At 43.7% G+C, this 136192-nt stretch overlaps 3 protein-coding genes and 1 pseudogene across 6 annotated transcripts; 1 reads left to right on the forward strand and 3 right to left on the reverse strand.

The window, feature by feature from the left end:
• Positions 1-605: 605 nt before the first annotated feature.
• On the reverse strand, positions 606-14794 carry PDCD7 (programmed cell death 7). The gene is made up of 5 exons (XM_079767897.1): positions 13892-14794; positions 9836-9974; positions 3438-3674; positions 3107-3194; positions 606-1710 (listed from the first exon to the last, which is right to left on the reverse strand). Exons 1-5 carry the CDS (start codon positions 14744-14746, stop codon positions 1587-1589), a joined length of 1443 nt encoding a protein of 480 aa, XP_079624023.1. The 5' UTR covers positions 14747-14794; the 3' UTR covers positions 606-1586.
• Positions 14795-19478: 4684 nt separating this feature from the next.
• CLPX (caseinolytic mitochondrial matrix peptidase chaperone subunit X) lies at positions 19479-76269 on the reverse strand. 2 transcript variants are annotated; one of them, XM_079769641.1, is made up of 14 exons: positions 75978-76269; positions 68712-68872; positions 66803-66920; positions 58431-58585; positions 55049-55208; positions 53392-53433; positions 49250-49426; positions 47773-47937; positions 46787-46875; positions 45636-45800; positions 36134-36433; positions 33436-33528; positions 24692-24798; positions 19481-22568 (listed from the first exon to the last, which is right to left on the reverse strand). In XM_079769641.1, the coding sequence occupies exons 1-14, from the start codon at positions 76054-76056 to the stop codon at positions 22478-22480; spliced, it is 1902 nt and encodes a 633-aa protein (XP_079625767.1). In that variant the 5' UTR covers positions 76057-76269; the 3' UTR covers positions 19481-22477. The 2 variants fall into 2 exon arrangements, with proteins under 2 accessions (XP_079625768.1, XP_079625767.1); XM_079769642.1 differs by lacking the exon at positions 53392-53433 and having other exon boundaries at positions 19479-22568.
• LOC307098657 (proteasome maturation protein-like) lies at positions 55226-57368 on the forward strand (annotated as a pseudogene). Its single transcript has one exon. The product of its transcript is annotated as a proteasome maturation protein-like (transcript).
• A 13831-nt stretch (positions 76270-90100) lies between the features above and the next one.
• CILP (cartilage intermediate layer protein) lies at positions 90101-105445 on the reverse strand. Of its 2 annotated transcripts, XM_079770002.1 has the most exons (9): positions 105340-105445; positions 103687-103860; positions 101714-101806; positions 100564-100833; positions 99207-99386; positions 98500-98814; positions 97597-97705; positions 95853-96010; positions 90101-92936 (listed from the first exon to the last, which is right to left on the reverse strand). In XM_079770002.1, the coding sequence occupies exons 2-9, from the start codon at positions 103775-103777 to the stop codon at positions 90568-90570; spliced, it is 3585 nt and encodes a 1194-aa protein (XP_079626128.1). In that variant the 5' UTR covers positions 103778-103860; positions 105340-105445; the 3' UTR covers positions 90101-90567. The 2 variants fall into 2 exon arrangements, with proteins under 2 accessions (XP_079626128.1, XP_079626129.1); XM_079770003.1 differs by lacking the exon at positions 99207-99386.
• Positions 105446-136192: the final 30747 nt, after the last annotated feature.

Here is a 136192-nt window from a genome sequence, read left to right on the forward strand (position 1 = left end):
GCCAAAGGCAAGAGGGAATGGTTTTTTCCACCTGGCATTCAATACCTTTTCCTTGGGTTGTGCTGCCTGAGTCCCTCCCTGCTTTACACTCCCTGACCCATCAATGCAGCTGTCTTACTGGCAAGGCTATCTGGACCCCAAACATACAACTACTGTACCAGTCCTCTTTTATTTCTATGTTCCTGCACCTCCTCAGAGAGCAAATGGTGGAGATTTATAACAAAAGGGCACACAAGCCTATGGGGTCAAGTGAAGCTAATCACATCAGATTTCAGATTATGAGCTTAGACACACTTTGGAGTGCTGGTTCATATACTGTTAACTGTGTAATGCACACTACATAAATTTCACAGTGCCAATTAAACAACAGAAAAGAACAAAGCATCTTGCACCCAACAGCTTCTGAAATCATTTTAAGGTTGATGGCATCCTTTCCAGCCTACCCATAACTGGATTCCACAGACAGAGTTCGGGGGTGTAGATCCACTCTCCTCTAGCAAGTGCCTATTTAATAAACTTGAATTTTAGAGTGAAAATGTGTCTTATCAGTGTGAAAGTGTGTGCAGTGATTTGGGAGGCAACAAATTGGGAGCAAAGGCTCAAACTAAAAAATAAAAATATTTATTCAAGTTTTTGGAAATATAAATAACAGTAAATGACAAAAGGCAAAATAAAACAGAAAAATTGACATGTTATATCACTGATCATCTCCAGGCACAAGAGCTTTTATTTATTAATGAATATAAAAAAATAAACTTCATTATTTTTATCTGCTTTCCCCCAGCTTTCACTACGTGAATATTCCTAAGAAATTCCACAGTTATATCGGCCCCTTCTGAGTACTTGAGGTTAAGGTCCTATTCCCATAGGGAAATAAATTTCTATCCTTAGGGATTCTGAACAACTAGACCTCTGGGAACTTACAAAGCAGTTCCTTTCATTAGGATCCTTCTAACATAGGGAACATGTTGCCATCACCCATTAAAACACGATCCAGTGTATGTGCGGGTACTCTTCAGGTGTCCTGAGTTCTCCAAATGAGTACCCGACTAAGCCACCAGCTTTACTGCCAGCCCAGCCTGCAGCCCACAGCCTCTCAAGCTGCACCAAAAGTGGGCTTCACAGATAAAGCATTTCCCCCTTTCTTCCTGGAATTAGAGGGCCACACGGGTAGGAAGGATATGGAGGTTTTGCATCAAGCTTGCGTTCACACTCTGTAGTGGGGGGAGGGCTACTAAACTACCCAGAGCACACCTGTATTGAGTGTATGGCATGTACTTACCACTGCCACACAAGGAAGTTGAGTAAATTAGCCAGTCACTCTGGACCAAGCCCCTCAAAACAGAGGCAAATTCAGTGGCAATAGCCTCAGTTCACCTAGGGCCTTTCCAAAGAACCGTATTAATCCGATTCCAAAGCACATTTGGCCAGGACAGAGCATGGAAGGAAAATGGAACTTCTGGGAAGGGCTATGCCATGTGGAGTTTCCAGGTTGTTGTTTAGTCTATAGCACAAGAAGATGGCAGCATCACTAATATTCAGAGCGCAGAGAGCGTTGCCTGGTCCACAGTCCTGGAGCGTCTTTACTAATGCAGCTTAATGGCAGTTGCCCAGATGTCGTTGCTGGGGAGCGGTGGAAGGACCCATCCTTGGGGAACAGAATTGCCTTCAGGATGATCAGATGGCACCAGGTATTGATCCCAATCATGCCTTAATAGGAACATTATAGAAGAACTGTTTATTTTTGTTTTAGTCCTAGCAAGATGTTCAGCAACTAAATATTCTATTTCAGGACTTACCTTTTCAATGACTGATGTACTAAAGAACTAGATTATCAGGAATAATGCAAAAGACTGCATTTCTTAAATATACATATAAAGGGGGAAAAACGCCAAAGAACTTATAGTCATTTTAAAAAAATATGATTTTATTGATTTCAGAGAGAGAGGAAGGGAGAGGAAGAGAGATAGAAACATCAATGAGGAGAGAGAATCATTGATCAACTGCCTCCTGCATGCCCCACACTGGAAATTGAGCCCACAACCTGGGCATATGCCCTGACTGAGAATTGGCTCACAGGTTGACTGAGCCACGCTAGCCGGGTCTCTCTCATCATTGATGTTTCTATCTCTCTCCCTCTCCCTTCCTCTCTGAAATCAATAAAAAAAATATATTTTAAGAAAGATATATTAAATGAGATGTCTTTAAAAAGAAATACACATAAAACAATGTTACATATTGATCAGTTGATGAAAATGTGGCCAGAGGCCCACAGAAACCTAATCATTTATTTCCTTTAGGAGCAGCAGCCGTTCAGTGTTTGTGGCTTTATAGAACACAGCTACTGTAAATAACAAGAATGGACTGTAGTTATGTTTAGAAGCTAAAACTTGTATATTAGCCAGAAATGCACTTTCCCCAGACATAAACTTGGTATGCAAAAGAGCATTGTTGGAGCTTTGGAAAGAACCTTAGAAATCACTTAGGTCCGTGATTTTCAAACCAGGCTTTGAAGACCCCTAGACCCCAAGTAGATGCTTTTGGAGTCTAGAAACAACAAAATGCTTCCAATCAATAACAGATTTAAGTTACCTGTGGAACCCACTCATTCATTGTTTTACAAACTGATTTGTCCAAAGACTGCATTTGGGAAGAGTACTACTGCCAAAGTTTGAAGGCCACATTCTAGTCCAGCATCTTCATTTTATAGGTGAGGAACGTGTGAGGCCCAGAGAGCTGCAAAGTATAGCTCAGTATTAACTGCATGTAACTGTTCCTAGCTCTCTTGACTCTGACCTGTAAGAACTCACAAAGTCAGCAGCATGGGTCTTAAACAGTCTCCATAGGCAAGTATACAGGGAGGGTCTATTTAGCAGCAGAAGAGAACTTTAAGTCAATGTAACAGCACAGCCTGGGAGAACACAAAAGGGCAAGTCACACCTGAGTTTGTTTCTTCACCTGTTAAAATAGGGACATCTATTTCTCAAGGATGAGTGAGGACTAAACAGATGTTTGTGGCATCCCTAACACTTGGAAACTTTCTATAAACCCATTAGAAATTTTAAAAAAATAAAGATACAGGCGACATGGAGAGTGCCCCTCTGACCTTATTTGGATGAGTGCTGGCAGGGAGTGCTCAGCTTGGAGGTAATACTGTCTGAAAGGCTGCAAGAGGTGAGCGAGTGGGAACTCATCTGAAAAAGAAAAGGCACAATACCACACCATCACACTTCATATCCAGAGTGTATTTCTCAAGGCAAGATGACTGAGCCTATGATGACAATATGATCAAACGTGTTTCATCTTTATCCATGATTTCCAGGATTTAGTTTAGGTGTCATGGTTGCCTACCGATCTCTTAGCTTAGGTTGAGGTCACCCATGAGAATAAGTGAATCTAGTATTGTCCTTTTCTCCACTGGTTACAGAGGCACTTACCTGGATCCCCAAATAACTTGGACTCAATTTCCCGCTTCTGCAATAAAATTTTCTCTTTTTCTTTCCTCTGTTTCTTTTCTAGTTCTCTTTTCCTCTCTTCCTCTTGTTCTCCTTCCAACATAACTCTGAGGGCTCTCTCTTCAGCTTCATATAGTTCAGAGCGTTTTTTAATGAGTTTTCTCAGTCGCTGAAGATGATGCTCAAAAGTCTCATCTGCTGAGGCTGGAGGACAGACCCCTGGGCAAAGAGATGCAAATGGCATTTTAGTTACAACTTTTTCTTATCTCCAAATCTGTGTTCTAATGAGCCAACTCAAAGTCCTACTTATAGTATGAATTTGCTTAGAATTTATAAATTCTAATCCCTCTTCACAGATCAATTTGAATCTCCAATTAATCTGACCCCACCCTGACTTTCTTTTTTCTCTAATTCCTCTTTCTGGAGACTACCACTTAACTTTTGATTTTATTTCTAATGGTTTTGATCCTGCAGTTAGAGAGTGGGCTCCCAAAAGGAAGAAACTGTCTTATATTTTTCATCATGAAATTCCCACAGCTAAAGAACAATTCTCCCTTTAAGTGTGAAGTTCTGGGAAAGCACATATGGATACTGAGAAGAAATACATTTAACGGGCCTCACAGTCTGCTGCTGAGAGTGGGGTGACCAATGTGTCAGTTTGCCCGTTTTAGCACTTGAAAACCCAGTGTCCTGGGGAATCTGGGATGGTGGTCACCCTGATTTAATTGTGAGGTCAGCTAATTTTATAGACAACATAGCTACAGCCACAACTGGGAACATTTTAGACTAGTTATTAGGTGATGTGCAAGAATTATTACTAATTTTATGTGATAATGGCATAATTGATGATGAATAATTTACTTAGGCATTCTATTTTTGTACACATGTGAAAGTTTTCATAAAATTTCATGAGGAAAACTTTTTGAAATTTATTGAATATTCAAGTAAGTTGCAATAGTGACTCACTACCATAATGGCCCTGCAATAAAAAAGTTGCTAAAGCTGCTAATTCATCCTAGAGCAGTGATGGGCAACCTTTTGAGCTTGGTGTGTCAAACTTCGCCAAAAAACTGAGCATAACTCGGGTAGTGTGTCACTTTGAGGAAAAAACTAACTCCAAGACTCTAGTCGCAAATGTTTCATCCTCAGGAGCAGCAAATGTTTCATCCTCGGCATGCGGCCGCGTGTCATCAGAAATGGCTACGCGTGTCAGTGCTGACACGCGTGTCATAGGTTCGCCATCACTGTTATGATGTGTGGTCAATCCTATCAGACCTTAAAGGTTTTAAATGAAAATGTATGTATTACCGCAGTATTTTAACAATACCAGATACATGGAAGAAAAAAATCCTAATTCTGCTAACATAATCAATCCTTTTTATTTCCCCATGTTGATCCCCCAGACGTTTTTGTCCATATATTAGCAACTTCACATAGTTCAATGTAAAATGTGTATAACTTACGTATCTCCATGTCAATTCCCTACATTTTTTCCCTCTCCTTATAATTATTTAATGGCTCCATCCTGTTACACCAAATCAATGTACCTACCATAATTTACTTAATAAGCGCTCTAGTCCTGGACAGTTAGGCTGTTCCAAATGACTTGTTATCATATAATGCTACAATGAATAATCTTAGGCATGTTACTTTTTTCCTTTGTATGGATTATTCCTATAATGGAAATGTTAATACTTTCAAGACTAACCTAAGTATAGTACTAAACTGTTTCTTTAAAAAGTTATACATTTACTCAGTACCTAACACCTGACACAAAGAAAATAATTAGTATTTATTTCTTTAACAAATGATTTTCAACAGGGTTTTGGCAATTTATGCTGCCGCCAGTGCCAGCTTTGAGCACTAATTTTTCAATTTTGGCTGATAATGGTATAAAATAATGGTTCCTTAAGTAGCTAAGCAGTTGTGGAATTCTCTCTCCTTCAAGGCTAAGATTTCTCCAGATCATTTTCATGACTGCTTTGCTTGAATAGGTTTCTATTCACTTTTCCCAACTGGAAATGGAAACTGTACAACTCAAATCCATCTTCTACTAAGTTGCTGGGCTATTACTTTCTAAATATACATACACATAAAATTCTTATGCACAGAAAATTTAAGCTGTCACTATGTTGTTTTGTAGTAATTTGATGTTTTTAGTTTCTTTACCTAGCCCAGGGAATAGCAACTTTTTCTGTAAAGGGATAGATAGTAAATATTTTAGGCTTGTGAGCTATACAAATCTCTGTTGCAATACTAAAAGCTTCCCATATAGAGAAAATATATAGACATTCCATCAGCCCATAAGTGCCTCCAGACTGCAGAAGGAACCGTGGCCTGCTCCCATCTCAGGTTGCTGGGCCTGCGCCACCCACCCATATCTCCCTCAACCTTTCATGGATCACTCCTGGTCACCCTGACACATTCCCTTGGAAAGGGCATTCTCACTCAGTCGTCCTCTTGACCCCAAGCGCTGACACGGCATAGGTTTCCTCCACCTCTACCACTTACTTCTGCAATTCCTACAGCTCCTAGATACCAGCCGCCTTTATTCCTTCAGCTACCTGCACCATGGGGCCTCATCCGGTCTTTGGACCTTGGCATAATAAGAAAATACTTTCCACCCTGAAATCTTAAACCCAAATATTCTCTTCTCTGACAACTTTCTACCGTTTCAGTATTCTCATTTTCTTCTCCCTCAAGATTCTGTGAACTTCATTAAAATCTCTCATCTAATGTATCCGATTCCGCCCATCTTCTATTTATTCTCACCAAAACTTGTAGTCACCCACAAAGCAAAACCCCAACAGCACAGTGCTCTGTGCTCATGTGCTCGCTGCGGAGTGCTCCTGGGAGAAGCCATTTGATTATGTGGCCTGGTGCCAGTATAGTTACATCAGCTGGGCCCATAGCACCTCCCTGTAACCATACTGCCATGGGTCTCTGCTTGGCTCTCACTCACTGCTTATTTCACCACTCTCTGAAAGCCCTACTTCTCTACTGCCTCTCAGCGCAAACCCTCTAATCTATTTCCCAGAGGAAACAGGCCACCAAGAAGGAAAATTCCTTAACTTTCTGCCCCCAATTTCACTCAACTACATTACTACCCATCATTGTCCCCTTCATTTCATTCCAGTAGAAGATGGTTCTTCTCCACTTAAGTTAATCCCCCCACCTGGGATCTGGATCTGACTACCTCTTCCAAGACCTTGAGCCATCAACTATTCCTCTGCTTTTCACTGATCTTTCCCCTCTATTCACTCCTTGGCTCAGGATTTAAACATTTTCAAGTTTTTCCCATGAACCTAAGGTAGCTCCCCTTTCCCCATCCCCCGCACACACATACACACATTGGCAGATGCTGATCTTGTACTCTCCTTTTCTTCACAGGCAAATGTTTAATGAGTTCATCTCACTGTCTGCTTTTCTTATGTCCTACTCCATCTTTACCTTAGTCAGGCTTCTACTTCTACCACCCCCTGAAATGCCCCTAGCACAGTCACTAATTCCCACGGATGTTTCTCTAGCTTTTTATTACTTAATAATAAAAATAAGATGAAACACTTGTATGGCATTTACTATGTGCCAGGACTGCTTTAAGCACTTAACTCAAGTCTACTAATTTCATCACCACAACACTCCATGGGTAGGTACTATCATTATTCCCTCCTTACAGATGAGGAAACCAAGGCATAAAGAAGTTTAAGTAAACGTGCCAAGATTGCACAATCTCTGTGAACATTTGCCACTCTGCAGAAGAAGGTAGTGGGTCTACCTTTTCCTCCTATCTCTCTGACCTCTCTTGATCTCTTTTGTGGAATCCTCTTTATTCATCTTGATATTGTCTTTCTGGCTCTCATTTCACACTACACAACCTCTTTAAGGTCTGTTTACATGCTAATGAATCCTTATCCAGGGTGTCCCACAGGCATCTCAAACTCAACAGGTCCCAAACTGAACTCATCAACCCAAAGCCTACTTCTGCTGTTTTCCTGGTCATTTAGAATGGTATCATCATTCATTCAGTGGATCAAGCTACAACCTGGAAGCCATTTTTTTCTTCAGCTCCCACATACTGAGTTTCCCAAGTTATTAATTTATATGTACACACACACACACACACACACACACACACACACACACACACACTATTCATACCTCTTAAATCCATTTACTCTTCTCCAACTGTGGTCCTTAGTTCACACTCCCATACTATCCTGGCCCAGACTATGACAGCCTTTATTAGTCTCTCTTCCTAGATGCTCGAAACCTTTCTCTGCTCTGCCGCCAGCAATGATCTGGCATCATTTCACTCTGTTTGAAATCTTTAAGTGGTTCCCCTCAGCTTTATTTTTTGTTGTTGTTGTTTTTTTTTATGTTTTGCTTTTTTAAAAAATTTCTTTATTGATTAAGGTGTTCATATGTGTCCTTATTCCCCCATTACCTCCCCATCCCCTCACTCATGCCCTCACCCCCCTGCTGTCTGTCCATTGGTTAGGCTTATATGCATGCATACAAGTCCTTTGGTTGATCTTCCCCTCAGCTTTAAGCATAGGTGAGAAGTCTAGCCTGGCCCATAAGACACTTTGTGATGTGACCCTACTTACATATCCAACCTCATTCTCTCAGCACTTACTTGGAGGTACATATGCTTTGAAGAGAGAAGTTAGGAAGCTGCTTGTTTTCTTTTAAAGTACACAAGGCAACCAGCTGCTAGTTAGCAAATCATTTTACATTCAAGTCAATTACCTCCACACAGCCTGCTTATTATATAGACCATAATTCCTCCTAAAATTTCCTTTCTTTTGGACCAAATAGAGGGGAGACTAACAGTGAGAAATTATGCTGATAAATTCACTTGGCAGAATATTACTGACACTCACCTCACAGAGGACATGGAGCAGAGGAACATTAAATAGTAGCCCTCAAGTTTTACATTCTCATAAGGATGAGGCATGGGTAGACACAGTAGAAGCAAATCTAGATGACCCAAAGTAGATGATTCACAAATGCCCTACAGAATCATCTGATTCTGAGGCCTGAATCTGAATCAGCCACTCTAAGGGCTGGCATGCAGAAGCTCATCACTTAGCTAGTGAGTAAGACTGGCTGAACGCACAATGGTCACATCCCAACAAAACTTTTTTTAAAAAAATATATTTTTATTTATTTCAGAGAGGAAGAGAGAGGAACAGAAACATCAATGATGAGAGAGAATCACTGATTGGCTGCCTTCTGCATGCCCCCAACTGGGGATCAAGCCCGCAACCCAAGCATGTGCCCTTGACTGGAATTGAACCCGGGACCTTTCAGTCCGCAGGCCCACGCTCTATCCACTGAACCAAACCAGCTAGAGCCCAACAAAACTTTTTAGTAAGGGTCTGAATTACAGTTTTCATTCATTATATATATATATATATATATATATATATATATATATATATATGTATGTATGTATATAATATTTTATTGATTTTTTACAGAGAGGAAAGGAGAGGGATAGAGAGCTAGAAACATCGATGAGAGAGAAACATCAATTCAGCTGCCTCTTGCACACTCCCTACTGGGGATGTGCCCGCAACCAAGGCACATGCCCTTGACCGGAATCGAACCTGGGACCCTCCGGTCCACAGTTCGACGCTCTATCCACTGAGCCAAACCGGTCAGGGCTCATTCATTATATTTTAAACCACACAGAGGAATTCATTTGCTGTCATGGTATTTGCTAATTTGTGTACTCTCAAATATCACTGGTGAATGTCAATGGCCTACAACCTACTAAGCCGGCCCAAACCAGTTGCAAGTGAGAAGGAGCATGAGGTCACCTGAGCCCAGAGCAGAGAAGGATGGGAGATATGACATCTAAATTTGGTTTTGAAGGATAGTGAGATCTTAAAATAGCAAAAATGGGACTGAGGGCCCTCCAGCCAAATCCCATTCACACCTCTTCAAATATCCATGTTTCAGATTTGAAATGGATCTGAAGGAACATGCCAAGTTTTCAACACCTTCTGAAGCCTCAAGTAAGGACAGGATAGGATAGCTTTCACCTTGGCACATGGGTAAAGCGACCAGCCCTGTCAACCTTACTCAGAAAAATGTGGCCAGGAATGCCTGGTGTGGAAATGATGAGTCCAGGGGAAGATGGTGCAGTGGGTTCCCACACCTGCCTCTCTTTCAACCTTGGCTACCAAGAGCTAAACATCAGAGGGTTTCTACTTCAAAGGTTCTGAGATACTGCTGACAAGCTCAGTTATCCTACTGGGTGAAAAATTTGAAGTATCAAGCATTTTCCTTCAAAATTTTTGGGGAAGGGCAAGCGCTATGGTAAAGAAAGGGAAGGAACGGGAACAAAGGAAGAAATGCAAAGCCACGGTTACCTTTCCTTGCTGCAGCCTCTTTCCTGAGTTTCCTCAATTTCTCCAAGGCCCGAAGAATGTCCACCATTCTTTTGGTGTCTGCTTGTTTTTTCCTCACTTCAGACAAGACACCATCGGCAGCAGCTTTAAGTTCCTGCTCCTGGGGAAGAAAGAGAGCCCATGAGAACAGCTGCCCAGCAGTGAGATTTTAGAGAATCAGACAGTCCCAGGGTTAAGAAAGATTCTACTGGATTTACACCCCAATTTCCTGGGCCATGCCCAAAACACCTCTCTACACTGGTCCAGCCAAAGGATTATCCTCTCTGCAACTTCCACGTGGACACTGGCCTTTGTTTCTTCCTCAGAGATTCTAAAGTGTGGTCCAAGGAACATCTGCATTCAACTTACCTTGTTAAGTTGGGGCTCTCATTAAAAATGCAAACACCTGGCTCTGGCCGGGGGTCCCAGTTGGCTGGAGCATTGTCCTGTGCGCCAAAAGGTTGTAGGTTCAATTCCTGAACAGGGCACATACCTAGGTTGCAGGTTCAATCCCCAGTCGGGGCATGTACAGGAGGCAACCAATCAATGCTTCTCTCTCAGATCAATGTTTCTCTCTCTCTCTCCCCACTTCCTCTCTCTAAAACAAATAAACATATCCTTGGGTGAAGACTTAAAAAAAAAGCAGACACCTGGATCCAAAGATTGAGGCTAGCAGGGAAGATAAGGAATCTTATCCTATACTAGAAGCCCGGTGCACGAAATTCATGCACGGCAGGGGGTTGTCCCTCAGCCCAGCCTGTACCCTCTCCAATCTGGAACACCTGGAGGGATGTCCGACGGGCAGTCGGACATCCCTCTCACAATCCAGGACTGCTGGCTCCCAACTGCTTGCCTGCCTGCCTTCCTGATTGCCCCTAACCGCTTCTGCCTGCCAGCCTGATCACCCCCTAACCACTCCGCTGCCAGCCTGGTTGATGCTTAACTGCTCCCCTGCCAGCCTGTTTGCCCCCAACTTCCCTCCTCTGCCAGCCTGGTCACCCCTAACTGCCCTCTCCTGCAGGGTTGATCACCTCCATCTGCCCTCCCTTGCAAGCCTGGTCCCTCTCAACTGCCCTCCCTTGCAGGCCTGGTCCCTCACAACTGCCCTCCCTTGCAGGCCGGGTGCCTCCCAACTGCCCTCTCCTGCTGGCCATCTTGTAGTGGCCATCTTGTGTCCACATGGGGGCAGTATCTTTGACCACATGGGGGCAGCTATATTGTGTGTTGGAGTGATGGTCAATCTGCATAGTACTCTTTTATTAGATAGGATAGAGGCCTGGTGCATGGGTGGGGGCCAGCTGGTTTGCCCTGAAGGGTGTCCCGGAACAGGGTGGGGTTCCCTTGGGGTGTGGGGCGGCCTGAGCGAGGGGCCTGTGGTGGTTTGCAGGCCGGCCACGCCCCCCTGGCAACCCAAGGGGAGGCCTTGGTATCTGGAATTTATTTTCCTTCTACAATTGAAACTTTGTAGCCTGGAGCAGAGCCAAGCCTGCTGCTCCCTCAGTGCGGCAGCCATTTCTGTGGCAGTTAATTCACCTTCTATAATTGAAACTTTGTAGCCTTAAAGCGGGTGAGCCCGGCCAGGGTGTGCGGAAAGCTTTGCTGCCCCTGTTGCCGCCGGCAACCCTGGCCTGCTCTCTCAAGCTCCAGTCTGCCGCCATTTGTTTGAATTTGTTTACCTCTATAATTGAAACTTTGTAGCTTGAGTGGAGGCTTAGGCCTGCAACGGCTATGGAAAGCTTGACTTCCTCTGTTACCTGGGAAACCTTGCTCTCTGTGGCTGTAGCCATCTTGGATTGGGGTTAATTTGCATACTCGCCCTGATTGGCTGGTGGGCGTGGTTTATGTAGCATAGTGATGGTTAATTTGCATATTACCATTTTATTAGAGAGGATAATAAAAGGCTAATATGCAAATCGACCGAACTGCGGAACAACCTGTCGCTATGACACGCACTGACCACCAGGGAGCAGATGCTCAACACAGGAGCTGCCCCCTGGTGGTCAGTGCACTCCCACAGGGGGAGTGCTGCTCAGCCAGAAGCCGGGCTCAAGGCTGGCAAGCGCAGCAGCGGTGGCGGGAGCCTTTCCCTCCTCCGCAGCAGTGCTAAGGATGTCTGACTTTGTGGGGAGCGGGCCTACGCCATCAGCTGGACATCCGCTGAGGGCTCCTGGACTGCGAGAAGGCGCAGGCCGGGCTGAGGGACCACCCCTCCCCCCGCCCAGTGCACAAATTTCATGCACCGGGCCTCTAGTGGAGTTATAAAAGCCCAGGACTCTACAATGCTCAGTGACAACCTAAAATACTCTACTGCCAAGAATCCCTTCAACATGACAGCCTTTCAAACATCTAAAGACCCTATTGTACTCTCCTTAAGTTGGTTCACATGTAGATAAATAATTCTGGTTACTCTAAGCCACTACTCAAAGGACTCTGTCTCTAACATCCTCACCATAGGTGGTAGGGAAGATGCTTTTGCCTAAATCTCTCTTTCCCATCTCTCAAATTAGCACTGTACCTGCACCATTTCAGCTACCATGCTGTTTCACTCTTCTTGCCTGAAATGCACCTGTTGCTCTCACTTGGCTTTGACATTTCCTTTAAGACTCAGTTCAGTTGTTACTTTATCATCCAAACCTTCCCTGACACCTTCCCCAAAGGATTAGATATTTCTTTTCTGGGCTCCGACAACACCTACATGTGAAATCCTAACACACAATGCTATACAGACATGATACCCCAGGGGGCTCTAAACCCCTCAACGAAAAGCACTATGTCCTATTTATCTCTATCCCCAGCACCCTGCACTGGGTCTGGAACTTAATGGGCCCTCACTAAATGTCTGAACTGACTCAAACTCTCTTAGATTAAGGCCTTGCCTCCAAGAATTCTTAAAAGCACTGGTGTTTTGGAGGGCTTGAAGAAAAAGCTTGACATCAATACACTTCAGAGGGGGAGTTACATCAGACTCTAGGGCAGTAGCAGACACCAGGAGAAGGGAGAGGAGGAGGAGGAGGAAACACTAGCTGGTAGTGGAGTGCAGTAAGGGGGTAAGTCGAAGCATTCAAAAGTAATGACAATGTCTTAAACAACTACCTGACCTATTTCCAGTTTCACTCTGGTACCCACTTAAGAGCCTGAGATTAACAGGTTTTCGAATCACACAACATGGGCTCAAATCAGAAGTGAAACTGCCACAAACCAATTTGTGTGATTGTTGGCAGGTTAACTTCCTTATGCCTTAATTTCCTAATCTGTAAAACTGGGATAACACCACCTACCTCTCAGGGTTATTACCAGGATTCAAGATCTGGTGTATGTAACGACCTTAGCACAGTGCCTAGTATATAGTAAGTGCTCAAAAAAACACACCATTGTTGAGTCTCAAGATTTGTGGTTTAAAATTCGTAAACAAAGGATTTCTGGGGAAATCATCACTATTGACCCATTAGCTAATTAGGATATATGTTCCTTAAGGAAAGGTCACGCGTTCTCTATGTATTGTATTTTTCAAGTCACCTAGGGTCCAGCCGGTGGTTGAGCGGGGACTTATGAACCAGGAGGTCACCAATTCCTGGTCAGGGCACAAGCCAGGGGTGCCGGGCTCGATCCCCAGTAGGGGGCGTGCAGGAAGAAGCAGATCAATGATCCTCTCTCATCATTGATGTTTCTATCTCTCTCTCCCTCTCTGAAATCAATAAAAATGTACTTTAAAAAATAAAAGCACCAGATGCTCGTTAGTGTTGAATGCTGGTGTCAGAATGTCGGTGCAGATCCGTCATCCCTGCAACGGCACTGTGTAATCCTCCTACATAATGTATACAGGGCTTTGCAGTGCACATAGAGCACTGGTGTTGCTACTATTCATTATTAACACGCAATCAATACGGAGATACGAGGTCGGAAAGGCAAACTAAACTGTCTTTTTACTTTACAAATGAAGATAAGGAGGCTTAGCGCTGGGAAATAGCGCAAAGCCTCGTGCCCCTTCACGTTCCAAACGCCACTACCCTTACTCGCGTGCGCAACCGCGGCTCTTACCCGCTTCTTCTCCTCCACCTCCTGAACGCACTTGACCCTCCAGCGGTCAATCTCCTGCTCGCGCTCCGCAGCTCGCGCGGCCTCCGCCTCCCGCTCGGCCTCGCGTTCCCGGGCCCTCTCGCGGAGCCGCAGCCGGCGGCGCCGGACCCTCTCCAGCCTCCGCCGAGCCTCGCCCACATAGGCGGCCTGGGTCAGCAGCTGGAGTCGCTCAGCCAGCTCCGCGCGCAGCGGCGCCGCCTGGGCGTGCAGCAGGGCCCAGGCCGCGCCGTCCTCCTCAGCCTCGCGCAGGGCCTGGCCCAGGTCCCGCAGCCGCCGCACTAGGCGCAGAGCCCCGCGCAGCCGCGCGCGCACTTCACCCAGGGTGGGCCCGGCCGGCGCGCGCGGGGGCACCGGGCAGCCCGCTCGCCGCGGGGCTCCGAACACCGCCTCCAGCCACTGCCGGTCGCGCAGGCGCTGCAGGGCCGAGTCCCCAAGCACGTCGGGCGGCGGCGCCTCAGGCCAGCGCGGGCTCCAGGGCGGCCCCGGGCCTGGAGGCGGCGGCCGCGGGCGCTCGCCGGCGTCGATCCCCGGGAAAGGTCGGCACTGAGGCGGCGGCGGAGGCAGCGGCGGGGGCGGCACCGGGTAGAAGGCGCCGCCGCCGCGGGAGGCTTCCCCAGGCGCTCGGGGCTGCACAGCCAGCGGGGGCTGGAGGAAGGGGGCGGCGGCCCCCGGAAAGGGGCCGGGCCGCTGGGGAAGCGGCGGCGGAAAAGCCGGGGAGGGCAGCGGCGGTGGCGGACAGCCAAAGGGAGCGGGAGGCAGCGGCTGCGGGGGCGGCGGGCCCGGCCGACCCGGGGCGAAGAAGGGCGGCAGAGCCATGGCCACCACCGGAGGTCTGAGAAGTGACAGAATCTGGTCTCCCGAGGAAGTGTCTTCCGGGAGGAAGTGACGTCTGTCACGCGCGACTCCAGTGTGACCCGCCCGGCGCGTGGGTGGGCGTTCATGCAATCCTTCAATTAATACAGTTCCTCTTTTTTAAAAAAAAAAAAAAAAATACTGTTCTTTGTTGTTGTTGTTGTTCTTTTTTTAATCCTCACCCGTTTTTCCTTTGATTTTTAAGGAGAGGGAAAAGGAGAGGGAAACGTCGATGTGGGAGAAACACATCCATTGGTTGCCTGCAGCACGAGCCCCGCCCGGGCAAACCGGCTAGTAGGGCGTGTTCTTAATGATCATTGTAGGTGTGAAGCCAGCTGCTTTGCAGACAGCGAGACTAACAGATACAGATCCTCTCCGGTGGAACTGCCTGTCTAATAAAGCAAACACATTAATCAAGTCATTACGCAAGCAAATGTGAAAGTGCCGCAGTGAATATACGTACTACCAAAGAGGAAAGCACAGGGCAAGAAGAGCTTACAGAAGAATCTGACTTAGAAAGGTTGGGGAAAGGTTGTCCCAAGGATGTTAGGCTTCGTTTAAGGTCTAAGGATAAGTAGGAGTTAAATAGAAGAGAGGGAAACACGGTTCAGATAAGGACAGCATTTGCAAAAGCCCCCTAGGAGGTAGGAGGAGGCTTAGCGGGGGAACTGAAAGAATGCCAGAGCGGATGGAGCACAGAAAGCCTGAAGGGAGCCTGGTGATCCTGGCAGGTGAACAGAGATACAGCGTGCAGGGTCTCATATTTTAAGAACAATGGGAAACTACTGGGGGATTTTAAGCAGAAGGGGGAGGGAAAGCCATGCTACATGATTGTCGTTTTGTTTTTTTAATTAAACTCTATTTTGAGATCATTGTAAATTCATATGCAGTTGTAAGAAATAATACAGGGAGATCCTGTGTACTCTTAACCCAGTTTCTCCACATAGTAATATCTTGCAAAGCTGTAGTACAATATCACAACCAGGATGTTGGCATTGATAGTCAAGATACAGAACATTTATTTCCATCATTTCTAGGATCCCTCATTTGCCCTCCTATAGTCACACCCACTTCCCTTTAACGGCAACTACTAACCCGGTCTCCATTTCTATAACTTCTGTCCTTTCAAGAATGTAATATAAATGGAGTCATATAGTACATAACCTTTTGGGACTCCCTGTTTCCACTCAGTATAATCCTTTGGAGATTCATCCAGGTTGTTGTATTAATAGTGTTCCCTTTTATTGCAATAAAAGTGTGCAAAAAAAGTGAGGGTAAAGTTAAACCACACTTGGTTTAATCACTTGTTGAAGGATATTTCCACTTTGGGGCTATCACGAATAAAGCTGCTATAAAACTTGCATGCGGGGTTTTCTGTGACCATAAACCTTCATTGCATTGGAGTAAATGCCCAGAGTGTAACTGCTGAGTCATATGGCAGTTATATGTTAAGTATTTTAAAATATATTTTTATTGATTTCAGAGAGGAAGGGAGAGGGATAGAAACATGGATGAGAAAATTGATTGGCTGCCTCCTGCACGCCCCCTAGAGGGGATTGAGCCAGCCAACCGGGCATATGCCCTGACTGGGAATCGAACCAGTGACTTGTTGGTGCATGGGTCAACACTCAACCATTGACCCACACCAGCTGGGCAAAAGTAATGGATGCCCTCTTGGGTAAGAGCCCAGCTCTATCCCATGAAAAGAACCAATCAAAGCCTGACCCCACTTCCCAAGAGACCTCTCATATTTCTCAGAAACACTCTGTAATACTCTACATAATATTTATTTGTATCTTATGTATTGAGTAACTTGTAATACTCTGCATAACATTTAAAGGCTTATCTTAAAACGTATTAGGTAAGGCATGGCTCTAACTTTATATAGGGTATCCCCCAAAGTGTACACATTTTAACAGCTAATAGCTCAATTTTTAAAATGAAATGTATTTTAATGAACACTGCCTTTATAATTATTCTAAGTGTGTATATACATTTTTGACATCCTATATTTTCTAGATGGATACTCAGCTGTCATTACCATTTATTGAATATTCTTTTCCTAATTTGAAATACCATTTCCAATATTGAATTCCCATATATATTTGGGGTCTATTTCTGAACTTTACATTATTTTCCTTTGATGTCTGTTCATTCATACACTGGTATTCACTTAAATTTGTGAAGCTATAATTTTTTAATAGAATAGGCAGCACCTCTTGGTTAAGTGGAGAGGCCCTGGAACCAATATGCCTGGGATTAAATCTTGTTACTTAATAGTTGTATGGTCTTGGGAAAGCTACTTAATCACTGGGCTTGTTTCATCTATAAAAAGGGTTAATAGAATCTCTTAGAATTGTTGCATTACATGAACAGTGACACAGAGTAACATACCGTATGAGTGCACATTATCATTTTACTTACCATTCTAACCTACTTTTCCATATGAATTTTAGATCTATTTGTCAATTTTAATTTAAAACCTTACCAGTGTTTTACTGGAACATTAAATATATAAATTAATGTAGGGGTAACAGACATCTTTAAAATACTGAGTTTCCCCATTGAAGAACATGGGATACCCCTTCTCATCAGATTTTCAAAAATAGGTACCCATCTACTCTTCCACTTCCATTGTTACCACCTTAGTCCAATCCATTATCACCTGGCAGGCTTATTATAATAGTCCCACATGTCCCTGATTCAATCCTTGCTCCTCTATCATCTATTCACTTACACTGCAACCAGAATGGTTTTTCAAAACTTAAGTGACATTATGTCATTTCTCTGTGCAAAATCTTCCAATAACTTCTCATCTCACTTCAAATCAAAGCCTGGAAAGGAATTGGTAAAAAACGAAAGGCCAAGGTTTAGTTTATTGTGAAGGGGATGTGAGTTCAAGGGAGTTTTGTTTGTATGAGGATGAGATGATCTGAGAAACAGGAGGACAGTGATGAGGTAGAAGATAAAGGGGCAGTGCTGGGGAAATGTCCATAAGCCTCTAGTTATGTTTCCCTCCATTTTTCTCAGCGCTTCCCTTCCCAATAATCTAAAAACACATCTATTAATATTTAACAAAGGAAGCAAGACCATACAATGGAGTCAAGACAGTCTCTTCAATAAATGGTGTTGGGAAAATTGGACAGATACATGCAAAAAAATGAAACTAGACCACTAACTTATACCATACACAAAAATAAACTCAAAATGGATAGAAGATTTAATTATAAGATGGGAAACCATAAAAATCTTAGAAGAATCCATAGGCAGCAAAATATCAGACATATCTTTTAGCAATGTTTACCCATACATCTCCTAGGACCGTGGTCGGCAAACTGCGACTCACGAGCCACATGCGGCTCTTTGGCCCCTTGAGTGTGGCTCTTCCACAAAATACCATGGCCTGGGCGAGTCTATTTTGAAGAAGTGGCGTTAGAAGAAGTTTAAGTTTAAAAAATTTGGCTCTCAAAAGAAATTTCAATCGTTGTACTGTTGATATTTGGCTCTGTTGACTAATGAGTTTGCCGACCACTATCCTAGGACAATGGAATCTAAGGAGAAAATAAACAAATGGGACTACATCAAAATAAAGAGCTCTGCACAGCAAAAATAAAAACAACAACAACAAAAAAAACACACATCAACAAAACAACAAGAGAGCCCACTGCATGGGAGAACATATTTGCCAATGTTACATCCGATGAGGGTTTAATCTCCAAAATTTACAGGGAACTCATACAATTTAACAAAAGGAAGATAAACAATCCAATCAAAAAATGGGCAAAGGACCTAAATAAACACTTTTCTTTTCTTTTTTTAAAAATATTTTTTATTTATTTTTTACAGAGCGGGAGAGGGTTAGAAATATTGATGAGAGAGAAACATCAATCAGTTGCCTCTTGCACACCCCCTACTGGGGATGTGCCCGAAACCAAGGTACATGCCCTTGATGGGAATCGAACCTGGGACCCTTGAGTCCGCAGGGCGACGCTCTATCCACTGAGCCAAACAGGTTTCGGCCTAAATAGATACTTCGAAAGTGGACATACACAGGCCAAGAGGCATATGAAAAAAATGCTTAGTCACTAATCATCTGAGAGAAGCAAATCAAAATGACAATGAGGTACCATTTCACACTTGTCAGAATGGCTATAATTAACAAACAACAAGTGCTAGAGAGGATGTGGAGAAAAAGGAACCCTCGTGCACTGCTGGTAGAAATGCAGACTCGTGCAGACGTTGTGGAAAACAGTGTGGAGTTTTCTCATAAAATTAAAAATGGAACTCCCATTTTACCCAGTAATCCCACTCCTAGGAATATATCCCTAGAAATCAGAAACACCAATCAGAAAGAATATATGCACCCCTATGTTCATAGCAGCACAATTTGCAATAGTTAAGATTTGGAAACAGCCTAAGTGCCCATCAGCAGATGAGTGGATTAAAAAACTGTGGTACATCTACACAATGGAATACTACGCTGCTGTAAAAAAAAGAACTTACCATTTGCAACAGCATGGATGGACCTAGAGAGCATTATGCTAAGTGAAATAAGCCAGTTGAAGAAAGATAAATATCACATGATCTCACTCGTTTGTGGAATGTAATGAACATAAACTGGTGAACAAAAATAGGTCCAGAGACATAGAAGGATCGAACAGACCGTCAATCCTCAGAGGGAAGGCAGGGGAGGTTGGGGGGAGAGTAAGAGATCAATCAAAAGACCTATATGCATGCATATAGGCATAATCAAATGGACACAGACAATAGGGGGTGAGGACCTGTGCTGGGAGGCGGGAGCAGGCTGGGAGAGGTCAATGGGGGGCAAAGGAGACATATGTAATACTTTCAAAAATAAAGAATTTTTTTTAAAAATGCGGGGGGAAAAATAAAAACACATCTAATGTCTAACTTTTCTACTAAACTCTGCACCCCCTTTTGAGAGGAGAAATATCTACTGGCTGCCTCCCACACACACTCCAAATGGGGATCAACCCCGAAACCTAGGCATGTGCCCTGACAGGAATCGTACTGGTGACCTTCAGTGTACAAGTACTATGCTTAACCAATTGAGCCACACCAGCCAGGGCTACTTAAAACCCTTTTAATGCCCTTCTCCTTTCTGCATAAAATTACAAGTAGTTAATCTGGCATAGGAGACAAATAATGTAGAAGACATACTGACAAAAGAAATAAAGGTGTTGAGAAATGAGAGGGGATGATGGGATCCCCTAATGATGTGGAGTGACTGAGTTTGGGCAAGAGAGATTCTTCAGTTGTAATTGGAGAAAAGATTGGGTGCTGAAGCTAGTAGATTTATAGATTTGATGATCGGAAGATGACTTTCATCTTCTGATGGTATCTCAATGAAATATGAGGCAAAGTCTTCAGTTGAATGGAGAAGGGAGAGCATATATTACGTGGTCATCTCAGCAGTAATGTGAAGTCATACTTGTTGCCTATTTCTCAACTCCTAAAGCTCCCTAGTTATTGTTTAAAATTATCGGTATTTCCATTACTCTTTTCTGGAAAAGTCATACTTGCTCTTCCAGATCATCTGGGCCACTACCCTTTATGCACCACACTTGGCACCTACCTCACTTCCATTATTATAATGCACTGATGTTTGTGTTTACTTCCCCTAGACTAGTAATCTTCTTGAAAAGCTTGGTCTGTGTACCTAGTGTGGGGCCAATGCAGGATATGTAAGGACTTTCAATAGATGTTTAACATAAACCTTAAAATCAGTCTTTTTTTCTGTGGAATTTGAAGTTAGGAGAATTAGCAGGATATGAAAGTGCCAAGGATTAATTAAACATTGGAATAAAGCAGCACATGATATCTGTGTCCTTTTAAAAAAGGCACTGCATTATGGACACACCACCACATTGGCATTCATTTAGTCCTTTTGTTTTATTCAAATGCCAAAACATAAGTTTCAAGATACAAATCGTAGTTATACTCAGTTGAGTTTGATTTAAAAACATTGATTATGTTTCGTTAACTTCCACACCAATGTGAGCTGTTGTGACTAAAACGTCTTCGAGTCCATTTCTGGAGGATTACTCTTAATGTATTTAGTAGCTACTTCAATTTTCACTCTACAAAAAGGAAAATAATGATGTCATAAGAGAAAGGTAATGAACAGTTATAATATGAAAGACTTCCTGAGAAAAGCTTTAACCATTCCTATGGAGACTAACAAGGATACTTGTTTCTGTTCCACACTATAGCAGTCAGACTTAAATACTCTGCAAAAGTGCACTTCTGGTTCTACCTCAGCCATAGATATCTCACCTCCCTTACTACATCATAGAAAGCCCAACTCTTCAACAGGATTTAGAATTTGCTAAAAGCTTAAGGTTCTCTTCCTGAGAAAAGGGTGGTAAAAGGAAAACTTAAAGAGTCTATAAAACAAAAAATAAAAACATTTATAAACCAAAAAAATAAAAACAAACATTTCAATGTACTTTGATTTAAACAGTTTCAAATAAGTTTGAACTGAATAGTATAAAAAATTACATCAATATTATAGAAGGGAAGAAAAAGCTTAAAAGGTACCCAAATATTTTAATATTTATGCAAACAAGTAATTTTCATTTTTAAGTCCCTCAAATTTCCCCCACTGTTTAATTATATGCAGGTTGGGGCAAAAATAGTTTTGCAAGGTTTACAGTTGTATGTGAAAGTTTACTCTTGTATTATTATTTATTAATTATTGTATTGTTTTCCATATGAACTGTAAATCTTTTGCTCCACCCTGTAACAAGGATTAATAACTTATATTGTAGTGTGACCATATTAACTTATGCTGATAGCAAAGCAGTTTTCTTTAATGTTCAATGAAGCCAAAAAATTAGACAAATATCCAGCACACAGAAAAAAAAAACAAAAACTAGCTGAGTATTTTAGGTAAATGCACAGTATTAGGATATTTTATTTAGTTCAGCACATGGCTGTTATAATGACTGATGCTGCATACTCCTTTTAGAATTAGATGTAGTCTTTTTCTGAAGATTTAAGGCAGACTTCAATTCCATCTGCTCACTCCTGGTACTAAAATGCATTAAAGATGGCAAATAAGTCAGACAAATCAGAAGAGATTGGCCTTTCTTATAGTACCAATTGGGAAGTTAGTGTCATGCATTAGCAGGTAAGACTAAGAATACAGCCAAACAAATCGTTAAAATATGGTTCTTCAGGGTACTTTCTCCATGAAAATTTCAACTACTTGGAAACTACCTCTTCCAATGTTTAAGATAAATAACATTCTAATATTTTTCAGGAAACAAATATGGGTAAAAAAGATTAAAGAATGGTATCTCAATCTTCAATTTTAAAGAATTTATTTTCCCATTTGTAGAGTAACATTATTGTAAAATCCACAGTTATTGCAACATCTGCATTGCTTAAAAGAACTCCTTAGAATTTTGTTTTAGCATATTTTTTTAAAAACTGAACCAAGATAATGTACATTTTATCACTGAACACTGTGTCATTAAAGTCCACATAATGTCTTTTGTACCAATCAATGTGATGTTACTTAATATACATGATCTGATTTTTATTCTAAAGGCTTCTGACCATGTATGATATCCAAGACAGATCCAATGCTTTTAATGTCAGACTGTAGAGACAGCTATGACCCTAACCACAGAAGGAAAAGCTTTATATACAGGACAAAAGTCTGACAATTTAGCTGTTTGCAGCATCTGCTTGGCGAGGCCATCCTTCTTCTTCAACTCCAGAATCATACTCCTCTTCAGAGGATTCTTTTGTTGGAGCCCTATAATAAAAAACCATAAATTTTTTTTTAATAAAAATGAGGAGTAAACATGATTTTTAGGCTCAACATTCTCCTTAACAAATGTATTACTGAAATAAATTGACAATAAGCCTTAAAAAAAATCCATTTTGCCCTAGCCAGTGTGGCTCAGTTGGTTAGAGTGTTGTCCGGTGCACCAAAAGGTTGTGGGTCCCATTCCTGGTCAGAGCACATATGTAGGTTACAGGTTTGATCCCTGGTTGGGGTGCATGCAGGAGGCAACCAATCGATATTTCTTTCTCACATCAATGTTTCTCTTTCTTTCTCTCTCTCCCTCTCCCACCCTACCTCCCTCTCTAAAAACCAATGAACATGTCCTCAGGTGAGGATTTTTTTTCCCCAGCAAGTAGCTAGAGCCTATTATTTCAACTCAAATGCTTGACTTTTAGCATATATCTACAGTAAAGATTAAGCTCTGACCAAATCTGGTTTAACTCAAATTAATCAAAATTATGATCAGACCACTACAATTCCTTTATATAGTAATGTCATTTAAAACCAAAAATAAAAGGTGTTCTTTGAATACCTAAAGTTGTTCAAAATCAATCAACTGCCTCCTAAGTTATCTTAGAAGATAAGCAAACATAAAATATTAACATACCTTGTGACAGTTAAAACAGAAATCTAGTTTTTGTGTAGTAACATTAATGTCAAGCACTAAATAATAATTATTTATTGAATAGATCAGGTCAGTAAACTACAGCCTACAGGCCCATCATCTGTTTTTGTAAATAAAGACTTAGTGTAATACAAACATCTTCATTCATTTATGGACTGTCTATGGCTGTTATACTATGAGTAGTTGCCAATATAGACTGTATGGCCCTAAAATATTTTGCCCTTTACAAAACATTTTTGCTGACTCCTGGAATAGATAAAGCAATGAAAGATGTATCACATTTGTCAACTGATATGATACAAATGAGAGAAAAATTATGTCCACAAAGTTTTGGTCTTGTGAAAGACATAAAAGAAGTCATTCACAAGTTACAGAATTAGCAGTCAAGTTCACTTAAATTTTTTCATTTGGATTACTTTTATGTCTCTTTAAATCTTCTTTCTTAATGGAAAAAGTAGAGGCCAATTTTGAAGATCAATTTTCAAAAGACTCACAAACTATCCTATATAATAAAGAGGTGATATGCAAATTAACCCTCACACCCTCACAAGATGGCTGCCTATGATCAGGCCAGCACGGGGGTGAGGGACAACCAAACGACTGAATAAGCAGGCTGTGTGGGGCAACCAGGCCAGCAGGGGGGTTAGTGAGGGACAACCAAATGACTGAGCAGTAGGCTGTGTGGGGCAACCAGGCCAGCAGGGGGGTTAGTGAGGGACAACCAAACGACTGAGCAGTAGGCTGTGTGGGGCAACCAGGCTGGCAGGGGGGGACAGTTGGAGGCAACCAGGCCAGTGTGTGTGTGTGGGGGAAGGCCAGTTGGGGGCAACCAGGCCAGCGGGGGGCAGTAAGAGGTGACCAGGCTGGGGGGGGGGGTGCAGTTGGGGGTAACCAGGCCAGCAGAGGGGGCAGTTGAGAGCGATTAGGCTGGCGGGGGGGGGGCAGTTGGGGGCGACCAGGCTGGCAGGGGGGACAGTAAGGAGTGACCAGGCAAGCATGTAGAGGCAGTGTGGGGCGATCAGGCCAGCGGGGGGGGGGGGGGGGGGCAGTTAGGGGCGACCAGGCCAGCAGGGAGGGAGTAGTTGGGGGCGACCTGGCCGGCAGGCAGGTGAGTGATTAGGAGCCAGCGGTCCAGGATTGTGAGAGGGATGTCTGACTGCTGGTTTAGGCTCGATCCCCGGGATCAGGCCTAAGCTGGCAGTCAGACATCCCCCAAGGGGTCCCGGATTGGAGAGGGTGCAGGCTGGGATGAGGGGACCCCCCCACCTCCATGCGTGAATTTCATGCACCGGGCCTCTAGTTATTTTATAAACCAAAATGAGAACATTTTTCTACAGAAACCACCCCCTATGAGATTATTGCTTCCCTTATGAATATAAGGATTTTTATGACAAACCAATAAATTATCGCACTGAAGAGCTGTTCTTAAATTTTAGATATGTTCTAGCTTGACAGAACACCTTACCGGATGTATCCTGGTTCCTTTTTTCCTTCTACTACTTCTTTGTCAACCTCCACACATACAATATCAGAATTAGGGACTTCGAACATTGGTTCTAATAATAGCTTTTCCTAAAGAGACAAAAAATAATAAATGGCATGGAAAACTGAGGTTACATATAACATACTTGTATTCCACAGGCCACAAATCAAAGTCATTACCTCAGTAAACATTACTGAGTCCTATCATGTACCAGGAACTGAGAGTTGCAAAAGTCAATGTAAAAGTTTTTATATTCATATTAAAACAGCTTCTAAATAAATTCAGAAAGAAGTCATTCTATAAGGAAAGCTATTTGTCTGTACTTCTGCCTACTTAAGTCACCATGCACATACAAAAGGACTACATACTTTTGGATTCGGATGTTTCTCAAAAGCATTCCTGGCATATTCTATGACTAGTCTTACTTCAAAAATGATTAATCCTAAATCATCTCTACCAGACTCTTCAATTTTTACCATGACTTCAAATAAGCATTAGTCTCAAGTGCTTCAGTAGATTTAAAGTTGTTTACTAATGCCTAGCTGATGTGGCTCAGTGGCTGAGCATTGGCCTATGAACCGGGAGGTCAGGGTTCGATTCCTGGTTAGGGCACATGCCTGGGTTGCAGGCTTGATCCCCAATAGGGAGCATGCAGGAGGCAGCTAACTGATGTTTCTCTCTCATCACTTATGTTTCTATCTCTCTCTTTCTCTCCCTACCGATCCCTCAAAAAAAAAAAAAGAAAAAAATCAATAAAAACATATTAAAGAAAACTTTACTAAAGGAAACTAGTTTCGCCTACAAGTTGGGGCTGGATTATATTACATTTTAAGGAAAATCTGACTTGACTCAAACTAATCAAAATTATGATCAGACCACAATTACTTTATATAGTAATGTCATTTAAAAACAAAAATAAAAGATTGTTCTTTGAATAAAGTTGTTCAAAACCAATCAACTGCCTCTTAAGTTATCTCAGAAGATAAGCAAACATAAAATATAACATACCTTGTGACAGTTAAAACAGAAACCTAATTTTTGTATAGGTAACATTAATGTCAAGCACTGTGTAATAAATATTGGTTGAGTACAACAAATTTCTTATAAAATGTCAACGCTATCACCTACTTTTCTAGTGTGTATTTTTTATATAAATTTGTCCTTAATCAGTAGCACCTAAAGTCTAGGCCTTCATTAGACAGTGCAGTAGAACCTCAGTTCTCGAACTTCATTCATTCCAGAAGGCTGTTCAAGAAGTGATTTGTTCAAAAAATGGAATCATTTTTTCCCATTAGAAATAATGCAAATTGAATTAATCCATTCCAGACCCCCAAATAATTCCATTTTAGCCTTTCTTATATACAGTACATGTCTAATGTACTGTTTAATCTATAAATAAACACTTCTTCAATTTATCAAACCACCCCCTACTAACCTTAAAGGAACCACTTTCAGCACTTGTTCCAGGGGTGTCTTTCAGGTCTGTATGCAGCATTTTTGCTTGTTCATATATCATTGCCTCCTAAATGCTGTCACTGGCTAACTGCTTTTCATTTATCCAAATCAACAAGTTTTTCTACCTGTTCAACTGTCTGTGTTCAATGTTTCTTTCACACCCTTAGCAACATGAGCACTCTTGATGGTCTCTTTATGCTTTAAAATTGTGCTAATTGTTTTTCTGCCAGCAACGAAAGTATTCTCTCTCTCTTTTGTTTGTTGCCTTCGAGACACTTTTTGTCATGCTGCGGTATCAGCATATCAGGTTTGATAACTAAGACTTTTTTTTTTCTGTGAGTTTGGTCCAGAACTGAACTGTTCAAGATGGGAGATATCCGAGAAACGAGGTTTGACTACATAATCTCAAAATGTCCTACTGAGATGACAGAAGTAATATTTAGCAGTGAAATCCTTAAAAGAAAATAGGAACATGATTTTTCTTTGGAAGCATGTAGGGAAATAGTAACACACTGTAAAGCCAGACTGTGCAGGTAGGAGAGAGAGCTCTAAAGAAGAAAGTGGGTTGTGGCTGAAAATAGGCTGGGTCTCTAGGATTTGTTACAAAGTAATTTAGGGGTATAGGATCAAGGTATTTGCAAATAAATTTCAAGCAAACAAACACAAAAATGAGGATTTCAATGGGTCTGAAAAGGTACTCTGGGACTTAGTCCAAAGGCCTGTGTAGAATTTTCTGAAATTCTCCCTCCCTTGATCCTGATTTTTCTCTATTTCATTAATCATATTATGTGTATCCTTTATTGCAAATATCTTAAAGTTTCTTTTTAGAAAGAAGAAAAATATAATTTACTATGACAATTTTAAAAAACCATAAAAGCACTTGGGCAACTCTCTGGATATATTTCCAAAGGAAAAACATGGAGTGTTAATATTCTCAAAACTAAGATCATCAGAAAAGATGGCGACCGGCAGGAAGGTAGGGAGAGAGAGAGTGTGAGTGAGGAACCCATAGAGGAGAGTGTAGATGTGTGTGGTGTGTGTGTGTGTGTATGAGATAGGGTCAGTTAGATTCTGCAGGTCTTCCAAGGGGCTCCCGAACAGGGCAGCCCTAGACGGCGGAGCCCCGCGCACAAAGCGGACACTTCTCGGCGGTTGGTGCGGACGCAGAGACCACGCCATCTTGGGAAACAGAGCTGCCTGAGACTCGGATCCTGGCTTCTAACACAAACCAGGACCCTGCAGCCACTGGGGACAGAGAACTGCTATCACAGCTTCAGACAAACAACAAGAATCCAGACTTCCCGGCAGATTTCCGTGAGTCAAAGAGCCTATCCCCCTCCTCGCAGGCGCTGATAGCACCAGAGTAACTGATAGACCCGCCCCTCCCCCAAGCTGCTCACGGGCGCGCGCACAGACAGCGCCATAGTAACTGATAGACCCGCCCCCAGCCCAAGCTGCCGAGCTTTGCGCAGGGACACGCTCCCTCTTAGGGAATTTGGCGCGCGCTCGCGCACGGGACAGAAGCAGCTCCCCGTCTGGGAAATCTGTCAGTGCGCACAGAGGGCTCCCCTTCGGGGAATTTGGCTCGCGGGTCACAGCTCCCCCTTCGGAGATTCTTAAGAGGGGCTTCCCTTTGGGGAATTTGGCGCGCAGGACGGACTCCGCCCCCCTGCTGGGACTTTGGGAGAGTGCACTGAGCCGGCTCACCTTCAGGTTCTTAAGAATTTGCGCTCTAGCCGGTTTGGCTCAGTAGAGAGAGCACACACAGGATGCAGCCCCACTTCAGGGAATTTGGCACGCCGGACACAGCTGCCTGGGATCCCTGACTCACAGCGCATTCACACTAAGAGCCAGCGACCCCAATTGTTGGTGCGTGCACACACAGGGACCCTGATTCTCAACGAGAAACCGCACAAGGCAACAGAGACTTTGACACTCGAGTCTTGGTGCAGACACAGGGAAACTCTGACTCCTGGCACATGCTAAGGATCTCATTCTCGGCACATACCAACAGTGTGGTGCAGACAGGGCCCCTGATTCTAAATGTGCACACGAGACCACACGGAACACTGGGGACACTGATCCTGGGCAAGTTTGGTTCCCACCAACCAAAGACAGTCACACGTCCTAGTGTCAGAGCACTTCAGTGAAACTAGGGTGGAGCGAAGTCCCCACAGCACACGGCCCAGGTCCACGCAAACAGAAGCTTGAGCTTTCTGGTAATAGCCAGAATGGGGAAACGAAATAACTCACAGAGGAAAGAAAATGTGGAGTCGCCAAGAAAGGAAATTAGTGAAAATGAAGCTTGCAACATGACCGAAAAGGAGTTCAGAGTAATGGTCATGGAATTTATACATCGGATGGATGAGAAAATCAACAACTTATGCAAGAATCAGGAAGAAATGAAAAGTGATATAGCTACAATCAAAAACACCATGGAAAGTTTCAACAGTAGATTACAAGAAGCGGAGGACCGAATTAGTGAGTTAGAAGATCAGGTACAGAAACAAGCTCAAGCTGAACAGCAATTGGAGAAAAAAATTAAAAAGCAGGAGGAAAGCCTAAGGGAGCTTCGGGACAACATGAAACGAAGTAACATGCGTATAATAGGGCTGCCAGAAGGACAAGAAGAGCAGCAGGGATTAGAAAATCTATTTGAAGAAATAATGACAGAAAACTTCCCGGATATGGGAAAGATAAAAGTTACGCAAGTACAGAGAGTCCCAAGCAGGATCAACCCCAAAAGACCCACACCAAGACATGTCATAATTTCAATGGCAAATATAAATGATAAAGAGAGAATCCTAAAGGCGGCAAGAGAGAGACAGAGAGTTACCTACAAAGGAACACCCATCAGATTGTCAAATGATTACTCATCAGAAACACAACAAGCTAGAAGTGAATGGAAGGAGGTATACAAAGTGTTGCAAAGCAAAGGACTGAATCCAAGAATACTCTATCCAGCAAGACTATCAATCAAAATTGAAGGGGAAATCAGGAGCTTTGCAGACAAAAAAAGCCTCAGGGAGTTTATCACCACCAAACCAGCAATGCAAGAATTGCTAAAGGGAATACTGTAAAAAGAAGAAATAAACAGGTAAGAAGGAATACAGACACAAAAATAGATATGACTGCAAACAAATACCTTTCAGTAATAACGTTAAATGTAAACGGACTAAATGCTCCAATCAAAAGACATCGAGTAGCTGAATGGATAAAAAAACACGACCCATATATATGCTGTCTACAAGAGACCCACCTCAGAACAAGAGACTCACACAGATTGAAAGTGAAGGGATGGAAAAATATCTTTCAGGCAAATGGAAATGAAAAAAAAGCTGGGGTAGCAATACTTATATCTGACAAAATAGACCTCAAAGTAAATGCCATAACAAGAGATAAGGAAGGCCACTTCATAATACTAAAGGGAGAAATCCAACAAGAAGAAATAATTCTGGTAAACATATACGCTCCCAATATAGGAGCACCCAAATACATAAAAAAACTCCTGGAGGATATCAAGGGAGAGATTAATAGCAACACAATCATAGTAGGAGACTTTAATACCCCACTATCACCACTGGACAAATCCTCTAAACAAAAAATCAGCAAAGAAACAGCAATCCTAAATGACTCACTAGACCAGATGGAATTAATTGACATCTTCAGAACATTTCACCCCAAAGCCACAGAATATACATTCTTCTCAAGTGCACATGGGTCATTTTCAAAGATAGACCATATGCTGGGTCACAGGCAAAGTCTCTTCAAATTCAAGAAGATAGAAATTATATCAAGCATCTTCTCAGATCACAGTGGCATAAAACTGGAAATCAACTACAATAAATACAATCCAAAGAAATCAAACACATGGAGACTAAACAGCATGCTATTAAACAAGGACTGGGTCACCAGAGAGATCAAGGAAGAAATAAAAAACATCATGGCAACAAATGACAATGAAAACACAACAATCCAAAATCTATGGGACACAGTGAAAGCAGTCTTGAGAGGGAAGTTCATAGCTCTACAGGCCTATTGCAAAAAACAAGAAACAATGGTAATAAATTACTTAACCCTACAACTCAAAGAGCTAGAAAAAGAGCAGCAAGAAAAGCCCAGTGTAACCAGAAGGAAGGAAATAACAAAGATCAGAGCGGAGATAAATGACATAGAGACCAAAGAAACAATACATAAGATCAACAAAACCAAGAGCTGGTTCTTTGAAAGGATAAACAAGATTGATGGACCTCTAGCCAGGCTCACCAAGAAGCAAAGAGAGAGGACCCAAATAAACAAAATCAGAAATGAAAGAGGTGAAATAACAACAGACCCTGCTGAGATACAAAGGATTGTTACAAAATACTACGAACAACTCTATTCCAACAAACTGGACAATCTGGAGGAAATGGACATATTCCTAGAAAAATATAACCTTCCAAAAATCAATCAAGAAGAATCTAAACAGCTCAATAGGCCAATAACTATGGACGAAATTGAAGCAGTCATCAAAAAGCTTCCCGCAAACAAAAGCCCGGGGCCTGATGGCTTCACAGGAGAGTTTTACCAAACATTCAAGGAAGAACTAAAACCTGTCCTCCTCAGACTATTCCAAAAAATTCAAGTGGAAGGAACACTTCCAAGCTCCTTCTATGAAGCCAGCATCACCCTAATACCAAAACCAGATAAAGACAACACAATGAAAGAGAATTACAGACCAATATCCCTCATGAACATAGATGCCAAAATCCTCAACAAAATTCTAGCAAATCGGCTCCAGCAGTACATCAGAAAGATCATACACCATGACCAAGTAGGATTTATCCCAGGAATGCAAGGATGGTACAATATCCGCAAATCAATAAACGTGATACATCACATAAACAAATTGAAAGATAAAAATCACATAGTCATATCAATTGATGCAGAAAAAGCATTTGACAAAATCCAACACCCTTTCTTGATAAAAGCTCTCAACAAGGTGGGAATAGATGGCTCATACCTCAACATAATAAAAGCTATATATGATAAACCCACAGCAAACATCATACTCAATGGACAAAAACTAAAGACATTTCCCCTAAGAACAGGAACAAGACAGGGATGCCCACTCTCACCACTCCTGTTTGACATAGTACTGGAAGTATTAGCCATTGCAATTAGACAAGAAGAAGAAATAAAAGGCATCCAGATTGGAAAAGAACAAGTAAAGCTGTCTTTATTTGCAGACGACATGATATTGTACATAAAAAATCCGAAAGACTCCGTCAAAAAACTCATAGACTTAATAAATGAATTCGGCAATGTAGCAGGATACAAAATTAACGCCAAGAAATCTATGGCCTTTCTATACACCAATAGTGAACTTACAGACAGAGAGACTAAAAAGGCAATCCCATTTACCATCGCACCAAAAAAATTAAGATACCTAGGAATAAACTTAACTAAGGAGGTAAAAGACCTATACACGGAAAACTACAGGACACTGAAAAAAGAGATAGAGGAAGACGTAAACAGATGGAAGAACATACCATGTTCATGGATTGGTAGAATCAACATCATTAAAATGTCCATACTACCCAAAGCAATCTATAGATTCAATGCACTCCCCATTAAAATACCAACGGCATATTTCACAGACCTTGAAAGAACTCTCCAAAAATTCATCTGGAATAAAAAAAGACCCCGAATAGCCACAGCAATCCTGAGAAAGAAGAATAAAGTAGGAGGGATCTCAATACCAGATTTCAAGCTGTATTACAAAGCCACTGTTCTCAAAACAGCCTGGTACTGGCACAAGAACAGACATATAGATCAATGGAACAGAATAGAGAATCCAGATATTGACCCAAACCACTATGCTCAATTAATATTTGACAAAGGAGGCATGAACATACAATGGAATAAAGACAGTCTCTTCAATAAATGGTGTTGGGAAAATTGGACAGATACATGCAAAAAAATGAAGCTTGATCACCAACTTACGCCATACACAAAAATAAACTCAAAATGGATACAGGACTTAAACATAAGACGGGAAACCATAAAAATACTAGAGCAATCCACAGGCAGCAAAATGTCAGACATATGCCAAAAGAAATTCTTCACTGACACTGCCCCTAGGGCAATGGAAGCTAAAGAGAAAATTAACAAATGGGACTACATCAAAATAAAAAGCTTTTTCACAGCAAAAGAAACCATCAACAAAACAACAAGAAGGCCCACTGCATGGGAGAACATATTTGCAAATGGCATCACTGATAAAGGTTTAATCTCCAACATCTACAGGCAGCTTATACAACTTAATAAAAGGAAGATAAATGATCCAATAAAAAAATGGGCAACAGACCTAAATAGAATCTTTTCAAAAGAAGACAGAAGGAAGGCCAAGAGACACATGAAAACTTGCTCAACGTCACTAATTATCCGAGAGATGCAAATCAAAACAACAATGCGGTACCATCTCACACCTGTCAGAATGGCTATCATCAACAAATCAACAAACGACAAGTGTTGGCGAGGATGCGGAGAAAAAGGAACCCTCGTGCACTGCTGGTGGGATTGCAGACTGGTGCAGCCACTGTGGAGAACAGTATGGAGTTTCCTCAAAAAACTGAAAATGGAACTCCCATTTGACCCAGTAATCCCACTCCTGGGAATATATCCGAAGAAACTAGAAACACCAATTAGAAAGGATATATGCACCCCTATGTTCATAGCAGCGCAATTCACCATAGCTAAGATTTGGAAACAGCCTAGGTGCCCGTCAGCAGATGACTGGATCAGAAAACTGTGGTACATCTACACAATGGAATACTATGCTGCCATAAAAAAGAAGGAATTCTCATCATTTGCAGCAACCTGGGAGGAATTGGAGAACATTATGTTAAGTGAAATAAGTCAGTCAATGAAAGAAAAATACCACATGATCTCACTCATTTATGGATAATAAAGAACATTATAAACTTGAACAAAAAGATAGATACAGAGACAGTAAAGCATCAAACAGACTGTCAAATTACAAGGGGAAGGTTAGGGAGAGGTGGGGGAGATAAGAGATCAATCAAAGGACTTGTATGCATGCATATAAGCATAACCAATGGATGCAAAACTCTGGGGGGTGGGGGCATATATGGGAGTGGGGTGTGGGGAGGGCAATGGTAAGATATGTACACATATAATACCTTAATAAAAAAATTGAAAAAAAAAAAAAAAAAAAAAAACTAAGATCAATAAATAATCTAGTTTTTGTAATAACAACACCAACTTACCATTATGGACCGAAGACCTCGTGCACCTGTTTTTCGTTCTAGTGCCAATCTGGCTATAGCTTTCAAAGCATCCTCAGTAACATTCAGTTCACACTAAAAATAGATTTAAAAGAAATAAGGACTTAGATAATACTTGCTATTTTCCTAATATAACCATACAGCATTTGATCTATTAACTATTATTACCTACCACCATTACTAGTCTATTTAGAACAAAAAGGAACCAATGCCCAGACTTTACAGATAAGAAAGAGCCAGAGGGGTAAGCGATTCACTTAGAAATACGGGGCCAGAATCTTAGGTCTTGACTGACCCTATCTATCCCCTTTCAGAATAAAGGATTTTTAGACTCTCAATTTCTTACTAGAAAACACACATTTTAAAGTGTTACTAAACTTTAGATAAGCCTCTCTAAATTACCACAATTTCAAAATAGAGTTCTAATTATTGAGAATATACCCCCAAGACATTTTCAAAGTACTTTGGAACATTAAATTTTACAAAATCTTAGTATTAAACAACTTTGGTTATTAATTTCTACCTCCAGAAAATATAAAAGTTAAGTGAGATATTTGTCTCTCATGGTTTTTTAGAACCTTGCCTTGAAGAAGCACCACTTGCCCTGGCTGGTATGGCTCAGTTGGTTGGAGTGTCGTCCCATCCACCAGAGGGTGGCGGGTTTGATTTCTGGTCAGGGCATAGGCCAAGGTCACAGGTTCAATCCCTGGTTGGAGTGCCTGTGGGAGGCAATCTAGCAATGTTTCTCTTTTATAGTGTTACTAGAGGCCTGGTGCACGACATTCGTGCACAGGGGTGGGGGGTGGGGCAGGGAAGTGTCCCTCAGCCCGGCCTGTGCCCTCTCACAGTCCGGGACCCCCTGGCTTAGGCCTGCTCCCTGCAATCCTGGCTTCTGCCTGAGCGGTGCTCCCCCTGTGGGAGCACACTGACCACCAGGGGGCAGCCCCTGCATTGAGCGTCTGCCCACTGGTGGTCAGTGCATGTCATAGTGACTGGTCATTCCACTGTTCAGACTATTTGCATATTAGCCTTTTATTATATAGGATTTCTCTCTCTCTCTCTCTCTCTCTCTCTCTCTCTCTCTCTCTCTCTGTCCCTCCCTCTCTCCCTTCCTCTCTCTAAATAAACAACAACAAAAAAACCCCACCACTTGCTTCTATCAATTAACCTATTTTGTCCTTAATCCTTGAAAAGGTTTTTTTTCTAGATTAACATGGACTTTCATTCAACAATTATTGAACCCCTTATGTGATTATATTTTAGAGACTGAATGATGAATGAGACACTCTCTTTGACCTTAAAGAACTTACTCTACTGGGTGGTGAAAAATTAGCAAATCACCATTTACAACACAGTGTATGCACATTGTGCTAAGGGAGCACCAAAGTGGGGGTATCTAAGTAAGACCAGGGGACCAAGAAGAATTTTAAGGAGGGGTATAATTAGCTTTGTGTTTATTCATTCAATAAATATTTATTAAGAACTTAATAGCTGTTTGGTGGGCACTGTGCTTAATAATTTAAAAACGGTACGATCTGGAAGTAAAGTGGACGATAATGATGGTGGTGATGGTCATAAACAGATTTGAGACAGGGAAACTGACCAATTAGGAACCAAATGCATGGATCAAGGTGAAGAATGATAAAGGAGCTTGAGTTGAGGTAGTGGCAATGGCAATGGAGAGGAGACTAATATTTAGAAATACTAAGTTAATAAAAATATCAGATTGACTATGTGGGTTTGAGTGACCTCCAGGTGCCTGGCACAGAGGAGATGTGGGAGCTAATAAAACTTTATAGAAATAACTATATAAAAGTATGTATACACAGTATAACACAATAAAAGCATTTAGAATGTCAAGGCTGAAAGGACAATCCTATGTCTGGCTTGAGGGATTTAGAGTAGGATGCTGGAATAATCTACAATAATCTATAATAATAAAAGTGTAATATGCTAATTAGACAGGATGGCCTTCTGGATGAAGCTGGGGCTGTGTGGGAAGCCTGGGGCCTGGGTGACTGCTGGCAGCCAGAGGGAAGCTGGTGCTGGCAGCTGGGGTAAGGAAGGCCTACTCTTACACAAATTTCATGCATCAGGCCTCTAGTATATATATATTTATTTATCTTTAAACTTTAAACTACAATGAAGATTTTAATTGTGACAAATAAAGCCAACTCCTAAATGTCTGATATAACAAAATATACCTTCCCTGATTCCTAGATCTATATTTAATGAGGAATAGGCTGGTATTCCAGATGAACATGACTACTTTCTTAGTTTTTACTAGAGGCCTGGTGCACAGCTTCATGCACTGGTGGGATCCCTCGGCCTGGCCTGCAGGGATCAGGCCAACACCGGCTCTCTGACATCCCCCGAGGAGTCCCGGATTGCAAGAGGATGCAGGCCAGGCTGAGGGGGGCTGGGGAGGGACTTTGGGAAGGCTCCAGGGCATGTCTGGCCCATCTCGCCCAGTCCCAATCGGTGGAACCCCAGCAGCAAGCTAATATACAGGTCGGAGCGTCTGCCCCCTAGTGGTCAGTGCATGTCATAGCGACTGGTCGAACAAACAGTTGGACACTTAGCATATCAGGCTTTTATATACATATAGAAGATGCAAATATATGCAATTTCAATAGCAAAAAAACATAAATTAACTAATTATGAAAAATAAAAATCTAACCTTATCCATGCTGAATAAGGCCTGGTACTGAGGAATAACAGCATTACGTGGCTCAGTTAGTATTTGTACAAGTGTTTTCTCATCTAGGCTATGTAAAGGAACTACTACAGGCAACCGTCCCACAAACTCTGGAATCATGCCAAATTCAATGAGATCTCTGGCTTCTACATGACGTAATAATCGATCTTTTTCTTCAATGTCTTGGTGAGTATTTGATTCGCCACTTCGATTGGCAAGGTCTGCAGCAGCTGCAGCCCTTCTGCCTTTTCCAAGATTTGATGGTGTTCCAAATCCAAGATACTGCCAAAGAACAGACGGATGTTATAAATAACAGAATGAAGTTGCATTGTACTAAGTACTTTGCATGCATGTCTCATGTGATCTTTGCAACAGAAGAAATTTCTATTATCATTCACATTTTACAAATAAAGCAAATTGGTCTAGAAAGATTAAGTACCTTGTCAAAGCTCTTGTTGCTGAAATGGTAAAGGCAGGATTCGAACTCAGGTCTATCTACCTTCAGAATTGAGAACCTGTAATAACCAACTCTCAAGAATGATTTCTAGTAAAGTAGATAAGTAAGAAGTCCCTTAGAACTCAGATAATGATGTTTCAGGGTTTTTCTGAGACCTGTGAACTAGTGTGATTTCCAAAATAGGTAAGAACTGTGAAAATGGAGACAGTAATTATTGTGTAACCAAAGTTAATTTTGTAATACTATAAACAAGAGTAGTGCCTACAGAACAAGCAGCCTGATAAAGAAATTATCCAGCCCTAGCTGGTTTGGCTCAGTGGATAGAGTGTCAGCTTGAGGACTAAAGGGTCCCAGGTTTGATTCCCGGTCAAGGGCATGTGCCTCCGTTGCAGGCTTGATCCCCAGTGTGGGGCGTGCAGGAGGCAACCAATCAATGATTCTCTCTCATCAATGATGTTGCTCTCTCTCTCCATCTCCCTTCCTCTCTGAAATAAATAAAAATATATTAGAATAATTTAAGATTGGATTTTAAAAAGAACACATAAGGATGACATCAAACAAGAATGCTAAGTTTGCTGCAAAAGGTTGGATCTCTAAGGTGTATGGCTCTTGCTTCAGTCAATATAAAAGAACTATACTCTAGATAATTATTAGAAAGCTTAATTTTTATATGTCATATAGCTTTTGTCAAAAGTATAAGCACATGATGTATGAGAAAACAGAGTAAGTTAAAAATCAATTCCTCTGGCCTGGCCTGTGTGGCTCAGCAGTTTAGCATTGACCCAGTAACCAAGAGGTCACCAGTTCAATTCCCAGCCAAGGCATATGCCTGGGTTGTGGGCTCAATCCCCAGTGGGGGATGTGGAGGAGGGATCTGATTGATGGTGTTCCTCTCTCATTGATGTTTCTATATCTCTATCCCTCTCCCTTCCTCTCTCTCTAAAAAACAATAAAAACATATTTTTAAAAAATCAATTCCTCTGATTCTCTAAGCTGTGTACATGAACAGTTAGTGTATAGGAAAGCAAAATACCTTTCATTCAATAATTTAAACACTTATTAAGCATATTTTATATATAAGCTTATCCTATCTAATAAAATAATATGCAGATTGACCATCACTCCAACACACAAGATGGCTGCCCCCATGTGGTCAAAGATCCTGCCCCCATGTGGACACAAGATGGCCACCACAAGATGGCCAGCAGGGGAGGGCAGTAGGGAGGGACCAGGCCTGCAAGGGAGGGCAGTTGTGGGTGATCAGGCCAGCAGGGGAGGGCAGTTGGGAGGGACCAGGCCTGAAAGGGAGGGCAGTTAGGGGCGATCAAGCCTGCAGGGGAGGGCAGTTAGGGGTGACCAGGCTGGCAGAGGAGGGAAGTTGGGGCAAACAGGCTGGCAGGGGAGCAGTTAGACATCAATCAGGCTGGCAGGGGAGTGGTTAGGGGGTGATCAGGCTGGCAGGCAAAAGCGGTTAGGGGCAATCAGGAAGGTAGGCAGGCGAGTGGTTGGGAGCCAGCAGTCCTGGATTGTGAGAGGGCAGTCGGACATCCCTTGAGGGGTCCCAGATTGGAGAGGGTGCAGGCTGGGCTGAGGGACAACCCCCCCCCTCCCCGTGCACGAATTTCATGCACCAGGCCTCTAGTCTAGTAATAAATGTATACATATTTTATGTAAATATAAACATTAAGCAATTACTATAAAACACTGGGTATACAAACCTGAACACAGTCCTTACCCTAAAAGGGCTTATTGAGAGTGAGAACACATGAAGGTATTAAAGTATCATAGATGTAATAAAGGACAACTGTACAGGAAACAATGGTAGTGGAAAGGAGGAAAAGGCATATACAGGGGAATGAAGGTAGGAGGTGATTAAGGAAGCCTTCACAGAGGAAATGCCTAATCATTTAACAGACTGAGTCTTAAAGGATGAACATATTTGCCAACTAGATTGAGGCAGTGGAGGCATGAGCTAAAGAGATAAAACTTAGGACTACAAGCACTTTGATATGGTTGGAATACAAGTATATTATTTAACACTAGAGGCCTGATGCATGAAATCGTGCAAGAGTAGGCCCTCGCAGCCCTGGCTTTGTCCGGAAGGTCGTCTGGATGGTTGTTCCGCTGTTCGGCCATTTGGTCGATTTGCATATTACGCTTTTATTATTATAGATTATTATAGATAGATTGTAACCCTAGCTTTCAGTGAGGGTTGATAAAACAAAAGCCACATTAATGTGTTTAATCCTCTGTAAAATCCCTGTTGAAGACCCTTATGAAAAGGAATTTTCATAAAGATCTATATGAAAAACTTTTTAAATCTTTGTCTCTCCTCAAGACCTCATATGATCTAAACCAGGCGTCCTCAAACTACGGCCCGCGGGCCACATGCGGGTGGTTTTGCCGTTTTGTTTTTTTACTTTAAAATAAGATATGTGCAGTGTGCATAGGAATTTGTTCATAGTTTTTTTTAAACTATAGTCCGGCCCTCCAATGGTCTGAGGAACAGTGAACTGGCCTCCTGTTTAACCCTTTGCACTTGCTTTTTTCTCAAGCTGCTACCGACGCTAACCGTGTCAAGTCACACTCGACATCCAAGTACAAAAGGTTAAAAAGTTTGAGGACCCCTGATCTAAACCTTCCTTCTACATTCTTCTAATCTCTTTTCTCATATTACTTTTTTTTTTTTTTTAAATTTCTTTATTGATTAAGGTGTCACATATTTGTCCTCATCCCCCCATTCCCATCCCACACCCCTCCCCTTGGATGCCCCAACCCTCTGTTGAACTTAAGCATTGGTTAGGCTCATATGCATGCACACAAGACCTTTGGTTGATCTCTCCCCCCTCCCCCCACCCTCCCCTATCCTCCCTCTGAGGCCCGATAGTCCGATCGATGCCTCCTTGTTTCTGGTTCTGTTCTTGTTCATCAGTCTATGTTGTTCATCATTTCCCCTAGATGAGCGAAATCATGTGTCACTATAGATATACTTATAAGAATTGAATGTGCGACGAGCAATAATAGTTATGCTGACAGGCAAATGAATCAGTCTGTAGTGAGTTTCTTTCTGGACCAACAGTTCTTTTGAGACCCAATATCAATGTCAACCGGTTCCCTATGAGTACATGTCGGCACTGACCCCTCAGCTCTGGATGGTGGACAAATGGTGGTAATGCAGGTCCGACTCCCTCTGGTTTGGTCTCGGCTGGACCCAGGGGCACTGCTTCACCCGGATCCAGGGGCCCACGGCCTCACCTGGACCCGGGGCCAGGCTCACCCGGATCCAGGGGCCCGCGGCCTCGCCCGGACCCGGGGCCCAGGGCTCACCCGGCTCCAGGGGCCCGCGGCCTCGCCCGGACCCGGGGCCCAGGGCTCACCCGGCTCCAGGGGCCCGCGGCCTCGCCCGGACCCGGGGCCCAGGGCTCACCCGGCTCCAGGGGCCCGCGGCCTCGCCCGGACCCGGGGCCCAGGGCTCACCCGGCTCCAGGGGCCCGCGGCCTCGCCCGGACCCGGGGCCCAGGGCTCACCCGGCTCCAGGGGCCCGCGGCCTCGCCCGGACCCGGGGCCCAGGGCTCACCCGGCTCCAGGGGCCCGCGGCCTCGCCCGGACCCGGGGCCCAGGGCTCACCCGGCTCCAGGGGCCCGCGGCCTCGCCCGGACCCGGGGCCCAGGGCTCACCCGGCTCCAGGGGCCCGCGGCCTCGCCCGGACCCGGGGCCCAGGGCTCACCCGGCTCCAGGGGCCCGCGGCCTCGCCCGGACCCGGGGCCCAGGGCTCACCCGGCTCCAGGGGCCCGCGGCCTCGCCCGGACCCGGGGCCCAGGGCTCACCCGGACCCAGGGGCGCACGGCCTCGCCCAGACCCAGGATTCAGCCTCACCCGGACCCAGGGGCGCATGGCCTCGCCCGGACCCAGGGGCACGTGGCCTCACCCGTACCCGGGGCCCAGCCTCACCCTGACACAGTTCCCAGCCTCGCCCAGACCCAGGGGCACGCGGCTTCACCCGGATCCAGGACCCAGCGGGGTTTCGTCTTCTTGATCCCATTTCCTGTTGGTCAATTCCATCTCAGTAATTCCTTCGGCCATTTTCTCAGAGCTCCAGGGCAGCCGCCGCAGAACTCGTTGGGCGGCGGGCTCGGCGAAGCTCCGGTGTGCCCGGTGCGCGGCAGCGGGCTGGTCCGGGGTGGCTGCGTCGGCCCTTGGGTCTGCAGCGGTGGCCAGTCACCGAGCGTGCGCACCTGGCCGCTTCCGGGGCGTTGAGATTCTTGAAGGACTCGGAGGTCAGCAAGCGCGGAGTCTCCCACCCCATGCCTCCTAGGGGCTCGTCTGTCCATGCTCGGCAGCGAGTGGGGCCTTCCCCTCAGCCGGAGACCGCTGGGGGAACTGCGCCGAGCACGTTCCAGGCCGCCACTGTGTCGTCTGAGCCGTAGTTCTTAAAGTGTGATCTTTGGGTCGCCGGCATCAGCATCATCCCGAGTACCCCTCTCTTTTATTCTAGTTGTAGAGCGTCTGCTCAGTCAGCCCTCCGGTGGTTCTGGATGGTGTCTGCTCCGCTCTCCTGTCGTAGACTCAAAATTGTTGTGGTGGGCAGCAATCAGGCTTCCGCCCTATGCCTCCGTCTTGGTCTTCCTTTGTATAGTTAAGTCTTGATTGTTGTTGGTGTCGCTGGGAGGAATTGTCCTCCAGGCCAATTGGCCGTGCAGATCCTCTGTGTCTATAAAGGAAGAGTTGCTGTGTAGGAGACAGATTTATGGGCCGGGTCTTGGTGCAGCAAGGCTTTGGCGCTCATTGATTCTGCCTCTGGAATGTGTCCTTTATGCGAGTGGTTGAAGTCTGGTGTCATCTCACACCGACCACTAGATGCCCTCGTTTCTGGGTCTCCAATGGTGTGTAGGTCAGCTACTACCTGAGACCACTCAGCAGGACTTACGGCAGAAACTGCAGTTTCCTCCTCCTGTCTGAGCGTCCCTAGAACAGTCCGACTAGAACCGCAGTTTATCTGGTCAAGCTGCCATAGGGCAGGCCACCCACATGCAAAAGCCGTTGCTTGGAGCCCAGGTGTGCCTGCAAGACGTGCGAGGCGGGTCTGCAAAACGAGCGGGACGGGTCCCAGGGCGGGGCGGGTCTCAGGGCGGGGCGGGGCCTCAGGGCGCCACCAGGCCATGGCGAGGCGAACCGCTCTGGCTGTAAGTCTGCTTTTTCTGTTTTCCACGTTTCCAAGCCCCCTCATTCCGCACTCCAGCGCAGCAAACACTGATTGCTGGGCGCACCTCCACAAGGAAGTCACTCCCACTCTCTGACAGGAAGGCCGAGAGTCCAGCCTCTTCCCGCAGGCGTCTGGGGAGCTAATCTCCCCTAGGGTTGGAACAAAAGCCACAAGTCCCTTCCCCCGACCCACGCGCCTCCGCACCTCAGCTTCTCCAGAGTTCGCTCTTTCCTCTTCTCTCTTAGCTGTAAATCCATCATTCAGCCAGCTCTCCTGTGGTTCTGGGTGGCAGACGCTCTGTGCGCGGCGAAGTTCCTTTGTTTAACTTTGAAATTGCTGTGTGCGAAGTTCCTTTGTTTGATTCTGCCTTCTTGGTCCTCCTCTCTCAAAATGGCTAGAGGACTTGAGTGTAAGACAGGAAGTCTTAAGAATCCTCTAAGTCGGTGTTGGCGGTCTCCGGGGCCCCGAGGATCTCAGTGGGGAGCTGGGCCAGGTCGGTGACGCGGGTGAGCCCGTCTCGCAGAAAGATGGTCTCTTCCTTCACCGAGAGCCGCTGCGCCAAGTCCGCGGTCGCCGCCACAGCAGCTGCCGCGGCACCCACGAGCTCATGGCCCCGGCTGCGGTGCTGGCTGAGAGGAGCCGCCGCCCGGTCTGGGGAGACGCGAGCAGGAGTCGCCGCGCTCACCAGTCCATCTTTTAGTTGTTTTTCCATAACTGCCATGCGAGGCAGCAGATCAGCCGTTCACCTCCGCCGCCATCTTCGATTTCATATTACTTTTAACTGTTCTTTTCTACATGTTTTTAGCTTCAAATTCTTTTTTGAAATTATGAATTACAATTAAGTATCAGAACATGGTCCCTGCCTTAGGTCACAGAATTTCAAATATAAAGTTATCTTTCTCTCTCATACACACACACAGAAATAACATCATTCTAATTTATTTGGCTAATTTATGCAAAATTTCAAAAGCAAAAAATAAAAACCAACCAAATTAAGAATATGAAAACTCTATCCATGCTGAGTAAGGCCTGATACTGAGGAATAACAGCATTACATGGCTTTGTTAATATTTGTACAAAAGTTTTCTTATCTAGACTATGCAAAGGGATTACCACAGGCAACCCTTCCATTAGCAGCATTGTATTTTTATACTACTAAACTGCTACTGAAACTAGTGCATGCAAAGCCAAGGAGAGAGACTTAAAGCAAGTGATACAGCAAAGAGCTGATTTATGATATATTCATTTAGGTAGAATATTATGTTATGTAAAAGGGATGATTTGTGGCTAGCCATTATATAAAACACATGGAAAATACAGGTCTTGCCAAAACCGGTTTGGCTCAGTGGATAGAGCGTTGGCCTGCGGACTCAAGGGTCCCAGGTTCAATTCCGGTCAAGGGCATGTACCTTGGTTGCGGGCACATCCCCAGTAGGGGGTGTGCAGGAGGCAGCTGATCGATGTTTCTCTCTCATCGATGTTTCTAACTCTCTATCCCTCTCCTCCCTCTCCCTTCCTCTCTGTAAAAAATCAATAAAATATATTTAAAAAAAGAAAAGAAAAGAAAATACAGGTCTTTTGGGCTTCTATGTTGATATTATATTTTAGTATAATCAATCAATAAATAAATACTGGGCATGTACCTTGAAGATATGAAGAAATAAGTTCCAGTTAAAAATCAAGGTTTATAAGAATATTCAGGAAACATCTAAAAAACTATGTGGGATTCACAACCCTTGCTCCAATCCCCAAATTGCTCCCTTCCATTTGTCAGCAGGGGCAATGGAGACAGCTCTTTATTGGGCTTCAGTGAATTGAGTAAGAGGAATGAACAGAAATTTTACTGATACAGCACCTACCTCAAATAATAAAATAACTCCTTAAATAGAAAATTGATATAATCAAGTTATACTTTTGAAATGTCCAAATATATATATATATACTAGAGGCCCGGTGCACGAAATTCGTGCACGAAGGGGGGTTGTCCCTCAGCCCAGCCTGTACCCTCTCCAATATGGGACCCCTCGAGGGATGTCCGACTGCCCGTTTAGGCCCGATCCCACCGGTGGGATCGGGCCTAAACGGGCAGTTGGACATCTCTCTCACAATCCAGGACTGCTGGCTCCCAACTGCTTGCCTGCCTGCCTTTCTGATTGCCCCTAACCACTTCTGCCTGCCAGCCTGATCACCCCCTAACCACTCTGCTGCCAGCCTGTTTGCCCCCAACTTCCCTCCTCTGCCGGCCTGGTCACCCCTAACTGCCCTCTCCTGCAGGGTTGATCACCTCCAACTTCCCTCCCTTGCAGGCCTGGTCCTTCTCAACTGCCCTCCCTTGCAGGCCGGGTGCCTCCCAACTGCCCTCTACTGCTGGCCATCTTGTGGTGGCCATCTTGTGTCCACATGGGGGCAGGATCTTTACCACATGGGGGCAGCTATATTGTGTGTTGCAGTGATGATCAATCTGCATATTACTCTTTTATTAGATAGGATAGAGGCCTGGTACAGGGCTGGGGGCCAGCTGGTTTGCCCTGAAGGGTGTCCCGGATCAGGTGGGGGTTCCCTTGGGGTGTGGGGCGGCCTGAGTGAGGGGCCTGTGGTGGTTTGCAGGCCGGCCATGCCCACTGGCAACCCAAGCAGAGGCCCTGATATCTGGAATTTATTTTCCTTCTACAATTGAAACTGTGTAGCCTGGAGCAGAGCCAAGCCTGGGGCTCCCTCTGTGGCAGCTGGCAGCCATTTGTGTTGGGGTTATAATTGAAACTTTGTTGCCTTAAGCGGGTGGGCCCGGCCAGGGTGTTCGGAAAGCTTTTCTTCCCCTGTTGCCAGCGGCAACCCTGGCCTGCTCTCTCAAGCTCCATCCTGCCGCCATTTGTTTGAATTTGTTTACCTCTATAATTGAAACTTTGTAGCTTGAGTGGAGGCTTAGGCCTGGCAAGGGCAGGCAGAAAGCTTGGCTTCCTCTGTTACCTAGGAAACCTTGCTCTCTGTGGCTGTAGCCATCTTGGTTTGGGTTGATTTGCATACTTGCTCTGATTGGATGGTGGGTGTGGCTCGTGGGTGTGTCGGAGGTATGGTCAATTTGCATATTTGTCTATTATTATGTAGGATATATATATATATATATATACACACATACACATATATACATACATACATACATGTGTTTGTGTGTGTGTGTATATATATATATCCCCAAAAATATATACACAGTTTAACAGCTGATAACTCAATTTTCACTCCTTTTCAGGTTTAACTGATTTGAAATAATGGGTGAAATCAGATTAAGCTTTGAACAAAGAAAATTTTTCCTGAAGTGACACTAGACTTTTTTTATGAGGATACATAAGATAAAGTTTATGGTATAAAACCAGCAACAATCAATGAATTGAGGGTGCACAAATACCAAACGAAATGATTCTTGATGTTTGAGATTCTACTACTTCATGTTATCAACTGTGCCTGGACCAGAACAGTCATCAGTTTGAAAACAGGCATTGACGAAAAAAAAAAAAAAAATCATTTCTGTAGATTCTTTTATATTTTGAAAATGAACTGTATGTTAATAAGTACTGACTAATCATACCAAGTGTGTATACATTTTTTGGGGACATCCTGTATATAGATGATATTTAGAAATATTCTAACTTGCTACTCTAAAATTAAAAAATTAAAAAACTAGAAATATGTTTCTGGTATGCTCTAAGAAAACCTTAACTCTTTAAAATTCACAACTGGCAGCCAGCACGTATGAGAATAGAAAATGAATAGCCATCCTCTGTAACTTCAAATGCTCTGTATCCCAGTAACTTCTCAGAAAAACTTACCTTTTCATTTTTCCTCCTGCTGATGATTCTGTCTAAACCATTGAAAGCACCAGATGCAACAAACAGGATGTTTGTTGTATCAACTTGTACTGTTTCTCCACGTAACTTGCGGGAATTCTTTTCTGGAACATTGACTATTGTGCCTTCCAGTAGTTTCAATAAGCCCTAAAGAATGAATGATTTTTAGCATCATCATATAAGTGTATTATTTATTATACTTTAGATAATGGGATTCAATGGGGAAAATAATATGTGGTTATGGTCAATGAGTTTTATAACTAAAGAAAACTCCATTTCTAGAACATGAAAATCGAATGCACTATCACATTAATAATTAATAAATTTATTTGGAATAGTTTTGGGACTGCTGATGCATTTAGGAATCAATCAACTGAGAGGTTGTTTTCGATGGTAAAGACATAATCCTGACATCAAGACAGAATTATGACTCAAAGATGGTACCCAACCATTGTAGGAACATTCAAAATTTTGAAAATAGTTAAAGATTTGTCTTTCATATAAATAAAAATTTTATTATACTCCTAGTATTAAACTTTGAGAATATCTATATTTTGAGATGCCTTTATAAAAAATTATCCAGCACATTTTTTAACTGTGATTGTACCTCTCTATGTCTTGGTCAGAAAAAGAAAGCAATTTCCTTATCTTGTAGTTATGTCATAATTAGTCACCAGTAAAAGGTCATTTGACCAATAAATATATCATTAGGACTTCAATTATGACCCTACAAGGAATGAAACACTATTTTATCCTACCTTATAACTAAATGAAAAGAATAAGATACAGGTACATAGTTCATCTGTGTCTAGTTAGAACCAGAACTTTCTTTAAGAGTCCTCTAAATATGTTTAACTGGGCCTTTGAGGAATAAAACCAACAGAAATTAAATTTCACTTTTTTTCTGTTCTTTAAAATATTTTCAATTTCCTAAGAAAGGTTATTTGGTATTTAAAATTGCCAATAGTTTTCTCTTAGGATCTGAAGTACTTTAAAGTGGTTATATGGAGTTTGGGGGTGGGAAAAATAAACAAAACAGAATCTAATTGAATATGAAACCAAACGTACAATATTGGGAGGTTGATGTATTCCCTTCCTTTTAGTGGGCTTGAACAAAATATTCAACTGCTTACTTGCTGAACGCCTTCTCCACCTACATCCCGTAACTGATGAATGCCTGGCACACTGCCAATCTTATCTACTTCATCCAGAAAGACAATTCCTATAATTTAAGGAGGAGTCTATTTATAATATGAAAAAGATATACACAAGATAACCTCAGCTTTTAAATACTAGGTAGCCAGAGAGCAAGGTTATTCGATCTTTCACATTTAACATACAGAAATATATAAACATGCACTGCTATCTCTCCCTTTCATCATTTCGTGCAAATGTTTTATAATTTATTTTATAGAATATCACTGGGGTATGATAACCAATTCTCTCTGACAATAGCAGTCTGTCCCACTGATGTTTTCAGGTTCTTTATTCTAGGAGCTGAGAGAGAGGCATAGTGTAGAAGCATGAGGTACACGTAGTGCTGATACTAGTAAAACTTTCCCAACTATATTATTATCTTAAAGGAATTTGTCAAGTTCTTCATTTAAACAAGGACAGATGCTAAATGGGGAAAGGAGAAATGCAGCATCTATGATATCCCATAGGGCAATAGGCTAATCTGTTTCTAGATTCATCTTGCACTCTCCTGCCCTTGCGTCCTTCCCCTCCCCATCCCAGCAATCAGAGTCTGGAGGAGAGTCAGAATAGCAAACACAATGATAGTATTAACCCTTTGCACTCGCTTGCTTTTTCTTGATTCCTGCTACCGATGCTAACCGTGTCGAGTCACACTCGACATCCGAGTGCAAAAGGTTAAGGATCTAACAGAGTAATAATTTAGCTAATTTTCACCCTAGTAATCAACTAATGACAATAAGGCAAAGCAAACTTTGTGGCTCTTAGTCAGTATACTAGAGAACATTTAAATAGGTACTTTTATATAATTACAGAATTTTACTTGATTCAAAATAAGAATTACATTAGCTCTTACTGAATATCAGACTGCTTCATCGGTCGACTACATCTGGGGATAGACAAGCAATCTATTTTGAAAACATACCTTGTTGTGCTTTTTCTACATTGTAATTGGCATCTTGGAGCAGTTTGGCAATCACAGATTCAATATCTTCACCTACATATCCAGCCTGAGTCAAAGTTGTACAGTCACAGATAGCAAAAGGAACATCAAGGCATTTAGCTAGAGTTTGTGCCAGCAGAGTTTTACCTACAAATAGAAACAATAACTAAGTTTACTGAAAATATGTTAATGTACAAATTTTCTACTAAAATACAAAATAAATTGGAATGGTATATAATAAGAAAATCACTGAGCCCTAGCTGGTTTGGCTCAGTGGATAAAGCATCAGCCTGCAGACTGAAGGGTTCCAGGTTTGATTCCGGTCAAGGACACATGCCCGGGTTGTGGGCTCAATCCCCAGTAGGGGGTGTGCAGGAGGCAGCCAATCAATGATTCTCTCTCATCATTGATGTTTCTATCTCTCTCGCCCTCTCTCTTCCTCTCTGAAATCAATTAAAAAAAAAATCACTGCTACATCTTTTCTACACTATTATTCAGATCTAATGTCATTTTATTTTTATTATCCTATCTAATAAAAGAGTAATATGCAAATTGACCATCACTCCAACACACAAGATCGCTGCCCCCATGTGGTCAAAGATGGCTGCCCCCATGTGGACACAAGATGGCCGCCACAAGATGGCCAGCAAGGGAGGGCAGTTGGGGGTGACCAGGCCGGCAGAGGAAGGCAGTTGGGGGGGATCAGGCCTGCAGAGGAGGGCAGTTAGGGGTGACCAGGCCGGCAGAGCAGGGCATTTGGAGGTGACCAGGGCAGCAGGGGAGGGCAGTTAGGGGTGACCGGGCAGGCAGAGGAGGGCAGTTGGGGAGGAACAGGCCAGCAGGAGAGGGCAGTTGGAGGAAACCAGGCCTGCACGGGAGGGCAGTTAGGGGTGACCGGGCCGGCAGAGGAAAGCAGTTGGGGGTGACTGGGCCGGCAGGAGGGCAGTGTGGGGCGACCAGGCCAGCAGGGGAGGCCAGTGGGGCGATTGGGCCAGCAAGGGGGGGGCAGTTGGGGCAATCAGGCCAGCAGGGGAGCAGTTAGGTGTCGATCCAGGCCGGCAGGCAGGCGAGCAGTTGGGAACCAGCAGTCCCAGATTATGAGAGGGATTTCCGACTGCCGGTTTAGGCCTGATCCCACTAAACCGGCAGTCGGACATCCCTTGAGAGTTCCCAGATTGGAGAGGGTGCAGGCTGGGCTAAGGGACACCCCCCTCCCAGTGCACAAGTTTCGTGCACCGGGCCTCTAGTCCCTAATAATATGTTAGAAATTGGCCTAAAGGGCAATACCAAGGTCTCAAATTCAGCTTGAAGCCTATGCAGAAATACTGATAATATATGAATGATTGGCCTTAGATTTTTTTTTTCAAGAGCCAAGGTCTCTCAATCATAAAACAGTTACAAAATCATTTATATTCTGTTTTTTAAAATGAGTAGTAAATTTTTTCAAGAAGTTATTTACCTGACCCAGTTGGTCCAAGCAGCAAAATATTACTCTTTTCAAGTTTTATGTCATCATGGGCAGAATCCAATACTTCACCTCCTCGTTTTTCCTGAGGCATTTGTTGATTTACCTGTTGCTGCATTGATGCTCCTAAAGCATTACCATGGGGACTAATTCCAGCAATCTGAAGCAATTCTGAAAAAAAGTCAAAGGAATTACTAGAGCTTCATTTTATTTTATTTGAAAAAATGCCTAATAAAACCTTATGTCTAAAACCAATCACTTATTTAGAAAAATTTAAATATTTTGACAATTTGTCTTACCTAAAAAGAAAGAAAATTTCCAATTATCTAGTGACAAAATTACAAGGCACAGTGATTATTTAGGGAACCTCAAGCAAAAAAAAATTGTTTCTTTTTATCCTCTCCTCCTTATTTACGTAAACCTGAATGAAGAAAGCCCTTTGCTCAAGGGAAGGCAATATAATGGAAAGAGAACAGTGCTTAGGAGCCAGAAAGCATTCGTTTTGACCCTTTGTCTGTAAATGGCTATATGATTTGGGGCAAGTCTATAAACTTAGTGCTATTTCCTAATCTATAAAATGGCAACAATTCTTGCCTTATCAATTTCAAAGTGTAAGAATAAAATGTAATTGATTTGGAGGCACTTGAAAGATAAAGAAAGATACCGTATTTTCCGGCGTATTATTTTTTTCAGTACATATGAAAAGAAGCATAGCTGCAGAGGAAAATACTGAACTGAGAAATAGAGAACTTGGTTCTGGTCTCATAGGTCCATGGCAAGTCACTTAACTTTACTCGGCCTGCTACCTTACTATAAAGTGAAAATACTGAGCCATATGATCTCCAGTCTCTTCCACATCTAAGAATAATTCTGTGAGTCTCCCAGAGAAACCAAATATGGTAAGACTCACTATCCCTGGCACTATCTGAATCTAATTTTATAGGATCTCCACTGGATCTTTCTAGTCCCTTTATTAAAGATACAAAGCTTAACCAGATGGGACTGATATTGTTGGTGAACTATCAGTTTATCAGCAGATCCCTAAAACTAATCATACTTGCTTATAAATTCTGAATTTATTTTTAGGTTGTTTCTAATAAATGGTTTAAGAATATCAGTACTTTCCAATGCATTATTTTAATCTAACCAACAGATGTCAGCAGACACAAATATTTATGGTCCTTTCCACCTGGCGGTCACTTTCAAACTATCTTAGTGGTCACACTTAAGGTAAAGGATTATTCTATTCATCAAAAATAACAGAATTTAATAAACATTTGAATTTAATTAAATTGCGCTACAGTTGAGAATTAATGATTAATGACTAACTCACAATGCTATGCCTCATTACAATCCACATCACGCAAAAAAAATGCAGTCCCCTATTTTAGTGAAATTAGTTAGCTAGTTGTCCCTAGCAAAATTGTTTGTTTTTTAAATTTCAGCAAAATCTAGATAGAAATTGTGACAATATAAGAAGGGGCTGGCTCAAGTATAGGTCTGACCAGTGAGGAAAATACAATTTAGGTGAATAATTCGAATAAAGTCGCAAGAAGCACATTAACTACAATGGAGTCACATGATGCATGTATTTAACTTACTCAATGATTTAAGTTTTAAAAAGAGAAATATTTTAAATAATGCAGAACAGTTACGTTAATTGTTACATTTTATGAAAATATGCCACAGTAAACTTGAGATAACTCTCCTGTTCTTTTAATTAGTCTCTGTTGCTGCATATCTCTACCTGCATAAGCACCTCTCTATAATGAGCAGAACTATGAACAGGCAGGCTAGCACAGTGATTAGATGCATGAACATCATCAGCTGTGTGTGGCCCTGGACAAATTACTTGAAACTTCTGTGCTTCAATTTTCTCATCTGTAAAAATGAGAGTGAAAATATATTTTTGTCTTACAGGTAATGGAAAGATTAAGTGAAGTAATATATGTAATATATGTGCCTGGAAGATCCTATAATAAAAGGCTAATATGCAAATTGACTGAACAGCAGAACTACCAGTTGCTATGATGTGCACTGACCACCAGGGGCAGATGCTCAATGCAGGAGCTGCCCCCTGGTGGTCAGGTGCTCCCACAGGGGGAGCGCCGCTCAGCCAGAGGCCCTGAGCCAGGCTCAGGCTGGCAAGTGCAGGTGGTGGCGGGAGCCTTTCCCGCCTCTGCAGCAGCACTAAAGATGTCCAACTGCAGGCTTAGGCCCGCTCCCTGCTGAGGGCTCCCGAACTGCAGGAGGGTACAGGCTGGGCTGACGGACACCCCCCCCCCCCAGTGCATGAATTTCATGCACCGGGCCTCTAGTAGTTTTATAAGTGTCACAGAATTTGCTATCAGCATTGCTATTTTGCTAGTGTTTAATTATTTCTATAATATGGCCTTTAAATGCAAGCCAACTATTTCATCTGATGCTCAACTTAAAAACATCTGTTCCAACGATGGAGAAAAAAACTATCATCTTTTTTTTAAGTTGGTTTTCTCTTCTTTTTGTACAAGGAAATGAACACACTCATGGACAAGACCTGGAATAATGTCCCAGTCCCAGTTTCCAGTCACTTTGTTCCAAATACAGACTGTAAATTTTTATGGCATGGGGTACATCTACCATCAGTCATCAGTTTTATTTTGTAGTATGGTGGTATCTAACATGTGATTTCCAAAGGAACATTCAAGAATATTTTGATTATATATGTCTTTGGCCTAATGCCCCAACTTTAGAACTTAAAACCCCACATAGGACAAGACTAAACTATACTGAAAATAAATTCAATTTAGCTTTCAATATATTAATTTCCAAGTCAATCAATATATATAATTATAAATTGCTTTTACCTAAGTTCGTAAGTACTATTACTTGTTAACATTTAAATTACATTAAATCACTACATATAACATATATATTTATATTCATTATAAATTTTTCTTTACTAGTTTCACAAACCATCTGCCCAAATTTATGAATATTGACAGCATATTTGATTATATTTTTAGGTTATAAAATATGTATTATACATGCAGTATATAATAAACTGTATTATTTAGATCTTACATTCTTATATGTAATCTAATTCTACTGCATTTACTGTGTTTCTTAATTTTATCATGCATGGTATAATCATTATTTCCATACAATTTAAAAATAACTAGAGATAATATCATTCTATTTACATATAATAAATCTCATGCCAGAGTTGATAAACTGGTTATGTTCTCATGGCACATCCTATATATATAGTACACTTCAATTAGTAGGTATATAATACTGCTTAGTCAAAGGCAAAGTACAAGTATCAAACTTAAGTGAATAAGTGAAAAATGTTCATACTGGTTTATTATCTGTTTTCTTGTGTTTGTTATTTTAATTACTGAAACAAAGGCCACATAAATCTTTTTATGATACCTCTGGAATCTTCACCCTCTCTGTGTCGCAATTATATCCACTTCCAAAGGAATGGGTGCAAGACATCAGAATGGCCACTATCTTTGATGTATCAGGTCCTTCCACACCCTCTATCAGACCTTCTGATGCTTATAGGGGCAATCCAGGGTTGGAAACAGTGAGTTGGGGCTTATTCATAATTTACAAGCTACACTATGCTTCATATATGCTAAAAAATAAAGTGTGGTTTTTGGCAAAGAGTAGCCGTAAAATAATCGGCCTTCCCCAAAACTTCTGTCACTTATAATTATGCAGACCAACTCTAATTGTAAGGCAAATACACACACACATACACACACACACACACACACACACACACACACACACACACACACAAAATGGCAAACTATAGATTTTTACAAATACAACTCCTGTTATTATGTAGGTCTACATGTATAGAGAAAAACTATATATAATACTTTTTATCTCTCTACATTATGCTTTACAAAATACAACAAAATAGATCAAATCAACTATCTGAAATAAGCCAACATATACAAACTACACAAATTAGTTATGAAAAACTACTCAAAGTTATATGATAAACATGTTTAGATAATATACATCTTTCTTGGTAATACACAAACAAATACATGTCCCCCATTACTATTGCTGACATACTTCACTGAGGTAAATCTCAAAGGGAAGAATGATTACAGAGGACCTGAGGAAAGGTCACTTACTTGTAAATCTGTACTCATCCTCCCGTCTTCTTATTTCTAACTCTAAGAAAGAGGATGAAAATGGCAACATGAAAATATTATATATTTGTTTAGGGGAACAAACAAGGAGTATTCCACTTCTTGTCTCTTGCAAATAAAGAATATGTTCATTAACTTTTTTTAGCTTTTCAACCATTATGAAGAATCTATATGCTGCATCCTTTCCACATTAAAAAAAAACCCAAACATACTTAATGATGGCTGTCCAGTTGCTAATATTCACATTTGTCAAATACAAAGTTGGTATCTATTTTAAGAAAATAGTAATAATTTGTCTTTAATAAGAATTTAAACCTCTCATACTATAAATACTATATAACCATTTATTTTTCTAGAACTAGAACAGCTAATTATTGATTTGTTGACTGAAGAAACCAGAAAAAATCCTTTTGCTTCATGACTAGGCAATGCTATTTGGACCTTATAAAATGAAGGTTCTAAATCTTCATTAGTTATTATGACTTATACTTTCTAAAAATAGAGTAACTGATGCTACTACATAACTATTTTGCAGTAAGTTCAACAAGTGAACAAGTGTTTTCATTGAGCTAGTTCTATATTTAGTAGCTACTGAAAGCAATCAGAAGATACTGTACTTTTATAAATGTAAGTAGTTAGCAGAACTCCCTCAAATTGTAAAATGATGACTAAAACAATGTAAAATGATAGCTGTATGCCTAAGTAAGATATCAGGACTCCATGGCCCATAACAACAACAAAATTTTAAATATTAACATTTTACTCTACTCAGTTTTTTAAAAATAAAATCATTCTATTAATATAACACACATTGTCCTGGCCAGTATGGCTCAGTTGGTTGAGCATCATCCTGTGCACCATGGAGGTTGCCAGTTACATTCCTGGTCAAGGGCACATGTCCAGGATGCAGCTCAATCTTGGGTAGGGTTCGTGCAGGAGGCAGTCAATTGATGTTGTGCTCTCACATTGATGTTTCTCCCTCTCCCTTCTTTCCCATAAATCAATAAACTATTCTATAAAAAATATATATGACACATTGTTGTGCACAGTACGTTGATATTACACAGTTTATTGGCATAGTAGAATCAATCATTAATAGGAATTATACTTTGAATCACTTAAAATTTGCCCCTAACCTTGTGCACTGTAGTTGGGGCCCAAAAAGGAAAGAGTGCTATATGTTCTCCAATAATTATATATGTATGTATATGACTTAGGCAGATGAATTCTGTACCCTGAACTCAAAAGAGAAGAGAACTCAGTCATACAGAGCACTGCAAAGATAGGTTCATGGAGAACTAGTTGTGGTGAGGTCTATAATTCAAAGGTGTATCTCAATCTCTACCTTAGTAACTTTCAAACATTTTTCACTGAGAACCTTGGTAAGAAAAACATTTTACTCTGTGACTCAGAACCTATGCACATATCACTAAAAGAAAAAGTTTTAAGAAACAATACAGTTAAATGCACTCTGGTATTTTCTATTAATATCTTAACTTTTTTAATACAAAAATCATTTCAGTACTTTGAAAAATGCTGTACTATACTAAAAGCATTTTAAGTCAAAAGCAAGGAGTTGCAATAAAGATTACTTCTAGGCATAGTAATCTCTATTTTGGTCAATTATCAAAACACTAACCTCTAGGTGTTAATGATGTCTGCTTCTCAACCTCTGCTTGCTGCCTCAGATTAGTTGGAATATTATTATATATTCTCTTGTAATGATTGTACACGGCAACTGAAAGCACCTTCTTAGCAAATGACTGGCCAACAACATACTTGTCGAGGTAGTTATAAATCTGAAAAATAATTAGGTATAAATAATTTAATGTGCGCTATCTTAAAAATACATACATTTAAAAGAAAGTTATACAGCAAGCATATATGCTTCCAGTTTTAAACTTGAATACTCATCAAAAACAAAATGCAAGGACATAACACATTATGTAGCAATGATTCAAGGTCCCAAACCCTATATGTACAAAAACACAATTTGTTCTCTAGCCTAACAAAGTATCTCTGGCCTCTTCTAGTGCTACGCTAGTTTCTATTCTATAAACAATCCCATTGATCCTAATTTTTAAAAGTTAATATTAAAGTAACTTAGAATATCTGCATATGCCACCAAGAGTCTAAAGATATTATCATTAATGTAAATCATTAAAATTAATCCCTTCTACACCTTTCTCAATTATAGGAATAATATTCTTCACAAAGACAATGTATTATAGGTTTGCAGAGTCAGCTAAAGATGAATACCAGTGGACTTGGATCTCAGCTAAAGGACAGTATTCCAGTTACTGAGCTATCAGCAAGTGGACCTTTTGAAAGTCATGATCTTCTTCGAAAAGGTTTTTCTTGTGTGAAAAATGAACTTTTGCCCAGTCATCCTCTTGAATTATCAGAAAAAAATTTCCAGCCCAACCAAGATAAAATGAATTTTTCCAAACTGAGAAACATCCAGGGTCTATTTGCTCCACTAAAATTGCAAATGGAATTCAAGGCAGTGCAACAGGTTCAGCGTCTTCCATTTCTTCCAAGCTCAAACCTTTCACTGGATATTTTGAGGGGTAATGATGAGACTATTTGATTTGAAGATATTCTTTTTTCTTTTCTTTTTCTTTTTGGATTTGAAGATATTCTTAATGACCCATCACAAAGTAAACTAATGGGAGAACCACACTTGATGGTGGAATATAAACTTGGTTTACTGTAACGCACTGAGCTGACCATGGAAATGGAGGGGCTACATCTTGTTTATAGTCGTCTTTTTGCTATAATTTTATGTATACAACATTAAAAGTACTGACACCTGAGAATTGTTGCCTACGTAGTATCATCATTGGAAATTATTTGTGTCTTTGGTTTACGTCCATGTGACAGTTGAAGGCACTAGAGATGATTTTAAAACTCCTGAATTATATTGAAACAATAACGTTCTGTATCTTTAAAAAACTGTTGCTAATGAATATTATAAAACTGACAACAGGTTTTAGTTTAACCTATTTCCTAGGCATTCCATAAATTGAATTTTGAATAACCATTATCAGTATTTGAGTCCTTAGTCTTCATAGCCCTTTCAGAGTAAACATCTGTAATTGCTTTCAGTGATAACATTTCAAATTAAGTACAAAATCAGATATGTATATTTTACCTTGTTTCCATAGCCCATTAGTACCCATAAAAGTAATATTTGCGCCCTAGCTGGTTTGGCTTTAGTCAGCCTGCAGTTCCATTCCGGTCAAGGGTACATGCCCCGGTTCTGGGCTTGATCCCCAGTAGGGGGTATGCATGAGGCAGCCAATTGATGATTCTCTCTCATTATTGATATTTCTATCTCTCCCTCTCACTTCCTCTCTGAAATCAATAAAAATATATTTTTTTAAAAAGAAGAATATCTGTGCCTGACCAGCATGGCTCAGTGGTTGAGTGTCGACCTATGAGCCCGAATGTCATGGATCAATTCCCTGTCAGGGCACATGTCCTGTTGTAGGTTCCGTCCCCAGTGTGGAGCATGTGGGAGGCTCAGCGGATCAGTGATTCTCATCATTGATGTTTCTATCGCCCTTCTCTAAAATCAATAAAAACATTTAAAAAAGAAAAAAAAGGCAATGTATTATAAAAGTATCCTTGCCCACTGCGATGGTTCAGTGGTTGAGCCGTTGACCTATGAACCAGGTCAGGGCACGTGCCTGGGTTGTGGGCTCGATCCCCAATAGGGGACATGCAGGAGGCAGCTGATCAATGATTCTCTCTCATCATTGATGTTTCTATCCCTCTTTCTCCCTTCCTCTTTGAAATCAATAAAAAAATATTTTTAAAATACATAAAAGTGTCCTTTTCAAAAACAGGCACTATATAATCAAAATCCATTAAAACACCAGTATCTATGTGTTTTAATACAAACATTTAGCTTTTTCTGATATTAACTTCAAAGCTACTTATTTATCTACATGGCAATATAAAAGCTTTATTCTTCGAAGAAACTAAAGCTCTATTCGATACTTGGATACTGCCAACAGCTTGAGACGTGGGGTAAATTCCTTCAGCTTTCAGTAAATAGAAATTAACTGTTAATATTAACTAACTCTGGAAAAAAAGTTAAATTGCCCAATTATTTTCTAGAACTTTGACTCGGATGTCTAAAGTCTATATAAATCAGTAGAGAATATAAAGCTTAATAGCTACATTTTCTATTACATCATTTATTTTTACATGACAAATTCTTTAGTTGTTGACCATATGCATTTTATTATGTTTTTAAAAAAATCCTCATTCTTCACAAATTACACTCATGAATTATTAAATCTGCCACAGCACGTTGAGATGAAGAAACAAATGCATTGGTATCAGAATAGAGTAGAAGAAAGCTACACCAAGACAGAGGATGAGAAATAATCGAAGAGTACAAACATCTGAAACATGGCCAGAACACAGGGCACACAGCCCAGGAGCAGGCTGCCTGTTCTCAGAAGGTGCACACCAAGTACCCACCCAATGGGGCTGGTGGTACACTCTGTTGTGTTTCATACAGCCAAATCACAATCCGTCTGAGACTCCTGGGAAGAGCCCATACACAAAAGCCACAGCTATAGAGGAGAGTGCCATAAAAAAAATTACTTGCTTCCACTGTTAGCCTGAGGCTATTTTACCATAAAGTAGACTAATTTAATGGGGGGAGGGGAATTGCAGGCTGGTATTATTTAGGTGGTCAAACAAACAAAAATAATTCCATAGTTGCTCTATTTGAAGGTTATCATTTTAGATTAATTTAGTATTAACACTATTTTAATAATCATCCAACTACATTTCATTGTTACTGAATAGAGTAATCATGACATGAGGGAAAAAGCAACGGACTCCATACCTAAATTCCAGGTATCAAATATCAAAAGTAATTTGGCCAAATATAGTCCATATTAATAACTTAGAATATGTGTTTAGTATTAGGATACAATATAAACTGAGGAGAGGGGAGCAATGAAATGCTTTCAAGATCAAATGCTTGTAAGACTTTATACCTTCTTGGGGGGAGGAGGTGGTTTCTGTTGGAATGCCAATTTTACAGCTTCTGCTGCTGATTCTGGTTCTTTAATTATGCTTTTCTTTGAGTCTGCTTCAGATAGCACAACAAAAAAATGATGACATTTTTCACACTTCACAAAACGGGTGGATGCTGTAAAAGAAGAGTCAGCAGAGAAAAAGAAATAATTCAAATAGTATTTCACCTCAAAGATTCAATGAAAAATAAAACTATGCACTTGACAAAAAGTAGACTTGTAGTTCACTCCACTAGCCACAAATAGCCTAGTTTACATCTAAGATAGATGATATAGATGAGTTTAGTCAACTACATTTTCTTCATTTCCACTAGGTTCTGTCATTTTATAATATAACACATTAAGAGAAAAGACTGAGTCTTTCAACTTCCCAAACACTAAAGTTAATCTTTAAAACCACCATAATAAGAATATTAAAATATTGTTTATTTCATTGAAATATGTGAACTGTAAAAAAATAAAATACAAAATTAATCTATTCCCCTAATATTTTATTATTAAAAATTTCATACACAGCCGAAACCGGTTTAGCTCAGTGGATAGAGCGTCGGCCTGCGGACTCAAGGGTCCCAGGTTCGATTCCGGTCAAGGGCATGTACCTTGGTTGCGGGCACATCCCCAGTAGGGGGTGTGCAAGAGGCAGCTGATCGATGTTTCTCTCTCATCGATGTTTCTAACTCTCTATCCCTCTCTCTTCCTCTCTGTAAAAAGTCAATAAAGTATATTTAAAAAAAAATTTTTTCATACACAGAAGTTGAAAGAGAGAAATCTATTTTAATCCACCCAAAATATAAAAAAGTGTATTTTTAGGTTCTTTAAGCCTAAAACTGTAACTCTGTAAAAGGATAAAATTATTTCATAGCTTCCTTATTTTTATCTTTAATACTTCCACTAATTCCTATGTCTTTGACCTAAAAACCACTGAGAAACTAACAAAGTAACAATATTCTCAGTCATATTTATTTCATTTAAAGATAATCATACAGCGCTTGAAAACAAGGGCAGGTAAAAGTGAGGGTAAAAATGTTTTCTTAATGGCAATACATCAACTGCATAATATCCTGTGTTAAACCAAAAGTGACTTCTTCCTTTCTCTCTTTCTAAAACACAGCTTTAGGATATAGACATATGGCCATAAACTCTTAACCTTTTCTAAGCCTACCCCTACTGAGGCTAACTAGGGAACTCAGAAAGCAGCATGATAATAGAAAAACCCATACAGACTATTAACAGATACAAAGCAAAAGACGCATAGAAATTAGTTATATGTTGGTAGGTTTAGGTAATATATATTTTGTGTAATATAACTAGACAGGTGAATTGTAGTAAAACTAAACATAGTCTTAAAATAAAGCTATGATAATCTCTCTCCTTTGGAAATATTATAACACAGATTATAAGAAAAACTGCACTGGCAAATACACCTAAATCTTCACAAAATAATCTAAATTTTATAAAATAGACAATCCCACAATGAAAACATAAATGTAATTATTAATCCAATCAATTTGATTCTTATGTGTTCCTTCTTAAACACAGGCCAATTAAAAATTCATTCAGGTTAAAAACAATTCATTCAGGATAAATTATAACAGCAAATTTTAAACCAGAAGATGGAATGCTTACCTAAAGAAAATATCAGACTATTCTAAGTACCTTCAATTAACCCAAGCCCAAATACATTATCACCATTTCCCATCAACAGGGAAAAGTCAATGCCTCTATTTCACGAGGCACCAGCTTACAACTGTTAGTGATGGTAAACAGGACAAGGATTAAAGGGCAGAGAAGCCTCTGGTTTAATTCAGGCTGTGTGACAAGAAAATCTGGCTTGAGAACATACAAACAAAACATTTCTCTAGAGAAATTAGGTCAAAGGGGAAGAGATTAAACACCAACAATCATCCTTTTTTGCTTACTGTTAAAGGGTTGCTTAAATTCCACTTGAATATTTGCAATACAATTTTACACTGAAACATATTCAACATACACCAAAATCAAAGATTCAATTTTATTTATCAAAATGCTTATTTTAATAAAAAGCATTGCAATGCATATTGTACTCTTAAAAACTAAGAGCAAAAATCTAATTTTGTTAAATTATAAGGGGATAATCTTTCTTAAAAATCTATTTTTATTTATTTCAGAGAGGAAGGGAAAGGTAGAGAGATAGAAATATAATGATGAGAATCATCAATCGGCTGCCTCCTGCATGCCCCGCACCGGGGCCTGCAACGCCAGCATGTACCCTGATTGGGAATCGAACCATGACCTCCTGGTTCATAAGTCGATGCTCAATCACTGAGCCACTCTGGCTGAGCTAAACCTCTTTTCTTTAAATGATTACTACAAGTATCTTATATTCCTTTATATACAGAATACTGATCCCAGTAAACATGCTTATATAGTATGCCAACAACAGAGAGACTACCTTAGTAAAAACTTTTTTAAGAGATTTGTTTAAATGAAAGTTTCTCATGATTTTAAACAAATTTCAGGGTCCAACACAAAATTTTCAAAACACTGCAGAAAAATTTAATTTCTGCCCTATGAGATAGGTAAGTGCAGTAAGTCTTCAAAAAGTATTATATACATAAAAATAAAAACAACTAAAGGCTCTAACTTAAATAAAAGAGGAGAGACTATTCATGTTTGACAAGTTATTTTTTAAATGGGCTAAAGAATAGTATACCTTAGTCATTATAATCAACTTTCTTAGATATTAATCTTAATTTCAATTTCTGATGATTTTCTATATATTCATAATGGTATCTATAAAAATGGTATTTTATTTCAACAAAGACAAGCAAGAGTAATACCACTATAAGAAAACAAGTGGACAAGGAAATACTACCATTACTATAGTGGTATAGTAATACCACTATACTACAAAAAACCTGTTAGATTAAATATATATAGCAAGGTCCATGAGCTAAAAATTATTTTTATATTTTGGAAAAAATGACAATGAAAATTATATGAAATTCAAATGTCAGTGTCCATACAAAGTTTTATTGGAGCACAGCATCCTCATTCATTTACATTGTCTGTGGTTGTTTTTGCATTATAACTATAAAGGAGAATAGTTGCAATAGAAATCATATGGCCCACAAACCCTAAAATATTTACTATTTGCTCACTCGTGCTATACAGCATTTAAAAGGGAAGAACTACCCACGGAATGAGAGAAAATATTTGCAAATCACATATCTGAATAAGGTTCTAGTATTCAAAATATATAAAGAACTCTTAACTCAACAATACAGATAACCCAATTTAAAAATGAACATAGGAGTCAGCCCTATAGCTCAGGGTTAGAGCACTGGTCTTGTAAAAATGAACATAGGATTTAAATGTTCTTTTCTCCAAATAAGACATAGAAATGGCCAATAAACACATGAAAAGATGCTTAACATCTTTACTCATTAAGGAAATGTAAATCAAATCCCTATGATGGCTACAATAAAAAAGACAGATAAGTGTTGAAAAGGATGTGGAATAACTGGAACCCTTATACATTGCTAGTTGGGTTGTAGGATGGTACAGTCTCTTTAAAAATCAGCTTGGCAGTTTCTTAAAAAGCTAAATATAGGCCCTGGCCAGGTAGCTCAGTTGGTAAGAGCATCGGCCTGATACGCCAAGGTTACAGGTTTCATCCCAGGTCAGGGCACATATGAGAAGCAACCAACTGAGTAATAAATAATTGGAACAACAAATCGATGTCTGTGTGTCTCTGTCTCTCTGTCTCTCTCCTCTCCTCTCCTCTCCTCTCCTCTCCTCTCCTCTCCTCTCCTCTCCTCTCTCCCCCTCCCTTCACCAATCAATAAATAAAAACTAAAAATAATTTTTTTAAAAAAGCTAAACATAGTTACCATTTCACCTAGCAATTCCGTTCCTAAGCAGATGCCCAAGTAAAAACAAAAAAACGTGTACACAAATGTTCATAGTGGCATTGTTGTTTTTTTGTTAATCCTCACCTGAGGATAATTTTTCCACTGATTTTTTTTCTTTAAGAGAGTGGAAGGGAGGGAGGGTGGGCGAGAGAGAAACAGGGAGAGAGAGAAAGGGAAGGGAGAGACAGAGAAAAACATCAATGTGAGAGAGACACATCAATCAGTATGCACCCCAATGGGGTCAGGGATCAAACCTGCAAACTAAGTAAGTGCCCTTGACTGGGAATCGAACCCATGACCCTTAGGTGCGTGGGCCAAATGCTCTAACCATTTAACCACACTGTAGCATTATTCATAATAGCTAACAAGTAGAAGCAACTCAAATGTCCATCAATAGATGAGTGGACAAGGAAATACTACCATTCAACCATAAAAAGCAATGAAGGACTGATACATAATGCAACACAAATGAACCTTGAAAACATCTATAATAATAATAATAATAATAATCTATAATAATAAAAGGGTAATATGCTAATTAGATCAGATGTCTTCCGGACGTCATTCCAGACATCCTTCCTGACGAAGCCGGGGCCAGAGGGAAGCCAGCCCGGGCCCCGGGTGCCTGAGGGTGGCCAGAGGGAAGCAGCCCAGGCCGGCAGCTGGGGGAAGGAGGGCCTACTCTTGCACGGATTTTCGTGCATCGGGCCTCTAGTGCTAAATAAAAGAAGCCAGACACAGCCCTGGCCAGGTGGTTCTGTAAGTTGGAGCATGGTTCTGGACACTACAAGGTTGTGGGTTTGATCCCCAGTCAGGGCATATGGGAGGCAAACAATCAATATTTCTCTCTCACATAGATGTTTCTCTCTCCCTTTCTCTCTCTCTAGAATCAATAAAAAACATCCTTGGGTAAGGATTAAAAAAAACAAAGAACTAAAACCTCAAAGAAATTTTTAAAAAGGAAAGGACTAGACCTATATATATTAACATATATAGCTCTCAAAACATTGCTGAGTTAAAAAAAAAGCAACAAAAACATGAATATGATACCATTTATGCTTTTAAAAAGTTTTATGTTCAATGAAGATATATTACAAAATACCGGTATATTTTTAGCTTTAACTATAATGCTCTACTTTTTCATAAAGAGGGACATATATGTGTATTCCTCAGGTAATTTAAAATAATTAAATATGACCAAAAAAAGGGACAATTACCTAAACAGGCCATTCATAAACGAACTGTAAGTGACAAAAAGCACATAAAAAGATGTTTATGGCCCTGGCCAGCATAGCTCAGTTGGCTGAACAATGGTCCGTCCATGCACTGAGAAGTCATTGGTTCCATTCCTGGTCCAGGCACATGCCAGGGTTTTGGGCTCCATCCCCAATAGGGGGGCCTGCAGAAGGCAACCAAGGAAGTAATGTTTCTCTTTCTTCATCAGTGTTTCCTCTCTCTCTCCTTTCTTCTCTAAAATCAATTTAAAAATATTTTTAAAAGATGTTTATGAATAACTATATAAATACAGATTTAAATAAATAACCTAAGATCAAACAAAACTCTTTAGAACTAGGATGACCAAATTTCCCATAAGTAGACAGAAAATCCACTGCATTCAAAAGGGATGCATTCTGAAGAGACCTTTATTATGGATCAACAACAAAACCAAAGGAGGAGGGCCTAGTCTCACTGCTGGGGCCTATTACTCCTCAGCGGTAAAGATCCAGAGAAGAGGGACAGTGTCATGCTCATCTGTGAATTTTCTGAGCCCAGCAGTGTCAGATTCAATAGATGTTTGAGTATGTATTCTTCTTTTACTTTTCTCTTCCACACCCCCCGCCCCATTAGAAGTCCCAAAGAAAATAGACCACCTCAGAGCTGAGCTGATTAGTGTATAGTGTTTTCCACACTTGTGTTATATTCTAGGATCCTACCCAATACCTACAGAATGTTAATCTCTAGGGAAGGAGGGAATCTATGGTCAACAATCACCCTCAGTGTTCACTTTTTTAAAAAAAATAGTTTTAATATTTAAAGTGTTCACTTAATCAGTTAAACAACCGTGACCTGGCATATTTTGAAAACACTGCATAAAAGAAAACTAAACTTAATCTTGAGAGGACCTAGTTTATTTAAAAATATATATTTAAAAACATATATGACATTACCATTATGAATTAATTCTCAGATTTTTGAGAACTTTAGTATATCACACCAAATTTTGTTAACAGAAAATGTTATTTAGAAGTTATATCATCCAGTTTTACTACTTTCATTTTATACTGCAATTCAAATTACTATTCATTCAGATTGATTTTTCTCTTTGATCTCTTACTAGGTAAAAACTACAAACAGAACCTCTAACATTGCAGCTATAGAATGGAACTACTTTAAAGTCTTTCCTAAAACTGTAAAAACATGCTGCATGTAGTACCTTTTTGTATAGTGGCCAATTAATAGCACTGATAAATGTGAAACTGAAGTTATTTGGATTAGAATACAGAGAATCCTCTATAGCTAATAATCAGAAACTGAAACTTCTGCCACACCTTACCATCAACCTTTTCATAATTGGACTGTATAGGAAGGCTGACATGTTAGTATAATGCAATTTACTGGAGTCATTACCATTAACTCTAATCATATAGGAAATTAGTTACTTGATTCATTAACCAAATATCTGTTGATTTCAGAGAGAATTATTGACATTAAGCAAAAGTAGGACTGTTGATTTCTTTCTTCTCTTAGTGTCTGAATCATTAATGATTACCAGAAATTTTCTAGAATTGAGAGCATAGCTCCTCTGAAAAGTACTTAGAGAAGGAAAATACCTTAATATTTAAATGACCCACTTTTCGTTTTATGAGACAATCAATAGGTATGTGAAGAACAGAATAATAAATACAGAATAAGCAAGCCTTGGTTCTTGTATAGCTTAATGGTTACAAAATCCGACCCTGCACCTTCTCATTCCCCCTCTGCCTCTCTCCCCACCCCCCCTCACCACTCTTCTGCTCTGCCATGCTGTGCTCTGAAGAGATACCTGCCACCTCTCAGCAAGTGGCTTTGTCGGGCTTTTGGAGCATGCCACTGCCAACCAAGGGATCTGCATGGGTAGCAGGCTATGACCTGTACAGTGCCTATGATTATACAGTACCACCTATAGAGAAAACCCTTGCGAAAACCGACATTCAGACAGCTCTTCCTTCTGGGTGCTATGAAAGAGTAGCTCCATGTTCTGTCTTGGCTGCAAACATTTCATAGATGTTAGGAGCTGGTGTCATAAATGAAAATTATAGCAAATCTTATTATACTGTTTAATTTTGGCAAAGAAAAGTTTGAAGTAAAAAAGGGTGACCAAATTACATAGCTCATTTGTGAATCGATTTTTTAATCCAGAAACAGAGGAAGTTCAAGTTTTGGATGACACTGAAAGGAGTTCAAGAGATTTTTATTACACTGGAAAGAATGAAAATTATGCCAAGAACAGAAAATAAAAAAAAAGTACTTTTTTCTTAAAAATAGTTTTTGTTTAGTGTTTTGCACTTCTGTGAACTTAAAAGTTTTAGCTTCTAAAAATATTTGTTGTTCTTATATCAAAGAAAGGGTACCCTGTTGGGATCACAGAACTTATAATTTCTTGTGTTTTTCTACGTTTGATTGTTGTATAAATCTGCATGGTAACCTAATACAAAGTTTCTTTTTTCAATCAAATATACATCAATCATACATTCCCTCCCCCTGAACTATATTATTTAATTCATTAAATGCTACCTCTTCAACAACTTATTTTTTTATTGCTTTGTAAATTATAAGCAAAGCCTTTCATTAAAGAAATTTTTAAAATTGAATTGAGAGAGAGAGGAAGGGAGGGAGGGAAGAAGGGAAAGAGGAGGAAAGAATGGAGGGATGGAGGGAGGGATGGAGGGAGGGGAGAGAGAGAGAGAGAGAGAGAGAGAGAGAGAGAGAGAGAGAGAGAGACAGACACAGACAGACATCATCAGTTTGTTGTTCCGCTTATTTAAGCATTCACTGGTTTATTCTTGTATGTACCCTGACCAGAGATCAAACCCAAAACCTTGGTGTATCAGGATGACGCTCTAACCAACTGAGCTACATGGCCAGGGCCTCATTCAATAAATTTGAATTATTTTATAGATATATTATACAAACAAATAAAATATAATAAAACAATTCTTAAGATCCAAATTTAAAATAAAGACTTAAGCAAAATAAAGAAGCAAAGAGTTTCCTTAAATTCTCTCCTATACACAGTGTAAAATATTACTAGTCCTGGGGATTTTTAGTATCTGGTGAATGTAAGAGAGAATCATGTAAGTTCAGAACAAAATAACTTCAGTTTATATAATTTATGTATTTCTATGCAGTTAACAATTTATAGAGAAGGTAGAGAAAAAGAACAACAGAAGTAATACTTACACACAAAGGTCTCTACATGTGTGCACAAGTCACCACATTTAGGGCAGCGTAGCTGGTTTCCACCTTTCCCAGAATTCCCAGAGCCTGATTTTTTACTGCTTCCCTCACTTACTGATTTCTAAAGTTTTTGGAGAAGGAAAAAGGAGAGTGTCAATTATTAATTTCAGGCAACCATTTATATGTAAACAAATATAAACAATATAGTTGATAATTAATCTTACAATTTTCATAATTGCTAGAATGAAATCATTTGCATAATTTAATCTCTACTATTGCTGGCACATGTAGGTATGTGCCAGCATGTATAAAAAAAAGTTTTCTTTCAATGACTCAATAAGAACTAGGAAAAAAATTTCTGTAAGTATAAAACTACATTTCAATGAAATTAAATTGGGTGTTATTACCATGGCAAGTGGTGATTCTTAACTTTCTTGAATCTAACTTTTTTCATTTCTAAAGTAAAGATATCATCTACTTCAGAGTCACTGTTAGGATTAAGTGCAAATATGAAAGCATCAAGCATTTTGTCTCACATTTAATATTAACTCAAGTGTCACATTCACATAATAAAAAATTTGATATGGGGGGGGCAATGGTAAGATATGTACACATATAATACCTTAATAAACAAATGAAAAAAAATTGGTAATAATTCACTGACCCAATACAATCACCAATCATCTACTTGCTAGCTACAGAGTAGCCCAGCATTGTCATAAAGATATCCAAGATTTTTCATAGAGGATGAAGTGGGGTTTACACTGTTATGAGTTGCAAAAACTATATGAAAGTAGGAAGTGATGGCTATTCCTAATTCAACCCTACAGACTAACTACATAGGTTACTTAATGAAGCTTCTTTACAGCTTTGTTGGGGTAGGGGTGGGGAGACTGAGGAAGGTTGGCCGGCTGCGGAAGGTTGGTTGTGGAGCACACTGACCACCAGGGAGCAGCTTCTGTGTTGAGCTTCTGCCCCTTGGTGGTATGCTGTCATAGCGGCTGGTCATTCGGTCAACCTGACTGGTCAGAACAGTTGCTTAGCCTTTTATGTATATAGACTAGAGGCCCGGTGCACAAAATTTGTGCAGGGGGGGGCGTGTCCCTCAGCCCAGCCTGCACCGTCTCCAATCTGGGACCCCTCGAGGGATGTCCAACTGCCCGTTTAGGCCCGATTCCATTGGGATCGGGCCTAAACGGGCAGTCGGACATACCTAACACAACCCAGGACTGCTGGCTCCCAACCGCTCGCCTGCCTGCCTGCCTGCCTGATTGCCCTAACACTTCTGCCTGCCAGCCTGATCACCCCCTAACCACTCCCCTGCCAGCCTGCTTGATGCCTAACTGCTCCCCTGCCAGCCTGATTGCCCCTAACTGCCTCTCCTGCCAACCTGGTCACCCCTAACTGCCCCCGCCACTGCTGGCCTGGTTGCCCCTAACTGCCCTCCCCTGCTGGCCCAGTCACCCCTAACTGCCCTCCCTTGCCAGCCTGGTTGCCTCTAACTGCCCTCCCCTGCCAGCCTGGTCGCCCCTTTCCTGCCCTGTAGGCCTGGTCCCCCCCCCCCAACTGCCCTCCCCTGCAGGCCTGATTGCCCCTAACTTCCCTCCCCTGCTGGCCCAATCACCCCTAACTGCCCTCCCCTGCAGGCCTGATCGCCCCCAACTGCCCTCCCTTGCAGGCCTGGTCCCTCCCAACTGCCCTCCCCTGCTGGCCTGATTGCCCACAACTGCCCTCCCTTGCCATCTTGTGTCCACATGGGGGCAGCCATCTTTGACCACATGGGGCGGCCATCTTTGACCACATGGGAGTGGCCATATTGTGTGTTCGAGTGACGGTCAATTTGCATATCACTCTTTTATTAGATAGGATTGCTTAAACAAGGGAACTCAAATATGTACATAGGTGCCAATACCTTATTTCCATCTCCAGAGCCATCTTTACTTATCCCATCTTTTGAGGCTAAGCATGCTGATGTTTCTGTAAAGGTTCTAAAAGGAACTCTTCGTAGAATCTGAGTTTCAAAGGTCCCAAGCCTTCCTAAAACGGGTATATGAATGCGACCACAAGAAATACCTGAAAGTATAAAAACCTCATTAGTCTACACATCAAATATTAACATTCTTTCAATAAAATACCCTGGAAACAAAAATGTGTTAAGCACAAGAGGTTGAAAAAGTTACAGTTTTCATAGTAGTACAAACTGGTAAAGAAACTAATAATACCATTAGAGGCAAAGCCCTCTCAAATATAGGCCAGACCTGGGCCTTGGACAGATTCCAGGTGAGTAAAAATGTTTTTTTCTTCCCAGGCCTGACTTTTGGAAGTGAGGAAAGACCACCAAGGTCTTAACAATGAGTGACTCAAAGTTTGAGATAAGTAGTTCAACATCTGCCTTGCTAGTAGGGGGAAAAGACCATTTATGTCCTATATTCTTATTCTTCTTATACTAGAGGCCCAATGCACGACATTTGTGCCCTGCGGGGCGGGGCGGGGGGGGGAGGGAGAGGTCCCTCAGCCCAGCCTAATGAAATATTTCAATCCTACAGAAAAAAATATAATTCAGTAAATATTGTGTAACCACCATTCTGCTTTCAAGGATTTTAACTTTTTGACATAAAGTTAAAATTCTTTAATAGAATGTAAGTTATTATTTAGCAAACGTTTCCTATAAAGGACCAGGATAGTAAATGTTTTCAGCTTTGTGAGCCACATAATCTCAGTCTATTTGCCTATAACAGGCAAGAAAATGTAAACAATATATACACCAACGGGTGTGGCCAGATTTGATCCACGGGGTCATTGTTTGCTGACCTCTCATTTTTCTTACATAAATACAAAATAAACCCAAAATAAATCATAGGCAACAGCAAAAGAGCCATACTGCATACTGTGAGGCAGCATTTCCCAAGCTGATCTTTAAAAGTGTTCCTTACACAAGAAAATTGAATGGTCCTAGATTAAATAAAATGCTACATATTTCAGTACTGTAGGGATATTCAGAAGGTTGCATAAGCTAACCTACATTAATGAACTGCCAAGAAGGAAGTTTCCCAGCAGTTTACCAAAGTGCTCTTAGGAGGTAATAAACAACAGAAAGGGTATGTGTGTTAATGTTAATATTTAAATAAATGTAAGATATTGGGGGTTTTTGCCTCCCTCATTTTATTCCCTGCAAAATTCTCAACTCAGGCTTTAAATTTTTATTTCTACACCTGTTAAGAGCTTTTAAGAGATCATGCACATACGTATGTATTGTATCCAAAGCCAAAAACTGGTTTAAAATTATGTCCTTCAAACAAGTAAAAAAAAAAATAATTGCTTCGTTATAGAACTAGTTTATTAATTCCAATTTTCCAGCAGTATGCAATGTCAGAATAATTAATTTCTTTAGCTATTTTTCACCATAGGCCAGCGATTTTCAACCAGTGTGCCACAAGAATTTCTAAAATGTGCAATACCTGACTATTTAGCAGGGGCACTGACCTCTTTTCTCTTAGATTGTCAAATAAAAAAAACGACAACAGCCAAATAACAACAGCAGTCCAGTGTGAATGCTTTATCTTGAACCATAAATATATAGGTCATATAATAAGAGTGGTATCTTATCGACCACGTGGCATAAGGTTGGGTCTGACTGGTTAATTCTTGGTACTAGAAAGCTTTATATACAAATATAGACACCTGATATTTTAAAAAGTCACTTTGAGCCTTGGCTGGGTAGATCAGTTGGTTAGAACATCATTCTGATTCACCAAGGTTGCTGGTTTGATCCCCAGAGTACATACAAGAATCAACCAATGAATAAGTGGTACAATAAATCGATGTTTCTCTCTCCCGTCTTCCCTCTCTAAAATCAAATTAAAATAACAATTTTAAGTCATTTTGGAGCAAAAAGGGTAGGCAATTACTATTAATAAATCAATCAAAAGTATATCTTTTTTTGTCAAATCAGCAAAAAAATGTTTTTTAGTATGCTCCAAAATTTTATTATTTATGTGTGCCATGAGATTAAAAAGGTTAAAAATTGCTGCCCTAGGCCATCATCTGTTCCACAAAGTACAAAACTGAATGCATCAAACTTCTCAGGAAAGATACAAATAAGAGGAACCAAATTTTTTCATCTCTATATAAATACCAAAAAAGGTTTAAGGTTTGACATCCCAGTCCCTAATCTAGACTGTAAAATTGTGCTTAACACTATTAAACTTGAAAATTAATTTTAAAAAATACAATTGGTGATTTTCTCTTAAGTAATGTTTCAAAAGCCATTTCAAATTTTTTCAAGTGCAACATTTCCATTTTTTGCAGTGACAATTGCCATTACTCCCGCATAAGAATGAGATTTAAGGTGATTCATAAATTTTAAGCTAAACATGTTTAAATGTTTTTCCAAGAAAAGAATATGATCTAAAGACTATGACAATATAAAAATCGAAAAAATAATGGGGAGAGGAAATCAAGTAATGCAGAAAGTTAAATCGTACAGTGCAATTGAAGCTAGGTGATACTGGGCAGTTCATTGTCTATTTTGTGTGTGTATGAATATGTTCATAATAAATTAATGAAAGGTAGCAAAATAAAATTATAATCTATGTAACAAGTATAGCTTTTTAAATTGAGCCATTACAATGTATTCACAAAGAAAACTACAATTATAACAAAATTATGTGAGGCTATTTTACTTAGATGTTTAGACAAAACAACCCTGAATTGCTGAAACCGGTTTGGCTCAGTAGATAGAGCGTCGGCTTGCGGACTCAAGGGTCCCAGGTTCGATTCCGGTCAAGGGCATGTACCTTGGTTGCGGGCACATCCCCAGTAGGGGGTGTGCAAGAGGCAGCTGATCGATGTTTCTCTCTCATCCATGTATCTAACTCTCTATCCCTCTCTCTTCCTCTCTGTAAAAAATCAATAAAATATATTTTAAAAAATAAATAAATAAATAAATAAATAAATAAAAATAAAACAACCCTGAATTATCACATATAGTGGGTATATTTTTTCCCATTTACAATAAAATATATCTTTTAAAATAGTGTTTAACAATTTACAATATCTAATATTATTAGAAAATAAGCTGAAAGAAAATTATCTTTGGGAATTTAAGAGAAATAAAGACTGTGAACATAATCCTTTTAAAGTCTACTTTAATAGAAAGAAAAATAAGTCCTCTTAAATAAATGCAACTATACAATCACCACAGAAAACACTACCGTATCTGAAAAACATGTTTGTGTCATTTATACTTGGAAGTTTAAGAATTTCTTTGCTGGCTCTGATGGTATGGTACTGTAGCACTGTTTTAACTTTCTATAATCTATGGGCTATACCAGTGGTCGGCAAACTGCGGCTCGCGAGCCACATGTGGCTCTTTGGCCCCTTGAGTGTGGCTCTTCCACAAAATACCACGTGCAGGCAGTGCGATTGAAACTTCGTGGCCCATGCGCACAAGTCGGTTTTCGGCTCTCAAAAGAAATTTCAATTGTTGTACTGTTGATATTTGGCTCTGTTGACTAATGAGTTTGCCAACCACTGGATACCAACAAGATGCCATAAATACTAAACCTGTGGCTCTCAAACTTGAACACGTATCAAAATCACCTGGAGAGCTTGTTAAAACATTGTAGGGGACCTTCCCTGGTTCTGATTCAGAAGGATAAGGTGGAACTTGCATTTCTATCAAGTTCCCAGGTGATACTGATGCTGCTGTTCCGGAAACCACACTTTTAAAACACTGTACTAAACAATTTAAATAACCAGTCATTCACCAATCATATAAATCTTCACAGAAATCGTTGCAGCAAACTAATCAGGAATTTTTAACTCTTTTTGCACCATGAACCCATTTGGCAGTCATGAGAAGCCTTCAGACAGGCCCCTTCTCAGAATAATGTTTTTAAATGTATAGAAATACACAATAAAGAAAACCAATTATACTGTAGTTATCAAAAGATCTTTAAAATATTCTTCTTTACTAACAAAATTAAATAAGACCTAACAGCTCTTATAACTACCATGATTTCAAAGGCATGAAAAGTATAAACAATACATTTGAGATATATTTTGTAATGATATGAAAATATTTGTAATTTTGATTGGTGACAAATTCAGATACTGCGGCTACTGTAGATTTGTTGCCTACGTTCAGAATTGAAGGAAATGCTGTATTTCACATCAAGATTAGTGAAAATAAAGTTCATGGAACCTCTGAATTCTATCCCTAGACTCTTTTGGAAACCTGTAAACTCCAAATGAAAAAATCCTAAAGCCAAAAAGGGAAGTATTTCTGTGAAGTGTATTTCAAAAGACTACTTGGCAGCAATGACAAAAGACAGTTAAAAAGTTAAACCATTTACAAACTTCTGTTATATAGATAAAGCTTTCTGAGTTTCAGAGCAAATGTTTTTAAAAAGAAATATTAGAATAAGGTACACTTACTTTGGGGCTATTAAAAAGTAGGAGAGTTATTTATTAAACTTTTAAATATTTGACTGCCTATATACAATCTTGAATTAAGCGTTCTCCAAAAACATACAAATGATTCAGTTTAAAAGATAAACCAATCTTTAATTTGTACTTTAGAAATATAGAACTAATGAAAAATTTAAACTATTTGCTGTGACAATATTTAAGTGCACAACGATTGATGAAATGGCAAATCAAGTTAAATGATCACTTAAACACTTGGCCTCTAACACAAATTGGGAAAAAATTCAAAACTCACAAACAAAATCAGCAATTTAGTACATGCTTATTGCTTTTATTAAGCTCAAATTTTCATTTTATGCCCAGGTTATTGTTTCATGAATTAGAAATACTTCTTTAAAAAAATAGCACCACTCCTATGATAGCTTTCCTCAAGTTTAAAAATGTTTGACAGGTTTTCACTAAGGCTAGTCGGCTGCTCTGAAGATAAACACACCAAGAAAAGAGAAATGTTGATTAAGAAACAAAGATAGTGTATAACATTCACTTTGCCTTAAACTGTACTGTATTTAACTACAGAGAAAGAGAAAATTAAAATTATAGTCTAGGCATATTATGTAACAATCATGAAAATTATGGACATGTTTAAGCATCTTCATATCATTACACCTTCATGAGGTAACACCTTTTAAACAAAGACAGAAAGCAGCCAGAAATCACAATTCTGATTCTACAATTCTCACAGCCAAATTCAGACCAAATACTGCCACTCAGAATCTTTTAAATGGAATCAAGCATTTCTGAATACACATATTTAGAAAACAAATTGACTTATACATGCAAAGTACATTTTTTAAAATATACACTAAAATCTAAAAATACATGTGACTTGGGTAGAAAAAATATTTAAAATTTCTCTTTACTATATGTTTCATATTCAAAGAAACTAATGAGGGAAAACACATTAAACTGGGTAAACATAGGCCATCAGGAAAAGAAAATAGATCCAGTATCTAGAATGACAATTTAATTTTCCAAACTACCATGTAACATATTTAAAGTCTAACATGACAGACCAATGGAAATAGAGAATAGCACTGTACTTCAGAGCTCTGAAATGTCCCCTTTTATTAATTCATTTTACAATTTTGTGTTAGACTAATTTGATCAAGTTCTTTTGTTTGTTTTTATTATGTTGCTGAAATTCTTAACTTTACTGTTTATAAGAATAAACCACTTAAAGTTCAATTCTGATTTTTCTATCTTTGCCTTTCTTCCTTTCTTCAGGAGTTTTGAATAAAAATAATCCTCCTGGTGTTTTTTTTAAATCCTTAAAGAAACTATCTCTATATTATTATAGACTTTTAGACTTTTCTACTATGAAAAATAAACATTTTATGTAATTATGTCTTGGGAAAGTCTTAAATCAATGTGAAAAGTATTTTGCTGTTTTTCATGTAAAAATATTAAGTTCTATAATGACCTTGAACACACATATACTTTATCCATTCCTAGAAACAATATTATTTGTCTCCTCTGCCAGATTTAAACTTGAAGGTGAGGACTTGTTCACCATTCTATCTCCAGCGCCAACACAGCCTAGCAGGCCCTCAACAAATACATGTCAAATAAATACACTTAAATCTCTGTCACTTTCAAGTGTTTGCAACTCAAATTCCTGGAATAGGGACATGTACTTGTTGAGGTTTAACAAGGTCTTGGGACTAAATTCACTCCTTTACATTTATCTATCATTTTACAAATGCTTCTGCCCACATGTTCACTTAATTCCCCTGTGAAATAAACTCAGAAAAATGTACATTTAGTAAACAATAAAAATTTTATAATTAACCTAAAATTTAGGAAAAGGGGGCTTTAAAAAAAAAATCTACCCAAGGGTCATAAGCTGTCAACCCAAAGTGAAACGGAGAAGTTAAGTGATTATAACAGGATCTAGCCTCATAGTCCGATATTCATAAATTCGGGGAAGAGAAAAAATGGTTTCTTCTCCGGAGCCTCCTGGCTGGAGTGCCACTTTCACAGCCCCCGATAAACAGAAAGGAAAGGTAAACAGCGCCACCCCTGAGAAACCATCTGGGCCTGTCAGGTTGTAGTAACAACTGCTGAGACCTTAGTGCCCAAACAACCTCCCCGCCGCCTTCCTGCGGCCCGGGAGGCAACTTTCCCGGGCGCCGGGGAGTGTTGTGAAACCCGCCCCCGTCCGGGCGTCAGCGGCCGCACAAAGGCAATGACACGGCGGGTCCCGCGCGGCCTGCGGCTGGGACGTCGGCTCGCCGCCCCGCGGACCGCCGACCCCACCGGGCAGCCCCCACCGGAGCCCTCCTCTGAGCGCCCGACAGGCCCACAGGAGACCCGGTCGCGCTCCGGAAGAGGAATCGCAGCAGGACAGACAGTTTTGGAGGAGCTTTGAGTAGGGTCTGGGGACGTTTTTAACGAAAGGAGGCGCATTTTGTGCCTTTCAGGGTTTCTGCGAAGTGGCCCCATTCTGGCCCTAAAGTCCGGAGGCTTGCAAGTGCGCGAGCGGGGAGCACAGGCGTTTTCTCCACCTTTGAGAAACAGCTGCTCTAGAGGCTGGCAGAGCCCCCGCTCCCGGGAAAGTAGAGAGTGCCAGGCGAAGCGCCGCGCAGCCCGCACACTCGCCGTGGGGTAGGCCTCTGGCTCTCCCCGGGACCCCCACCGTCGGCCGGTACACTCCGGGCCCAAGGGCGCAGCTGAAGTGCTACTTCGTTACCTCTCGGCGCGGAGGCAAGCGAGGAAGTGATGAGCCGCGCGGCGACCGCTCCGCAACTACAAGCGCCGCCGCCAGACATCTCCGCGGGGCCTAGGCCGGGCTTCTCCCCCTGCTCTCCTCCTCTCTCCTGGGCTCTCCTCCGAGTCTCGGGGGCCCGACTCCTACTTGCAGGGTGCGCTGACCAGGCTCCGGACCCTCCCGCCAACCCCTAGGCCCAGTGCAGACTTCACCCGCCAGGCAGCCAGGCCTGCGCGTTCTCAGTGGCCCTCGGTCGTGTACCCAACACTGTAGACACCTAACCCCTCTCCCTCCCTCCCTCCCTCCCCCTCCTCCTGCGCCTCCCCACCCCCCACCCCACACCCGCCTACCGGGCCCGGGGAGCGTGCGCGCGCCTGCGTCCTAGGCCTAGGGAGGGGCGTTGGCACGTGCTACGTGTGTGTACGTGAGACACCGTCGTACGGCGAGGGGAAGGGGGCGGAGACCTCGGAGCCAATGAGCACGCTGCGACGGTGGCTGGCCCTAACTGCGGGAACTACAAGTCCCGAAAGGCAATTCTTCCGGAAGCCCCTTTAATCCTAGTGTTGGGAAAAAAATTGAGATAAACACAGAGATGCAGGCCGGGAGTTGTAGTCCTAACCCGTCGCAGTCCAGTCCTGGTCATTTTCGATTGACCAGGTGGCTTAGCCAGCCCCAAGTGGAGTCTTTAAAGGCTTCTGGCTGCCGCTGGATGTTTCAGAAATTCCTTTCGTCGGGATTCCATATCTTGACTCCTTATTTTCCTTAGTTTCCTCACTTGTAACATGGAAGTGGTGTTTTTGTGTGTGTGTTGTTTTTTTTTTTTTTACCGAGCAACAACTATTGGGTGATGATGGCTCTCTTTGTTTTATAAGCCAGTGCTGATAACTTGCAGCTGTTGCTAGTCCCTGACTGCTTTACAATCCTTTGATGGTTCCCTTAAACCTGATCACACCCTGGTAAATCGTTCCTTCATTAACTCTCTTTGAGTCCTCTGCCTGCATGGCTGGTTCTTCTCTGGACAGCTAAAACAGATCGACCCTGGACAAGGTGGAGGATGGTGACATTAATCAGACTCTTCCCATCTGAGTTGGCGCCAGACTATTTGTGTATTAAGATTTTGATTAACTTAGAAACCCAGAGAAATTGCCAAGTGATCTTGGATGCTTCTAGTTCTGAATTTGGGGGGAGTTAAGCAAGCTAGAGTCAGGACTAGGCCACACAAGTTATTTAGCCCTCATCAATCTTGGATTAGAGAAATGTGGCTTCTAGTTCCGTGGGTCTGGCCATAAGAAGGGGCATTGGCCTTGGCCCAGGCCCAGCGTGTCTAGTTGTGTTTCTTCGTTCTAAGGGAGCTGACTCCTGGTATTCCCTCAGTTTTAAAGTAGCAGACACCAGAATCAGAGCCCCAGTCTTCCCCAGCTGCCTCCATTAATATAATTTTGAGGAAGGAAAGACTCTAAAGTTCTCTCAATACAGTGTTTTCAAATTATGTTCTTAGAATCCCTCAGAAGCCATAGCTCTGTGGTGGGGGTGAGGAGACTTAAGAGGACCTCCTCTGTCTCTTATTCCACCCCAAGGTCAATCAAAACAGCTCTGCTTTTATCTGTTTATCTGTTTCATTAGGGTTTTGTTTGGAAATAGAGTTCTTTAGCTTTAAAGCAATGTTTCAAAACCACTGATGCTAGGACAAACCTTTCCTTTTAGCAATGACCTAAGCAGGTCACATGGACCCTAACACCCAACTTAGTCATCTCACCCTACCTTCTATTTTAATTATATGCACATTTCTTTCTGTTGTAGGTGGCGGGAATGGCACCAGTTGTATGACTGTTGGGGTCAGATCAAACCTGGGTTCAACAACCTCGGTACTTGGGTTCTGGCTAGGAAATAATTCAGAGTCCAGGACCCTCAAATGGCCAAGGAGATAGAGCTGGTCCTGATGTCAGCTGATTTTTTTTGTGGATCCTGCAACCAACCGAAGCAAGTACGTTCCCTTGACCAGAATTGAACCTGGGACCCTTCAGTCCGAGGGGTGATACTCCAACCATTGAGCCAAACCGGCTAGGGCCAGCTGTGGCTGATTTTATTGCTTATCTGGGCCTGGAGCTGAAATACAACTGAGGTACAGATGTTCTCTCTAGGGACAAAAGCTCAGAGGGTCCAAACCACACAATGGCCCAACCAGCAATATGCTAGGGGAGGCAAAGTCACACTGGGGGCAAGGTCCCACCCTGCAATTGTCCATTGCTAGGCACCCGGGGCTTTCCATCCTGGCGACCTTCTCTACGTGGCCCATCATTCTTGCTCTGCTCATGTCTGTCTAACTGCCTACAACACTTCTTATTCTATAAATAATGAATTTTTTAATAAAACCTATAGATTGGTATAAAGCAAGCTAAATAAAAGCTTAATGAAGTTAAGGCTCATCTGGGAGTATTCCATGGAGCTTTCCCTTTCTCTGTCTATTCTAAGAGCTGGATTTCTCATTCATTCAGTCAATGACTATTTATTAAGCACTATTTATTACATGCTGGGCACTGAGGAAATAACATTGAACCACATACACACAAAAATGTTTCCCTTGCCGAAACCGGTTTGGCTCAGTGGATAGAGCGTCGGCCTGTGGACTGAAAGGTCCCAGGTTCGATTCTGGTCAAGAGCATGTACCTTGGTTGCGGGCACATCCCCAGTAGGGGGTGTGCAGGAGGCAGCTGGTTGATGTTTCTCTATCACCGATGTTTCTAACTCTCTATCCCTCTCTCTTCCTCTCTGTAAAAAATCAATAAAATATATTTAAAAAAAATGTTTCCCTCATGGAGCTTCTATTGTAGTGGGGAAATATAAGACAGTAAGTAAAAAATATATACTAGTATATGTATATTCCACTGGTATGATGACATAGAATATCCTTATATTGTTGTGTAATATATTCTTATGTTACTCGCAGGACAATTGAGCATTTCATTTTATTTATGGACTGATGTTTTCTGTTTTGCCTGTATCCCAACTGGACTATGAGCTCTTTGAAGGCAGGTATTTTATTGTATACCTAGGCCAGAAAAATCTGACATATAATCAGAGCAAATTATAATTGACAAAGAGGTGAGTGTTAATAGACACAATTTTATACAATGGTTAATCCAACTGACTGTCTCAGAAGAAATTCCCAGGAGATTCCAGATTAGCAGAGTGTAGACTTTGCCCTAGAAAATACAAAAACAAAGGGATCTGTACACAACTGTTTAACTTTTTCTCAGTAATGTGAACAAGGGTCATGTGGCTCTGGCATTAGACTGGTGATGGTTTCATCACGCAGGCAACATGATTTTGGTAGTTTCAATACATCACCCCAAATCTGTACTCTGTAGGTCAGAATATACCTGGATTATTAGGATCAGCACCCAACAAGCATGGATTGGGACACTAACTTTGTACTAGGCTCTTTGTTGGTGTAGGTCTTATAGTCGTGTTCAAATTGGGGAACTTGTACCATGGAGATATACCAAGACTTCCCATTTGGTGTTTGAGCACAGAGGGGTGTTAAGTTTTTTATTTGTTTGTTTGTTTTGTTTTTTGTTTGTTTGTTAGAGGGGTGTTAAGTTTAAATAAAATAACATCTATATTGGAAAGGGTTCGAATGTAAAGGATCATTCTTTAGGAACCACGTGACTATTTGACAAAGGAGCATGTTCCATTTTACAAGTGTACATTCCCTGACCTGAAATTCACAGGTTGGGATGTGGGGAAGCATGGGACTTGGTTGGAAAGCCTGTAAGAAGGATTCTCCGAAAGGTTGGGGGCCTCTAAGGGGGAACCTTGCTGAGGGCAGCAGCCCCTGCCTTGACTTTTCCAAACAAGTCCAAGCTCCCAGGTGTTTTACTGGAATCTCTATGTTTAGTCTTCAAACCCGACCTTGTAGAAGCATGTGTTTTCTCAAGGATACTTACCCTGCTGATTGTATCTAATAGTTAATTTTAGTTCAAGCTGTTGTTACAATAAAAGCCTAAGGAGGCAGGCAATCGAGGCTGTTTGCTCCTAAAGCAAAACAGCCCCTTAGCCTTCTCTTTCACAGAAATGTGTGTCAGAGTAATCATTCACCCATCATTCAGGGTCTGCCAGTCAGCCCAGGCATTGGGACAGTGTCCTTGCTCCAGGGTGTAGCCACACAGCCATGAGATGGAGCAGAGCTTGGCATCTGGGCAAAGGGCAATGAGGTTCCGGAGGCACACTAGGACCCTTCTCTCTCACTTGGCACTTCATGGATAACCTCTGGCCAGGTTCCTATCAAGCCATCCCCACCGAGCCGTTTGATATTTTTCCTTGTAATAAAATGGTTCCTCTATTAGAAGAGTGATAGTAATACCTGTGGTCACATCTTATCAACTCTTTGAAACAAAATACGTCCACATCACACCTACTTTCAGCTCTGTTCTGACAGGTTAATGATGCTTTAAAAAGAAATGCAATTTTCCAGATCAAATAGTTTCTAGGATCTGACTCCCCTCCTTGAGTTATTTACCTCTTGTGAACAACATAGCTGAAGACACATAACTTTACATGTCTCCATTTTACATAAAAGTCTTTTTTTCCCCTTTTAATACTTGATTCTACCTCCCAAGATTGTGAACATTGTGAGTTGCTAAGTGAAAAATATTTTATAGGTTAGAGTCAGGGAGTCATCCAATTTAGCACTGGATTTTTCAGATGAGGTAATAGGCATGTGAAAAAGCAGGGACTTGACCAAGGTGACATAATGAGTCAGAAATAGAAAGAGAAATAGAGTTCAAGTCTTCTGATTTTAAAACTTTGTTTCTTAATCTTTTCTTTTTTAACCTAAAACTCCTGATAAACATAAAAATCTTACCTCTCCACCAAAGATTTTGGTACAGCCTCTCAGGGAGCCATCATTCTGTTGGGAATCACTGTATCTTCTGAATAAAGGCATTTCTTTTTTTATGGCTGAACACTGATCCTTCAGATAATCAGACATTAATGCTGCCAGGCACATAGCAGGAACTCAACATTTACATTTTAAAAGATAAGGACTTAAAAAAAGGGGTTATGTTGAAAGGTAGTATGAGATTCAAATAATACAACACTGTACAGGACTATACTGAATACTTTCACTATTTTTTATTTTTTTAAATACGTTTTTATTGATTTTTAGAGAGAAAAGGAGAGGGATAGAGAGATAGAAGCATGGATCAGCTGCCTCCTGCTGCCTCCTGCACACATACACTCCCACTAGAGACTGGCCAGAAACCCGGCCTGACAGGGAATGGAACAGGTGAGATCTTGGTTCATGGGCTGACACCCAACCACTGAGCCACACTGGCCAGGCGCTTTCACTCTATGCTCACCTGGAGTCTCAGCCAGAGCGGTATTGCTACCTGCACTCCAGTTTTGCAGCTGAGGAAATCCAGACGTAGAGGGTTTACGTGACTTTCCCAAGGTCACAGAGGAACCCGGACTCACACCGTTTTCATTACTTCCTATAACCTCCTGTTGGAGAGTGGGAATTTTTGAGCACTACTGAGGCCGTGGACTATGCCCCAGATAGAATTGTCAATGCTGACACCAGGCCAGGCCTTGAGATATGGTCTCATGGCCCCTTCCCAGCACGTAGGCCTTCTTTCATAGAACACTGTCAGCTTTCTGGAGAACAGGATGGCCCTGTGAATAACATGGTTATCATTGGCATGATCCTGACGTTGCTTGGGAAAAACTGTTTTGTCTTGGGTTACTTGTTCTGCAAAAACCGGATGTGGTTAATGTGCTTAAAAGCGGTCCTACACAAAGGGTCGCTGCTGCTCTCTGGTCTCCCTGCGTGGAGAATGGCAGAGCAGTCGCCGGGTCGCCGGGCCGCCCAGCTAATAAAGGCTCCCTAAATTTTAATTTGGTCTGGGCTCCAGTGGTCGTTCACTCGCATCCGCTCCACAACACTCCTCTGAAAGCTGGTAAGATTTTAAAGGTCTGTGTAATTTCCACTTCCTACCCATAAATATCTCACATCAGAGACTAAAAAGCTGCCATTCCATTAAGGCAGTAACCTCCCCCCCCTTAGCGCCCCCCCCCCCCCGTTTTTCCTTAAGAATGACCTGGGTTGCCCTGACCAGTTTGATTCAGTGGATAGAGCATCGGCCAGCAGACTGAAGGATCCCAGGTTCAATTCTAGTCAAGGACACGTGCCTCAGTTATCAGTGTTTCTCCCCCTCCCTTCCACTCTCTCTCTAAAAATCAACGGAAAAATATCCTCGGGTGAGGATTAACAAAAGAATGACCTGGGTTGCTTGTTAAAATATACTTAGGCTAAAAAAGAAGGATCTCTTACCCTTTGAGACAGCATGGAGGGACCTGGAGAGTATGATGCTAAGTGAAACAAGCCAGTCAGAGAAAGGCAAGTATCACATCATTTCACTCATATGTGGAATCTAAAGAAAAAAATAAACTGATAAACAAAACAGATACAGAGACATAGAAGCATGGAACAGACTGTCAAATCTCAGAGGGAAGGTGGGGTGGGGGGTGGGAAGAAATTAACCAAAGAACTTGTATGCTTATATGCATAACCCTTGGACACAGACAACAGGGTGGTGAAGGCCTGGAGCAGGGGCGGGTGCAGGCTAGAAGGGGTCAATGGGGGAAAATGTGGACATTTGTAATACTTTCAACAATAAAGATTAAATAATAATAATAAAATATACCTAGGCCCCTCCACTAAAGGTTTTGACAAAATAGTCTGGAGTGGGCGCGAGAATCTTATTTTTTCTAGAACACTAAAATCAGGAGACGCTAAGGTGTATTTGTAAAAACGAATCAGGTGAATTTTCACTTTGGTGGTAAAAGCCTGTGCTTTTACTTCTAACGGTCTCTTTTTTAGGCTCCCTCCAATTGCCACCACTTCCTCTGAGACTCTGCCCAGTCTTGATATTGTAGGGAGACCAATGGGATCTACTGCAGGATGCTCACCATCCTCTTAGGCCTATCGTTGTGGGCTGGTGGTGACTTCAGATAGCACAGGACCCTCGCGCCACCCCCCTCCCCTCCCACCCCGCCCTTAACCTCAATTAGAGGTCAGTCCTTCTTTCTAATGTTCAGGGAAATGGCCAGCAGATGGCACTAACTCTCCATGGCTTTCCTCTTTGAATGGAGGTGGGAGATGGGGAGTGTCCTCAAAGCTAATCATTGGAAATGGCGTACCCCAATCTTGAAGACAGTGCTAGGAAATAGTTGTTTCATTTTTTTCTAAAGGGTCCAGATGTCAATGGTAGCATCACTGGTGCGTGGATCCCAGCTGAGTCACTTACCAGCTGTGTGACTTCTGACAACTTACTTCATAAGCCTGTTTTTTCAACTATAAATTTGGGTGTTGACCTCCTAGGGTTAATGTGAGAAATAAATGATTCTTTGATCCATAGCACACAGTAAGTGCTTCATAAAAAAGATATTTTTTGCTGTGCAATGTGTAATTTTTGGCTTTCCTTTTATGCCTATTGTGGACAAAGGGGCCACATGCTAACCTGACAAGCTCAGGGAAGGCCTGCATGGAGGTCTTGCAAAATCAGAGACCTAGAGTAACTACAAAGGATGGTCTGAAATTAAACTGTAACTGAAAACAGGTTATAGTGGGTAGTCATGTCCTAGACCAGTATTTTCCCTGACAAAGATCAACTTAGATCTTTACCGAGCCCATTTGTCTTTTTGCATCTAAGATAACATATCTGAAATGTCTGGGTAACTTGTAACTTAACTTGTAACTTCCTTTTTTTTTTTTCCAGACCCCTTGGGGCACAACCTAATATGCTGGGCACCAAGACAGATATCACAAATTCCTTCATTATCATGTTAATTGTTCCTGCACCCACCTAAGAATGTGTCTATTATTTTACTTTTTATCCAATTCCAGAGGTCCCCTCCCCCCCACTTTGCTTTCTCCCGCCTCTCTAGTCTAACACCAATGGATTTCATGTAACCCACCTAGGTCCCTTTCCTTTTATTGCAATGTATAAATACAGATGAAACCCACCCTTCTCCGGAGCATTATCTCAATTCCTTGAGGTTCTGCTTCCCGGCATATGTTGACAGTTTGGCTCAAATAAACTCACAAAAAATTCTTTTAAAAAAATATATTTTATTGATTTTTAGAGAGGAAGAGAGGGATAGAAACATCAATGATGAGAATCATTGATTGGCTGCCTCTTGCACGCCCCCTACTGGGGATCAAGCCCGAAACCCAGGCATGTGCCCTTGGCCAGAATTGAACCTGGGACCTTTCAGTCCGCAGACTGACGCTCTATCCATTGAGCCAAACAAGCTAGGGCACAAAATTTTTTTACAGGTTTCAATGGTTAATACTATAAATTTTACGTTAACACTATAAAATTCCTGTTTAGTTGTGATTCTTTTTTTTTTAAATATATTGATTTTTTTACAGAGAGGAAGAGAGAGGGATAGAGATTCAGAAACATCGATGAGAGAGAAACATTGATCAGCTGCCTCCTGCACACCCCCCACTGGGGATGTGCCTGCAACCAAGGTACATGCCCTTGACCGGAATCGAACCTGGGACCCTTCAGTCCACAGGCCAATGCTCTATCCACTGAGCCAAACTGGTTTCGGCAGTTGTGATTCTTTTTTGTTTGTTTTGTTCATCCTCACCTGAGGATATTTTTTTCATTGCTTTTCAGACAGAGTGAAGGGAAGGAGGGAGAAGAGAGAAAACATCCATGTGAGAGGGACACATCAACTGGTTGCCTCCCACATGTGCCCCCATGTGGGGAGCAAACCCAGGTACTTGCCCTTGACCAGAAATGGAACACTCAAACCTTCAGTGTGCAGGCAGACGCTCTAACCACTGAGAACACCATTCAGGGCTTTAGTTGTAATTCTTAGCTAGCTTGTTGATGAACTCACCCCATTCATTATACCTTAGCATTTTAAGGAGCTTGCTTGATTTCTAATAAAAAACAAACTGAAAAAGAGCCCTGGCTGGTGTGGCTCAGGTGGTTGGAGCATCATCCAGTATATTGAAAGGTGGTAGGTTCAATTCCAGATCAGGGCACATATCCAGGTTGTAGGTTTAATGCCTGGTCCAGATGAATACAGGAGGCAATCAATGTTTCTCTCTCTCATTGATGTCTCTGTCTCTCTCTCTCCCCCCCCCCCCACCTCCTCTCTCTAAAATAAAAAAAAAAAAAGGAAATATGAAAAAGAGATGAAAGAGAGAGGATATATATGGATCTTTGGTTTATGTCTTTTTCAATTTGCAATTCACTTATACTAGCCATAATCTATATATATAAAAAGCCAGCAACCATAACACCCTAACGACTGGAATGACCAGTTGCTATGATGCCACTGCCGCCAGCCAACCTACCAACCTCCCCCAGCCAGCCTGCCCCTGATCAGCCTCTCCTACCCCATCAAGGGCAGGGCGGCCAGCCAACACCCCCACAGCCGCTTCCCCCAGCCGGCCCCACCCCTGATTGCCCCCTCCTACCCCAATAGAGGGTGGGGCCAGCCAGCCAACCTCCTGCAGCCCCTCCCCCAAGGGGTCCCAGACCCCCAAGCCAGCTCCACTTCCGATCAGTCCCCCCAACACCAATCGGGGGTGGGGCTGGATGGCCCCCCGCCCACAGCCCCTCCCCACAGCCCACCTGGCCCCCAATTGGGGACGGGGTCCACCGACCAATCGCCCACAGCCTCTCCCCCAAGCTGAAAAAGTGTAAAACTCCCATATCAATATAAGGGGAAAAACTGAATAAGAAAAATATTGCTCAATCATAATGTTGACAGTAAAATAGAAAAGGTAATTTTAAAAAATCAATAGGTAAGATGAAAAAAACAAGTGCAAACACAACTAATTACCATATATATTTACTAGACTCGCTAGTTAAAAGACAGATTATTAGATTAGATAAAAACTCAGCTATATGCTGTTTACAAGAAACACATTTTAAAAAGACACAGAAGCACAGTGATTCCACTTCTGGGAATATATCCAAAGAAACCCACACACTAATTCGAAAGAATACATGCACTCCTATGTTCATTGCAGTGTTATTTACAATAGCCAAGATTTGGAAGCAACCCAAGTGCCCATCAGTAGATAAGTGGATAAAACAGCTATGGTATATTTACACAATGGAGTATTATCTCACCAAAAAAAAAGGGAAGGAAATATTACCCTTTGCAATTGCCTGAATGGATTAGGAGGGTACTATGCTAAGTGAAATAAGCCAGTCAAAGAAAGGCAAATACTATATGATCTCATTTATATGTGGAATCTTATGAACAAAATAAACTAACAACAACAAAAAAGGATACATAAGATTAAAAGCAAAAAGATTTTAAAAGATATACTGAGAAAATACTAATCAAAAGGAAATTTGGATGTATATTATTATACAAAATAGGCTTTAAGACAAAAAGCCTTTATGGGAACAAATAACATAGTTATACATATAACAATAAAAGGTTCAACTCACAAGAAGGCATAAAAATTCAATACATAATAGGCAACCATTAAAATAACCTCCAAATATATAAAGCCGAATTGAGGATCACAGAGGGAAATGGACAAGTGCATCATCTAGGGGACAATTTCAACACACTCCTTATGTACTGAACAGAACAATTAACAAGTTTGAGTTAATGGTCTTATGTAGAAGCCTGCACTCAATGATTAGGGAATACACTTTTTTTTTTTTTCAATCGCACATAGAAACTACAAAAACTGATCAAGTTCTAAGTCATGAAGCAAGACATCAGATTTCAAAGAACAGGTACCACCCAGGTCTCATTTGATGTATTTAAAATCCCTTGGTGTTTGGAAATGAAAAACCCTAAACTTCCAGTAAGCCCACAATGATCTGTTCACTGTCACTTGAAGTATTCACCTTTTGCAGTGTCTCCCCAATTCATCAGGATTCCTTTTCTCTGAGAATTACCCCATCTCCCCAGCAACCATGACTAATAGGATTGCCCCTAAGCAGCCCCTCACCCCACCCCCACTATAGCCACAGTTGGTTAGACCAGAGGTGGAGCCCCATTTCAAACTGAGCCAATCAGATTCTCTCTCCAAGGAATCTGGGCTTAGGACAGGACTCTTTGACTTGAGGAAAGGGCCACCTCTTCTATGAATCCAGAGGAGCAGACATAGCTGATCTGCAAAGAGAAATTCAGGGTGCCTGCAAAAAGAAGAGACTGAGAAATAGGCTGACCAGAGAGAGGCCTAGAAAGAGGAGGGAGAAACAGCCAATCTGAGAAGTAGAGCAAGACTGAGTTAGAGACTGAGAGAGAGAAAAACCACTGAGTGGGAGGAAATAAGAGAATCAAAACCAGAGAGAGTGATGGCCTGGATGCAATGGCTTTGCAGTTCCTGGTTCCAGTCCTTCCTGTTGTCTACATGTAACTAAAAGCCTTCCAGTGTTCAGTCCCACCTCCATTCCTTGGCTCTGGCCAATCGTTGTGCTGGAAACCACCTATCCCCTGCACTGCCTCCAACTTGGCTTGTCTAAATTTTCTCAATCTTTCAAGACTCTGTTCTTGTCCTGATCTCTCACTGACATTTTGCTCTATCACCTTAGCTGCTAGAGCTCTCCAAACTACAGAGAGCTTTCTGCCTGGAACACGCCCTTGGTGGAGCAGAAGCAGCCTGATTGGCCCTGCTGTCTTTCGGCCGATGCCCTTCCTCCCTGCCATCTGCTGTCCATCCCCGTACAGTTCACGCTCAGTAACTGGGTGACCAGCCAGTATACAGCAGGCTGAGACCAAAACCCCAGGGTTTTTCTGAAATGAACGTTTTGTCCATCCAGTGTGTAGTCTCCACGGGGAAGGAAACACCCAGTGAATCATCAGCAGTTTGGTAAAGCGAAGGCATCCTGGGAACTGTGCTCTTAGCCTCACTGAAAATCATGGAAAGGACTTTAGAGATGGGTTAGATTCTAAGCTAGACTGACTCCTTCACTTAAAAAAAAAAAAAAGAAGAAAGAAAAAAGCTTTTTTTATAAAAAGCTTTTATAAAAAAGCTAATATAATTGACATATAACTATATTAGTTTTTATTATTTTTATATTTTCCCCATCACCATTTATCCCCCTACACCCTTTTCTACCTCTAACATTATATTAGTTTTAGTGTACAACCAACTTCTTCATTTATAGAGAAGGAAAATGAGGTCCAGGGAAATGGACCAAAGTCATGCAGCTAGCAGCAGCACACCTGTCTTTGGAAGCAAGATGCTTAGAAATTCCGTGCCATGAGCTCAACAGTGTTTCCTTTTCTGAAAGTGAGGTATTTGCCATTCCCACCCAGCCTCCAAGCTCCAAGCTGTTTCTGCTTGTGCTCCTTGCTCCTGACAGCCACAGCTTAAGCTCCTAGCTAGCATTTAGCCCTTAAATTAGATGTCACCTCCTCCAAGAAGCCCCCTCTGACTACCACCTCAAGTGGTAGTGCCACTATGTATGGTATATTTTATATACTCCTACAGTCCAGTCCACCTATACTCATGGCTTGGCATAGAGTAGGCAGATACTCAATAAATGTTTGATAAGTGAAGAAAGAAGTCAGGTGCCAGCTGCCACCTGCTGGAGTCCAGTTATTCAGGCCCTCAATGAAGAACGGAAAGGGAAGGTCATGGGGCAGGAGCCCAGCCAGCGCACTCTCCCAGCACCCCCTCTCGGTGAGTTGGAAGGGAACCGGTGGACAGGTTGAAACAGCAGACACTGGCTCCTAAAGCAGTATGGCAAGGCGTCTGTGCTGCAGACGGTTAACACTGACCCTTCGGGAAGGTCAGTCAATGCCCCACCCCCAAGCAGTCAGTGAGGGCTGCTCCCTGGGAAGCATAGTCTGGAAGGGAGTCAAGGAGCAATCCATCATAAGGCCACTGGGCCCAACCCTGCATGTGCTCACTTTCTCAGAGGTCATGGGGAAGGGGTGCTCGGCCAGAGAAATTTCTAATTGATTATGAACCAAACCCCTGGGAGCTGGGCAGATACTGATCCAAGAGTACAAGTCCAGTCCAGGCCAGAGGCGACCAAAAGGAGCTGCACTGGGCCAGCCAGGGGATCAAGGAAAGCTTTCTGTCCTGATTATACATAACGCTTTCTTCTCCCCCAATCCCCATGGCCTCTTTCCTGACAGGAGGGATTGGGAGAGGGGCAGTCAGTGCATCTTACCCAGGCCCACACCCCTCTGCCCTGGCTGTCCATGTCTCCAGGATCACTTTGGAACCATCCACCAGCCTCTGATTTACTATTTTAACCCAAACCTCTTTTCCAAAAACAAAGGCCTATTCATTTGGACCAGTTGTTTTACTCAAGGAATAGGGGCTGTCACACACAATAGAAATCTGGTGTCTGGAAAAGGTGGATGTCTTTAGAAGAGCTTGGAGGGGGGAAAAAAAGAAAGAAAGAAAAAGAAGAAAAGAAAAAAGAAAGAAAGACAAATTCCATCATTTCTACGTGAGGCCAGCCAGCCCAGCTGGAGAAGGCAGCAGGCTGTGGGGGTTGCTGAAAGACCACTTGGCCAGCTTACCAGACCATGGGCCAAGCCATTGTATATGCTTCCCAGTATTGGAAAGAAAGGAAAGAAAACCACATTGGGACATGTGTTTAGCTTTGCTCAGGAGTCCAGAACATGCTCACAACTCCTGGAATCTCTGCTCTTCTCTGTGAGTGGAAAATATGATCCACGAGAGCAAACTTGACGGTGGAGTGTGTGTCTAATTCCCCAGCCCTGCCACTCAGAGGGGGCAGTGGCTGAGACCAACTTGTGATCACTTTGTGATCACTTTCCAGAGTCCCCTCTTCTCCTTGAGCAGCTGGGGTTAAAAGACAGGACAGCCGTCTCAAAATCAAGTACAAAACGTACACTTATTGACATCTGCCCTGAGCTGCACTGGGCTTCTAGCAAGAACGAAAGCAAATGTAAAGGGAAACATGTTAATGTAATTGTAAACCTGGTGCAGTTGGATACAAGATGTACTTTCCAGACTCGGTGGAGAACTGTGATTACCCTATATTCAATAGCTTAACGTGAAATGTGCACTAAGAGTTCCAGATCCAGTAAAGAAATAACTTATTTACATTTCAAGTAAAAATCTTGGAGTTTATTATTTTATTTTACCACCATTTATATGTATGAACAGTGATGAAGACCTTGCTTACGTCCTTGGAGCAAGACCAGGAAATATACTTTATATTGGTTATTTCACCTTCAACTTCAGATTATCATTATCGTAAAGGTGGGCGAAACCATGCAAAAAGAAAAGGAAGGGGACTTCTATTGATGGCACCAAACGAAAAACAGTCAAAGCCACAACGTTTGCCAATGGCCAATTTCTGGTGTTTCTTTTAAAGAACAGATCCAAGAGGCTTTATTTTGCCATTTTGGGGGCTACGCGCCAATCAGTATCATGGGACAAAGACGGTAAGAAAAGGCACGAAGAAAAACAAACAAGCAAACTGCACCAGAACAGATGTGCTTAAATTAACCAAGTGACAGTTTGTGCGTCAGTCTCACAATGGCTGTCACGTGAGGTCGTGGGGGGAGAAGAGAAGTACCACAAGACTTAGTTGTTTAGAGGCTGCTGAGCAACCCCACGAAACCTCAGAGAGGCCATCCCTCCAGGCCGGCGCTGGCCACCCCTACGTGCCCGCTGCTGCCCCCTGAAGGGCACTCTTCCTCTGATAGTGCTGGGGGCAGGGGTCTGGCCTGGGATACTTTGGAGGTACTGGAAGGCACTCTGGCGACCCACCTGCCTCTCTATGCAGTTAAAGGTGAGGGCCACTCCCACGTTGCTCTTCATGATTCTGGAGGAGCCATCCGATGTGCCATCAAAGCACCGGCCAAGAGCGATCTCCTTGGCCACACGAGGGTCCTGGTCAGTGACAGTGTAGATTCCATAGTTGTGGCCCAGTGGATCCAGGGGCGCCAGCATGGTGTACTCACTGGTGTCATTGTTGACTGCCAGTGGTAGGTGGTTGACCAGGTACTCGTGCAGCATGGAGTTTACACTGGCTCGATGGCAGCTGCCTTGGGGAATGATCTTCACTAAGGTGCGGTCCACACGATCCTGGTCATAGAGCATCCCACTGCACTTGAACTCCAAACAAGCAGATGAGACATTGGGCTGGTCCCTATCCCGTGTGCTTTTGACATCCCGGATTCCGTACAGCTTCCCCACAGTCTGTCGGTGGGTGCCCCCCATGTTGCGGGATCGCACATTCACCTCCACTGGCCCCACAATCTTCACCTTAATGTAGCAGGCCCTGAACTCCATTGGCTTGGGCCACCATGCCAGGTAGTCTTCAGTCCAGCTCATGGGATCGTCTTCATTGAAGGGGACAGTATTGTAGTCATACCGATCCCCCTCAATCCGGTAGAACCGGAAGTGGGCTGCACTAGGCGGTGCCTCCTCGCATGCCCGGAGATTCTCAAAGGCATAGATGGGTCCATTGCTCTCCTCAGCTGAGTTGGGCCTTGGCTTGGCCATGCTGATCTGGAAAGCTGTCTTCTTAACCCGAGGGTCCTCATGGTCTGTCCGACGGTACTTGAGCTTGTTGAGGTAGGGCTGAGGGACACCAATTGCATTTGGATTGAATTTAGGAGAAGATGCCACTGCTTCCAGTTCTTCCCCAGCCAGGCTTGCCAAGACATAGGCAGAGTAGGCATCAGGGGACTGGTCATCACAGAAGGCAGGCAGGCAGGCCCCATTGGGGCCCGTGATGACACTGTCAAAGCGGCCCCAGGCCCTGGGGTTGGATGAGAAGCCAGTCCTGGGCTCCAGGTTGATCACAGAGACCACAACCCCCTGGATCTGCTCACTGGGCAAGAACCTCTCACTCCTGTAGGCCCTCACCTTGATAAAGCACCTCCTGCTTTCAGGGACATCCAAGTTAAAAAGCCTCCTTTCTCGGATCTCCATGTTGCCCACCAGGAAGGTTCTCTCTTCCCTTTTGTGCCGCCTTTGGCTTTCAAATTTAAAGTCACCTTCCTCTTCCCATAGCCCCGTGTCTGGGTTGAGCGACCACAGTTTCATCGTGGACACATGCTCTGGCATCTTGACCTGGGTCGAGTCAAGGTGAACCTTCACCTTGCCAGCATTAAGTGACTCAGAGGTGGCCTCATCTCTGAAGTCCACAGAAAACATGCCATATGTTCGAAGGGGGAAGGTGTCTCCATCATCATTGATGAAGTTCAGGTCACTCTGGGTAGCTGTGGCTGTGGAAATATTGCGGGGATCCAGGAAGGTCACACTGGCCTTGACTTTTCCTGTGTAGGGCTCCCCGTTCTGCTTGTAGAAACTCTTGGAAGGGATCTCCAACTCAGCCACAGGGTCTTCACCATCCACCTCCCCCAGGGGAATAATGTTGGTCTCCGTGGCCTCCAAGGTGATGGGCTCTTTCCGCCGAAGCATCTTGATCTCATGGAACACTGCACTCCCCTTCTTGTTGAAGGGCAGCACTTTGGTAGTGTTGACGAACTTCTGCAGCCTGTCCACAAATGTGAGCACCAGCCTCTCAGTGTCCTGGGGGATGTGGAGGGTGAAAGTGCCCTTGTAGCCAGTCATGCTCACACGGTTGTTCCCCATGTACACGTGGCCAAAGCGCATGGGTTCCCCATTGTCGGCAGCGCTGACGCGGCCCCGCACAATACTCCGGGTCTCCGTACACCGCTGGCAGTTACACTCCTTGGCCACCTTGGTGGGCAGCGTGTACCCACTGCACTGGATCTCCCTCTCCTCTGTTTTGGAGATGCCACAGCAGTTCTCCACAGCATCCCGGCACCTGATCCCATTATCCTGCTGCCCTGCACAGGTCTTGACAGGGCAACGGCCCACGTCATAGTAGAAGGAGTTGGTGGCATTCTGGAAGCAATCATGAGGCAACCGGATAAGGTAGCTCTCAGGGGTTGGGTTGCACGGAGCCTCATCAGGGGCTGTGGAGGGAAACGGTGTGGCTATTAAATGTAAGTTCACATCCTACACACAAGACACCTTAGCCTCACCTCTGCACAGTGCTTTATCGTTTTCAAAGTACTTCCACATCCAAGATCCTGATTCTCACCGAACTTCTCTGAGAAAGATGAACAGCTGTTGTTGCTAAGCCCGTTTTATACATGGAGAAATAGAGTTGGTTGCTGAGACCACTATAGTAATGGCTCTCATTGGAGATGAGCCATTTAAATCTGTGAGGGTGGCCCTGACAGGTTTGGCTCAGTGGATAGAGCATCGGCCTGCGGACTGAAGAGTCCCGGGTTTGATTCCGGTCAAGGGCATGTACCTCAGTTGCGGGCTCATCCCCAGTGGGGGGTGTGCAGGAGGCAGCTGATCAATATTTCTCTCTCATCAATGTTTCTAGCTCTCTATCCCTCTCCCTTCCTCTCTGTAAAAAATCAATAAAATATACTAAAAAAATAAAATAAAATCTGTGAGGGTGTGTTGAGTTACCACCCAAATTGGGAGTGCTGCTGGCATATAGTGGGTGGGGGCATTGCTGGTCTGTGACCGGCAAAGCCTGGCACTTTTCTGTCAGGACTTCTTCTGTCTCTTGCATGACTTTCACATATCCCACCAGGCATTCATGTGGGTGGAAAACTTGTTTAAAATGATCAGAGCCTAGTATTTGTTTTAATGTGACTTTACCATACATTGAAATTTTCTGAAAATGCAGCTACTATAAAAATCAAGCTAAGATTATACTTTGTTTAGCTTGGGAAAATACCAAGAATTGTTCCTTGTCTCAGAAAAATCACGTACTTACCGCCTTCCCCAAGGAGTGTGACCCACCACAATGAGACCCCTCATCCATCAGTATTTGCAGCTGCCACAGTCACAGCGACTGGAGTCAAGTGCAAGTGTCTGACCTCTTGGTTGGCTTTCTTGTGCAATTATGCCAAAGCCTTTACATATTGAAATACATATTATTTTGCATTAAAATTATTTTCTTTTTATTTCCCCTTTATGGTATAGTTTGGGGTGTGTGCATATATACTTGGCAATTATATGTAGTTAACTTATTATCCATAAATTTAACTTCAGAATAGAAAATATTTTGTAAATGTAAAGTGTTAAAAATTTAAAGTATTCAAAATAACTGTGACAAAGGGGGAGCATTGGTGTTGTGGGTTGGGAACCACAGCTGACAGGGCTCCACTGTTGCCAAGGTCCAACTGTCCTGTGTCTTGAGGTCTGTTGCTCAACTTTCTTGGAGTCTGTAAAATATTCCAGAACCCTTCCAATAAATTTTCTCTTCCTCTGCCTTTTGTTTGGTTTTGTTTAGGCCAATTACTAAGCTATCCTCCTTCTCTCTCACTTTCCAAGTACAGGTTCCTGATTGATTTTGACCTCAAGTCTTTCCCCTCAAGCGCACTTCTTTTTCTTTTTTTAAAAAAAAAAACATTTTTACTGATTTCAGAGAAGAAGAGAGAGGGAGAGAGAGATAGAAACATCAATGATGAGAGAGAATCATTAATCGGCTGCCTCCTGCACGCCCCCAACTGGTGATTGAGCCCACAATTCAGGCATGTGCCTTTGACTGGAATCGAACCTGGGACCCTTCAGTCCTCAGCCAATGCTCTATCCGCTGAACCAGACTGGCTAGGGCACCAACTCACTCCTTAAAGCCAGCTCTAATCAGGTCACCCTTTCTTATAAAGCATCTCAGCTTCCCACTTCTATACCTTTGCTCACACTGGCCCCTTAATATGGCCATTCGGTAAGACCAGGGCTTTATAACTTAGAATCACCTGAGGAAGCTTTTAAATTGTGCATACCCAGGCCACATCCAAAGCCAATGAAATAAAACTCTCTGGGGGTGCCTGGCCAGCGAGGCTCAATGGTTGAGGGTCGACCTATGAACCAGGAGGTCATGGTTCGATTCCAGTCAGGGCACATACCCAGGTTTCAAACTTGATCCCTAGTGTGGGTGTGCAAGAGGCAGCCGATCAATGATTATCTCTCATCATTGAGGTTTCTATCTCTCTCCCCCTCTCCCATCCTCTCTGAAATCAATAAAAATATGTTTTTTAAAAAAACTCTCTGGGGGGAGGGGTAAGTTTCAGGCAGCGGGATTTTTGTTAACACCAACCAGGTGATCCCACTGGGCATCCAAATCTAAGAACCACTATTTAAGCCCCAGTTGAAATGCTGCCCTCTCAGGTAGCCACCCATGGTCACTCCTGCCTGGAAAGTCTCTATCTCTCATCTAGAGAGTCCACAGCCCATTATCTCCTGCTTTAACTGCATTTGCCTATCTTTACTCGTCTCTTAATTGTAGGAAGCGGTTATAGGGTTAAGCCTCAGACTGACCTGCTGGCAAAGCCACAAACAAGTCCCAGCTTAGAGGGCACAGCCCTCTTAGCATAATTAAGCTTGATCTTGTGACTGCTCCCTAGATCTTTCCTGGGTAGCTAGTGGGCTGTGGGAGGTGCAGCAAGTGCTGCCAAAACAAGAAACTTACAAGAACATTGTAAATTACCTTGTTTACCTCTGACTATAAAATAAAGCATCAGCTTGCAGTCTGGATCTGTTCTGTGGCCTCAGCCAGGCACAGAAGATCCACCTAGACCCAGCTTATTCTCTTTGTCTGTCTTTTCTTCATCCTTCGCCGGCCCTCCCTCAGGCTCGCCGAACCCTTGACTGTGCTGGCGCGGCACACTTAATTACAGTTCCTGACCTCTCCTGGGGTAGCAGCTCCGAGAGGGTAGAATTGGGGTCTGTGGCATCTTTATGTCTTAGAAGACATAGCACTGTACACAGCACAGAAAAGCTGGGGTTTTTGCTGCCCAGTTATGTCCACGGAGGTGCTCCCCAGTCCTGCAGTAGAGGTTCCCCAGGGACCCTGCCAGGCTTACCTATGACAATCAGCTGGGCGACCTGGGACTTCACAGCCCCCGCGTCGCTCTGGGCCTTGCAGAAGTACTCCCCAGACTGGTCCCGCTGTAGGTTCTTCAGTAACAGCTTGCCGTCGTGCTTGTAGAGGGAGGGGTCCAGCAGCGTGTTGTTATGATACCTGCAAGGGATGGAGAGGTGAAGCCTGAGGGGGCAGTGCCATAGCAAGCAGCCAGAGAGACAGATGGTGGATGGGTCCCTGCAGGTGCCAATACCTTTGACATAGCTCATCCAAGAACACTGATTGGCCTGGGAGTCAAGGGACTTGATTGAGTCTCAGCCCCATCACCCACTGGCTATGGAACCTTGGACAAATCATCTCACCTTCCTTAGCATCAGCTTCCTGATCAATAAAATGGGAGCAGTGATTCCTAGCTGACATCACAGAAACATTGGGTGGGTCAAACAAGGGAATGGCTATAAAATGTCTGTGAAGGGTAAAGGACTCACAGCCACAGGAGGCTCTGACCTCGTTTGCCTTTGTCGGGGAAGTAGGGCTGAGGAACCTTGTTCAGTATCCTGAGGATATGCAAATCAGGACCCAGAGACCAGAGCCGCTCTGTAGGGATCCCAGCGTCGAGAAGACCACACAGGGCTTTCTGGTTGTCTGTGTGGCCTCAACCCTGCTGGTCCCCACTTATAAGTGCCAACTTCCGGCCCTAGCCAGTTTGACTCAGTGGATAGAGGGTTGGCCTGCGGACTGAAGGGTCCCAGGTTTGATTCCAGTCAAGGGTACGTACCTGGGTTGCAGGCTCCTCCCTGACCCCAGCCCTGGTCAGGGCTCATGCAGGAGGCAACCAATTGATGTGTTTCTCTCACATTGATATTTCTCTCTCTCTGTCCCTCTCTCTTCCACTCTCCCTAAAAATCAATGGAAAAATATTCTCAGGTGAGGATTAACAAAAAAAAAAATAAGTGCCAACTTCTGGGCTCTGAACCTGGGCCCTACTTCTAACTTTATTTTGTTGGTTAGTATTATCCTATCTAATAAAGAGGGAATATGCTAATTGGCTGCCCCGCCCTCAAAGATGGCAGTGCCCACAGCCACAAGATGGCGGCGCCCAGTCCTCTCAGGCCCGCTGGGGTGGAAGGCCTGCCTCTAGAGTCCTCCAGTCCCCTCAGCCCCCCAGCCGCCCAGGGCCGGCCTGAGGCACAGGCAAGCCTTGGATGGCGACTGCCCAGCCGCCCTTGGACGCCCGAGGCTCAGGTAACCAGGGCTGGCCGAGGCTTGCACTGCTGGCAGTGGCAGCAGCAGAGGTGTGATGGGGCATCGCCTTCCCCTGATTGCCGGGTCGTCTCCTGCCCCTGAGGCTCCTGGACTGTGAGAGGGGGCAGGCCGAGCTGAGGAACCCTCCTACCAATGCATGAATTTTCATGCACCGGACCTCTAGTGATTAATAAGACCAGACCACCCAGCTGGTGTGGCTCAGTGGTTGAGTGTCAACCTATGAACCAGGAAGTCATGGTTCGATTCCCGGTCAGGGTACATGTCCAGGTTGCAGGCGCGATCCCCAGTGGGGGGCATGCAGGAAGCAGCCGATTGAGGATTCTCTTTCATCATTGATGTTTCTATCTCTCTCTCCCTCTCCCTTCCTATCTGAAATCAATAAAAAAATATTAAAAAAAAAAAAAAAAGACCAGACCGAATGTAAGAAAGATCTGGTTGCCCAGAGAAGAATCGGGCAGGGCAGCTGGCAGAATACTCACCAGAAATACTCGTCTGGACTGGGCCTCCCCGTGGCCTTACAGCACAGGGCCGCACTCTGCCCAGCTCTCCGTGCTTTTGTCTCAGGGTTCTTCACAATGTATGGGGTCTCTGGGACAGAAGACGAGAAATGGTGCTTTGGGTTTTCCTTTGTGACAGATTCTCCAGAGCCTTGCTTCCCCGGGTTCTTTGACAAGTGTTAAAATTGTATGACTTGACACACACCCCACCACCCCACCCCCCCCCCCCCCCCGCCCCTCTGTAAAGATCCTAATTAGGGCACTGATCCAGAATGGAGTCCACCCCTTCTACCTCAGGGCCTGCTTCCGTGGCCTCTCAAGCAGCATCTAGGTGAGGCAATGGAGAACCAAGGGGATCTTGCGCCAGCCATGATTCCCAAGCACGGCCATTGAAACAGAGTTGGTTGTTTTAAATAGAACAATATTCCTGTTGTGCTGCCTCCAGCAGAATTTTCCAGACATTCTGTACCATTTCTGAATCCCCCAGCCTCTCTCTGTCTCTTCCTGACCTCCAAACTCACACTATATTGTAATGACTATTTTAATAAGGTGGTCCAGGGAAGAACTCATTTCAGGGAGCAAGCCATGCCAATATCTAAACAGAGTATATAGCAAGTGCAAAGGCCCTGAGGCAGGAATGTGCCTGTGTGTGTGAGGAACAGATAGGAGGACATGGTGGCTGGTGTAGAGTGACTCAGTGGGGGCAGACAGGAGGATAATAGAAGAGAAGAGCAGAGAAGTAATGGGGGGCGGAGCAGATGATGTTGGGCCTTGTAGGTCATGGTAAGGGTTTTGAGTTTTAGTCTAAGCAAACTGGGAAACCAGCTCTTAACACTGCAGTCCCTTTATTTAAAAGTCCCACCCTACCCCAGAGAACTTAAGTACCTGCTCTCATGAACTCTGCATTGACGGTGGCTGACTTCAGGCTAGTCCTGGGCATTGTGAGCTTGATGGGAGCAAACTTGGTCTTTGTGATCTTCAGGATGCTTTTGCCATCTGGGCATAAGCCAGGGACTCGGAATCTCCCGCTACTGTCCGTCCGGGTCAGTGGCTTAAGTGTCTTGGTCATCAGGTAGACAGTGGCCCCTGAGGCTGGGGCACCCCCAGGGAGGGAGACAGTCCCATGCAGCACGAAGTCCTGGCACATGCAGGCATCACAGTCAGCATTCACCTGGCCCATGTGGCAGACCAGGTCACAGGCTGTGGAAGAAGGGGCCATGTCAGGAGGGCTTATGTGGATGCTGGCCCTCCTTTAGCCACATCTCAGCCTGTGGACTCACATATGCTTCCCCCCGTCCCCCTCAGGCCTTTGTTACCCTTCCTTATTAGCCTGCATGACTCATTCCTACCTATCTTTCAAGACTTAGCTCAGGACACCTTCTCTAGGAAGTCCTCTTTGATTCCCCTAAGCTATGATAATGGACCTCTGTGCTCCCACATTATCCCTTACAGCCCCCATCAGAGCACGTAATAGTTAATACTTGATGACTGCATGAATGAATGAATCCATCTCAATCCGACCCTTTAACCTACTGTAGGCTGCTTCAGCCTCCACGCCATTCCCTGCCTAGTACCAGGAACGAGGGTGGTACCTGTACAGGCCTGGTCCATACAGAGCCGGCCCTCCTCAGTGGCCTCACTGCACAGGGACACTGTCTCTGCCAAGCAGGTGCGTGTTCGGGTCTGGACCCCAGTGTGACCACAGGCAGCAGAACACTTGCTCCAGGGAGACCATGAGCTCCAGATACGGTCTGTGTCTCGGCGCAAGGATCCTGCAAAGCAGGATGGGCAGACAGTCTGACTTCCCTCCCAAGGGAACTCTGCCAGGAAATTTGACCCTAAAGCTAGTTTTGCTCAGAGAGCAGGACCTCGTTTACGTTATAGATGTCACTGATATTCATATTGACTACAACGACTTTTCCAACAGAAGGAAGTCAAGAGTCTTGAGGAAGTGGCATCTCTAGTTTGCACAAAGACACCGTATGGTCAAGGGGTGCCCCTGAGAGGGACTTGTTGGCCAAGCACTGGGAGCTGATATGCTGCCTCAGGCTGTGCAGGGTTAGCATCACCTTCCCTGTCCACCGGTGTGGAAACAGCCACCAGGGCCTGGGACCGCGGTGATTCAGACATCAACCCCCCTTATGCCTACCCTCCTCACCTCTGGTCTAAGGTCTGTGTGCAATAATGGGGGCGTCAGACCTTGCCCCGCAGACCTTGCCCAACCTGAGCTCCCAACTCCAGATGACCCCCACTGCCACCTGGGCCTTGTGAGCACTGACGGAACCCCAAGAGGTGAGGGTACCCATCCACAGAGTGGGCAGCCGGCAGCTTGCTCTGTATTATCCGGTGTGGGGAGGGAGGAAGTAAAGAGCATAAACTTTTGGACTCTGCAAACACAGATGTGGGTTCAAACCCCAGCTCTCCACTTACAGCTGTGTAATCATGAGAAGTTACCTAACCTCTCTGAACACAGAGATTCCTCATGGCTCAGTTGTAAAGTCTGAATGATGTTGATAACCAGCACAGTATCTGGCACAAATGGAAACTAACATTTAATGAATGGTACCTGGGTTAAGCCCTCTATATTCATTATCTTACTTAATCCTAAAAACAAAACAAACAAAAAAAAAACAAACACAAACCTATGAAGATTTACTAATAATACCCTGTCCTACATGTGAGGAACCTGAGGCCCAGGGACTAAGGAATGGAGTTCCCGGTCCAGGCTGGGACCAAGCAGCCCAGCTCCAGAGCCTGTGGTTTTCACCACCGAGGCACACATCCCCAGTGAAGTGGAGTGAATGAAGAGCACCCAGAAACACAGAACAGGAAGATTATGGCTCTCATGACACTAGTTGGTTATTACTGGGGAATCAAAGCATGTGTATGTGTGATATCCAGAGTTCCCACGGCCAGAGGCAGGTAAGGGTGGGGGCTGCACAGGCTCACCTGGTGGGCAGAGGAAGCGCACGGTGTAATTGGAGCAGTTCTGGCCGGGCCGCTGCTCCCTGTTGAGGCACCAGAAGCCCTCACGGGGACTGCCGTGGACCACCTGGCCAGTGCTGCCTGCAGGTATCCAGTCAGTGGTCCGAGCCTCCAGCCGCAGGGGCCGAGCACACACACGGTCCCCATAGTAGAAGTGAATGGCATCCAGTCGCTCAAAGTCACCCTGACCGCCTGGGTGGTCAACGTTGAACCATGTTGTCCACTCGCCAGGAGCTGAGAGATAGAGCCAGGTTGGGGAGGAGCCAGGCCCTGGAGCCCCAGGTGAGCTCCAGTTCCTTTTTCTGCTCAATTCCTGGGAGTCATCCCTGATATCACGCATGCTTCTACCCAACGCCCTCTATTGGTCTCAGGGCCCATTGCATCTGTCTCTCCAGCATCTCTCCAATCTCCTTCCCTTCTGCATCCCTCCACTCCCGCCAAGGACTCCATAAAGCCATTAGCAGCCTGGCTGTACCATGTCAGTAACTTTCTGCCTGGTCTCTCTACCTCAATTTCTCTCTGACCCCATCCCCAACACAGCAGTCAGGGTGAGCTTTCTTCATGTGGGTTGATCCCACACTCCCAGCTTTAACTCAGTTGGCCAAGCATTTAGGGTGGTATAAGCTGGCCCCTGCTATCTCTCCATCCTCATCTCCCCCATTCTCTCCCCACCAGCCTATGCTCTGGCCCCAGCAACCCCTCCAGCATTCCTGAAACATATCAGGCATATTCATGATTCTGGACTGTTCTATATAGCAGGTGCCTCTGCCTGGACAAAGACGTAGGCCAAATGCCTTGTAAATGTGGGTTTCCAGCCTGGCCAATGTGGCTCAGCAGTTGAGCGTCAATCCATGAACCAGGAAGTCATGACTGGATTCCTGGTCACGACACACACCCAGGTTGTGGGCTCAGTCCCCAGTAGGGGGTGTGTAGGAGGCAGCTGATCAATGATTCTCATCATTGATGTTTCTACCTCTCTCTCCCTCTCCCCTCCGCTCTTTGAAATCAATAAAAACATATCTTTTTAAAAGTGGGTTTTCATACAACCCTGAAATCATGCCCAAGCTCAGTAAACACCCCCTAGGGGCCCCTCCCAGTTCCAGCCACAACTCACTCTCCAGGGGACTCGCAGGCTTGGCAAAGTTGCCGAGGGTCCTCTTCCCAGGTCGGACTCTTCTCACAGACTGGCTGAGCATCATCTGCCTCCCTGGGGGCCAGGAGGGGAAGGGAGAGGAGAGGCCAGAACTGTTAGTTATCAGGGCCCAGCGGGTCCTCTTACTAGCCTCTCAAGAATGGTGGATAGAGCATAAGCACAGGACATGTGTTCAAATCCCCACTCTGCCACTTACTGGCTCTGCAACCTCATTGAGAGCTTTATTCCTCTAAATCTGTTTCCCCACATAATAGGGCTGTATTAATAATCATTACCTCACAGGGCCCTGGGGCATATTCAGGGCGATAGCGAGTGGAAAGGGAGCTGGCATGTAGTGCATGCTCAACAAGCGGTTATTTTCTTTTTGCTCTTATTCTAGAAACAGATCTTTGGAGGATGGGGAGCAGCCGATGGATGGGGGCTCCTACATTAGGGTCCGGCCCTGTCCTTGCCATAAAGAATGGAGGCTTATTTTTCTCCATCTGCAAGATGGAGATATTAATTCCCACTTCACAGGGTGGTCCGGTTGGCATGAGGAGTCTGTGAGGTAACACACATGAACATCTCTAAAGTATACGAAGATTGAGAGCATGAGATCCAAACTCTGCCACTTCCTCCCTGTGTGACCTTGGGCCAGACACTTAACTCATCTGACCCCTGTTCCCTCATCATAAACTGAGGATAATAGTAGTTCCTGCCTCAGAGGACTGTGGGGATTAGATAAACTCATTCATAAAATCCGCTTAGAACAATGCCTCGTACATAGTGCTTGCTGAATAAGCATTAGCAACACCTCTTAGCTCAATGCCTGGACAATAGATGTCCATTTCCCTTCTCTTGGCAAAGTTGGCTTTGAGAGTCCATCCTCCCCCTAAAGGACTTACTTGGCCTAATTGGGGCAGTAGTTGTCAATTTTCTGACCGCAGGGCGGAGGGTTCTGCCTTAGGTTGCGTACAAGATAGCTCCCAGCCCCACCCACCTGCGGCTGGGTTGGGGCTCCAGCCTGGGAAAGAGAAAGGCGAGCAGAGGGCTGCAAAAGCTTTGAAAGGCAATTAACTTTCATGTGAGGAGCCAAATCAGAATTCTTTAGCTGTGGTGATAGGAGCTCCTTTAATCAGACGACTCTGATTTCCCCTCAGATGGTTGAATTTTAATGCCCACAGCAGCAGCTGTCACGGTGAAAAGAGCAAACAAGGCAGGCGGTGGCACACAGGGTTTGGCAAGATGCCGAGCCAGCCTTTGTTCCTGCATCTGTGGTCACAAAGCCTGAGGGCATGCAGCTTTAAAAGAGAAGTTTAAGCATTTTAAAAAATATATATATTTTTGCTTTACCTGAGTATGCAGGTAGAAATCAGGAGAGAAAGGGCAGATGGGAGGGAGCATACAGGATAGGGCCAGGAGTTCTGATTTAGATGCCTTGGAGAGTCTAGTAAGCAAATTCTCTCTACCTATTCCTTCGAGAACTCAGTGTCACCAGAAGATGGGGTTAGAGGACAAGGAAACCAGAAGGGGCTCTCTAGTCTGTGAAATTTGGGTCTAAGTAACAGAGCTTTAGGCCAAAAGAATTTTCATGAAACTAAAACCAGATCGATCCTCAAATCTACTTCTGAGAAAATAATCCCTTGCGGTTTCCTTTTGCTTTGGCTGCCAGGAAGCTCAGAGCTAAATTTATCACTCAGGGGTGGTAGCCCTCTTATCTTTTTTCCTCCCTCTGAATGACAGCTCATTCTCCTCACTTACAATATTCTGTTCTGTGAGTTTTAATATTGGGAACTATCTCAAATCCTTTGGAGAAACAAGCAGGGTATAAATTTTAAATGCATCTATAAGCCAGCCTCAGGTCTTAAGGCAGATGCATAGTTGAGTTCCAAACCAGACATGACTTCACTATGTCAAGTCGGGGATTTGGGAGACAGCAGATACTTAGCCTGTACCCAACACAGAGGTGATCTCCAGGACCAGGAAGAAGAAGAACAGCCAGGCCTTGGTCCCCACCATCTTTCCCCCAGGCTCTGTGGGGAGCATGACGGAAGTTGGGTGAAGGTGCTTCACAATGTCAGGTCGTCCCTGGAACGTGGTCCCCTAGGAAGCGTCTCAGATCCAGTGACCTGCAAAGAAACAAAGCTTGCCAGGTTCCATGTTTCTGAGTCACCGCTTATGGCTTCAGCAGAATTACTTCTTGACCTATCAAGGGTGGAAGAGTGCACAGAATGAAGTCTTGTGGGAGATGACACCTGCCCAAGTTGCAAATGCAGGCAGCTAGGGAGGTGCAGCAGCTCAGAATCGGGGTTCAGATGAGGCAGACCTGGATTCACCCCCGGGGTCCAGGTGCCAGGGCCCCACATCGAGATGCGGCACAAGGGAGAGCAGGTTCCTTGCCAGTGAGGAGAGGCCTGGGTTCACTCCCAGCAACTTCTGGGTGACTCATTAATTACTTCCGAGACATGGGTGTGGGGGCATGTTTTTGCTGCCCTTTCGGGGGGGGGGGGGGGGCTCACATTCTTTCATAAAGAAGCTACAATATTAAGGCTGTGAAACCCCAACCCCAACTGTAGTGACCTCTCACACGGCAAGCAAGCTGGAGGGCACAGATGCTTCAGACATACCACCTCCATGAACACATTCCCAGATGTGCACGGGCTGCAGCTGGAACACATTTCTGGCCTGTTTGTTTGGGGTCTAGCTGGGAGTTACACAACCAGGAGCCCACTGAAGGAGCGCAGGAGGGCTGCACTGTTAGAGGGCTCCCCAGTCACTGCTGGATGCGGGTTAGAGGCTGCAGGGGTAGGAAGAGGAACGCAGCCAGGCAATAAGGACAGGGGCCCGCGGGGCATGGTCCAGGCTCCTGTGGTCTCTCTCCCCAGAGCTCTGGTCAACCCAGAATCTGACCAGTTCTTAGAGATTAAAAAATGGTTCCCTTCAACCTCCCAAGTCCAGGGTATAGTGGGAAGGGAGAAGGTTCCTCCTTTTTGGAAAAAAGATTCGAAAGTCCTCCGTTGTCCCAGGGGAAGCACAGACCAATCCCACACTGCAGACCATCTAGCTATCCCCACCAGCAGCTGTTTCTCAGCCCAGGGAACAGCGGCACGGGCCGCCCCAAGGTCTCCAGCTCTTGTGCGTCTTACCCCGAGCTCCGGGCTCTGAGCAGGGAGCAGAGCGCTCCATGGGCCTGCACGGCGTTCAGTCTGAGACCGCTCCGGCACTGTCTGGGAGGCCAAGGTGGCCTGAGGCACCTTGTGGAAAAACCATTTCCCATCTGGCAGCCCACGGAAGTTTCCTCGGCACATGTCTGCTGGGTAGGCTCCCCATCCCACACTCCTCAGAACTCTCGGACAAAGCAGACTGGCTGACCGCAGGAAAGAAGCAGGGCGCCCAGAGCTACAAAGATCCTGACTGGGGTCATTTGAGGGCCCCTGACCTCAGATGGGGGAAGGAGAGGACTTTGGGCCAATGAGGGAAAAGAGAACTCTAAAGCAGCAAGGGGGGGTCTTGTTAGGGGGGTAGAGGGGTGGTCAGGGGAGGGCAGGAAGAGCTGAGCCGGGCAGGGGGTGCAGGATTGGGGTGAGGAGAATGGGAGTGGAGCTCACCGTGTCCTGAGTGGGAGTCCTCAGCTGGGGGGTCCAAGGCTCTGTCTCTCCAGCGATCCGGCCGCGGGGCCTTATATAGCACAGCTGGTGGCTCAGCCTGTGGCAGTGCGCCACGGGAAGCGGCGAAACCAGATCTGAGCATAAGGAAGCTCGGCCTCTCTCTCCCCTCCCCACGTCCCAGGCAGCTCCCAGGGGCTGGGATTTCACTTCCAGATCCTTATGGGAAGATGCCGCGGGGCCTGGTGATGGGCCAAGTGGACAGCGGCCTGGGGCTCCACAGGCCAGAGCAGAGAGATGGGTGGGGAGCTGGGGTGGGCACTGAGACGCACTGGGAAGGGGCCAAGGGTAATTGTCCATCTGGGCAGGATTTCATAGCTCAGGGGGTGGTGTGCTCTTGCCTAAACTTTGCTTGCTGATCCCCCACACTCCCCCTGGCCGTGGCCCACTCATGCTGAGAAAGGACTGTTGGTTTTATCGCATAATCCAAACTCTCTCAGGCACACAGGCCACCTGACCTTTCAGCTGGGGCGGGGGGGTGCCTGGTTGGAATTGGACAACTACTCAGCTTCTCTGGCCTCTGAGGGTACACTCAGAGAACCTCAGAAGGGATAAGGGACAAAGGCATTGTGGGGCACAGGATGTCACCTGGTGAGAACAGCTCTTCTCTGGCCCTACCTACTTCCATCTGGATGCCTGTCTGTGCCCATTGGACCCCAGAGCCCCTGCATGTGGACTCTCTGTGCTGGTCTGTGAGTATGCGTCTGACTCTGGTATAGACACCCACCAGCATCTGAACAGCAGTCTTACCCATAGGTGGCGTAAGCAGCTGCCTGTGCTCAGGACTTCACCCACCTCCCCCTCAGCATGAGTTTGCCTGTTGTCTCAGACAATGGTTCTACAATTTGAACACTTGTCAGAATCCCCTGGAAGGCTTCTGAAAACACAGATTGCTGAGCCCCATGCCCAGAGTTTCTGATTCAGTAGGTTTGCATTTCTAAAAGCTCCCAGGTGCTATTGAAGCTGCTGGTTCATGAACCACACAAGGATAGAATCCCTGTTGGAGGCAGAAGATGGGGAGGGGATATACACAAGCTGTCAGGGCCTGCCTCAGGTGCTGGGCTCATCTGGCCCAGGTGGTCTTCCTGCCTCATGCCGGGCCTGGAGATGGAGGCCTGGCCCCTGTGGCCTTGCCCCCACCCCAGCATCAGCTCTCTTTTCCCACGACCCTCACTGAGCTCCTATTTGGGGCACACTCTAGGCTGAGCACTGAGAGGCCACAAGGATCCTTTCCTGTCCCCAAGTGGGCCTGAGCTGTGAGATACACAGGGCTAGATTGGGGGGGATCTGAGATTACCCTTTTTTAAAAAAATATTTTTTATTGATTTTTTACAGAGAGGAAGGAAGAGGGATAGAGAGTTAGAAACATCGATGAGAGAGAAACATCGATCAGCTGCCTCCTGCACAGCCCCCACTGGGGATGTGCCCGCAACCCAGGTACATGCCCTTGACCGGAATCGAACCTGGGACCCTTCAGTCCGCAGGCCGACACTCTATCCACTGAGCCAAACCAGTTAGGGCTGAGATTACCCTTAACCCCTGCTCCAAGGACTCCTTGGAGGGAGAGGCTGCTGCTCTCCTGAGCCAGAACCCCAGGACAGACAGACAGACAGACAGACAGACAGACAGACAGACAGGGCTTGGGAGGCAGCCACAGGTCTGGACTGCCTGGGGCCTGACCTGGATGGGTCAGCCCAAGCCATGAGTGCCCCCCTGGGGTTTCTGCAGGCCAGGCTAGTCTGCAGCAGCTCCAAGCCTCTGCCTGGAACACGCTGAAAATCCATCAATCACCCAACCCCTCTCTAGAGGATTGGGGCTGGGGGGCTTAGAGCCCAGTGTAGCCAGGCCACCGGTGACCTAAGCTTATGGCCAGGGGTTCTCACGCTGCTGAGGGGAAAGGAGCTTGTGAACACTGGGAGAGGTCTGACCTGATGCTGGTGGCTCTGGAGGAAGATGCTGTCTGAGCCCTCTCCCATGCTCCCATTATCGCCCCCTGTGGCCTGGGGAGGCTTTGCAGGCCTGGCTAGGGACAGGCCACTGATGATCCCTGAGGACTGGAGGACTTGACTAAAGCTCTGAGAGATCATCAAGGGCTGCCCACCCAGTACCTGGGAGCCCAGAGACCTGGAATCCAGGGTAGTGGGAGAGATCTCCCTTCCTGTCCTGGGTACAGTCTGTCACTGTCCTACCCTGTGCCTTCATAGTTTTATTGCCCAGCTTCCTAATTTGAAATATAGCCCTTTTCCCCCACCAGTGTGAATCCAGGTTCAGACATCATAAGGACTGTTCTCTTTCCATTTCTCAACTACTTCCTCTGAGATTGTTTTATTCTCAAGGAGACTATAGCAGTCTGTATTTTCTAAGATGGTTGCAATGATAGCTTCCATTGCAAAATAATTGATTCCAGAGAGAAAGGGAGAAGAAGAAAGAGAGAGATACATCAATGATGAGAGAGAATCATTGATTGGCTGCCTCTTGCATGCCCCACACTGGGGATTGAGCCCACAACCCAGGCACATGACCTGACCGGGAATCAAACTGTGACCTCTTAGTTCATAGGTCAACGCTCAACCACTGAGCCACGCCAGCTGGGCTTTTTGCACATATTCTTGTACAATATGACTGCACTATTCCACCTATCAAGAGGTAGAATCTAGGTAGCATTTTAGATCTTGCTCCCTGACATATGTCATCAATTTGGCTCTATAAACTCTTAAAACAATTTTTTAAAAGAGGCAACATCTAATTTCCCTTGAATCTGAGCTGGCCTATAACTTGCTTGTACAAGAATGAGGTGGATCTCTAAGGTGAGGTCAGAAGAGGTCATGCAGCTTCCACTTGGCTCTCTGGGGACATTTGCCCTGGGGAAAGCCAACTGGCATGTAAGAAGTCTAGCTACCCTGAGACCACATACTGGGGAGGACTGCTGTAGATGTTCTGGTTAGTGGCCTCCAGCTGGGCCCAGCCTTTCAGCCCTCACCACCAAGACACTAAACATGTGAGTGTCACTATCTTGGACCCTCCAGACCAGACTAGCTCATCTACCAGATAAGTGCCATTGAGCGGCCTCAATCAATGGCACAAAAAGCAGAATTGCCCAGTCAAGCCCTACATGAAATCCTGACTTACAGAATTCATAGGGTATAATAAAATGTTTGTCATATAAGCCACTAAAATCTGTGGTAGTTTTTACAGAGCAACCGTAACTGGAACAGAGGCTGTTTCCATGTAGTATTTCCAGAAGCTCTAAGCTCCCTCCCAGCACATCTTAAATCTCCAGTGGAAAGAGAGTCTCATTCTCATTTGTTCCCGGGAATGTCTCTCTCCTGACCCAGTCACTGTAACTATGGGTATGGAAAGCTCTGATTAGCTCAGTTCTGAAGCCGGGGTAGATAACCATACAGGGCTCACTTGGACTGATTATTCCCAAAGGAAAATTGTGGTGCAGTCACCAGGAGTAGGAATAATGGATGCTGAGAAGTAAAAAATGACATGTACCTACTAAAAATACAACCACAGCCCGCTGGCATGGCTCAGTGGTTGAACGTCACAGTTCAATTACCCGGGTTGTGGGCTCGATCCCCAGTGTGGGGTGTGCAGGAGGCAGCCTATCAATGATTCTCTCTCACCATTGATGTTTCTATGTCTCTCTCCCTCTCCCTTCCTCTCTCTCTAAAAACCAATAAACATTTTTTAAAAAGGGTGACCTCACTGTCCCTATGGTGTATTCACCACTATCACAACCTTATGTTCATACACAGTGTCTCTACTATTCACCACCCCCAGAGGCCTCAGTGTTTTCACCACTGACTATGGGATCCCCTCTATGTCACTATGATGTTCACCAAGCTTGCCATGGTGTGCTCATAGTCACCATACTTTATAGCTTGCTCACACCCAGTGACATGTTAATGTTTATTGCACAAACCAATGAGTTCACATTCTATATATGGACATCATAGTGTCCCCATGATGCCCCCTATATTTCTCAGAAGCATCCACATTCATGATTTTGTATAGGATTAAGGGTATACACTTATCAGGGCATCATCTCAAGAGTGTTCACACTTTCCTCCCCTGACTAGTCACACTCATATGACATGTTTGCCCCAGTTGTTCATCAAAATCATCCCCACGAATTTACCAAACTTGTTTCTCATATTTCGAGGCCTCTTTTCATGACTCCCTGAGAGGCCCCAGGTGGTTCTGGGTGTGGTATGGCTTCAAGATGATGGCAGCCCAGAAGAACTTGCAGCATTGACGAGGGCAGCCTTGCTCAGGGAATGGGGCAAGGCAGATGGCGAGTAGATGTCCTCTCTGGTTGAAAGTTTCTGGACATGCGGCTGCTTTATGGGCTAAGAGTGTGAGGAGCCTCCCTCTTTCCAAGCAGAATCTTTCACCCACACAGCGCTTGAGCCATAATGGATTTAGTATTCCAGATGGCCAGGGTGAGCAGGCGGGGAAGGAGAAATTGAGGTTAGAATGGTCTTAGTGAGCAGGCTTAGTCAGGCAAATGGACATAGGGAGACACATATGTGGGACACAGAGACTGTTCTTAGTGGGTTGGCCTTTTGTTCCAGAAGCAAAGCAATGTTCAGAGTGTCTGGATCAGGGCATTCCTCCTCCCCCTGAGGAGAACATAACTGTGAGGACAGAATGTTGGGCAGTGACAAGGAAGGCAAAGAAAGGGAAGAAAAAATTTGAATCTCACCTCACCCCAGTGAAAAATTGAAGTATAATTTTCATATTGTAAAAGTCACCCTATTGAGTGTACAGTTCTAAGATTTTGGACAAATGTCAACAATCATATAACTACCATACAATCAAGATATAAAATATTTCATCACCTCAGTAGTTCCCTTTGTAGTCAACCCTATCCCTCTATTCCTAGTTTCTGACAACCACTGATCAGTTTTCTTTCCCTGTAGTTTGCCTTTTTGAGAATGCCATATTAATGGAATCCTTTTAATTCTGCCATTTTCTTTCTTTCTTTTTTTTTAATTCTGCCTTTTTCACTTAAAGTACTCATCCATGTTGTTGAATGTGTTCATGGCTCATTCGTTTTTTTTTATTGCTGAGTGGTACTCCATTGGATGGCTATACCACAGTTTATCCATGCACCAGTTGAAGGACACGTGGGTTGCCTCCAGTTTGCTTTTTTAATATATTTTTATTGACTTCAGAGAGGAAGGGAGAGGGAGAAACAGAAACATCAATGATGAGAGAGAACCATCATTTGGCTGCCTCCTGCACGCCCGCCACTGGGGATCGAGCCCGCGATCCGGGCATGTGCCCTGACCGGGAATCGAACCATGACCTCCTGGTTCATAGGTCGACACTCAACCAGTGAGCCACACTGGCCAGGCTTCCCTCCAGTTTTTAATAATTACAATTTAGCTCTAAAGATTTGTGTAAACATGTTTTTTATTTATTTTGGGTAGATAACTCATAATAGGGTTGCTGGGATATTTGTTAACTTTATAAGAAACTGCCAAACTGTTTCCAGAGTGATTGTACCATTTCTATTCCTACCAGCAGTGTATGAGCGTGCCAGTCGCTCAGCATTCTCATCAATACTTGACATTGTCAACAGTTTGTTTGATTGTTTGTTTGTTTTTAGCCCTTCTAATGGATGTGTAATGTGATCTCGGTGTGGTTTTATTTTGCATTTTTATAGTGACCTATGATGCTGAGCATCTTTCTATATTCTTATTTGCCATGCAGCTCTCTTCTTTGGTGAAATGTCTATTCAAATATTTTGCCTATTTTGTAAGCAAGTTGTTTTCTTATTATTAAGCTTTATATAGTCTGGATATAACTTTGTATAGTTTGGATACAAGTTCTTTATCAGATATATGTTTTGAAAATATTTTTTCCCAATTTGTAACTTGGTTCTCATTTTCTTAACAGTATCTTGTGAAGAGCAGTTTTTTATTTTGATGAAGTTCAATTTTACTTTTTTTTTTTACTTTATGGGTTGTGTTTTTGTGTTGGATCTAAGAAATTTTTGCCTAATCCATGATCACTAAGATTTTCTCCTATGTTTTCTCCAGGATAGTTTTAGTTTTAGTTTTACCTTCAGGTCTATAATTCATGTTTAACTAGTTTTCTGCATATAGTGCAAAATGTGGGTCAGCCTTCACTTTTTTGTATGTGGATATCCAATTGTTCCAGCACTATTTGTTGAAAAAACTGTCCTTTTTTCCACTGACCAGCCCCCACCCCCCACCCCCGCTTTTTTTTAAAAAAAAAAAAACACATTGTGGCTATTTGAGGCATTGATGTCAGAAACCTAGAGTTTTCTCAATGCACAAGTCAGTAGCCTAGCAGGAATGAATGCCTCTCTTACCTGTTCCACAGGACTGCTTATGCCCAAATAAGACACAGACTTCTCAGTGAACTATCTTTTTTAGCTTTTACTCACAGCCCCTCTGCTCGCCCCAGGACTCAGACTTGAGTCTGCTGAGAACTGCAGCAGAAGATTGCTATGACTGTCAAGACAATCCTGGGTCCAGAACTGCCCCTCCAATGACTCTCTACACTCAACTAATCAGCCTCCATCAAACAGAGGGAGATACCCCGAGAACACATCAGCTGCCTTTACCTTTCTGGCTGCTTTCACTTGTTAAAGTTGCTGTGAATTTTCTTTTTAGCCTGATCCTAACCAGTGAGGGATAAGGACACTGTGTGAGGTGCAGGAGACTTCTGCCAAGACCTGGCTTTTGGGGAAGCTTAGGAATTTGATTCAGGCTCAAACCCAGGTTGGGTCTCCTAATTTCCAGTCCTCTGATATTTTCATCTTCTCACAGTGGCCTGTCATACAGGATGGTGGAGAGAGTTGGTGGCTTTCCAGGATGCCAGGGAGATGAGGGGGCTCCTTAACTGGTTATGCAGGTCAGGAGACAAAATGATAACTCAGGCAATTCTGAGAAAAAACAAGGATTGATATAAAGATAGCCAAGTCAGGAGCTGGGCTGGGCGACTCTTGGACAGGCCCCTCTCTCACAGGCAGCCTGGTATTTCTCCTGTGGTATGCCTACTTCACTCTACCTGGTAGCTCCCCTTGCCTCTTGCTCCTGACAGAGCTATCCTAGCAGGAATCATCCTGATTGGCTCAGCTAGTTCCCACCCTTATCCCTATTGGGTGGAGCCTTTCCCGTGAAGCCCTTCACCAGTCACCAGCCAGCCTATAGATGGACTGTTTAGGTCAGATGCTCAGCTTAAGCCAATCAGGGACCACTCTTGACCAATTACTATGATGGTACTGCTTCCCAGGCTAGGAAGCTGTGGGGGGCACTTACAGCTAGAAGGGGATCTGGGGTGTGGTGGTACCATGAGGGTTGCCAACATGATATGAGGGTTTATCCTCATACCTGAACATGCACACACACACCCTGAGCACTGTAGCCTGCCCTTATATCCTCCCTCTGAACTGCCCAGCCCCAGCCTCACCATTTCCCAGTTGGTTCCTGCATGAGTTGAAGACTCTATCTTCCCTCACTTGAGCTGCTGAAGGGCGAGGACTGTGTACCTGGATCCACATCATAAATTCATAGATCTCACAGATGGGAAATAAGCTTTTCTAAGGCCATTCATAGAGGGAGGAGCAGAGCCAAGGCAGAGCCCAGGTCTTCTGTTCCACGTGTAGGCTCCTCTCTGCACCCCAGGAGACTCCCTGGCATCTCATTGGGGTGAAGATAGGGGATTGCAGTCCCACTTCTGGGTCTGGTAAGGCTTTTGGCTCTGCCCTGAGACACTGAGACATCTTCCCTTGAGGATGCAGGCCCAGACCTGACATCCGGGCAGCTCTGAGTCAGTTCTGTGGTGAAGCTCTTGCTCTGTTGGAGTGAGTCTCCAGGGAATGCTCGGAGCAGACCCATAGACAGCATGACCCCAGGTTCCCAGATGCTGGATTTCCCACCAGGGGCCACATGATTCATGAATGCTGGAGTGGAGGGGCCAGTGGGTGGGCAGGCATGGCCCAGCTGCTCCAGCTTAATGAGGGATTGAAACAGCCTTAAGTGTACGTGACGGGAACCCTGGGGGACAGCGCTTGCAACTGTGGTGTGTCTGTGGGCATCGTTCTGTGCGCAGTGCGAGCAGCTGTGTGGAGTGTGCAAGCCTGATGGGGTGTGTTGTGATGTATTCTGCCCACACTCAGCCCTGACCCCCAAGTGCAGTGTAACCTCAGGCATTTCACTTGCCCGCTCTGGACCTCCATTTCTTCCACAGCGAAATGAGAGGATGAGATGGGCTCTAAAGCTCCTTCCTCTCCCACCGCTCCTTGCACCTTCCTCCAGACGCTTGTCCGTTTCCAGCAGAGCAGTTTTCCCAGCTTCTGCAACCCCCTCCCTGCCGATTCCCAGCCACCAGGGGCCTTACCTTCTACCCCAGTTCTTACTGAAACCTCTCTCTTACAGAAACAGCCCTCTCTTGCCTTGTACATGTGCATGTGCTCATGTGTATTTGTTTGTGACTACAAGTGTGTCTGCACCTTAGTGTGTTTGTGAGGAGCAGTAGGAGAGGGAGTGACGGCAGGGCCCCCAAGAGGAGAAGGAGTCCATTTGCTTGTGTCTCTCTGTCTCTTTTCCCAAACACACAGAGATACATTCCCAAGGGCATGTATCCACACACCAGCTTTGTGCACATTCTCACAATACCTATTTGCAGCAAGACTCAGCCAGGTACCACCTCCTCCAGGAACCCTTCCTTGTAGCCCTGGGCTCAACTAACTGCCCTCTTCTGTCTCCTACAAGCCTTGTGCCCTGTGCACTCCTTCGAAAGAGCATTTATTCTACTGACATGGTCCGTTGTCCCACCTGCCCTGTCACTACAGGGAAACCCCTAGAGGACAGGGACCCTGTGTCACTCTCTCAGCATCCCAGCACCCGGACCATTCAGAACCTGTGTGTGGACTGGGCTGGCCTAGCCTTGAGTTCTCCCAGTAAGATATTCCTTCTTCAGTGGCCCCACCCCGCTGTGCCCACCACCCCTATACCCAGTATTAGGACAAACTCAACCTAATACACCCATGGGGCTTTCTCCTTGGAGTCACCACACCAAGACCTTCCTCTGACCCAGGAGGGGTTTGCTCTGACCCTGAAGATGGAGGCAGCCTAGGATACAGGGCGTGGGCCCCTGGCTAATCCTGAAGCCTGGGGGGTGGGAAGGCCACCACAGCGAGCCTTTCTCTTCTTTTCTGAACTTTCTGGCCCTGGCGCGAACCTTGCTGGCGCCCATGGGCTTTTAATATTTTCCATTCCTGGCTGTTATACAACATTTCACCTCAAATATGCATCCTCCCCCTCACCAAAGGTCACGCATTTCCAGTGAGAGGAACCAGGTGCTGGGTGACTGGGGGTGACCCACCGTGTTCTGGGTTTGGAAGAGCCCAGCTGGTGCTTCAGGGGGGAAAAAGGGGTGACAGAAATGTCTTCACATCTGGAGGAGACCAGCTCCCTGGCTGGCCATGTGAAGCCTGGACCCATGGCCAGCATGGGGCCGCCTGCTCATACCATCTCTGACTCCAGCCCCACACCTTCCACTTATCCTCTGACCGTGGCCAAGTGGCTTTACCTCTCTGAGCCCCAATGTCCCTGCCTGTACATGGGGATAACGGCATTGCCCGTCTTTCAAGGTCCTTGTGAGGTTCAAATGCTGTACTTTTGGGTCACCTGGGGAGCTTTGAAACTCACCCCACAGAGTGGGGAGTGGAGCCTTTAACATATCCCAGAAAAAATGGAGGTCAATGCATTGGTTAGTATGACCACCAATCCTTTTAACTGAAGCATTTAGTCCATTTACATTGATTAAAATACTGATACATACACACACATAACATGTACGTACTTATGTGTGTATGTATATATGTATGTATTTCTACCCTATTATTTTGTATTTTCCCCAAACTTTTCTAGATTTGTTTTTCTATTATTTTTTGCTTTCTCAATTATTTTTTCTTATTAGATTTTTCTCCTTTGCTAGTTTGCAAATGGTGCATTTTTTGCTATTTTTAGTGGTTACACTAGAAATTTTAATATGCATATTTTATTTGTCTAAGTCTATATTTTTAATTTTTTTCTTAAATAAAACAAGGACCTTAGAGCTAATTCTAATCTCCCCTCTCCTAGCTTATATATTGTTTCCTTTATGTATTGGAATTTTACCTTGTGTTTTTAAAGCCTACAAGACATTGTTATTATTGATTACACAATATTTATTTCAATTTACTCATATATGTACCACTTTCTTTGCTTTACATTCCTTCTTGTCTTTCATTTCTTCCATCTGGGGTCACTTTCTTTCTGCCTAGTGGTGGCAAATACAGTTTTTGTTCATCTCATCATGTCATTATTTTTTCTTATTCTCAAAATAGCTTTTCACTGGTTTTAGAGTTCTTGGTTGACAGTCATTTTCTTTTGGCACATGGAAGATATAATTCCACTGACTTTCAGCTATTAAGAAATCGGCTATTTCAGTGTAATTGTCACTACTTTGAAAATAATCTGTCCTTAATATTTTTTATTTTTTTAGTTAATCCTCAACTGAGGATGTTTTTTCCATTGACTTTTAGAGATTGGAAGGGAGGAAGGGAAGGGGAGAGATGGGGAGGAGGGAGAGAGAGAAACATTAATGTGAGAGAGACACATTGATTGATTGCCTCCCACATGTGCCCCGACTGGGGCCAGGGATGGAACCTACAAACCAGGTTCCGCAACTCCGGCAAGTGCCCTGCCCTTGACTGGGAATTGAACCTGCAACCCTTTGGTGTGCGGGCCGATGCTCTAACCACCGGCCGGGGCCTGTCCTTAATACCTTCTCTGTCTTTGGTATCCTGCATTTTCACTATGATGTAGATTTTTAAACTTATTTTGTGGGAATTTATTGAAATTCTTGAATGTATGGATTTCTGGATTTCTGGATGAGTCTCAGCCAGCAACTCAAATATTACTTCTGTCCCATGATTTCTTTCCTTCTGGACCCTCTAGTTATATATATCTTGGACCTTCTCACTTTGCCCTCCATGTCTTTTAATTACTCTCATATTTTCCATATTTTTATTTATCTTTATTTATATTTTAGAGAATTTATTCAGTTCTATCTTCCAGTTCTAATTTTATATTGTGAAAGTATATAGTCATTGTGTCTAATCTATCAAATACAACCATTGAATTTGGATGTTTAGTTATGATACTTTCAATTTCAAGAGGGACATGGGACTTCTTTCTTGTTCAAATACACTTGATTCTTCTTCAGAGTCTCTTGTTCCCTGCTCAAATTTTCAAGCTTCTCTTTTGTAAGCATTTTATTTTATTTTATTTATAAACATATTTTTATTGATTTAAGAGAGAGGAAGGGAGAGGGAGATAGAGACATCAATGATGAGAGAGAATCATTGATTGGCTGCCTCCTGCACGCCCCACATTGGGGATGGAGCCCACAACTCTGGCAAGTGCCCTGACCAAGAATTGAACCGTGACCTCCTGATTCATAGGTCAATGCTCAACCACTGAGCCATGCAGGCGGGGCTGTAAGCATTTTAAATCGTTATTTTATATTATCCATATGATAATTTCAACATCTAGAGTCTCTGCTGATTTGTTTCCACAGTGTGTTGTTTCCCTGGATGTTTTGTGATTTTCAACTAGGACCTACTCATTTCTTCATAACTTCTGTGGGGATTCTTGAGGCTTAGGGTAAAGGTGAGTTTTTTCAGGAGGGCTTGTATTTGAGTTGCCAGATACAGCATTACCAGACTGGGCACTCTTTAAATTAATGCTTGACTTAAATATTTTAGACCACCTATGTAATATGAATTTGGGCTTCAGATCCACATGTAAGGCTTCTTATAATCTATTTGCAGGGGATATCTTATTTTCTTCTGAGAATAGGGAAATTAAGGCAGAGGTTTTTCTTTTCAGTCTGTTGGGAGGTAGTAGTGCTTCTATCTAGTTCGTTCATTCACTAAAGTCCCAATCTTGCCCTGGCCGGTTTGGCTCAGTGGATAGAGCGTCGGCCTGCGGACTAAAGGATACCAGTTTTGATTCCGGCCAAGGGCACATGCCCAGGTTGCGGGCTCTATCCTCAGTAGGGGGTATGCAGGAGGCAGCCAATCAGTAATTCTCTCTTATCGTTGATGTTTCTATCTCTCCTTCTTCCTTCCTCTCTGAAAGCAATAAAGAAATATATATATATTTTTAAAGTCCCAGTCTTATGTGGGGAAGGATTTATTAGCCTTTCCACCTTAGAGGGGCCCTGAGTTTCTCTCAGTAGAGCGCTAGAACTGGCTGTTAGCAGCTCAGAAGGACCAAATAGCCAGGAATTTTGCATGCCAATTCCTAATACAGTTAATACCTTAAAATTGGCCATGGTGGAGTATTTACATCATGGAAATCGGCAAACACTAAAAACAGGGTGCTTTGCTTTGCTGGAGAGCCAATTATTAGCACACCACTGGTTTCTCTCAAATAATCCCACCCCTACAGGACCATAAATTTTCAAGTACAAATTTACTGGGTTAAAAAATAGTAATAAAGTTTCAGATGTGCAAGATAAAAAAGTTCTAGGTATCTTCTATGCAATACTGTGCTTGTAGTTAACAATATTGTACTGCACAGTTAACAATTTATTGAGGGTACATCTCATGTTATATGTTTTTTAGTAAATAAATAAATAAAATAAAAACGTGCTCAAGACAAAATCAGTTTCATTGCTTTGCTTACCTCTCTGGATTCTTCAGTGGTTTGGCCTGAATATTCCTCACTTTCTTGCCAGCTCATCAGTGTATTTTTTGAAAGATTTCTTTTATCCAGAACTGTTTTCAGAAGGAAGCTTAATTTAGGGTACCTAGTCCACCTTATTACCAGAAAACAAAATGTTCTGTTTCTCAACATAGAAATTGAGAGAGTTGGACTAGATAAGTAGTTCTTACCACTTTGGGGACACATATCTTTTAAGAATCTGATAAAAATTAGATTTTGGAGGCCTCGGCCAGGTGGCTCAGGTGGCTGGAGCCTCATCCCAATGCCCTGGGGTTGTGGCACATGCAGGAGTCACCCAGGGAATGCATGGGTGAGACAACAAATCACTGTTTCTTTTCCTCCCTCTCCCTAAAATCACAAATAAAATTTTTTATTATTTTTATTTTTTAATGAGATACTTTATTATTTTGGGTTTTTTTTAAAATATATTTTATTGATTTTTTACAGAGAGGAAGGGAGAGGGATAGAGAGTTAGAAACATCGATGAGAGAGAAACATCCATTAGCCGCCTCCTGCACATTCCCTACTGGGGATGTGCCCACAACCAAGGTACATGCCCTTGACCGGAATCGAACTCGGGGCCCCTCTCTCCGCAGGCCGACGCTCTATCTACTGAGCCAAACCAGTCAGGGCTATTATTATTATTTTTAATACTCACCTGAGGATATTTTTCCGTTGATTTTTAGAGAGAGAGGGAAAGACAGAGAGAAATATCGATGTGAGAGAAACGCATCGATTGGTTGCCTCCTGCATGAGCCCTGACCAGGACCCGGGCCAGAGAGGAGCCTGCAACCGAGGTATGTGACCTTGACCGGAATCGAACCCGGGACCCTTCGGTCTGCAGGCCGACACTCTATCCACTGAGCCAAACTGGCTAGGGCAACAAATAAATTTTAAAAAAATTAAAATCCTGGGGATCCTCTCCCCAAGAAAACACACAAACACACAGAGAAAAATGTATGTTTTTGCTACCTTGAACCATGTGGGAGTTTAAGAACCCCCAGTGACAGGAATGTTCTCTGAGGTTCTTGCCAGATCTAACTTTTGATGGCCTCAGCATGTTCCACTCGTCTCTCTCCCCTTGAGTGGGTATGAGGAGTGCAGACCTTTCAGTTTCTGAACTGAAGTTTTCAGGATCTTCAGGACCCCTTGGGGAAGGAAAAACTGAGAGTTGTCAACTAAAACCTGCACAGAGCTAAAGCACAGGCAATAGTCCTTCAACCAGCGCTCTCCACATTTATTCACTCAATAAGTATTTATTGGGCTCTGTTGTAGCTATCTACTGTTACATAACATATCATACCAAAACTTAGTGGCTTATATAATAATGACAAATTTATTTTTGTCTCTCACAGTTGTAGGAGTAACTGGGCTCAGCTAGGTAATTCTTGCTCAAGGTCTCTCATATGGTTGCAGTCAGATGGCAGCTGAGGCTGGAAGCATCTCAAAGCCTTCCTCCGTGCATGTCTGGCAGTCGATGCTGGCTGTAGGCTAGGTTTTCAGCGGGGCTTTTGGCTGAAACACCTACATGTGGCCTCCCTATGTTGCCTGGGCATCCTCACAGTGTGGCATCTGGGTTCTGAAAGGGAGCATCCCAAAAGAGAGAAGGCCAGGAGGAAGCCAAATTACCTTTTATGACTTAGCATCATTTCTGCCACATCCTGTTAACTACATCCAAGTCATTAGACCAGCCCGTATTTAAAGGGAGCTCATATTAAACTCTCACGATGGAAGGACATGTTTTTACAGACAAGCTTTAAAGCCACCGCATACTCCTTCTGAGTGCCAAGCACTGAACAAGGCACTTGGGACAGAGTGGTGAGTCATACAAACCCTACCCTTATGGTACTTATGGTCTAGTGGTGGAGATAAACACCATTAAAACACAATTACAAAATGTACCCAATTGTAAACTTTGATAGTGCTGTGAAAGATAAGGAAAGGGAGCCATAAGAAATTATATTATACATTTTTATGATCTGACCAGGGACAAAAGGAAGAATTCTCTCTCTCTAAAAAAAAAAAAAAAAAAAAAGACATCTGGGTTGAGAGCTAAAGCATTAGCGGATGCTAACTCTTCAAAGCAGGTTGAATAAGAGAGCCTTCCAGTTAGAGGGGACAACAGACCATGGCCCTGGGGCAGGAGAAAGGTAGCCTGAGAGGCAGCAAGTGTATCTGGAGGCACATAGCAGGTGTGAGACAAGGCTGCAGAGATGGGCCAAGGCCAGTCCCCAGACTTTGTAGGCCAGGTGAGGATATCATCGTTGGCTTAAAAGCTGTTGGAAGCTGTTTAAGGGACACTCACTGAAGAGATATGAACAGATCTGCATTCCAAAGATCACTTTGGCTGCTGTGTAGACGGCCCCTGCCAGGTGCTGAGTCAGGACTGGGAGGGCTGGGAGAGTCCTGTCTGCAGTACTTCCCCTCTCCATGAGACTCTCCCACACACATGTTCAAGCCAGCAGCAGCCTATGTCCTTTACCTCCACACTAGGCTCCTGAAATTTATTTTTTAAACATACTTTTATTGATTTCAGAGAGGAAGAGAGAGGGAGAGATAGAAACATCAATGATGAGAGAGAATCATTGATCAGCTGCCTCCTGCACGCCCCCTACTAGGGATCGAGCCTGCAACACGGGCATGTGCCCTTAACTGGAATCAAATAGGCTCCTGCAATTTATATCTGACCTTCTCAGTCCCTCTTCCCAGGTACAATAAGTCCTGACATCATGCGTTACTCAATTAGTCATTCCTTTAATCTATCAGTGAGTGTAGTGGGTTGAATTATGCCCCCTCCCCAAAATATATGTCTACATCCCAATCCCCAAAACTTGTGAATGTGACCTTATTTGGGGTAGGGGGGTAGGTCTTTATGGATGTAATTAAGTTAAGAATCTCAAGATGAGGAGATCATTCTGGATTATCTGGGTTATGACAAATGTCCTTATAAGGGTGAGGCTGCTCTAGCTGGTTTGGCTCAGTGGGTAGAGCATTGGCCTGCAGACTGAAGGGCCTCGATTCCGGTCAAGGGCATATGCCTGGGTTCGGGGCTCAATCCCCAGTAGGGGTGTGCAGGAGGCAGCCGATTAATGATTCTCTCTCATCATTGATGTTTCTATCTCCTTCTCTCTTCCTCTCTGAAATCAATAAAAAATATATTTTTTAAAAATAAGGGTGAGGCAGAGGGAGATTTGACATGGACAGAAAAGGGAAAAGTAATGTGACCATGGAGATGGAGATAAAAGTGATATGGCTACAAGCCAAGGAATGCCAACAGTTGCCAGAAGCTGGAAGTCAAGGAACAGATTGTCCCCTAGAGTGCAGCTCTACTGACACCTTGATTTCAGCCCAGTGATCTGATTTTGCACTGCTGGCCTCCAGACTGCGAGAGAGTACATTTCTGTCTGTGTTAAGCCCCCCAACTTGTGGTAATTTGTTACAGCAGCCATAGGAAATGAATACAGTTGGGCACTTATTCAGTTGTTCCTTTCTGACGAGCTTTACTGGCTTCTTCAGGGACCTCTAAGTGATGGAATACCCCAAGCTCAGTTCTCAGACCTCTTCTGTGTCTATGCTCTCTCCCTATGTGATCTCACCCATTCATTTGGCTTTAAAATGTCATTTATCACCCTAGCTGGTTTGGCTCAGTGGATAGAGCATCGGCCTGCAGACGGAAGGGTCCCAGGTTCGATTCCGGTCAGGGCACATGACCAGGTTGTGGGCTTGATCCCCAGTAGGGAGCGTGCAAGAGGCAGCCGATCAATGATTCTCTCTCATCACTGACGTTTTTCTCTCTCTCTCCCTCTCCCTTCCTCTCTGAATTCAATAAAAATATTTTTTAAATACCACTTATTTGCTAATACCTTCCAAATTTTGTCTCCCTCCAGACCCTTCTCATAGAGCCTAGCCATCATCACAGGTAGATGGAAAGAAGACTTCGGTTCCACACCCCACCACCCACAAATCTTCCTAGCCAGGCACCCCCAGCCACTCGGAGCTCATTGGAAATGTGATAGCCATCCTAGATTTCTCCATTTCCCTCATGCCTCATATACAACTACTAGTGAGTTTTGTGTGTAGGTCTCAAAATAGTTCTTAAATCTCTCCACTCCAATTCCACTGTCACCACAGACAGTCTCTCTCATCCAGATGACTGAGACATTCTCCTAATGACTCCCAGCTTCTGCTCTTACTCACCACAGTCCCTTCTCACGGCAGCCAGAGTTTAAAAAATTAGATCAGGTTTCAGTTTTTTGAACAACTTTATTGAAGTATAGTTTACACACTAAAGTGTACAATTGAATAAGTTTTGACATATGTATACACCTGTGAAATCATCAGTTCAATAAAAATAAGGAACATATCTATCACCCCAAACCATTTCCTCATGCTCCTGTGAAATCCAACCCTCCCTCCCAACCTCTCATTCCCAGGCAACCACTGATCTGCTTTCTATCACTATAGACTAGTTTGCATTTCCAGAACTTTATATAAATGGAGAATATAGTATGTACTCTTTTTTATGTGGCTTAATAATTTTGAGATTCATCCATGTTATTCACTCTATCCATAATTAATTTAATTGTATTGCTGAGTTGTATTCCGTTGTATGGATGTTTGTTTAACCACATTTGTTTAACCATTCACCTGCTGATGGACAGTTGATTCCAGTTTATGGCTATTACTAGGGGCCCAGTGCATGAAATTTGTGCACTGGGGGGGGGGGGGTCCCCTCAGCCCAGCCTGCTCCCTCTCACAAACTGGGAGCCCTCAGGGGATGTCCTACTGACAGCCACAGTCTGGTCTCCCTCTGTGGGAGGCGACCTGGCTGATCAGGGAAGGCGCCAGCCCCATCACCCCACTGCTGCAGCCACTGCCAGTTACCGAAGCCACCAAGGTGTTTTCAACACGGACTCCAGTCCCTTCACCAAGAAAAAATGACAACTTTCTTTAGGCATTTTCAAGATGTGTCTTTCATAGGATATGACATTTCTTTCTTTCTTTTTTATCCTCACCTGAGGATATGTTTCCATTGATTTTTAGAGAGTGTGGAAGAGAGAGGGAGAGACAGAGAGAAACATCAGTGTGAGAGGGACACTTTGATTGGTTGCCTCCTGCATGAGCCCTGACCTGGGCCCTGGCCAAGGAGGAGCCTGTAACCTAGGTACATGCCCTTGATCAGAATCGAACCCAGACCCTGTGGTCGGCAGGCCGAGGCTCTATCCACTGAGCCAAACTGGCTAGGGCAGGATATGACATTTCTTAGCCCCTCCATCAGCGGACCTTTGTTTTTTCCTCCAGGAGTGAGGTGGAAAAACCTTAGATCACCTTCTTGGATTCTTATAACCCAAGTTACCAAGAACACTCACTGCAAGTGGCGGCGTACAGGGAGCTTAGCCAATGAGTGGTCAGAAAAGGTGTTTACGCTCAAACTGGTTTGGCTCAGTGGATAGAGCATCGGTCTGCAGACTGAAGGGTCTCAGGTTTGATTATTGTTAAGAGCATGTACCCTGGTTGGGGGCACATCCCCAGTGGGGAGTGTGCAGGAGGCAGCTGATTGATGTTTCTCTCTCATCGATGTTTCCGACTGTCTATCCCTCTCAACTCTTCTCTGTAAAAAAAATCAATAAAATATATATATTTAAAAATAAAAGAAAAGGTGTTTCCTCTGCAGCTCATGCGCAGAGGACCCCCTGTGTTGTGTACACTAGGCTAGGGGCGTGTCCCCGCGACCCGGGGGGGCACACCCCTGAGGCTGGCAGCCAGCCCCACGTTGTGGGCTCCGGGCTGGGGGTGTGGACGCAAGTGCAAGCGCCGTCCCACCCCCAGCCGCTTGGCGCCTGCGCCAATAGGCCTGGAGTGGCCGGGAGCATTCTGGGAGCCTGGTTGCTCAGGGCCTACATGTGGGCCTGCAGGCTAGGAGCGGCCTGGGTTCCGAGGATGTTCCTGGGACCCAGGCCACTCGGCACCTATATATGCAAATTAACCCGCCATCTTTGTTGGGTTAATTTGCATACTCACTCCTGATTGGCTGGTGAGCGTAGAAGATGTATGGTCAATTTACATGTTTCTCTTTTATTATATAGGATATGTAAAGACTTATATCCTATAAGTCTTCATGTATAGGTGTTTGTGTAGACTTATACTGTCATTTCTCTTGGGTAAATACATAGCAGAGGAATAAGTAGGTCATATGGGAGATGTATGTTTAACTTTTTGAGAAATTGCCCAACTGTTTTCCAAAGTGTTTGTATTACTTAACATTCCCAACAGTAGTGTAGAAGGGTTATATTTGTTCACATGCTTGCCCACATTTAGTATGGTCAGTCTTTTAACCTTTCTAGTGGGTGCATAGTGATATCTCATTGTGTTTTACTTTCCATTTCTCTAATAACGAAGAAGCATTTTTTTATGTGCTTATTTGCATATTTCCTTTGGAGAAGTATCTGTTCAAACTTTTTGCTCATTTTTTATGTTAGTTATTTTTGTCTTCTTATTGAGCTGCATATACTTTAAAAATATATCCTCAATACAAATTATTTGTTCTTTATACATTCTATGTACATAAATAGGTTTTAAAAATATATATTTTAGATACAACTCCTTTGTTGGATATATGTTTTGCAAATATTCTCTCCCACTGGTAATTGTCTTTTCATTTTCCTAATGATATTTTAGAGAACAATAGTTTTAAATTTAATTAAGTCTAGTTTATCAATATTTTCTTTCATTGTTAGCACTTTTTGTGTCATATCTAAGAACTCTTTGCCCAATCCCAAAAAAATAAAGATGTTCTCCTATGTTTTCTTCCATAAGTCTTATAGTTTTTGCTCTTTCATTTAGGTTTGTGATCCATTTTGAATTAATTTTTGTGTATAGTGTGAGATAAAGGCAGATGTTAATTTTTTTCCTCCACACAGATATCTAGTAGCTCCAGTGCCATATGTTGAAAAGCTTATCTGTTCCCCAAGGATGCCTTGGCACCTTCCTCAAAACTCAATTGGCAAGCCCGGCCGGTGTGGCTCAGTGGTTGAGCCTCGACCTCTGAACCAGGAGGTCAGGGTTCGATTCCTGGTCAGGGCACGTGCCCAGGTTGTGGACTCAATCTCCAGTAGGAGGGCATGCAGGAGGCAGCTGATCAATGATTCTCTCTCATCATTGACGTTTCTATCTCTCTCTCCCCTCCCTTCCACTCTGAAATCAATAAAGATATATTTAAAGAAAGAAAAAATAAATTGGCAATACGTGTGCAGCTTTATTTTTGGACTGTCTTTTCTGTTACATTGATCTACGTGCTTATGTTTACATCAATACCATACTGTCTTGATTACTGTAGCTTTATAATAAGTCCTGAAATCATGTAGGGAAAAGCCTCCAACTGTATAATTATTTTGCTATTTAAGGTCCTTTGCATTTCCATATACATTTTAGAATCAGCTGATTTCTAAAAAAAAAAGCCTGTTGAGATTTTGATTGGAATTATTTTGAATCTATATATCAATTTGGGGAGAATGGCCATTTTGAAAATATCACCTTTCTCCATTTATTTAGGTCTTCCTTCACTACTCTTAGTACTCTTTTATAGTTTTCAATGTACAACTCTTACAGAGCTTTTGTCAAATCTATCCCTAAGTGTTTCATATTATTAATGGCATTGCTTTTGTAATGCCAATTTCCAAGTATCCATTGTTCATATACAATTGATTTTCATATACGGTTGACCCTTGAATAACTCAGGTGTTGAGGATGATGACCTCTGCCCCACCCAAGCAGTGGAAAATCTGCAACTTAAGATGGCCCTCTGCATTAAGGGATTCCCAACCCTGGATCAGACAAAACTACAGTTGACCTTGAATAACATTTACTAGTATATGCAGATAAATCCTTTCTTCCTTAATGTTAGGTAGAACCAGCAGGCATTCTAGGCATGGAATTTTCTTTATAGGAAAAATTTTCACTATAAATTCAATTTCTTTAGTCGTTATAGGGCTATTCAGGCTACCTGTTCCTTCTTAAATGTGTGTCATACTCTTCCTTAGAGCACTCAGGGTCTTCCTCTCACACTTACCGTGGCTTACAAGGCGCTGTCTGATCTGCTCCTGCCCATCCCTCCAACCTCATCTGCGTGCCACCTTCCCCTCGTTCACTCTGTCCCAGTCACGTTGGTCTTCTGGTTATTCCAAGATTATGCCAAGCTCTTTCCCAACTCAAGGCCTTGGCATTGCTTTTGCTTCTATCTGGAAAGCTTTCCACAGGCTCTTTATACGTTGTTGTTTTCCCCCTCATTCTCATCCTCCAGGTTTCAAATTATATGTCAGGGAGGTCTTTCCTGACCATTCCCTGACCCTTCTATCCTTCATAATATATAACCACCCTCGTTTGTTTCCTTCATAATATATAATCCTGTTTACTTCCTTCATAATGTATAATCACACTCTGTGGTCATTTGGTTTGCTTATTGTCAGCTCCTGAAGAGTTGGGATCTTGTCTGTCTTATTCACTGCTATAACTCCTGCACCCAGCATACGACCTGGCACAAACAAGGCATTCGATTACTTTTTTTTTTTTTAACAAGTAGACTAAATTAGTGGGTTGACCTATTGATCAGTCAGCGGCATATGAAGAAGTCAGTGAGTCTTCTGTGAGCCTGCCGGTCGGTCTGAGGTTTTTGCTCAGCCTGGAGTAGGTCGGGCAGGCATTGAATGGTCTGGTTGCTGTGTGGGGTGGGTCTGTATGACTGATAAGCCCCCTGTAAAGTCAGCCAAGGATTTTGGGAGACACAAAGAAGTGAAAGGCTAAGGCCCACCACCAAGAAGCTTCTGGGTCCACCTGTCTAATTGGAGGCTCCCCATTGCCCAGCCAGGAAGTGAAGTGGGGGTGGTACAAGGTAAATAGGGGGAGGCTGCAGAGTCTGGCCCAACTCCGGCAGCTGCTCCTCCGCAACTCTGCCTCAGGGCTTTCAAACCCCATAAAAGTCTCACCTGGTGACCGCAGTGCTCGGGGGGAGCCTGGGCAGGAGGCACAGAGAAGGCTTTGTGGCTTCTTCCCCACCCACCTCTCAACTTCCCCTGACCTGGTTCCTCTGCTCATGGAAACTCCCCAACTGGTCCTGGCAGCCTGGCCCCAGGAGACAGGCTGTGGTGCACGCTGCCCCTGCCCGCTCTGCCCCTGGGGCAGGACCTGGGCCTATACCTCCAGGGGTCATTCTTTGCAGGAGGCCTCTGGTTGGGGAAGAGGTCTTGCATGGGAGCTGGCAACTTCACAGTTAATCCCAAGCTTCCCCAGGAACACCCTTGGCTATGGGGTCATGGATGTGGCAGGAGTCCCATCATGGAGGAGTGTATGTAGGAGGGTGTCAGAGCCACTTGTGTGGGAAACAGCTGTTTGCAATAACCAGGCAACAGCACCCAGGCTGCCGGCAATCTCTGAGCCTCCGTCCCGCTCACTGACAAACTCCATGACCAGGAGGCCCTGCTTGGTGACATCATCTTCCTCACACAGTGCTGAGGGAAATGAGCTCAGGGAGGCCATCAGAGGCGGCCTGTTTACTTACAGAGACCCTGGCCGTCAGCAGCCCTTTGACCAGACATTCCCTGTCCTAGCCAGCATGAAGCAGAAATTTCCTTAAACACATTATTTTGGCCTTAATCCACTACTTGCTCCCTTGCTTTGAATTTTTTTTTCAAGAGGAAAATTCCCAGTTCTGGCCCCAAATGGAACAGCCTAGAGATGGTGGGCGGGAGATCACAATGACCCCCAAAAGGGCCTTCTGCAGTTTAAGTTGCTCCTACCTCCCCAGTAATCCCTGGAGCTGGGAGATCATCAGACCAATTCTCAGTCACCCATGTGGGGAGGGTCGGGGGAGGTCAGTGGTATGGCCAGCATCACCCCAAGGCAGACCCTCTCCTGCCTCGCTCAGGGCATCGGCCACTCTGAGCTCATACTCACAGCATTTTCCAACTCAGCAACCCTGGCTAGGCCCCTAGACCGCTCCTTCATTCCCTCTGGGTCACAGATATTTCAGGACATTCCCAAGATCCACCAGTTTTCACAGGTTCTAGGGGATTCCCAAGATGGTCACCCCCACCAGCCCTGACTGAGAGGCGCTGTCATCTGCCCTTACCCACTCTCTTCATGTTGTTCCTGCTGGAACTAGGCCATTCCATAGGCCTTGAGGGTAGAGGGGGCATAAAGGTCTCCTCAGTCTCCCTGGTGCTCCAGGGTCCTAAGGCCATCTATGCCAGCAGTAGAGCGACGTCCTCCCAGGAAGACCAATTATGGGAGACAGGTGCCCTCTGTGCAGCTGGATCTGCCTTCTATTAGGGCTGGTCGGGCAGGCTCAGACATGTTGGGAAGCCCGAGGCCTCAGCTGACCCAGCTCTGTTCTCTGGCCTGATCCTACTTAGCTCAGCGTCCTTCGGCACCAGGGAGGGGCTCAGGGGCAGAATCAGGCCAGAGGAGGGCATTGAACCTGTGTTTCACATGTGACTGAAAAAATGTCAAGGGTCCCCATTGAAGAATGGGGTGAAGAGAGAGGCTCACACAAGAAACTGAAAAAAGGGCTGATTTTTTCACCTAACTATCCCCGCCCCCACCACAAACAAGGCCAGAACTCCCTAAACATTGGTTCCAATGATTTCAATTCAGCAACATGTCTATTGGACCCAGAATTTGTAAGGTATGAAAGTTGGAAAGACCCTAGCTAAAGACAGAAACTAATACTTATTGAACATCTGTGAGCCTGGCATGGTGCTCAACACATTACACACATTATCTTATTTAATCCTCACATGTCTGAGGGGGATTAAGCAACTCTACAGGAGACAAGCTCATACATGGCAGAGCTGGGATTCTATAATTAGGCACCATTCCCCCACCCCCAATTTCACTTCTAGGAAGTAATTAACTCACGGAATCATACTCCTTGTAAACCACGCGAGGCATACAAGTTAAAGACATGGTAATCCAGCCCCTTCGTCCTACAGATGAGGAAACTGAGGCCAGGTCACAGAGTTGAGCATAGAACAGTTGCTCAGACTCAGATCAGTGCCCCTCCCTCCACCCCAGCCAGTCTCCTAGTCCTAACTCCATCCGGGTGAAAGAAGGGTGGGAGAATAGCTGTGGACTCCACCTTCTAGAACAGCGGTCACCAACCTTTCGGACCTCACGGACCACCAGCGGTCCGCAGACCACTGGTTGGCGACCGCTGTTCTAGAAGGTAATTCAGACAATGAACAAACAGAGAAACACATACATAGACACATATAGATATCCACACAGGCAGACATGCAGACAGGTGGATACTCAGGCAAAGTTACACACACAGGTGCTTACAGGCGTGCATTGTGTTGTTCTCATCTATTTAATGTGTGGTTCCTTTCCAGATTGCAAGCTCCATAAGGAAATAGGCAAAAAGGGCCCTGACCCTGGGCCCACCCTTTAGGCGGCCACACTCCACCCTGCCCTCCTCCTGGATTACAAACCATGTGCACGGGACCCCATTACTTCCTACTTGGAGCCGTTTGGGCCAGACTTTGCCAACGATATGGGCACCCTTAGGCCTAAAAGATGACCAAGGGGCAGTTATTTGTGGAGTACATGCATGTAGTTTGGACACATGTGAGGAGTAACACATGTATGCAAGGCCCCTCAAGATACGGGACAGAGCCAGGAAGGGGAGAGAGGGGCTGGGGCCACTCTCTCTGTGTTGCTGAGTTCCAGCACACAACTCGGAGGAGCTGAGAATTCAAAATCAAACCCAGCCTTCTGGGTTATTAGGATTATGTTCCTTAGCAGTTTGTTGCTTTGGCTTAATAACATTTAAATATTTAGACATGAAAATATAAGCCTTCATTTGTACTCTTGCCCTGTGTCTTGCAAATGTTAGGAGCTGCCCTGGACACCTCTTTAAATTCCCACTGTAGGCCCAGTGTGGGCCCAGTCACAGAGAGAGCACTCTAAAGATGGCTGTTAGCAAATGAGCAAATCACTTTATGAATGAATTGGTGAATGGGTGAATGAATGCTTCTGCACAAATGTAAATAGACAGGCATACATGCTTTCTGGGACTCACCAACATACTATTAATAAATATATGCTCATGCTTCCAGAGACACACATGCCTGAACTTATGGCTAGAAAGACAAGTACATGTTTACACCAAAATAAACTAAAGCCGGTGTGGTTCAATGGTTGAGCATTGACCCATGAACCAGGAGGTCACGGTTCGATTCCTGGTCAGAGCACTTGCCCGAGTTACAGGCTTGGTTCCCAGTGCGGGGAATGCAGGAGGAGGCCAATTAATGATTCTCTTTCATTATTGATGTTTCTATCTCCCTCTTCATCTCCCTTCCTCTCTCTGAAATCAATAAAAACATATATTTTAAAAAAGTAACCTAAACGCTCACATGCACACTCCCATGGCACATATAAGCAGGAGCAGACCCACTCATCTATGCAAAGACACAGAGACACACACTTTCCCTTACACACGAGCTACACAGGTGTGGATACAAACATATGCAGGCAAACACATTAAGTACACATTTTCCCACCGAGGAACCCAGCTGCAATGAGAAACGCAGCCGCCTACACATACAATCCACACTGATACACACAGCTAGGCAGAGACAAAGCTGGAGCCCCGAGACAGACAAGAGGGAGACACCTGTCCACAGAGACCCCTGGGGCCGCCCTGGGCTCCCACTCTGTCTGCCTTCCCCACCACCCACCCTGGCTGTCTGCTGCCAGAGGGCCTCCTAGAGGAATTCCCTTCCAGACTGGCTAAGGCTGCTCTCTCCTCCCCCGCAGTCCCAGGCCAGAGTCCTAGGGCAGAGAAGCAGATGGTGTGGTGTGGAAGGGGGAATTGGGGGGGTTGCGGGGGTTGGTGAAGGGGGCTCCTGAGCCTTGCAAATGTTAGGAGCTGCCCTGGACACCTCTGATGTCCTTTGCATGCTCATCCCCAAGCTCTGTGCTCTCTTGGCCTGGCCAAGCCCAGACTGGGCACTGGGCTCTGGACAGTGTAGAACTCGGGCCCTGCTGCCCCAGCTCTGCCCTGACAGGATGATTTAGGAGGAGCTGATGAACAGCGCTTTTCCAGAAGCCTTGCTTCCTCAGGAAATGGCCCGGCCTCAAGCCTGATCTCCAAAACAGGCGCAGGGTGAAAACACCTCGGCTCCTCTGCAAAAACATGGGCTGCCCTCTCGCTCAGAGCCCCGAATGTCCTGGTCGCACGCCATCCACAGCACCCCAGGGCAGTGGACAGCAATGGAAGGCCTGGGCCTGGTCCTGCTTTTGCTGCTGACTCAGGGTGTCCACCTCTATTAAATGAGCCATTTGGGTGTGATCACTTCAGATCTGGCTGGAATGATGTCGGAGTCTCCAATTCCCTAGGCAGCCCCTGGGCAAGGAGGAAGGGGCTTGACCCCAGGGACAGTGGCCTGGTGTGGGCCTCCTCTTAAGTCACAGTCATTATTACTGAGCTTGTGTTGGGAGTGGCTTGAGGCTGAGATGCCTGGCGCTGGGGAGAAATGGGGACTCGGGGAAAGGAATGTCCTATGCAGTCTGGAGACAGACAACGACCTCTCCTCTCCCTTCCTCCCATTCCCCACGTCCCCCAGGCCTCTGCTGGAGGTGGACACAGGCCTGCAGCCCCACCCAGTCGGGTGGGGCGATAGGAATGCTGCTCGTCACAGCTGGCTGGACAGGGGAGACTGTTTATTCTCTGATGTCGGGAACATCTCAGACAATCAGGGGGATTTGGCTGCTGGCAGCTCCTAGATGTGAGGCTCAAAGAAGTCAATTTAATCAGAGCAGGCTGATGGTCTGAGCTCTGAGCAGGCATCGAAGGGGCGGGGTGCCAGGGAGGGACCGCCCCTCCCAGCCCCACATTCAGTGCCCTGTGTGCCTCTGAGCTCTTCTGCTGGGTCTGCCGTGATGGGGCTATAAAGGTAAGTGGAGCCCTAGCTGGTTTGGCTCAGTGGATAGAGCGTCAGCCTGTGGACTGAAGGGTCCTGGTTTTGATTCCAGTCAAGAGCACATGCCCGGGTTGCAGGCTCGATCCCCAGTGTGGGGCGTGTAGGAGGCAGCTGATCGATGATTCTCTCTTATCATTGATGTTTCCATCTCTCTCCCTCTCCCTTCCTCTCTGAAATCAATAGAAAATATATTTTAAATTTTTTTTTTCAAAAAAAAAAAAAGGTAATTGGAGCTGAACCCAGAGCTCCTGTTAACAGTGTGGGCACCAGGGAAGACTTCCCATGGTCTCACTCCCAGCATCCCAGGTGCCCTCTGCCTATGGGACATAGCAGAGCTAACACGCTTAGCCTGGGAAGGGAGCTCATTTTGCATCTCCTGGTACTGAGTTTGACTCCAGTGACCCCAGCCGTCCTTTTCTCCTCTCACCCCCTCCAAGGTCAACAATCCTCTTACCTTTGAATCTCCAGTGTTTCTTACTCTCTCTCCCCCACTCATTACTAAAACCTGCTCTTAGGAAAGGCGGTCATCAGTCTCGAAGAACCATGAAATCAATAGTTTAACCTCTCTCAGGACCATTTGCATTTTAAGACTGAGCCTTGTCAGTGAAACAAAGGCTCTGTCCTGCCCACCCTCCAGGATTCCCAAAGGTACTTCTGGTGACAGAAAGCACATGGGACTCCCTGCAATCAAACGGCAGATGTTTACAACCCTCTCTGAAACATTCACCCACCCACACTGCCCTGCCAAGGCATTTTTTCTCAAGTCTAACTTCAATCCCATGACTGATGTTCAATCATTACCTCCTATTATGGCAGGGAAGTTTTTTGCATCCTTTCATCCATTTACTCCCCCAACAAACTTTTCTTGAGTATCCACCCTATCTTAGATACTTGGGTATGCAAAGACAACCTGGGCATTGCCCTTCAGCAGCTTGCAGTGGAATTTTAATGCAGGAAGCATCTCCAGGCAAAAAGCCTGGCCCACCAGCTGGCACACAGTAGGTATTCAATAAACGCTGCTTCCCCTTCTCAGGGCTGCCTGATATGGACAGTGCAATAGAACTTCAAAAACTTTCTAAAAACCCTCACCAGGTGGACGAGAGTGCCAGCAGGAGTGAGTGGTTTCTATCTTTATTCGGAATGTGGTGATTTGTTTGGGATGTTCCTCACATCAGATTGGAGAGGCATGCAAAGGAGAGGGGCTTATTCTAACCAGATCAGGGCTAGGGGCAGCCCAGGACACTGTCTCCATGGTGCAGAGCCCCAGACAGTTCGGAAACAAACAGAAACCCATCCAGAGGAAAGAGACTGACAAAAGCAAAAACAAACAAAGGCCAAGAGATGGAAAACTCAGGAGGTGGGGCAGGGTGGAGATGAGCAGAGTGGGGAGACGGGTGGGGGCTATGGAGGGGACATAGGGAGGGGTATGGTCCTGGGATTTTGTGTATGTGAGGAACTGAATCCAGTCCTACACCTCCCACCCAAGAATCACCATGGCAACTGGGAGGGTAAGTGCTGCTGATTCTAAGCCAACACAAACCTCCTGGGTTTAGCAGCAGGAATGGGCTCAGATGCCTGGGGCCATGTTCTCAAGAAAAATATCTGAATTGGGCTCTTTAAATCACAAATTCCCCATCCACTCCTGCTTTTATAGGCAATCGGGGTTTAATAAAATGAATTAATAAGAAACAACAGTGAACCACAACCCTACTTCTGGTCTTTCTCACATACACGGACACTTATCCAAAAGCCCACAGAACAAAACCGCTGCCCTTTGTGGTGGAAACTGACAGCTCACAGGATTCTTAGCTCTTCCCAGAAGCAGGTGCCTCACCTGCCACCCCTCCCAAAGCTGTCCTCCCTGACAGTGACTTAGTGACAGAGGCTCGATGGGGTTGTTTTCACAAGACCAAGGCAGCTGGAGCCCCCATGTGAGGTGGTTTCAACTGAACCACCATCTGGTCTTCTCTGCCATCAGCTGCCTGGGGAAGCTCTTGACCCAGGAGGGGGTGGGGTATCAGCAAGGACACTGTTTCTTCCTCCTCCATGAAAAAGTATCTGCAGCATGAGCCTCCTTAACTCCCAACACCCAAATGTGCCTTTTCCTGGAGCTGGCTGGCCTGTAGGATCTGCCTTAGATATAGAGTCAGTGCTAAATAGAACTGAGTTCTTAGGGCTTGTCTCCTTCCTACCTCTCCATTCCTAAGCACCCAGAGATCTCATACTATCCCTCATTACCTTAAGTCCAGGGCTGGCTCATCCATTAGGTCTTGTAGGTACAATGCCTAAGACCCACATTACGAAAATATCTTAATTTCTTTTACAATCAGAAGGGGGGAGGGGGAATGAGCTTTTAAGTGGAAGAGAACATTTTAGTATATAATAGTAATATATTCCTCTTTATACCAATGCAATCATAAAATATAATTTTAAATATTTTTTATTGAGGTGAGGGCCCATGAAGGCAAATTTCCTAGAGCCTGTGAAAATCACCATGTGCCTCTGCTCTAGTCTTCCCTCCTGCCCACTCCAATCCTAAATTCCAGGGATTTCTCTCCCCATATCAAAAGCTATCTGTCCAATGGCCCCCTACTAGTCTGAGAGCACAGAGGGCAGGACCATTCTTCACTCATCCTCAGTGTCTGTTTCACGTCAGATAAAATGCATTGCCTTTTTTTTGGGGGGGGTGGGGTACATTTCAGGAAAAAAGGGCTAGGTTTTAAATAAACATTATCTGAGAACCCCTGGAAACCATGCACATTTCACGTTTGTGCCATTGGACTTTGTCCAAATCCCTTCCAAGCATGTCAAACTCTCGGCCCACAGGCTGCATGCGGCCCACAACAAATATTTTTGCGGCCCAGCCAATATAACAGTATGTAAGAAACATTTTAATAAAAATTTTGTAACTTAATTTTTACAATATCCTGTTACACATAATCTACACTAATAAAAGAATTATGCAAACTGACCGTCACTTTGCAACACCAATCAGCCAATCAGGAGTGAGTATGCAAGTTAACCCAACAAAGCTGGTGGTGGCCCCACCCCCCCAGCTGCTCTGGGCCTCTGGGCAGCATGCATGCAGGCATGGAGCGGCCGGGCAGGCTGGGATGCCTGCTATGAGGGGGAGGACAGGGGGCAGAGGGAGCTACAGGAGCAGTGCTCAGGCTGGAGCGAAGACTGGAGGCTCCAGCTGGAGCAAAGACTCCGGCTGCAGCAAAGATTCTAGCCGGAGCGAAGACGGAAGGCAGCGGCCAGAGCGAAGGCCTGGGTCCCGGGTGCTGGAGGAAAACTGGTGCCGGCAGCCAGGGGAAGGAAGGCCTATTGCACGAATCTTCATGCAACGGGCCTCTAGTTATTAATAACTACAGCGTTCATTAATAACTGATTACTATAATCGTGTTGCATTCATTTCCCTCACGCGCCTTACGCGCAGGTGCACCATTTCTCCCCAATAATACTAGCAGTGAATATTTTAGCAGTAGATTGCCATGTCATTAGTCTTGTACTGACTTGTTTGGTGTGTGCAACAGGAAATATTTCGCTTTTGGAGAACAAGAAAAATAGGTTTGTGTTACGCTTATTAATTTGTGCAGTTATTCAGTGTCTGGTAAGTTAATGTTCAAGAAAAATATTAATTTTTATTAAAATGTTCTACTATTTTATGTTAACGATTACTCATTTATTTCAGCCCTTTATATTCAGCATGCCTCTATCGAAATAAACCTACATTTCTATGAAAATTGAAGCTTTTGTTTTTTTGCAGCCCACATAAACTTAAACCTTGTTTATTTGGCTCATGTTAGCCTTTGAGTTTGAACTCCCGCCAAATTCACCAGTGAGCTCTAATTCAGTAACTCCAACAGATACTTCTCAGGTATAATATTGACTACGCAGCAGCATTTGACACTACTCATCAAGCCCTCCTCTTTGGCTTCTATGAAACTGTTGCCTTGGTTTCCTCCTTTTTCCCTGGATATTCCTGCTGTCTCCTTTGCTTGCTCATCCCCTCTACTGAGCCATTAAAAATAAATAATAGTGATGATGATGATAATA

This window comes from Cnephaeus nilssonii (genome assembly GCF_951640355.1).
Source record: "Cnephaeus nilssonii genome assembly, chromosome: 4".
In the NCBI taxonomy this organism is placed as follows: Eukaryota; Metazoa; Chordata; class Mammalia; order Chiroptera; family Vespertilionidae; genus Cnephaeus; species Cnephaeus nilssonii.

What these genes read in the sequence shown, in the direction of transcription:
- CILP (XM_079770002.1), bottom strand. Translation starts at nt 103,777, where the DNA reads ATGCTCCCCACAGAGCCTGGGGGAAAGATGGTGGGGACCAAGGCCTGG. An exon ending in GCGCTTCCTCTGCCCACCAG is followed by an intron (nt 99,387 to 100,563) that starts GTGAGCCTGTGC and finishes CCTGCTTTGCAG; the next exon opens with GATCCTTGCGCCGAGACACA. An exon ending in TGCAGAGTTCATGAGAGCAG is followed by an intron (nt 97,706 to 98,499) that starts GTACTTAAGTTC and finishes CTTCTGTCCCAG; the next exon opens with AGACCCCATACATTGTGAAG.
- CLPX (XM_079769641.1), bottom strand. Translation starts at nt 76,056, where the DNA reads ATGTCTGGCGGCGGCGCTTGTAGTTGCGGAGCGGTCGCCGCGCGGCTC. An exon ending in CACCTCCTCCCCCCAAGAAG is followed by an intron (nt 55,209 to 58,430) that starts GTATAAAGTCTT and finishes ATTATTTTTCAG; the next exon opens with ATTTATAACTACCTCGACAA. An exon ending in GACATCATTAACACCTAGAG is followed by an intron (nt 53,434 to 55,048) that starts GTTAGTGTTTTG and finishes CCTCTTTCTTAG; the next exon opens with AGTTAGAAATAAGAAGACGG.
- PDCD7 (XM_079767897.1), bottom strand. Translation starts at nt 14,746, where the DNA reads ATGGCTCTGCCGCCCTTCTTCGCCCCGGGTCGGCCGGGCCCGCCGCCC. An exon ending in AGAGGCTGCAGCAAGGAAAG is followed by an intron (nt 3,675 to 9,835) that starts GTAACCGTGGCT and finishes CTCTTTGCCCAG; the next exon opens with GGGTCTGTCCTCCAGCCTCA. An exon ending in CCAGCACTCATCCAAATAAG is followed by an intron (nt 1,711 to 3,106) that starts GTCAGAGGGGCA and finishes GTTCCTATTAAG; the next exon opens with GCATGATTGGGATCAATACC.